The following is a 139,559-nucleotide window of genomic DNA, read 5'->3' as shown; positions in this document are numbered from 1 at the left end:
TGCCTAACCGGACATGAAGGCAATTTTCCTTTGCCAAACTTTTTAAAATGCTGCGACTCACCAGAATCGCCCATTAGCATAATGCTAAAATCAGTCGACTTGCGCGTTTCCTCCCGTACTACAAAATCAAACAAACTCTGAAAAGTAGGTTCCTCAGTGCTACCATACTGATCACCTAAAAAGTCAAGATAACGCTGCTTAGCGTCAAACGGGAGTCGTTTAGCCAAATCCAAAACAAAACGTCCTTCTAATTTATCACGCTGACCATAAGCTTTCGCGTAAAGCAAACACTGCGACAATTCATCTTTAAACTCTTTCAAATCACTGGAAGAGATAGAAGTCAATTTGCTACCATAGCGATACTTTCTAATTTCTGGTTCTGCGAAAAGACCTCCACGAACTCCAAAACGTTGGGACAAGCGAGCTAACGACATTTCTATCCTGTCTTCCTCTGACAAGCCAGGAGTGTCAGAAACCAAATTAGCAATCGTTTGTGCAGCTGTTCTAACACAAGCTGCTTGCAACAAAGTCAAACGAGTTCCCTTAAAGGGCGAAGCTGCCATCAAGGCCATAACACGATTTTTAAAGAAGACAAATGGCATATTATTACCATCGTAACCAATCAAGGCCGCCTTATCGAAGAACGTCCTACTATTTTGGTATTCAAAAAAGCAATCCTGCTGTTGAGAACTCGATTTAGCGGGAGAAGACAAGCTATATCCCTTAATGGGCTGAGTGGGCTCAGTCACATGCACAGCCCGATCACGATCCTCACATACGTTAAAATCAGGAGACACGATACGCCTCTCACAACCACCCAAATTACGTGTAGCTGGGCGATCAAAAACTAGCGGCGCTGAAAACTGTGAAGGGGGCAAAGCATTACTGCTAATGGCGGCCCCGTGACCTGTACGCTCTGGGGGAGGAGTTCGGTTGTAATTTGCAGACCTTGGCTCTACAGCCTTCGGAAGATCCTTAGCCGCGGCCCCGAGACCTCCTGAAACAGCTGGAAAACATGTGGATTGTACAGGTCCACTTACGGATTGAACAGGCGTGTGGAAAAGGTTAGGTAAATTAAACTGTGATTGATGTTCACTTCTGGAATGCCTAGAAGAGCCCTTCCTAGAGCTACGCCGGGAGCCCAACTCAGAACGATATTCAGCTAAAACTACCTCTTTACGTTGTTCGGCCCTCAACTGAGCGTCTTTGAGTGCGAACTCAGCAGCTCTAGCTTCGGCTCTCGCGGCGGCCTCAGCAGCTCTCGCTTCGGCCTCAGCAGCTCTCGCGTCGGCCTCAGCTCTCGCGGCAGCCTCAGCTCGTATGGCCTCAGCTCGTATGGCCTCAGCTCGTATGGCCTCAGCTCTTGCGGCAGCCTCTGCTCGTGCGGCAGTCTCAGCTCGTATGGCTTCAGCTCTTGCGATGGCCTCAGCAGCTCTTGCTTCGGCCTCAGCTTGGATCTGGAGCTCCTCTCGTCTTAACTGTAGGTTAATTTGTGCAACTATCCGTGACGAGCTCTCAGACATCCTAGTGCTTACATTTGAGGCGCTATCCTCAGGATGTATGTCAGCATCCAACCTATCTGACAACTCACTTTCTTTTTGTTCGAAGTTATTTTTTAACGAGTTAAATTCGGGATCTACCCTATCACGAAGTTCTGCCAAGATTGCAGAGTTAACAATTTTACTCAAAAGAGCATGGAAATGCCGTAATTCCTCTTCTAAAGTAGATAACTTAGATCTAAAAATTAACAGTTCCTGCTTATCACTCAAAGAACCTAGGGCTACAGAAAGTTTCCCAATTTGAGTCAAAATATCCCGTCTAAGATGCCGGGCCTCTCGAACTGACTTAGCCTCATCGTTAATGGGTCCCTCCCCAGAATGGCCTGCCCGACCGCAAAGAACATCATCAGGCTTAAACTCAGTCGAGTCGACGGCGGTCGAGTCCCTGTCGCCACCGAGTGTAGACATATTAAATGTTAGGGCTAAATTTAACAATTAAAAAATTAAGTTACACAAACACACAAATTACAGTAGTTATAAAAAACTTAACTGCAAAGACCGTAAAAATACAAAAAAGAATTTAAATGCACGATACCGTAGCTGTACGAGTATGTGAAGTCCAAACGTCCACAAAACTTGCTTGGATTCTTCCACTTGAATCTTCAAGCACAGATGGATTGCCTTTAATCTTCTTTCTTGCCAATGAATGTCAAAGTTATTTTTCTTCTGTACCAAACTGAGAAGAAATGTCTTTACTTTTTAGCTTAAAGTTCTTCAGTTGCCTACCGAGAAGAAATGTCTTTAATTTTCTTTGCTTCTTTAGACTACCAACCAATAAGATCTTCTTTTATTATTTCTTTGCTTCTAAGTGCTTCTTGGCCTACCAACTAACTAACTTCGTCTTTTATTTTTTATGGTCACAGCGGTAAACCATAATCTCTTCGTGGGAAAATTGTAACGTAAGATTCCCAAATCCGTTCGTCTGCATGCAATGACCCAAAAATAAACACACTTTCGAAACGTCTATTCAAAGTGTATTCCAGTAAAATTAGCCCGAGGCTATCGAAATGACTGGTGCAACGCCGTACACCTAAAAACTGTCACTACAATACAAATTACTTGGATAAAAGACGGAACTTTTGTCCAGCTAGCAAGCACTAAGCCAACAGTTAAATGTGCGGCCAACTTTCAAACAATCATTTTACGAATGACCAGAATAGATATCAATATCTCAAATTCACGTAGAAAGTAACTGTGACGCAATAAATGAAAGACAATTATGAAGTCATTCCAACAGGTGTTTAAGCTGATGTAATATTTCCTGTTTAAACAGGCCCAAACAGGTCCAAACAGGTCTTATGAACGATGGTGCAATTTTGGCACATGCTTTAGGAATTTCCATGACGTAATATTCAGTAGACTTGAACGGTTTTATATGACGTTTGATTTGTACAGAGATTGGCCGTAACAATAGGTTTGTTAGGCATTGTCGAACGTTTTCTTGGGTTGTCGATCATTACCAGGTTTTGACAGGTTTGTCAGGCATTGTCGATACTTATGATAGCCAGATCATTTAAACGCTGCTTTGTTTGTGTATACTGTAAATACGTTTACAACCTACGCAAAATAGAAAGGGATCATTCTGCTGCGCATGCAGAGCTGGGAATAAAAATGCATGAAAATGTTCGACAATGCCTGACAAACGTGTCAAAAACCAATAATGATCGACAATGCCTAGAAATCCTAGACAATGCTAGGAAATGCCCAACAATGCCTGAAAGTAGCTTAATCTAGAATGCCTGACTACCCCTGAAAATGCTAGACAACCCCTGAAAATGTTCGACAATGCCTGACAAACCCGTCAACCACTAATAATGATCAACAATGCCTGGAAATCCTAGACAATGCCTGGAAATTCTCAACAATGCCTGAAAGTAGCTACTCTACAATGCCTGACAACCCCTGAAAATGTTCGACAATCCCTGAAAATGTTCCATAATGACTTCCAAACCTGTCAAACACTGATATTGATCGACAATGCCTGGAAATCCTAGACAATGCCTGGAAATTCCAAACAAATGTCTGAAAGTAGCTACTCTACAATGCCTGACAACCCCTGAAAATGCTCGACAATCCCTGAAAATGTTCGACAATGCCTGAAAATGTTCCATAATGACTACCAAACCTGTCAAACACTGATATTGATCGACAATGCCTGGAAATCCTAGACAATGCCTAGAAACTCCCAACAATGCCTGAAAGTAGTTAGCCTACTCTACAATACCTGAAACCCCTGAAAATGTTCGACAACCCCTGAAAATGCTCCACAACCCCCCAAAAAGCCGACAATGCCTGACAATGCCCGACAATGCCAGACAATGGGTATTTAGAGGTACCCTCTGTGACTGTGATTTGTTTTCAATCGCCAGAATCTCCATAAAGCAGTCCAAGCGGAACGAGAATGTGACGTCATCACAAGCAATCCATATGTCAACTTGAAAACGAAGAAAGTTTTATTTAAACAAAAACCAAAAAAATATATTAAAAATAAAGTTATTTTGCTGTGCCAAGTTTGAAGTCAATGCATACAGCCATAGCTACGCTGTTAGCCTTCAAACATCGTTACGCACCACTGAGTTGCATATCTATATGTAAGATATCTATGGTTTGATTCTAGCAGTTTCTTATACATTTAGAGCAGTGTTTTCCAACCTTTTTCGAGCCGTTACCCAAATAAACGTAGCAATTATGGTATTTTACCCTTAATATTTCACTTCGTAAAAGAACTTAACCATTATGCTTGTAGTTATATCGTTTTATTCATTACTTTTCAGTAAATTTTTAGAAACAATTTACTGCAAGAAAAAATATCGTTTTTAATGTGTTCTAGCCCAATTCTGGAAGGAAAACTGCGGAACTGGCAACTCTGGTAACTAGCCTAGTGGAATACTATATGTCACGAAAATATAAAATGCATTGCGACGTCACAAACAAAAGCCTTTGCAGCTTTTTGTATGAGCTTCCCTTGGTGGCAACCATTGTTTCTTAGTGCAGCTTGCACTTTAGGTGAAAATTTTTTTTGTAGTGATAGCTCGTAATGGAGAACAACGTTTATTTTTTAGTGTGATAGTGGTGCCGCGTTACTCTCCCAAAGTATTGCATATTATTCCCCGGAGGTAATTTACCCCCAGGTTTGGAACCACTGTTTTAGAGGCATTGAACCACTGAAGCTGGGTTTTTTTTTCAGTCATTTATCGGTCATTGATCGATTTTTTAGCAAAATGACCGAAAAAATATAGTCAATTTGGTCAAAATGTCCAAAAAAATATAATTATACTCAATTGATTATATATGACCAAAAATGACTAAAAACGACCGAAATAAATAAAAAGTGACCGAATTTTTTCAAGTCATTTCGGACAAATGACCGAAAAGTCTCAGCGAAAAAATAAACTCAGCACTGAAGCAGGCCTGGTCACCGAGATTGACAGAGTGAAGTTTTCGATTGTTGAAGTGTTGTTGGGTAATTATTCCATAGTATTAGATGCCACTGAATGGAAAGCAGTCCTTTACATGCATTGCTCAAGCGCAGATATTGCAAATAGAACCAGAGAATATTCATGCTGATGTCTTGCAAATACAGATTTTGAATTTGAGGTTGATTTTACTGGTTGTAAGAAACAGATGTGATCCAAATTTTTAGCCTTTTTTATATTATATGGTATATAGCCTAGCCTATATTCATAATTTACTTATATGCCCCAGTTTTTTACACAACTGGTTGATTAAGCTTTACAGTTTCAACAACAGCTTTTTTAAAATCTGCAATTTATTTTTCCAAACTCTCAATATTTTTCAAACACTGTTTCGTCGATTCATATTTTAAAGCTTTTGGTTTAGCCATCTTTTCCTTTTGTTGTTGCCAAATTCATGTGTTTACTTTGTCATTTTCTACATGTTTGCACCAGCAATGAAAATAAAATTGAAATGAAGGAACTATTTCACAATATTTCTTCCCATTTATACCAAAAAGCTGTGTTATAATGAGTAGCAATAAATAATAGAAAATCAAGTATATATATAATATATAGTTAGTCATCATGTCATTTGGCTTACAATTAGAGATGTACCGATACCGATATTTTGGCCGATACTTTGGTGTTACAAAAAGAAGCAATTTTGGTATTTGCAAGGAAATAGGCTATATCAAATGTTAAGTTTTACCTTATTTGCATAAAACTATTAAAAAAAGCTTTGAATTGGCATAATTTATTCAACATTCAAGAATCCAGTCTCAACCGCATTGTTGTTTCATAATAGTAGGTTTTAGTAAAGAAACATTACATCATAATTGGGGTTTCTGAAAAATTAATAAAGTGTTTGCGCAAACTCTCCAAATAGGCTATCATAATAATTGATAACAAGATGTAAAATGTAAACCAATTGATTTGTGTAGTCGTACAAGAACTATTCGACAAGTAATGTGCAACCTAAGGGCGCTTGTCGTTTGATTGAAAAGCTTTTGCCAGGTCAAGACTACCCAGGTAGCAAAAATGCACAATTCTGCATTGCTCCCACCCCGTCAAACGCTCAAAAAACACGTGCAGCTCGGCTGCCCCCCAGCAAGCCGGCTCCACCAGTCGGCGATGCAACTTTCTCCCTTGGCCGCAACAAACTCACCAAGCCCAAACAATGTCATGGCAGAATAAGTAGGCCCAAAAAGAAAGCAATGGGACCACGAATCCTCACCAAACTAATCAAAATGGTCCCGTTGCGCCCAAGATGACAACCTCATTGCAAAGAAAGGAGCTTCCCCCCGGCCACCAGCACAAGGCTGAGCACTCACCAGCACAGTGAGCTGCCGCGACCCGCCAACCACAACGATGCAGCTTCCACACTAGCCATTTTAATTCTTGTCGATGTCAATTCTTGCTACAAAACGGCTGTCGAGAAACATTATAGCTGATTGGATGGTCTAAGACTCTAAATGGCTAGCGTGGCAGCTACACCGTTATAGCCAGCGAATTGCAACAGCCCGCCGCACCAGTGAGCGCCCAGCCCGTTGCCGACAGCAGGAAAGAACACTCCCCCCCACAATGAGGCCACCATCCCAGGCGCAACAAGACCACTTATTGATTAGTTCAGTGAGGATTCGCAGTCCCACCGCTCCCACCTCGAGCCCACCCAATCCACCACGACATTGTTCAAGTCTGGTGAAACCACAATGAAAGGTGGAAACCAAATCACAAACTGACAGAACCAGCCCACCAAAAACAACCAAGCCACACGGGTCCCTCAAACGTCCAGCAACGCCAAAACGGTGCAAAACTGCACATTCCCGCCACTTGGGTAGTCTTGGCCCGGTTTTATCCTCTGCTGAGAGTAAAAAAGAAACATAAATGATAAATATTGGAGAAATTAAGTCTCCTTCACAACTTAAGAATCGAACAACGCAAAACTGCTGCAACAAAATGTTTTGTTTGAGTGAAAGAATCACTGTAAGCAAACAATGCCAAAAGGTGCGCGCATGAAGTCATGGGAGTGTGAGGTAACAAAAATTTGAACAGGTTGTTATTTTTCTACTTCAATGTGACGTTAGTTACTACTCTAAAAAATCTATATCTTTGCTTCTGCAGAAAATCCGCAGCAAACGCCTTTTTTTTTACATGTTTAGTATCGGCCAAATTTTGCCTATACCGATACTCAAAAAATGGCCGATATCACCGATGCCGATACCGATATATCGGTACATCTCTACTTACAATTCAAGCCTGTAAAAAAACCTGTTTTTTTAAAAAGTAAACCAGCCTACTCGTGTAGTTACAACCCTAGCTAGCTACTACCCACTACAACCCTGCTGACAAAACATTCAGATTTCAGAAGAATAAGCATTAACAAAGTCGGACTTATTTGTAAAATGGCTTTAAATTAACTAATGTTAATGATGTTGATCTTTAAATAACTGCTAATTTCTGTTCTTTAATAGTAAATATAAAGCTACCTAGGTTCATAGGCGTCGATTTTTTCTTAGAAGAGAGGAATTCTGGGTGGGCAAGAGTTTTCAAACAGATTTCATTGAATGTGTATGTTTGCAAATTCACAATGGTTCAGTCTTCGAAATAAGCATATTTTTACTTCGGCAATAACGTTGCCGAGGCCAATCGGCAAAATTTGAAATTGCTTCGGCAATTACTGTGTATATTTATTAGGAAGAGATTGTACTAAAACATGTAAAACGAGAAGCGAAAAATATACTAGAGTAGTCTATCACGACCGCACTGTTTGATTTGTTGTGATTCGACATCTAATTCGACATCTAGCAACGTTGAATTATCATAAAATAACGTCAATTGCTCAACCAGATACAGGTAAGAAATTAATAGCTCCCTGCGAGAAGATTACCTCGATTTACGTATACACTAACATAATTTCGGCACAATTGGGATACTGCGAACAACACAAAGTCTGTTTGATAAAGAACTAGCTGTCAGAATCGGAGTCATCAGATGCTGTATCGGAGCACGAGGTTGTCGCGTCATCACTGGAATCAGACACATCAAGAGGCTCATAGCTTGGCTGTTAATCTAGTATACCGTCTTTGCCGTTCGCAATGAAGCGTCCACGTTTTGCGGCTTTCGGGCTTTGATACCACTCCACAGGCCTCTTTCTTTTTCATAAAGATCCATCAGGGTGTTGACTAGGGAATAAATCTATGCTGTGCCATAACGACTGGGAGGAATGTTTAACCCTAACGTTACAAGCGCTTGTGTGGCCTCGGCATTTTCATTGCCGACGCTAATGCGCCATTTGCCGACGCCCAATTTCGAAAACTGAATATATTGCATTAACAAAGTGTATTGTGGTGTCACTTGCATCCAGCTTATCGTCAGACATCAGCTGCTTGATCACTCAATAATGTTAACAATTCAAGCATAGACAGGGTGTATTGTGATTTATCGAGTGCTTTAACTCTTTTCTAGTCCTTTGTGATTATAAGTGGCAAAGTACTACTACTTTATTTACAAGGCCGCTTGTGTAAAATTTTCTCGGAACTTCATGGCGGACAAATGCGGCCGACGGAAGGGCGAGACCCTGCGGACAAAATGTCGGTTTTTGTAGGTTAATCGCGGCGATGGCCGCCTTCAGTTTCGAGGCCTGAATTATAGGGTCAGCCCTCGAAATTAGCTTCCATCTACGACGGCAAAAACATTGCCGTCGCCAAATCAGCAAACCTTGGATTGCGGCGGCAATTGCCGTATGCTTTAAAGTTTAAACAAACGAAATTTTAATCGTTTATTCTTCGTGTTTCATACGGCGGTAGCGGAGAGCATCACGCAAGCTATTTTACGCGCTGACAATGCTCTTGTAAACTGTAAAAAGTTTGCAACCTTGTAAATACTGGCTTAATTGTTACGAAAAAGTTATTGTTACATCGAATGCTTATTGTTTACCGGTGTCGTTGCGAATATAAATCATGGTGAAGGATACAGTTAAAAAGTAGAATTTACCTGCTATAGGTTATCAAACAGAGGGAACAGAAGAAAAAAGTTAGTGTGGTATTTTACAAAATTTATAAAGAATTTTATGACGGAAACAAATCGGAATTAGAAAAGCTAAGGGGTCAAGTTAAAAAAGTAGAACAAAATTGGATAAATGGTTCTTCGGCAGTAAAATAATGCTTCCGATCATATGGCATTGCGCGTTCACGAACGGGCAGTTTTGCGTCTTCAAGTATTCCAGTGACGACGCGACAACCTCATCCTCCGATACAGCATCTGATGACTCCGATTTATATATATATTAGGGTGAGGCTGGTGCCCCTTAAAAATTAAAAACTTGAGCTAGTCATTCGGCCCTTTGTATAGATGTTCTACAGCCTCTCTTTACTCACTATTTGAAAGAAAAGATGTGAAAAATGAATATTTAAGGGTGCCAGTTTTGATCTGAAAAGTTGAAAAAAATGTCGTTTTTGTTAAAAAAACCCACATAAAGTGCGTTTCTAATACAATCAAAAATTTGTTTTGCCAAAAGGAACTTCATTGTCCATACCATTTTTTACAGTTTAATATTGTTGAAAAGACCCAAGGATAAAATAAGAATGATTTATGAAGTCAATTTGTGTCGTTTTCTTTGGTTAGAGAAGGAGATTTGGTTCCGCTCATGTTCCACAACTTGCAGCACATTTTGAAAGTTTTCTTCCAGCCTACATCCACTGATAAAATCACTTGTGAGTTTAACACCTCTTTCTGCACAATCATTGGTAACCAGCAGACTGAGCAGAGATTTGATAACATCTTTGGCATTAAGAAAATTGATATCCGTTGACTGTTTTCCACGAGCAGACAGGCTTATACAAAAATTCTGTGTTAATGTTCAACACTTCAAAGAAAAACCAAGAGTCTCGTTTGAACCAATCCTTGATTGTAATTGAATAGGTGAAAGTGCAAATATCAGGAAACTGTGGTTTTCCAAACCCAGTGCTGTATCTTTTTAAGGGTTTTGATGTTTTTTCAAAAGACAGCAGTTTTGTAGCTTTGCTTGTCACTTTCATTTACTTTGTCACTGAACAAGTTCACAGGAAAGATTCTGCTGTCAGATACTAAAGATGTTTTTTGAAGGCAAATGAAGCTGACTCTGCAATTTCTTTATAAAGGAGGACTTTTTCAGAAGCTTGATGTTATTGAAAGCAGCATCAGCAGAGGAACCAAATTCTATCCACCACTGAACATGAAAAAACACAACAAATTTTACAAAACGTTGAATTTTCTGCATTTGTTTTGAAGTACAAATAGTGTGACTCTTTGGAAGGGCAAGAATTCCATCTGGCTTCATGCATTGCCCCACAGCTCAAGAACCTGAACGTTTTGTATACCGGTACATCGGAGATGTCTGCTTGTAGGTAGAAGGCTGTGAGCTCAATCAACTCTCTGTAATCATCTCTTGGTGTTTTCTTGGAATGTAAGATAGCTTTCATTGCTATGATCAGCTCTTATTTGTATATTTCAAGTTCAGGGTGAGCATCATCGATATAGGAAAATGAAATTTTGTCTAAACTACTATACGACAGGCTGTTGAAGTTTTCTATGAATCTTTAAAATATCATAACATCAGGAGATTTTGATGATAATATTTGCAGGTTATTAAACACCCGGCCGACAATTAGATCACCTGCGTTATGTCTGCATTCATGCCAAAAATAACGATTTATTTAACTGATTTTGGATGGCAATACAGCCAGCTGTGATGTGACCAATATTGGAGCTGGTGGTATCAACACCATAGCTCCCACCGATGCTTTGCAGTTCCAATCATCAAGTGTATAGCTTTTCTGTTGCAGTACGGTACTGATCAACTTTCCCATAGGTTCTGATGAGCTAGCAAGCAACTTAGGCGTTCCTAGTAGTTTAACGCCACTCGGACCAGAAACAAGGACATGTAGCAGCCTTTCATCAATGACCTTTAAATTGAGGCTGGACATCAGCTTTCTATCCCAATGTAGGGATAGCCACTTTTCTTTAATGGCACTGGCGGTTTCTTTAGCTGTTTTGGTGCGATACCTCAGTGCCTGTGTATAATTAAGGTTCACCTTTGACACATCTCCACCACATGCAGTGATAAATTCCCTTATCATTATGGAAGCGGCCACAGGGCTAATTTTGTTCCTCAAACAACACCCAACTATCGAAGGGTATTTGAGGATATCATAAGGCACCTGAATCGTTGTGCCATCTTTGACACTTTGACGATGACACCTTTTGTAAGATGTTGGCAAAATAGCTTCAGTTCCTGAGTCATTATCAGATGAAAAGTCTGCTGTTTCATCAAGTGTTGTGCCTATGAATTGTCTGTCTTTTTCCTGTTTTCTTCCTTTTTAGCTAATTCTACAGAGTGCTGCTCGGTTCCATTTTTCTTTTTCTTTTTTCTATTGTTACCATGTCTCGACCTGCAAATGTGGCAATCCTGTTTGTCATCATACTTTCTAAAAATTTGACATCTTCTTCCTCCTTAAGCAACTTGAATATGTTTTTAAGCCAAATTGGCAAAGTTTTGCTTAAAACATTCTGAAAATTTATTATTGCTGTATTGTGATCACGATCAGTGGCTTTATCTTTTGCAACTTTTTAAAATCTTTGTCGTATAAATTAACAATTTTTCCATCCATCTTTTGTGTAATTGCGTTTATGTTTGCAAGTGAATATGATCTAACCTTTTGATTAGCAACTTTTTTGGCAGCTTCTCTTTTATTTCATGTTCCACCTGGATGCAATGCTTGTATTTCATCAGTGAAAGCAATACACCACTGCACTGCATGCACCTCTGTACAATGTACATAGTTCATAGTATCACCATAGTACATAGTTCCATGTTCTATGTTTCTGTAGGCTGAACTGAAATGAATTGAGAACCTACAGCAAATCGTTGACCACATTAGTACATTAGCCTTATATATAGCGTATGTTGCTGCCTTGTTGTTCTGCCATGCTGAATGCTGATGGTAGGTAGCCTCCCTCGAAGCAATGCCTCCAATTTTCATGTATTTACAAGCGGTATGACCATTACCTCACCTTGATCATATTCTTGGCCTGTTGAGTAGATCCAAAATTGATTAACATTGCTAAAAATGGCAAGTTCTTTAGATTTTGCTATACAAAGCTAGAGGGTATGCAATGCATAGCACGCCACTGCAGGAATTTGAACATGAAACTGGCACCCCAAGGGGTCAACCAATTTTTCTGAAAGTTTGGATTTTTACTGTTTATATGATATAGCACATTTGTTGAAAGGGCCAGAAAAAGTGGGAGTCATAAGGGCATCAGCCTCACCCTAATATATATGATATCCGACTAGTTCTTTATCAAACAGACTTTGTGTTGCTCGCACGCAGTATCCCAATTGTGCCGAAATTATGTTAGGATAAACATAAATTGAGCCAATCTTCTCGCAGGGAACTATTAATTTGTTACCGGTACCTGTTTGAGCAATTAACGTTATTTTATGATGGTTCAACGTCGCTAGATGTCGAAAAACAAACGTAAATTTCTTATTGGGCATTGTTGTTACCCAGGCAGCATAATTCGTTATTTTTGCATTGATTTTGCGTCTGCAGACGTTGAATCGATGTAGAAATGATGGTTTTGCTGTCTGGGTGCGCAATATAACCGCCGGGAAAATTGTAAATCGATTTGTGCTGACTCGAACGTTGAATCAACCCAAAATTAACTTACTTTTCCCCTGAGCTATTTTACGTGAATTAATGTAACAGCGTGCGTATTGCGTTGCTCGCTTTATCGCTACTTTAAGTATTATTACATCCCAACAAATCAAACGATGCGGTCGTGATAGACTACTCTAGTATACTTTTCCCTTCTCGTTTCACATGTTTTGGTACAATTGTTTCGTAATAAACGTTCAGAGCAATTGCCGACGCAATTTCAACTTTTGTCGTTTGGCCTCGGCAAAGTTCTTGCCAAGTAAAAATATGCTATAAAATATAATATTTTCGAAGACTGCGTGAGTGTTCACAGCAACTAAAATAGTCCGAAGTGAAGTCTTGGTGCGATGTTTCTGCTGATTAAACTCCCGCTGCGAGTAAATAACACAGGAAAAAATTTTGAACAAGTTTTGTTCTAATTAAGTGCTCATTTTGCGGCGGCATTTTTATTGCCGTAGCAGAATGGCCATTATGACGTTTACGGCGGCATTTACCACGGCAATTGCCGAGTGCCGCCGCTAATTTCGAGGACTGAGGGTGATATTTTTATAAAAGATTCTTCCAGCTGGGCACGTGTCTAAGCGCCGGCGAAGTAGGAAGTAACCCAAATAAAACATCCAGCAATAGTAAGATTGAATCAACATTCTAGTCTGGTGTAGTCTAAGAAAATTAGTTTTTTCTTGTAATCTTGTTGTCCTTACAATCACCTCGGCAATTGCCGACGCTAATTTCGAAAAGTGTGGTTAATCTTTCTCACAAAGACTGCGTTTAGCGTCGCTGCAGCAATTAAGCTTTAATAGGTTGGATGTTTTCTTTCTTGCATCTTGCGATCTTATGAGCGCTGCTAAACTAAACAAACTTCTTTTATGTTTTCCTTTGCGACCTAAAAAGCGCGTGACTCGTGACCTGTTATCTTTAAAGTGGCGCCTTCGGATTTGCCGCATTTGTAAAAGCGATTGTTTTTAGTACGTCTTTAGTTTGTATCGGTTATTTTATTGTCATGTTCATTAATTGTGATGTCATATTCACATTCCCTTACGCTGACCGGGAACTGAAGTTTGATTGTGACGTAACGAAAGTGAGACCATTCGGAGAAAAGATCAAATTGCCGATGCAAATTTGGAGAAAAGATCAAACGTGGCTTTCTCTCACCAGGAATTGCCAGCTGTGGCAGTTGCCGTAGCAACAACAATGCAGTGCGTACCGCCGTTTTTCCACGCAGCGTTGTTACGGAATTGCTTTGTTCTGTCGGATACCTAGCGAGAGACATAGCGTAAAACAAGAAGTTGCGCTGCAGTTGGTTGGATAGTCCAGCGTTTAAGAAACACGGAAATAATTGTAACGAACACTTCATAGTGGCATGAAAACAGGGTGGGCGAAACATATTTTGCCCACCCTCGTTTCACGGCAGGGTGGGCGTCGCCCACCCTGCCCACCCTATTTCGACGCCTATGCCTAGGTTGTAAACGCCTATAAAACGGCAATTATTCAAATATGAATACAGTAGTCAAGGAATGGAAATATTACTGCTGTAACCTTTTGAGTAAGGATGTGAACTCAGGTAGGCTATTGAGTAACTATAAACCTTTTTTTAATTTATCTGTAGAATGTTTATTCTAGCATACATTAAATCGAATGATTTTGATTGGCTTGGCTTGTATCTTCCAGTCACGTTTTTCTCAGCTCTTGGTTGCTTGTGGGCATACAAGAAATTTTTTTCTGACACTGATGTAAACATGGTTAAAGCTCAACAAGAAGGACATGTGGATGTTATTCGAGAAACTCACAGAAGCTTAAGAAGAAAATTAGCAGATGGTAAATAGAAATGGTTGTTCAGTCACCATGTTAAATAAATATGTTTATTTCTAGAAAAGTTCTGGTTTATATCTAACATAACAGTGGTTTGTACTTACAAACTGCGAGTGTTTTTTTGCACCCTTTAATTTTTTTATATTGTACCATGTTTAAATCATTCACATTTGAAATCTTTTATATAAAAGTCTTTTGTGTATCATTTTTATTAAGTCATTGACGGACCTATTCAATATTCATTTTCTATTAATTTTTGTGTTTACAATTATTGAAAATAATTTTTCTGCTTTAAGGTGATGACTTCGAAAAAGTATGGAAGCTACATTGCTCAGATGATCGATTGTTAAATAAGTACTCCTCAGCTATGAAGCAATTAGCAACCACAGCATGGACAACGGACTGTGATGGGAAAGATAGAACCAAGGCGAGTGATGGTTTGATTGGTGAATATTCATTTTAAAGGATAAAAACTTGATTGTTGTTTGTGATGTAATTAAGGCAATGAATAACCTAAAGTCAGGAAAATTTCATAGTTTTGGTGATTGATGGTGAAATATCAGAATGTTTTACTCTGTTTCCGGGACTAACATTGAGACTGGCAAACGTGAGTCCTGCCCCTAATTTGATTCATTCAATGCTGAGTGTTAAGCATAAAATGTAGTGCCATTTTTGAAAACTTTCAGTATGACTCAACAATGTATCAAACCTACATATACCAGCTCAGAGACAAGCGCCCAAACCACTAAGCCTTTGAGCCAACCAATGATCCTAAAACAGTATTTAAAATTATGAGAATATTTTCAGTTTTAAACAAGTAGTGTAGTATTGAATCAACATTTCTATTAGTAAAATGATATGTTAATGCTTCAGTTGATCGTGTTTGTCAAACTTTTACTAAAAATGTTGGTTCACTTAATTTCTTTTAAATTTCATTTACAGGGCTATTTGGTTAAAAAAAAATTATCTTGAGGCCTGGTTGTAAGTTATCATTATATTTTCTAATAACCACACTTTCGTTTAAGAAATGAATCATTCTTACTCATTTCAGTAGGCTAAAATTTCTTAGTTCTTTGACTTGTTGCAATGTTTTCTTACATAAATATTGTGTATTTTGTACAGTGGTGCAAGGAGTTCAGCATGGAATACTTTTACAAGGAAGGGTTGAAAAAGCTCTTGGAAAAAGACAAAAGGAGGAAGGAGCACTATGAGGCTGGTTCATCCTCAACTTTTGTGTGTGGTCCAACACCACGATCGACAGAACAAGGCCCATCACCACACCACACAGAAGAGGAATTCAAGTAACAAGAACCTTATTTGTTTTATTTTGACACTGACAATTATATGTAACCTTGTAAAAATTGTTAATACAGTATATAATAATATGTAGGCTAGCGCTACAGAATACTGTTAATACTAAGCTATATGAGGTTAATGCAATTAAGCTTAATACCATGTTTGTTTTTTATAATAATAATATTGCGAATTCATTTTTTCTTTAAACATAGATAATATAATTGCACCTTGAAAAGAATGTGGATATTAGTGAAAAGTTAATTGTGGTACAAAACTTGAAAATCGCGAGTAAAATGTTGCTCATAGCTGCAGCTTCGAGCTATGAGCAACATTCTACTCGCAATGTTAGTGAAATTAATATTATATGCTTGCGTATAAAACACCATACAAAGAACCCATGGAATATGTAGGCTGAAAAAGCAAAAGGTCATCATGAGACTTTTCTGCTTGCTAAACTTTATCTGATGCATTAAGTTATTGGCATGACGTGTGAATGGTCAGCTTCTACTTAAAATGTATTGTTTATTTCAGGCGCCCACCATCTAGGCAAGAAAAACTGCAACTTCTTGACGTCGGTTCTTGTTATAATCCGTTTTCACGATTCAGACAATTTGACACAGTTGCTATTGATCTTGCTCCCGCTAACCAGGTATGTCGCAAACCGATATGCATAGAAACAATCCTAAGTAGGTTAGCTTATGCATTGAACCATCGTGTAATATTAGCCTTGGCTGTTTATCTGCTACTGTCTATTTCAACTCAACATTAATTTGGAATTTCAGAGAGTCCACAAATGTGATTTCATTTCTGTAACTATCGATGATGACTTGTCTAAATCGTCCTTTGTGACAGCAATGGCAAGCAGAAGTAAGTAAAACCACCCTTCAATTTGCTGTCGTTGTCAGTGCTGCGAATAAATCAGAACCTAAGCTTTATATATATGAACCACACGTTATTATACAGTATGAAATAGTTAGTGATGCACCGGAGACAGCATTTTGGCCGGAGGCAGGATGTTCCGGCTAGAGAATTCCAACTCCAGCCGAAGGCCGGAATCTCCAGCCGTTGGTAACATCTAATTCATATACGTAATCAATGTTCCAACGGAGGCCTCCGAGGGTTTGTATACCACTCTCACCAAGCGCTCTATAAGGTACCTCATGGCAATGTTTAGGGTCCTTTAAAAGGATTCATTCAAGAGTAAACTTTTGTGTAGATTTGAAATTTGTCAATGTTTTCTATCCACCCAATATAGTGTTGTTTTAAAGACAATTTTTGATTAACATCCTTGATTCTACTATCACTGTTACGTTCCCTGTAGCTTCCTGTGTTGCATATATGCAACAAAGATTTATGGGAAGTACATGACTTTGGGAGAGTAGACTAAATGTTTGTGAAGAAAATGAAACAAAAAAATTCTTTCAGTGACCCTTTATAGCTCAATGTTGCAAATTTGCAACATGTTGTTGTACTGCTAAATATTTATTTTGGTTGTACTAGGTTACAGGCACACACCTCCGGCTGGAGCCACTATCACCCCCAGAGTCGGAGTTGAAAAAAATGGCCAGAGTTTGGCGAGGTCGTTCCACCATAACATAACGTACAGTTTTAGACATAGCGTACAGACATAACGTACAGGTTTAGATTTGAGTCTAAAATCACAAAGTTGAAGCAATTTCGAGATATTTTTGCTGGTTTCGATTGCGTTAAAAGCAATGAAAGCCAAGGTTGAGAACTAAAAAATTATTTGGCCAGTTTCTCAGTTTGATAAAGTGTTCTTTAGCTCTCAGATGATGTTCTACGCCGACTGGGCTCATCAACAATATGAATAGATATATACAACCCTTATTCGTAGTTGTGTTGTACCAACTAGTATTTTTTTTAAATGCAATCATGTTGTCATGTCATTAATCAAAACACCACAAGTGTTGATTCTGACTGCAGAAAGTCGTTGAAAATTAATAGTTACCCGCTCTAATGCTATCTTCTATCGAACTGAAGTTTTGTTGAGAAGTTTAATCAGACAACCACTTTTTTATTTTAAGGTTTAAAGTCATCCAATTCCCTTGACAAGCTTCCCGGCAGATATTTTGATATTGTTGTGTTTTCTCTCCTGCTATCATACGTCCCGTGCCCTCATGCAAGATGGCTCATGTGCCAAAAGGCACACCGAGTGATGAAAACTAATGCTTTGTTGCTCATCGTCACACCTGATTCAAGTCACCAAAACAGGTAAACTTTTCTTCAAGTTTATAGATAATTTAGTTGACCAAGTACTCAGTCACGTGATTGATCTAAAACATTTGACCGACGATCGAAAGGCCATCGGTTCAAAACTTACCTTGAGCGTTGTTTATTTTTTTGCAAGAAGCGCGTGTATGAAAGTGAGCACAAAGACGCTCCCTGGGTTTCTAGTTCATCTAAAACTCCATTGAACTTATATGTGATCTCAATTAACAAAGAACTCCATAAACTTATTGAATCTTAACGAAGAAAAACAATCTGTTTAATGTTTATGGCCCTAAAAACTTAGCATTAGCTCGTCCTCTTGATCGTTTGTTATCGACCGATATTATTCAGAATAGTTGACATGTTCTGTTGGAGTAGCAGTAGTTGCCAGTAGATTATCCCATGTTAAAATTCTCCGTCGTTAAAATTCTCCGCTGTTTAAACATTATTTGTCAAACTACATGACGCTAGTGGTGCCCTGCTCCATAATATTTGAATAGCATCTAACTTGCAACTGCTTGTGTGCTCCAACCACCAGCAATGTTAAAATATACTACCCTTCTTATACATAATATTTGCCAAGTTGACAGCCTAAGGCCTAAGCCATAATAATGTAACAGTAACTTCATCATCCACAGAAGTGTGTGGAAAAAAATCTGTGTCATCATATTGCTTGGCAGTCTCATATTCTCGAACTATTTGTGTAAAGTAAATAGGAAATAATAAGAAAACCAAAATTTGTTCGTAAATAAAGTAAATTAAAGGCACATTTAAAAAGTACTGAAAAGTTTCGCTTAATTCTATTAATATCAACACGATTGTGTATAATTTCAGTTTATTTCTTGTTCAGAAACGCAGCTTTAATGAAGCAATGGAAAATGGCCATAGAGAACATTGGCTTTCAGCGCGTGCAGTATTGTAAAGACAAGCATCTACATTTTCTCGCTTTTCGTAAAGTTCCAGAGAATTTTATTTGGGATAAAAGAAAAAGCGAAGACACAACACTTGATGTGCTTCATATACCTCAAGACAGCAGCGATTCTAATTCAAATGGGAGCAGATCAAAAGAAACTGCCCAAAGAAATAAATAGTCGAGAACAGATGAAATATGCCATGGTTTCCCGACATCCGTAACAAGCCGTTAATAGAAAAGTCTAACGTGAGATTATTGCACCCGTCTCATGCAAATCGAGAACTAAACGGTTATACCATTTGCCGCGTTTTAACAGTTGCGGTAAAGGTGGCCCCACACACTCGATAACTGAGCGTCGGAGAATAATAATATCAGGTTCTTATTGTGCTCGGGCCTTCGGTACTAACGAGAGTAGAAGAGAGGCCAGTTTCTCTTTGCGGACTTTCAGCAACTTTATCCACCCAATTTATTGTACCCTGGGTAGATGAGATGAGCGGTGTTTTTCAACAACCAGCTTGAGCAAGGAGTCGAATCAGGATCGCTGATGGGAAAGCGAGTGCCTTGTCTACTGCGCCATCGCACCGCGACAGTGGTAGCAGTTGGTAAAGGCAATGACGTAGCAGGCGTCGAGAGACCTTCAAGCTGTTACGAATTTGCTTAAGTTCAATCAAAAATGTAGTGCTTGTTACAACATTATCAATACATTCCGAAGTTTTCGATTTGGTTATCTAATTTTACGTGCTAAAGTGCTTTCCGTTTCTTTGATGGTTGATTCATTATCATCCAAATTCGGTTTTGTAATAAACAGATTTTTATTGATTCAATCATATCGTGACGTGTCTACGGAGTGACTGGAGTGATTCCACTGAACTGAAGTGACGGCCACGCAACTGAACAGGCCTAGATCTGCTTGTCGGCACCCGACTTCGGTAAAGTATAGTGGTGTGGTGTCCCACGTCCATTTTAAATTGGCACTCGTGTTTTAAAATTAAACATTATGCTATCAACAATGAACCTTTCTCATCGATCTTTGCTACAGTAGGCTTTGTAGAAATCTGTGGGCCATATTGTTTCTTATTAAATAGGCTATAGAAGTGGGCATTAATATACGGCGAAGGTTAATGACTTACTGTGGAACAAAATGACCGTGCAATGTGGGACTAGCTTGATTTTCACTGAAAAGTTTTCGTTCGATTCATCACTCAAAGAAACTCAGTCTGCTTTAGATAATTTTCTGTGTTCCTGCTTTTGCACAATCATTAAACGAAATTGCGTAACTGAGGTTGCTGGTTTAACTGCAGTTGATCAGTGGCGCTGTTGAGAAAGGAATGTTCCATGTAAGCTGTGCCAAAAACCGGAAGTAATGAAGCTATGACAGTTAAAATATCTCATCACCCGCACGTCATTGCAATGCGTTCAGCGAGCTGTTGTCCCAATACGTGTGTGACGTGAAGCATAGTAAGCCTAATGGTTTAGTTTCGAGATAAGTTAGAATTAAGCGGATTTTAGATTCAGATAAGCCTAAAAATGGATTTGCATGAGAATAGCCTAGATAAAGAAAGCTAAAAGAAGTTAGGCTATGCTGCTTTCCACAGTGTATGTATTCAACATAAGCGCAGACAGCTTAAATCGTGCACTACGGTGTGACCATGGTCTTGAACACCGAGGCCTGGGCATACTTGCACTAAACCCAGTCTGTGGCTATTATGCCTATCACTAAGTAGCGTAGCCTACGCACGATTTTTTGAAAGGATTCAATAGAATAAATAATGTTCGCCCCGTTAGCTCAGTGGTTACGCGCAAGGCTCAAGATCACGCGTCGCTGGTTCGACTCTCAGGGTGTGCGCTTGAGCAACGCATTTCAGGACTGTTCTCCATTCAGCGGCATCTAGTAAATGAAATAATTCTCCGGCAACAACACTTCAACAATCGGAAAACTTCACCCTGGCAATCTCGGTAACCGGTCCTGCGTCAAGAGCCTCTACAAGAATGCGAAACTACTAGGAATAACCTATCAAGGCTTTGTTAGTCCGAGGATAGAGATTCAAAAAGCAATGTTATGACCTATTATTTCAAACAAAAAAACGCTTCAAGGTCTGCAGTCAGTTTGAATAAATCTGTAGAATTAAGCTAGCCCAGTGTCCTTACTACAATATAATTATATAGGTTAGCCTATAGCTTACATGTAGGATTACTTGCATGAGCTACACCAGGGATGTCCAACCTGCGGGCCACAGTGCGGCCCGCTAGTCATTTTCACTCCAAGTAGTATTTTGAACTTTGAATCTTAGCCTAATTAAAATGTGCAAGTAAGCTGATAGGGGCGCAGTAATAGCCTAGTATAGTATGGGAGCAACGGGATCAGCCTTTATATAACTAGGCCTACAGACTCGAAGAATTCCAACTTGAACTGATTGAACTGCAAAGTCCAGAAAGTTTGAAAACTTTCCACAGAGAACACACTCTTCCATTATTTTATAAAGAATTACATTCAGTAATTCAACATGTATTCAACAGTATTCAACAGTATTCAACCGTATTCAACAGTATTCAACATGCTACTACCGTGATAAACGGAATCTCGACTTAACTGCTTATTGTGAGGAATTAACTGGAAGCATGCACAAATTCATGTCTTCTCTCTCGAATGTGTCCCCCGAAGGTTTAAATGACAAATTTTCGCAACTGATTGATGCAATAAAAAATGCAATTGATAACCACGCTCCACTAAAAAAACTTTCTCGTAAAAATAATAAATTACAAAGAAAACCTTGGATAACTAGACTTTACGTGTTCATAAAAAATAAACAAAAAATGTATAAAACCCACTTCTTAATAGGCAACGAAGCAAATAAGCTTATATATAAGAAATATTCTAACAAATTAACTAAACTGAAATTCTTAGCTAAAAAACAGTATTATGAACGCGAACTTAGCACAAACAAAAGCGATGCCAGACAAACTTGGAAAATCATAAATTCACTGTTACCCAACAAAAACAAGTCAACACATGTTATCGATAGTGTTAATGTTGACGGAGTGCAAATATCCCAGGCAAAGCTTGTTGCCAATAATATTAACAACTTTTTTTGTAATATTGGTAAAAAGTTAGCTGAAAGTGTTGAATCTGGGGACGAGAACGGTTATCTCAGTTACTTAAGGAACCGTGTCCCTACCTCGATCTACCTGGAACCTGCCCATATTAACGAAGTTATCAATGAGATACATGCTTTAAATATAAACAAAGCCTTTGGCTGTGATAACATTTCCCCGTATTTTCTTCGACCTGTTTCTACTATTGTTGCCCCTCCACTTGCAGCATTGATTAATTATTCATTTCTATATGGAATATTTCCGGAAAAACTAAAGATTGCCAAAGTGATACCTGTCCATAAGTCTGGCAGTAAACAAGAAATTACAAACTACCGACCTATTTCGCTATTATCGTGTTTTTCAAAAATAATAGAAAAACTAATCTACAAAAGGATTTCCAGCTTTCTTAATAAAAATTCTTCACTCTTACCCACACAATATGGATTTCGTTCCAATCACTCAACTACACATGCTGCCCTTGACATAATAAGCACTACCTACGAACAAATAAAGAACAATGATTTCACAGGACTTGCCTTCCTCGACTTAAAAAAAGCATTTGATACTGTATGCCATAAACGGCTCTTGCGGAAGCTTGACCACTATGGTGTCCGTGGAGTTGCAAACGATCTTCTCTCGTCTTACTTGAATGGCCGTAAACAATATGTTGAGATTGATCAAGATACTTCCACTCAGCAATCTATCCAGTATGGTGTTCCTCAAGGTTCAACTCTAGGTCCACTCTTGTTTTTAATTTACATAAATGACCTACCAAACAGCATGTCGACAATGCCAAGGTTGTTTGCGGACGATACATGTCTCATAGTTAAAGCTGATAACTTAAATTTATTGCAAACCAAACTTAATGCTGAATTAGCTGCTGTAGAAGGTTGGATTAATGCCAACAAATTGACCATTAATGCCTCTAAATCCAATCTATTAGTAATTCCTCCTAAAAAAGGCTACAACAAATTCGATGAATTCCATGCTCTCTATAGGGCTGTTGAGCTAGAAACCGTCGACCACGCTAAGTATCTTGGAATAATAATTGATAAACAGCTCTCATTCGAACCTCACATTGATGCTCTTAGATCTAAACTTGCTAGATCTGTTGGTATTTTGTCGAAACTTAAACACTTTCTTCCTTTCAATGCTAGACTCCAGTTGTATTATTCGCTCATACACCCATATATTATGAATGGAATAGCCATTTGGGGCTCTACATACAAAGCATATATCGAGAAACTACAAAAGTTACAAAACAAAGCAATAAAAATAGTTGCTGGAGGGTTGTGGTCAGAACACGTTACGCCATACTTCAAGCAGGTAAAAGTTCTAAAAATAAAAGACATTTACAAACTAGAGATTGCTAAACTAATGTTTAAATATAACCATAATGCTTTACCCTGTACTTTTTCGAATTACTTCAAAAAAACATCAAACGTTCATAATCGCTCAACTAGATGTTCAATCAAAAATGATAATTACTTCGTACCTCTGTATGCTACTACAAAACTTCAACGAAGCATCAAGTATAGTGGAGTAAAAATATGGAACTCAATCCCACTAGATATTAAAAAAAAATCTTTTGACTTATTTAAAAAACTTTACAAAAACTATCTAATTGCAGAATATTAAAGTTGAATGCAGTGTAATTTACTAATGTGGACCGATACTCTTTAAACTTTTAATTGTTATGACTATCAACACCTAATATTGGAACTTGACTCTTTGACGTATTATGAATGCAAGTTTGTTTCTGTCTTGACTCTTTGTTGCAAGTGTAGATAATTTAGTGTAATGTTTATTAGATGTTTATCATCGACTTGGCTTAGGGTGGCTGCTTGACTCGAAAACCGTCATGGTCACTTCGCAGCTTCCCGTTGTGATTTACTTCAAAGATGCAGTGTACATCTGTTATTTTTCTTTGTTTCAATTGTGTTCGTTAAGCGTGCTGCATCATTTAATGATTTTGCTGCTATAATATTGCACAACAAAATAAACCAATCAATCAATCAATCAATCAATGAATTTAATCAATTAGTTAATTTGTCAAGAAAATTATTGCGCATGTGGGGCAGCACATATTGTTGCGAGCAGTTATTTTCATCCATGGAAAACTGCAGAAAGAAACAGACTGACCGACAAACACTTAGCAAACATCCTAAGAATCAAAACAACGTCCTTTAGATAACATCTTAGCTGAAAAACAATGTCAAAAGTCTCATTGACTTTGTATTGCAAAAATAAATTTTTGTTTGTTTCTATGTGTGTGTTATTTGTTTCTATTTACAAAGATGAAATTAATGGTTTTTAATTGTTTCTTTATGTAGGCTACCCATTTTTACTGAAATCTAATAGGTTCTGCGGCCCATTGAATTATTTCAAGCTACAATGCGGCCCACTATAATAAAAGGTTGGACATCCCTGAGCTACACAGTAGTTATCAATACCATACCCTAACAACTTTAATTAACTTGAATGCCTGCATAAAATAATGAAAGCTTTGCCTTGGAATGAAATAATGTTAAATAAAAATAATTAAACACTTGATTCTCAAAACTCTTGACACTGTTTTTGTTTACAAATAAAAATTTATTCACAATCATAATGCTTTACCTTGGTTGACTGAACAAGTAGTGTTGCCAGATAAACCATAGAAATGGTGACAAACAATAATGTTACCAGACCAAATGACCAAATCTGAATGAAAATTAATAATTTCTTCAGTTTTGGTTTTATCCCCAGATTTTATTCCGGTACCGCGACGCAAAGTTCAAACAGTCAAAATTCTGCGCGGTACGGTGGTATTACCGCGTCGTGACTATATCCATTGCCAGTATTTTTTTATTAGAAATTGTTAACACTTTTGGCTTTCATTCCGAGCAAAGGTGTAGCTAAGAAATGATAGACCTGTGTTTGCGATTACTTACACTTGTGTTGTTTTCTAAACTGGTGAGAAAGTCTATTGAAGTGAACCACATTTCCATATCAGTGCAGTGAAAGTATACACAATACTATAGGCCCGCTTGACGATAGAGGGCCCAAAATTATTCTGGGCCCGGGGCCCACAAAGGGATTAACACAGCACTGGTTATCATACTAGATTTTCACTGAAATACCCACCATTTTTTATAAATTTGATTTATACAATTTCAACCCTTTGTTTTCTAACAACTATTCGTTCAAAAATACTTTCTACAAAGCGATAAGGGTGATGTATCAACACATCTTCTTTGCTTCTGTTCATAACCTTCTGAGGAAGCTATGTTTCTACCCGAGTTTCTACCCTTAACAACGCTACATTTACAAGATTTTTAATAAACCACTTAAGCAATTTTAAAGTCATCAATAAACCATGGTTAGTTGCATGTAAACCTAATCGCTATTTTGTTTATGGTTGTCAGCCCTATAGCTTATCCCTGGTTAGGCCTACCCTAACAGATATACTGATAGTTTTTAATTTCAACATTTGTCAACTCTCCGTCACTTGTTCAAACAGCACATAGGCTGGTCCATCAGAGGCGGATTAGCTCATCCGGAATTTCGGAACTTTTCATGCGGGCCGGTTGAATTTTTGAATGTGGATCGGTTAAACTTTAGAATGAAATGAGCATAAATAAATTGCAACTTATCGTAACCTATGGGCTACAAAATTTGTTTTGATAAAAGTGGGCGGCTTTTGTTTCTAAATTCTCTGGCCGGCTTATCAGTTTGTTAATCCGCCCTAGGCATAGCCTACTTACTAATCCAAAAGTCTCATAAACTTAGTATAGGCCTACTGTAGCCTATTGTAGGCTACATTAGTAATTCATATGGCATTAAAACTAGCCGAAGAAAATGCTCACAAATTGGCTGTTTGCATTTTTTTGTAACAGAGGGCACAAAAATGCTATTTAGCTACAAAATAGGTACAAATATGTAGCCTAACCGCTCAAATGTAGGCTAGGCTAATCCTTAACTTTCTACCGTGGCTACGGCCTATCGTCAAGCAAAGATTTAACAAATGGCTTTATGGGCCTAGTGGCCTACTCTACTCTATGCCATGATAATATGATATTTTTTAGGTTATTTTTCCACGTAAAGAGAACAGGCTGCTCCCTATGGCATGTAGGCTAAGTTAAGCGACGACACCCAACGTGGATTACTGTATTGCATTTATCCTAAACAAGCTGAATACCTCATTTGTTCATTGGCCGGTGTTCTATAGCCTTCACACTGATTTGAAAAGTGCTAGGCCAAAGAAATCGAACATTCAAAGAAGTCAAACATTCAAAAATTAAGTCTTTCTGGAAACACAGAAACAAAGCGAGAAGTTCTTCTTCCATCATGTCATGGTTGGTATCTAGGAGTCATATCTTTGTATGAAATGAATATTCTTGATTCGTCAATTTTGTTGTAGCCTTGACTGCCCTACTATGGTCCTAATCACGAAGAAGCATAACAAATATTATAGGTTCATACGGAGATACTTTTATTCATACTAATATTTTGTTTCGTTTGTAAAAAATGTTTTGTTTGTAATATTTAAGACGTAGAATTTTTGTTCGTTCGAAAATTGTTTTGTTTGTACGAAAAATTTTTTTTCATATTATAATAGCCTACCATTTTTCAAAAATTTTCGTAGAATGAGCACTTTTTGATGATTTTTATGGTGGTGACGCCATTCGTAATCTTTACAAAGATTTGTGGTAGCCTTTATAAGCTAGTTAGATTTTTCTGTATGTTACGGTAAGTGGACCAGTGGCTTCAACCGATGTTCTGTCAAAGATCTTCAGGTGTTCCACAAGAAATTGATTAGTTTGACTAACGTAGTGTTCCATGAAACACCAGTCAAAAATCACAAGAGCTTAGCTTTTGTCTTTCTGCAGTTTCTTCCCGAATATCAATTTTGTTCTCATCTAAACAGGCCCAGTTGTCGCAATGAGAAAAACTGAAAGTGGATGAACTGTTGTTGTGTTGTTTATTCTGTTGACAACCCTACCGGTTGTTGATAACACAGGTTATTTTTGATGCTTAGTTTCGAAGTTAAAAATAGTAGCCCTACAATTTTGGGAATACGGGCGCCAGTTTAAGACTAAAAGGCGCAATGCGCATGGGCCTAGACATCATCTGATTCTGAAAAGTGTCAGAATGTTTGTTAATAGACTTGTCTTTTTTCGGACATTGCTAACACAGGAAGAAATATAAAAGTTTTTTCTGTAATTCAACAGACCACTAAATTTCCAAACTTTCCAAATAGGAAAGTTTTGATTTCACTTGCACAATGTTATGTTCACAAAAGTGATGTTACAACGCTATTTAATTATTAAATCAATTTACAATAAAAAAAATGTAAATACCCTACTTTAAAGTAAACACTTTGATAAAAAAAAGACATAGCCTACATCTTGGATTTGGGTGCGACACCTTTGGAGAAAGTGCTTCTTTTTAAAAATAACCTAAGCTAATCGCACAGAGCTTTCGAATAACATTTTTAAACGCCGAACAGTTTTGAATGAAAAATATTTGTGTTTGTAGGCTACATAGGGCGCAGCAGGCTGCCCAAGGTATGCTGTAAGTTAAAATACAAGTAGAAGTAGGTTACTAGAAACTGCAAGCTGAGCTATAGTAAGATAGTAGCTTAGGTAATAATTTAAGTGCTAAAAGAAATTAACCGTTTTAACATTCTCTGTGCTATAAGTAAACAAGCGACTTTTTACCACAGACTTTTTAACTTTAATTCAATTTATCTTACTATTTTTATTCCACTGACAATTTTAACAAGTATTTTTGTAAAGGCCATTCAAGAGGCATTTCCGTTACATTTCCACTTTTTGCAATAACTTCTGACTAAAAACATGCAGATAAACACAGAATTTGCCTATATATATTTTCTGGTTGTATCGATGTAGCCTACGTACGAATTATTATATATAGACTGGTTACATGATCCGCCATGGTTTCACAACCCAGACAGCACATCATTGATTTAACTCCTGCAAACGTTGAATAAATGTAAAAAACGACTGATTTGCTGTCTGGGAAGAGGCTTGCAAGTTAAAATGTAAAATAAGTAATTGTGGGCTATTTACGAAATATAAAAGTAACTTGCTACAGAAAACTTTTTATGTACAACGGCCCTACTTGGCCATAAATTAGCTTAATCTTACTGATCAAATTATTTAGTTTTAAATTTAATTTTTGTTAATAAATATTATAGTTAGCTAAAATTTTGGTTTTTTTTCAGGTTTCAAGTGGTTTCCATGGTCATTCTTTTGTTGTTTGTGACGTCGTGCTTTGCTGGTTGGTAAAATCATGGCTTTTCATTTCAGCTTGGGTTATTTACTTTTTGGATAAAGGGCAATATCTTAAGCTAGGCTTAATCTTAATTGGCACGAACCTGAACTTCAAATTAAACTTTAAGTTTTGTGACTGGTTATTCTTGTTTGGATTCAACACTTTTCATAAGCGTGGCGATTGTTTCAGAACAATTTCATGATTATAATAGCATGTTATGATCTTGTTTTCGAAGAGAAACTTGTAAATTTTACATGTAAAACTTTGAAAAAAAAGCGCTGTTATGCTATTAGCAAGAACGGGTTCCGTGACAAACGCGAAAGTTAATTAAGAATTCCGCGATGACAAAAAGGTTAAAGAACGCTCCTGTTGCAGTTAAGTTGAAAAACATTTTTTTGCTATTGCATCAGACAGAATTGTCCATATTCATACTAAAACACTGGACTAACAGATTCAAAAGGGCCATTAAACAGTGGAGAATGTAGGAAAAATATTCGGAGCGGTACCAGGGTTTCAACAATTGATATGGTTCATGATATGGTTTCAACAAAGCAAACATTCCACGAGACAATGGACAAGCTTAAAATTGAGCCGAATGAGCAAATGGTTTGTTCAGGAGTCTGGAGAGCTTTCCCTAGACGTTTTTAACAAATTATTTCTTGTTTTGGTCCCTTTTTGTGTACTTTTAATTCTCAGTAATGCCTGTTTGTTCAACTTAAGACGTAGCCCACACTTCGTATATGACCAAATTCATAAAATTAAAACTAAATTCGTGTAGACATATGAGCTGCAGGTTTAGTTTGAAATGGACATTTAGTGTAATTTTTTTCAGAACCACAGATGGATTGCAAGATTTTATTCGTTAACGAAGGTTTGGGCAGTGTAGTGCTGCGTACTCTTTTAGTGAAAACACGGAAATAGAGTAATTTCAACACTAAAACCAAAACACTAAAACATAAATTCTTCGCCAAGAAATTTTTCAAAAAATTAAAAAAAAAATTTACATTGAAACAAAGCTAGATATAATATTAATTATATTCATCAATACAATAGATATGTGCAGACAAAACAAAGTAACTTTAGCGGGCTTATAACATGTTTTATTAGAAAAGATATAACATAATTAAAAAATCAACTCAAACATTTTCGACATATACATTTCGTATAATTTATTCGTAATCATTCTTGTATCACTTGTTCAGTTGATGCTAGTAATTCCACACTATTCACTAGCTGGGTCAACCCAAAGCAGGAAACATGGCCTCGCCGCGTTTGTCCATGAGAGCTTGAACTGGACGCTTGCAAACTCCTCCGTCAATGAAGAAATAGAATGGGTTTGTGTGAGCATTGAAAATTACAATATCATCAATGTATACAAGCCACCATCCTCACGCCTGAACCCATCATCTATACCCGCATTCCCCTCACCCAGTATCTATGCTGGTGACTTTAACTGCCAGCACACCGACTGGGGTTACAAGTACATCAACAGCGACGGAGAATGCCTGGCTTCTTGGGCTGCGAACAACAACCTCGCCCTCCTTTACAACCCAAAAGATCCAGCCAGCTTCTGGTCCGGACGCTGTGGAACGGGCACCAATCCTGACCTGGCCTTTGCAAGCATGGACACAGACAGCTCTCTTCCTGACAGACGTGTGCTAGAGAAGTTCCCACGTTCCCAACACCGACCTTCGCTCATCACTGCCCCTAAGCTTGTCTCTCCCATCCCAAGTGCTCCAGTGAAGCGATGGAACTTTAGAAAGGCCAATTGGAATCGCTACAGCCTCATAACCAATCAAAATGTGGCGGAACTACCATCACCTTCTACCGCCAACGTGGATGAGGCCTACCAAGACTTATGCCGTGCTATCAAATACGCAGCTAAACAAGCTATCCCTCGCGGCCGCCGAAAGAACTACACGCCATGCTGGGATTCAGAGTGCGAAAATTTATACCGAAAATTTATGTTCGTGCCTCGCCAGGTGCTTCCTCTACCTCACTACCTCAGCCCCAACAAAACTGCTCGATCGGCTAGACTCACGGAGACTAGAGCGATGGAAAAACACCGTCAACACTATCGACTTTACACACTCTAGCCCAGTGGTTCCCAACCTGGGGTTCGCGGAACCCTTGGGTGAGAAAGCATTTGGGAGTCCGTGATTACCTTGATGAATTTTGGAAAAAAAAAAGAAAGGCGATCTTTTTACTTTCATTTCTCTGTTTAAATGCAAATGTGTCAAGTACACCGTACTTTTAAAGCGCTCTGTCAAGAAGTAGGGTCAGATTACGAAGTACTTTTGTATCATTTTGAGGTGCGTTTGTTATCTACAGAAGAAGTTTTAAAACGACTGCGGCAGCTAAAAAATGAGGTATCAACTCTTTTAAAAGCGAAAGGAAGTCCCCTCTCAAAATTATTTAAGAGTAAAAGTTTTCTATACGGCATGACCTACTTAGCCGATATTTTGGGTCATATTAAAAATGTTAATCATGGCATTGCAATTGCATGGCATAATCAAGGACCAGGTGTGACAATAATTGAGGCACCTGAAAAACTGAAGGCGTTTTGAGCCAAGTTGCCGGTTTGAAAACGCAGATTGGAAGCAGGTACTTACGCTAACTTTGCAATGTTAGAAGATCTTATTTTGATGGATGAAACTCAAAGAGAATGTACTCTTTTGATCTCTATGAGAAAAAAAAAATTGCGCACACTTGGAAACCCTGCAAATCTCATTTCGACGTTATTTTAATTTAGAACACCTGCCGAACGAAGTTGAAACATGGATTCGAAATCCTTTTCTTTTTGACTTGAACAACATCAGCGATGACGATCTCAGTAAAGATGACCTAATTGATTTGAGATTAAAAGAGTTATTACGCATTGAATTTCATTCAAAAACTGTGGAAGAATTTTGGTGCTCACAACTGCAAACCTACCCATTCATGGCAAAGCAAGCGGTTATTGTTTTGTTACCATTCATAACCACTTAACCTTTGCCAGGCAGGATTCTCAGCTCTTGTTACAATAAAAACTAAACATCGAAATCGCCTGGACGTTGAAGATGACATGCGTGTTGCATTGTCAAAAACTCAACTACAGTTCAGTCGTTTAGTTCAGGAAAGGCAACAACAGCCGTCTCATTAAATTTGCTTACATTGAAAAAGTTTCGGCATGGCACTTTGGGTCACCTTAATGTTCAAATACTGCTGACATTTCTTGAACAATTCATTCATTTTCTTATTTGAGCAACTGTTTAACCTGATATTTGCCGCAGGAGTCATAGCGGCAATACAATATGACACAGTACAGTAGTTGAGGCAAAATTTCGGTAGGGGTCCGCAGAATTAATAATTTGTCTAAAGGGGTCCGTGACAACCAAAAGGTTGGGAACCACTGCTCTAGCCGGATAGCATGGAGTATTGTCAACAACCTCACGGGTCGTTCAGCACGCCCTTCCGCCAATGCCCCGTTACTGCCAATAACATCGCATCAGAACTGGTAAAAAATGGGACCTACAAAATAGGCGATCGCAAGTTCTCCAAACTTGTAAAGAGGGAAACGTCTGATCTCTGGAAAATCCCAACACCAGACGAGGAAAGCATCTCTGATGAGTTTACGTCGGATGAGTTCACCGCTGCCCTACAATCTACTAAGACCCGTAAGGCCCCTGGTCCCGATAACATCTGCCCCGAACTTGTACTCCATGCTGGCACCGCCATGAAGTCTTGGCTGCGAAAATTCCTGTCTTCCTGCTTATGCCAACTCAAGATCTCCAAAATTTGGAGACGAGCCAAAGTAGTCGCGATCCCTAAGCCTCATAAGCCACAAGAGGATCAGAAGAGCTATCGACCTATATTTCTTCTCTGCATCCCTTTTAAAATCTTTGAACGTCTTATCTACACTTTCCAATTATACCGAACCAATTATAGACCCACTCTTGCCCCGGGAGCAAGCTGGTTTTCGACGTGGAAAATCTACTGTAGACCAAGTCACTCTCTTGACTTAAGACATCGAAGACTGCTTTGAGGCAAAGAAGAAGGCTGGTGCTGCGTTTCTTGACCTCACAGCTGCATACGACACCGTATGGCACCAAGGCCTCACCTGCAAACTGCTCCGCCTGCTCCCGGACAGGCACATGGTCCGTATGATCATGGAGCTCGTTTACAACAGAAGCTTTACTCTCACCACCGGAAGTGGTAAACCAAGCAGGTTACGACGCCTTAAGAATGGCGTCCCTCAGGGATCTGTCCTGGCCCCCCTTCTGTTTAACATCTACACCCACGACTTGCCAATCACGGTATCCGCAAAGTACGCCTATGCCGATGATTTGGCCATTCTACACTTGTCGAATCAATGGCAAACATTAGAAGGGACTCTAAACCAGGACATGTCGACACTTTCGGCATACCTCCAGAGATGGAGACTGAAGCTCAGCGAAACCAAAACAGTGACGACAGCCTTCCACTTAAACAACCGGGAAGCAACGCGTGAGCTCAAGATCAGCACCAATGGAAAAACCCTGCCCTTCTGCCCAAACCCTAAATATCTAGGGGTAGTCCTGGACAGGTCGCTCACTTACCGTCAACATTTGGAGTCACTACGCAAAAAGATCTCAACACGCACAGCTTTGCTAAGGCGTCTGGCCGGCTCTGGCTGGGGAGCCGGAGTTGATACCCTGCGCATTGCCACCATCGCGCTAGTTCACGCTCCAGCAGAATACTGTGCACCTGTCTGGAGCCGCAGTGCCCACTGCCATCAAATCGACACTGCCATAAACGACGCCTTGCGTATCGTGACAGGATGCCTGCGACCTACACCATCGGAAAATCTCCCTGTGCTTGCAGGCATCCAACCAGCTGAGCTTCGTCGCGAAGAAGCCATCCTGTCTCTCTCTCGTCGCGCTACGAACCCCAACCACTTGCTCTACTCAAGTCTCTACGAGTCTGTGAACGAGAAACCTCGGCGACTGAAATCGAGACACCCATTTGTACGTGCCGCACAACTCCTGATGAAAAGTGCTGAAGACCAATCCATCAGTGCGGCTACCTGGGCGGACCACCAATGGAGCTCGGAGTGGAAGAAGAACTCCTCAAGACTCCAAAGTTTCATCTCCGACACCAGCCACCACCCAACCGGAATGCATTTACCAAGGAAGGCCTGGGTGCGGCTCAACCGCCTGCGTACTGGCGTCGGACTATTTCGCTTCAACATGCACAAATGGGGGATGGCTCCATCCGCGATCTGTGAGTGTGGCATGGAGGAACAAACCGTAGACCACAACATTTGTAACTGCGCCATCTACCATGCGCCAAATGGTGTGCGTGGTCTGCGCGAATTGGATGACGAATCAATTCAATGGCTGCTCGACATCTGCCCAAACATCTAGACCGCGTCGCCGCCACTGCCCAAGGGTGGTAAAAGGTAGAGCCCCTCGACCCTTGAAGTGGCGAAGAACAAGGTTCAAACGAAGAAGAAGAAGAGTTGATGCTTTTCAGTCCGGAGTGTCGTTACAGTTATAGAGCATAGTGAGATTTATCTTATAATTTTCATTTTATGCATATTGCAGATTTAAGTAATTCCTGATGAGGACACACGTACGTGTCAAAAACGTTAGAATGCACCAAATAAAATGCATTTTTTCATAATTGTTTGGGGAAGGTCCCCCAGACCCCCCGCTGTTTTTTTCATATTCAAAAAACACATGGCCTAACTTTTACAAACTCATTACCTGCCATTACATGTTGGTTGCATTGTGTTAGTGTTAAAGCATTATATGGTTCTTACGAAAATACATTTCCAAAATGTAGCTTCCATGGCTCTTTTACATAAAAAGGTTCCCGACCCCTGTATTAGACTAAATACACCCCCTCAGAAATTATGAGTAGTGGTTGCGTTTTTGAAAGTATATTTGCACACACAAAATTTGGACAAATTTTGTTTGCCCCTCCCAAAAATGTTTTACTCTCCTACGGCTATGCTATTTATATTATGCTATACTTATTAATTTAATTGTTAATTAACTCGGCTATTTAAGTGAACAGTGTTTATTTCAGAATATTACAATATTTAGTTAGTTTATTGTGGGATACAAAAAAAAATTTTACTCCATTAATCTACTTCTGATACTATGCATGCCCAACATCGCCGGTTAGGTGAATAAAATATGGTTGAGCGAGCAAGCAAGCGAGAAAATTTTGCAATAATAGAAAAAAAGCTACACAAACTAAATATGCGTGGGCCCCTAGACGAAGATGGGTCTCCAGCCGGGAGATTGTGAAGCAGAAAATACGGCCTTACATGATTTAAGCCGCTGATTATATCGAGATTCTGTAGCAGTATTTTTTTTTCTTTTTTAAACATTCAAAAAACATAAAAAGACTACAATAAGTGGACCCCCAAGCCGGAAGAGACATGGAGCGGTTAACAGGGTCCTGTCTCCAGCCATCCATAAAATCAAATCGTTTTTACGTTGATTTAACGTCTGCAGGAGTTGCATCAACCTAAATATACTAAAGAGCCGGATAAGTTGCTATGAACAATTTAATGAAGAATTGAATTGCAAATTACAGCTCAAATGCAATCCAATCTTTTTGTTGTAGGCCTAGTGTAGGAGCCTCTATTCCAGGGGTTCTTAAACTGGGGTCCGTGGACCCCCAAGGGATCCGCGAACTAGTTTTAGGGGGTCCATAAATGCCCAATGGAAATCTTAGTATATAATTCCAAAACTGGAATAAATTTTTCAAAAGAAAAGAGATTGTTCAAACAACGCTGATGATTTTCCTCAGATCATCGTTACTCATTGCTTTTTACATCGCTATGCATTAGCATCGAAAACTTTCCCAACAAATTTGAAAGAAATTTTGGCTGGCAGTGTGAAAATCGCTTATTTTATCAGAACTTGTGCTTTGAACCACCGCATATTCAAGAGGTTATGTCAAGAAATGGGAGCGGAACATGAAGTTATCCTCTATAATACAGAAGTTCGCTGGCTGTCAAGAGGACAAGCTTTGAAGTGCTTTTTCTTTTTTTCTAAGTGACAAAAACATTGAACTCTCAAAGCAGTTTAACAGTGAAGAGTTATTCAAGGGTTAACTTACTTGGCGGATGTTTTTACTCATATGAATGAGGTAAATCGTTCTATTCAAGGCCCTGCCGTTACAAGTATGGACGCTTCTGAAAAACTTAAAGCTTTTCAGGACAAGTTATCTCTGTGGAAAAGGAGATTGGAGACTAACAACTATTCTAATTTTTCAACGTTGGAAGAATCGATGCTTTAAAATGGAATTGCAGTTTGTAATGCTCTACCATCTTCTCTGCACACAGACATGTGCAGACATTTGGAAGCATTGTAAAACTCTTTCAGAGGTTACTGCTTAGCCGCAGAGGATATTAAAAATACGGCATGGATACGTTACTTTTTCCTCGTTGAACTGGAATCTATCAGTGATGAGGACCTTGCAAAAGATGAGTTCATTGAACTAAGTGCAATGGAATCATTAAGAATGTCCTTCAATTTGAAAAGTATTGGCGATTTTTGGAGTTTGTTGAGGCAAGCGTATCTTCTTTTGATATTTAAAGAGAGCCATGGCTCGCATAAATTTTGTTACCAATTCGTTTTAATTTTATTGCGTTATGTCCAATTCATGCTGATCAAAAGTTTCTCGAACTAGGCCACAAATTAAAAGGGGGTCCACGAAAATCAAATTTTTTTTTAAGGGGTCCGCGTTAAAAACAGTTTAAGAACCCCTGCTCTATTCCATTGTCATATTTCGTTATCGATGACGTAACCAACAAAACGTTTTCAAAGGTTAAAGGTTAATGCGTTGTCGACAGCAGGAACAAAGCTAATTGGTTTTGTGTTATGTTTAGGTGCTTGTGACGATTCCCTTCCCGAATGTCCACTTCATAAACACAACTGTGGTAACCACATTATTGACAGATATTGCCCGAATACGTGCGGGGTATGTCCAAATGGTAAGCGGCAGGAAAACCATTCACAGAGAATATTCACTTTGGATAAATTTGACTCTCTTGCAGGATTTCAATTTTTTCTTCGGCAACTCAATTTATTGTGGATCATATCAGTAGCTTACACCCAGCCTTCTGTCATATGATCCACAATAAAATCCCAGTCAGTAGCTTACACCCAGCCTTCTGTCATTTGTCTTCTCTGTTGAGTTAATCGTTGAAGAACAAGTTGAGATGATAAGGAGTGAACATTTTGAATCTAGTTTCAAGCTATGATAAGTTCCAATAATCGTAGAAAATTAAAAAAAAAAACATTGATTCTCAATCCTGAAAAACGTAAGTTGTGCACTTGCCCAGTCGCAACCTCATTCACTTGAAAGACATTGCTGGCCTGCTAGTGCCATGTATTTGTTTTAAGTAGAAAAAAACTATTCACAAAGGAAAACGTCAACACAACATTAAGTAATTGCCAATGAAGATTAGAATCACTCCATGAAGTGTCATTCATTTAAGTAGAATCAACTATCGTACTTCTAACAGATTCCTGCGCAATAGAAAATGGAGGTTGCAACCATTTGTGCACGGAAGTTGAAGACATTGCTCTGTGTACATGTCTGCCGGGATTTAGGTTGGACAATGACTCAAAAACGTGCATAGGTAATGGATAATTTGGAGGTTATTTCAGCTTAACCCGAAATAACGTAAAGTCCAATATAAATATCATTTTACAAAAACGTTATTTGGCAAAGTGGATGCGTTGGCATATGTGGGACGTGGGTGTGGTTCGGTTTTGGAAAGTTTTTGAATCAAGGTTAATGTGTGGATATTTTTATTAATAACCATGCTACTTTGAATTGCTTTCGATACAACAAAATTAGTCATTTTTACATTGATTCAACGTCTGCAAACGTTGATTAAAGTTGATTAATTTTGCCGTCTGGGTTGAGCACCAAAGGCACAAATATCTTTGAGTCTGAAATAATTTTAAAATTAACCAAGCCTTTAAGTTAGGCGGACAACAAGAAAGCTTTAGGCTATGTGCAACTTTTTTAACGATAAGTAGACTTACTTTTGATAGAATTAATCTTGTGGTTCCGCATTTATATAGGCATTATAGCCTACAGTTTATTGTCAGCAAATATCTTCCCTAAGCTCAATCAGGGACCTTGAAAGGATGATTTTGATCCTGTAGGGCAGGGCTACTCAACTAGCGGACCGCGGTCCGAATCTGGATCTTTTGAGTGTTGATAGTGGACCTCGGGCTTCCGGAAGAATAACTTCATTGTCACGTTTCAGGGTCTCTTTAAACAGATTTCTACTGGGAGGAAGCATTTTTTTGTGATTATCCTAGTAGCTGGGGGCGAAGCCCCCCAGAGCCCCCAACACTTTATCAAAAATCCTAGTTGAGTTACATTTTACCTTAAAAAAGATTCGGTACCAATATTGATACTTTAACTTTGGTGGTTGCGTATGAAATTACTTATTTACCGGACCGCTAAAAGCATTCAATTTACCACACTGGGCCCTTATTAACATCAGTGGAGTAACCCTGCTGTAGGGGTAGGCTACTAGGCTACTCAAAATCCTACTATTTCAGAAACACGCCTGTTTCTTTGTTTACACACGAAAATTATCAAACACACGTTTAATTACATACTTTATCTTTTTCTGTTTTAACGAAATTAATCTCCAGAATGATTTCTTACTTCGTTAGCCTAATTTTTTTTTTACTTGTTTTACTAATCTATTTTGTTAGTTTGTACGTCGTGGTATTGCTTTCATAATTGTGCGCAGTGAGTTGTTGTTAAATATGGAGCTGTCATTGAAATGTGTTGCTCAAGCACAAGTTCCTTTGTTCACAAGGTCAAGGACTTAACCAACTGAGCTATTGGGTCGGACTTGTTGACAGTCACCTGCACATACTCTAATTTGTAATGCGAACAATCTCCTTTAGGTATTTGATCTTAGAAATGGGAAAAACTTGTTTTTGTGAAAATGGCCCCAATCCGCTTTGAAAAAATATGTAGGCTAGCCTCCTTTTGATAAAACTTCTTATGATTTATTTTAATCATTTAAATATTTTAGTTATTTATTAGTTGTTATTTTTTAGATATTGATGAATGCACAGATGGACCAAATCCATGCTTTCTTCCGATCCCTGGCTATTGTGTGAACACAGAAGGTTCCTTTTCGTGTCAAACCTACAAGTGTTTTGAGTTTGGCTATATGAACTATTATAGAAGCGGCGAATGCTGTAGACTGAGAAATAGTACGTTTGGGCTACTTTACGCTACTTAAAACAAAGAAAATAATTTTATTCTGTTTACTTGTTCGCGTTTTCAAAAATACTGCAGTTAGTTTGTGCGTTTTTCACCACAATTTTTGTTTCTGTCAGTTTACAATATTGTTTAAAAGTCTCTATTAACTAGTTGCCGCAGTATACTTGCCCCTTTATCTTACTTCTTACTATGTTGGGTAGCTGGGACACTAGGGTGGCTCTTAAAATTGAGTTTTTGAATTTTGCTTGGGACACCCTTTCAAATGGTGAGGTTGTCAGAAAAAATAACTCTTGCAATTTTTGTTTAAATGTGAAGTTGATTTAGAGGTGGCCCTCTCCCCCTAAAGTTCTGTGCCTCCCTCGAAATACCAAATCTGCGTATCTCGAAAACCACTTGAAGCTAGAGAATTAAATAATGCAGAAAACATGGTTTTCTATCTGCTTTCTGAACATTGAATGCATCTATCTTAAGCAGAAAAGCAGTTATTTAGAAAAAACGCATTTGACCAAATCTTGATTTTTACAACCTTTTTTGTGACCACGAAACCGTCTACAAAATTTCGTATTTTTGTCTTAATTTTTGCACCTTAGAGAGAACGCTGGTAACAATATTCATTTCAAAATGTAATTCTGGTCAGTATGTAGTGTACTGCAAGAAGCGATATTATCGACAATATTTTATATATTGCCTTGCGTATCGTGGCAGGATGTCTGCGACCTACACCATCGGACAATTTCCCTGTCCTTGCAGGCAACCAACCAGCTGAGTTTCGTCGCGAAGAAGCCATCCTGTCTCTTTCTAGCCGCACTACGAACCCCAACCACTTGCTCCACTCAAGTCTCTACGAGTCTGTGAACGAGCAATCGAGCATCCTCGGCAACTGAAATCGAGACACCCATTTGTATGTGATGCACAACTCCTGATGAAAACCGCTGAAGACCAATCCATCAGCGCGGCTACCTGGGAGGACAACAAATGGAGCTCAGAGTGGAAGAACTCCTCAAAACTCTAAAGTTGTATCTCCGACACCAGCCCCCATCCAACCGGAATGCATAATTCGCCAAGGAAGGCCTGGTGCGGCTCAACCGCCTGAGTACTGGGCTACTGGAGTAAGACTATTCCGCTCCAACATGCACAAATGGGGGATGGAACAAACCACAGACCACACCATCTGTAACTGCGCCAAATGGTGTGCGTGGTCTGCTTGAACTGGATGACGAATCAATGGATCAATGGACGAATCAAAGGATTGCTGCTCAACATCTGTTCAAGCATGTAAACTGCATCGCCACTGCCCAAGGGTGGTAAAAGACAGAGCCCCTTGACCCCTGGAGTAACAAAGAAGGTTTAAACGAAGAAGAATCGACAATATTGTTCTTGTTGGAATTTGGAAACAGTTTCCTGTGTTCAGTAACAACTTGCAAAAGAAACTGAAGTTGGTACTCATCTTCAGTTAAGATTTTGTTAAAATCCTGGATTAGACTTAGAGCAACTCCTCTCTCTGCTCTGTCATTGACTACTGAAAGTCCCTTCGCCATGTGAAAAGCTTGAATAAATGCACCATCTTCAGTCCAATGAGCAGGATCCTTTGAAAGTATAATAATTATTGCTTCATTTTCACCCCAAGCCATTTTGAATTAGAGGTGCAATACTGTTCTAGACCCTTATTGCTAAGAAACGCATCTACTTTGATGCTTGGTCTCCTTGGTGGACGTTCTCCTGTTTCATGGGCGAAACACGTGTCTGTCGCTGTCAATTCTTGCTACAAATCGGCTGCCGAGAAACATATTGTTGATTGGAAAGTCTGAATGGCTAGCGTGGAAGCTACACCGTTATGGTTGGCGAATCGCAGTTGCTCGCTGTACTAGTGAGTGCTCAGCCTTGTGCTGATAGCCCGGAAGAACGTCCCTTTCTTCACAATGGTTGCCACCATTAGCTTTTTACTTTCCACAGACAATCGAGAGTCAAACAAGGCTTGTCCAACCATTTCTTCGGACAGATACCATAAATGCAGACCAAGCTTTTTGCATAAATCGCCTTCGCCATCCAACAAGTGCGATGCATAACACCTCAGAAGCTTGAAAGCGGATTTCACGCTCAGGAGTTTCTCCAAGGAAGCTGACAAAAAACGGGCATTTTAGCTATGCATGAATGCATAAAAGTTTAGGAATACTTATTTCGTTTATTGCTTTACCAGTTTTACAGGTTAGCTTATGAACTTTGCTTATTGAATAGCTTGCGCCACACTACTTGTTTAGCACTGTTTTGTGCTAGAATACCGAAAACAGGTTTTTTCTAAATAACTGCTTTTCTACTCAAGATAGATGCAATCAGTGTTCAGAAAGTAGATGGGAAATCATGCTTTCTGCATCTTTTGACACAAAAACCGTATCTCTAGCTCAAGCAGTTTTTGAGATATGCAGATTTGGTATTTTGGAGAAGGGCGCAAAACTTTAGGGGGGGAGGGCCACCTCTAAATCAATTTCAAATTCAAAAATTTTTTGCAGGAGTTATTTTTTCTGACAACCTCACCTTTTAAACGGGTGTCCCACACAAAATTCAATTTTTTTTCATTTTTTGCCAAATAAGAGCCACCCTACTGGGACACCCAGAGCTTTTCCAGGAACTCAACTCTGCTTTACCTTGGTGAGAGAGATTTACACAAATTTATAATTTCTTTGTGCATGTAGTTTTGTGTATACAAGTGTTTGACCAAAGTGTTTATTTTTTTATTCAGGCACATGTGGCCTTACTAAAACCATTGATAAACATATCACCAAATACAACGCTATCGTCACGAGAACAGGAACTTATCGCAGAATCTTGCGAGGAATTGATGCAGCGCTTACAGCTTGGCCTTGGCAGGTAGCCTACAAACAAGATTCGTGTAATGGCAGGAAGACTTGACATGCACATTGCACAGTGCAGGGTGCACGCAACCATTGTGAAGTCACAATTATTTTCTGATGTGACTTTCTTGGGGAATTAAGTTCTTAAAAATCACACTGCTCATGGTTTGATATAATGTTTAAGCTTTTTTGCTTGTGATAGCCTAAGTGAAAGTAAAGCATGCTTTTGCTGCATTTACCCGCACCTTCATTTTAAATTTACTAGTGTTTTTTAGGCTCAAGTGTTGTTCCGTGGTGGTGCCCATTGTGGAGCTACACTGATATCCAACCGCTGGTTAGTTGGTGCCGCCCATTGCTTCATGTAAGCCCTAACCGGTATTTCCATATTTTGTATTATTCAGCTTAATGTAACATTTACAGTCTTTTTCATCGTTTGTGCAGTTAATTTTGATATTTTGTTTTACAAATGACAGGTTTTTGTGTTTTGGAAAAGTTCTTTCTGCCATAGTTTAGTCATTATATAAGCGCAAGCATATAAGGGCTAAGGCTATCTATAAAAGCAATATTGCGTTGTTGCGGCATAACGCACAAATTTACAAAAAATATAGCTTGAATAACCCTTTTCCTTTTGAATCAATTTCTCTCGGTGAGTTTACCAATGTACACGTTTAGAATTAAGATATTACTTTTTACAACAGCACCATTTGTCAGTTTAAAAAAAAAAGCATTTTAAAAGCAAACATCATAATTGCACATGTGCATTGTAGTACCGTAAGTCACTAAAAGCGCGAAAACAACGTTAAGTTTTATTGCCGTTAGATCGCCAAATAATACTGCAGGTATAATGTGTTTTTATAGCTATGTGTCTGTCACAAGTTGCTCTCAAAGTTATACAAACCAAAGAGCGTCAGCGCAGCCGCATGGAGTCGCAACTGAGCACATTATTAGCTTACCCTGAATCCACTTTTTAACTTGATACCATGTATTTCAGTGATCACTCATACACTCTCATGCACGTATATCTGGGCCAGATCAGGAGCGCTACTTTTCAAGAGATTGATAGATCGCGTAGACAGCAACGACGAATACTTCAGGTGTCATATCTGTGTGTTTGTAAGCAAATCAACGACATATCAAAGGAAATGACAATTTTGACAGAAAAGTTCAAATAGTTTTAACTCTGTTCGATTATGAGCTTCATTCACATTTTATACATTTAGTCATAGGCTACTGTTTTATAACTTTTCATCATCACGTGCCGTCTCCAAGCCAAAGGTTGGCTGTCAATTGCTTCCACACGTTACGTTCATCCGCTACTCTGCTTGCTTTTCCGATGCTTGACAAGTCAGCCCGCTATTTTACACCATCTTCCCAATTTCATCTATTTCTTCCCATGCACCTCTTTTCTTCCAGCATACGTTCAATAACCAATAGATGTAGCTGCCCTGCCTATCCTCTCAAAATATAATCCGCTTATACCTTTTAACAGACGTAAACTATTGTTTCGATTTTATTGTGCAGTAGGCTATGTGCACTACTGTAGCCTAATACGTATGCTATCTCCAAATTATTTGAAAGAGAAGGATGCTGGTAGGCCTACATAACTCCTTCATTTTAGTTCATCAAAATACGAAACTTGAAGTTAACCATTTGCTCAATAATTTCCTGATGCTTCGAACTTACTTGAACCAATCTTCTAAGGCTGGAAAAGAAACAAGGTAGGCTACTGGATAATTCTTAGTTTGTCTTTGTTGCAGATTATAACGCACAAGGACTACTACGATAGATACAATAACGACATTGCGTTAATCGAGATGGACGAAGCAGTTGAATACAATGACATCATCAGCCCAATTTGTTTACCGTGTGGTGAAGTCCCTGATGCAGGAAACAAATGCTGGATTACTGGGTTTGGAAAAACAGGTGAAAAGCTCACGAGTTTATAATTAAACTTGTTTTATTCGGTAGTATGGCCGGGTTAGGCAAATGTCAACGCTGGCTTAGCCTACCAAGTAACTAAACGTTTATGAGAATAAATCTGCTTAAACTGCTGTTACGTGGGCCCGGAAAAATTTCAAAAGAATCAAGTCAAGCACACGTTGGGGTCCACCTTTCGTGGAGATGTAGCACGAACAAGAGAAGGCCAAGTATATGTCCGAGATTAGAGCAACTAAACTCAGTAGCTCTTCTCAAAATATATGATATACAGTAGGATACCGGTAGAAATAAAGTTTCCTTAATTGTTAATTAAAACGATATGCTCTTTTTTACAAACTAATTGCCTCTTTGTTTCGCACTAGACTATGTGTAACTTGTGGTTTGTAGAAAAGGGCCCAGGAACACCTGAAACCTTACAAGAAGTTGATGTACCCATAGTAGAGCATGAAACTTGCAAAGTAGCGTACAGTGGAACTTATGCCATCAACAGAAATACCATGATATGTGCAGGTTACCCAGAAGGTGGCAAGGATGCGTGTTTAGGTAGGTTTGTTCTTGGTTGCATACTTTTTTGACCCTGGTGAAGGATTAGAATCATATCGGATTGACGTTTTATAGGCTACTGAATTAACTCGCAACAACGTGTCATGCCACGAAATATATTTGTTTTTCTATAGAAAGTTTGAGAATGATGCGTTGCCAAGTATCGAGATATATGGGGCTGAAGACAAAGAGTGTCAATTTAAAAAAAAAATAAGTAGTAGGCTACTGAGTAAATTCAGTACGGTAATCATAAACAGGAATGTAATACCCAGAATGCGGTATGGTGTCATTGATATCTAGTAACTACGTTTTGGAGTCGCCCATTCAGAATTATAACTGATGATAAAAACAAAGAAAAAAACAATCCAGACAGCCACTTTATCTAGCCCAGATCAGTACCCGATCTGGTAAAGATCTGGACCAGATAAAAACAAAAACAATCCAAATTATGCTACTTTATCTGGCCCAGATCTGGTCAGATCAGTACCTAATTTGGTAAAGACCTGGACCAGATAAAGTGGCTGTCTGGGAAGAGCGTTCGAAATGTTTCAAAAATTTTTTACAGTTTTTTCCCATCTAAATTTTTTTCAGGTGATTCAGGTGGTCCGTTGGCATGCCAACGTAATAATTCGTGCGAGTGGTATCTTGCTGGGGTGACGTCATTTGGCAGGGGGTGTGGCTTGCCAGGATTTTATGGCGTTTACACTAATGTTGTTAATTATGAGTCTTGGATACGTGAAACACTCGGCGATGAACTCGAATCGTGTGGTAGGTGCATGGCTTTTGAGTTTCTTTGCAGGAGCCTAAAATTGAATGCATTTCACGCGACAAACTTTTGTGTTTCTCTTAACTATATCATCATATTGCAATTAAAAATTGAAAAAACTTAACCATTATTTGCTTGATTAAAAAATGTTTGTTGGGTAGCTTAGCCTATTTGTAAAACATCCCGTACGTTCTCAATATGCTTGGTCGGATAGCTATCGGTAAGTTAAGCGATCGCGTTATGGAGAGTTGCAATAAAATCTATTATACCCTATTGATGGTAGAGCCTATATTTAGGAGTAAAATGGTTGGAACGCTTGGTCAATCTAATGTAAAGTTCAAAACGTATTGATTTTATTTTACAAATTCCTGGCTACGCTGCTTGTGGCCTACACTCTGTGACGCTGTAACTTACAATAAAATTGCTACTCATACGCCAATTAACGCTTACACCATTTGGTCACAGCGGTAAACCATAATCTCTTCGTGGGAAAATTGTAACATAAAGTTCCCGGATCCGTTCGTCTGTATGTAATGACCGAAAAAAAAACACTCCTTCGAAACGTCTATTCAAAATTGTATTCCTGTAAAATTAGCCCGCGGCTATCGAAAATCGGGGTGCAACACCGTACACCACTAAAACTTGTCACTACAGAACAGATTACTTAGATAAAAGACGGAAAATTTGTCCAGCTGGCAAGCACCAAGCAAACAGTTAAATATGCGACTGACTTCCAACAAACAATTTTACGAATAACCAGAATGATAGCAATATCTCAAATGCACGTACGCAGTACTGTGACGCAATAATGAAAGACAATTATGAAGTCATTCAAACAGGTGTTCAAAGCGGCTGCAATATTTTATCAGGTGTTACGAACGATGGTGCAATATTTGGACATTTTCTAGCAATTTCCATGACGTAAGATGCCAGCTAGGTTAAGTGGACCATAACGGTTTTTATATGACGTTTGATTTGGTGAACAAAATTGTCGGGAACACCATTCAACAAAACCATTTCGATACCCGGTGGTCCATATAAGATGGATATTCATTTGTGCAGGTGTTGAGGAAAGCAGCGCTTGTCAAGATTTTGAAAACCATGACGATGAATGCTACGACAAGTTAGACCTCTGCGACGAGTTTCCTTACTATATGGAAGCAAAGTGCAAGTTAGCTTGTTGCCAAGCACAACACAAAGGTTGGAGTTTTAAATCAACACAAAAATGAGCATAAATTTTTTTCAGAATGCAGTAGGCTAGCCTATCCCGCATGCGGTAGCCTATTTAAATTATATTGACTGGATATGACTTTGCCAGATGAAACATAGCCTATGTCGGATGGGCTAATGACTGGCCCTCGAAAAGTTACGAATGTTACAGTAGGCCTAGAAATTAAGCAGTAGCCTAATTCAGAGCACAATAGACTTAAGCTTTTTCTAGCTAGACGTTCAACTTGTTGGATATAATTCGAAAATAACACGTTAAGCTTGGTCATCAAACTATATTTATCTTTTTCAGAACTGCCCTCATCGTTTTGTCGCGACAATCCTGAAATAGCTTCTCTCTGCCTGGAATACGCAAGATTTTGCAGAGTTCCTATTTTTGAAAGCTACATGAAAGAAAACTGTAAAAAAGCGTGCAAATTTTGTTGACGTTTATCTGGGTTTTTTTACAGCAATTTTTAGGTACCGTGACTCTTTTATAAACTTCTATGCATCTGCACAAATGGGTAGGATAACTCTACTGAACAAAAACTGGTTGATTAGGCTTATCACCAACAATTCCCGATATTTGTAAAACATTTAAGGATTGATCTTATCAAAAAATAAAGAGCCCAAAATGTAGATACCAAACTCATGTTCAGCAAACAAACGTTTCAAATACTATACTGAAGATGTAGACAGGATAGTTTTCGAAACGTTTGTTTGCTGAACATGAGTTAGGTATCTACATTTTGGGCTCTTTATTTTTTGATTAGATTAACCAGGCGTTCCAACCATTTTGCTCCTAAATTTAAGGATTGCTTCATGACAAATAGTTTTTTTTGCGACTGAGCATGATCCTTATCAACCTACCGTCAGCTTCATTCAGAGTTGATTGATTTTATTACAATAATGTTCAATTGTTCACTACAGTACAGCTGCTTAAAATGAAGCAGGTAAGCTGCTGCTATGGATGATAGCCAACACTCTGAAGTTTCTGCGAAGATCTAATAATCATTGTGTTATTCCCGCCTATTGATGGTACCTTCGAAAATTTTTGGAAAGCTTAAGAAATAAAAGGATCTGTGGTAAATTAGTGAATAGCTTAGTGATTAATTAAGACTTTGTGTGACAAATTTTACCAATGTTAAGTCGGTACCACCTGTGATTGCTTTCCTTTGTTTAATGGCTGCTAAATATTCACATTAGAGCCAAGTGGATAAGTTATAGCAGTGCAAAGCATCTGTTGCGATTCAGTGCAGTACCCGCTTATCAACATCTGCAGACGCTGAATCAATGTAAAAAATGATTGATTTACTGTCTGGGGAGGAATCTACTGTTAACAAAATGTACCAAAGTTTCCAAACATAAATTAAATCGGAAAAATAGTTTTTTTCTTTGAATAGTTTATCTTAAGATTTACATGAACCTTCAAACATCATTGTTTCTAAAATAGACTGATGACGAATGACAGACTCACTTTTTCTGATTCTATGGAATCAGTGAGACGGAAATTTAAAATGTTATTTCACTATTGGTTTTGTTGCATTTTTAGATCTTTTTTTATTATTTAATATCAACATTCCATTCTCTATTTTTTAAAACGTCGTGTATCGTACCTACAGTATATTATAATCTTGTTACTAATCAAACCCACTTGTAAGGAATAATCATTATAGCATTTAAGTCAAGTAGTACAGTATTTCGTTTTGTGTTTACCTTTAGAGGCTATGCCAAATAAAAGCACTTACCAGTACCTACAGGAGTGGAGTTAATTCTTTGTGTGCTAAAATTCCCAGCTGTAAACTTGTGATAACATGAAATAAATTTAATACAAAGTGTAATATTAGATCAAATTAGGGGTGTAGTAGCAATTTCATAGATGCTAGAGCTCTGCAGGGCATGAAAAAATAATAATTTCCCAATAAGTTTTACTTATACCAGTGTTGCCGGGTCCTTTTCGAAATTCCATCAAACTCCGACAGCACTACACTAACGAATCAAACTGCTTGTTAGTTTAAAGCAATTTCCCAAATTTCAACTGCTACATGAATTGCATGATACAACATGCAAAACGTCTATAGATGTGTGTGCTGTTTCAAGAATGGTCCTATGCTACGAAATAAATTGCAGTGTTTATTACGTGTAACTAGCATTAGCCTACTGGTACTAACTGTGCAAACAACATCAATTCTTAAAATGGAAAAAGTTAACAACCAGAAACAATGTCCTGCCTGTACCTATGCATATTCTATTTCTTTTTTATTTAGTTCAGTTGCTTTTACTTTTGACAATCACAGTGAAACAGTGCCAACATAATAAATAGTAGAGGTTTATAATAAGATGACACGATAGCGACAAAACGTGAAGGTTAACATGAATGAGGCCGAAGTATGTGAATAAGGTGAACAATTTTCCACGGTCACAAAATTTTCAGAAAAGTTTAAGATTAAAAAAAACAACAATTTATCAATCAATTAGAAATTGAAAATATAATAATCATTTCGAGCTTTGTTTCGGTCGACTCTTGGGATCGGGTGGCATGGAGAAATACCATTAGACAAAATAGACATTCGTTGGCATCCAACCCTCACAATACATATCCATTATAGATTAGGATGTTTCATTTTTTTTTATGATTTTTGAAACCAAAAATGCTTGGGGTCTAATCAGATCTGGTTTTGGTCACTTACAGCCGATCCAAAATATTTTTCAATCGGACGACTTTTAGAGGGTGTAGGCCTACACTGTACACTACAGCCCCCACAAAGTTTGAAAAATTGAAGCGTGGGAAAATTTGCAGGAAGTATGCGATATATCGGTAGTGGAAGAAGATAGGAAGACGTGTAAGGTGTCAACTTGTGCGGAATGGCCAGCTTCATACCTGCGCTAAAAACATTTTACTACGCTACCTGCAACAAAAAAACAACAACAGGTTTTGTTAATTATGCCATGACCTAACAATGCAAGATTGCGGGTGGACGAAAAATGTGATGATGACATCTCTGCTTCCGATTTTATGCTGCTTCACTACGATGGTCGAAATGTGAATGGTATGGATCGTTATGTGTTTTTGGTTCAGACGCACGAGCGAGCAAAGAACGAACCTATTGAAAAAGTTATCGGAAAAAAAAGAAAAAAAAGACTAACAGTGATGCGGAAGCAAATGTTTAAGCCTGTGGTTATCGACCACTTGTCAAATCTGTTGAAACAGTTTTAAAAGTATTTTCTTCCAGAATTAAACAATGCCAAACTAGATTGGATCCAAAACCTATTTTGAATACAAAAACAAAATACCGAGCACCTTTCTTCCAAATCTCAGGTCCAGGAATAACATGCTGATCTATTTTCTGACTCTACGTTGTGGCTTGAATTTTCTGAAAAAAGTTTCACACTTTTTGGCTGGTTAAAGCGGAATATCTATTATTATAGGCCTAATTATTTCACTCAGCAGTGACTGCACTCCTGTTATGTTCACGCGTCTGTGCGAGTCAACGTTATCAAAGTTGACGACAATCGCAAGAAAATACCGTTCCAGACAAAACAAGACTGAAACCGCCTTGAGTCAACGTTATCAAAGTTGACGACAATCGCAAGAAAATACCGTTCCAGACTAAACAAGACTGAAACCGCCTTGAGACCAACAGTAACAAACATTGAGCAACGACTAGATTTGCTTTGCAGCAGAAAGCAGTCGTAGCCTACTCATCACACAGAATAAATGTGTTTTCGCTTGTGTTTTGTTTCCAATAGGCTACCTGGCTACGTGTAAAGTAGCAGGTTTTTATACCCCGTAAAGTCAATGAGACCATTCTCAGAATTGGTAAATTATCTGATAGCCTATAAATTCAATATGGCAATCCAAGATGGCTGCCAAAACAATTAAAAATATACAATAGCAATGTATTGTTTATTAAAAAACCCGGTAAATTTCTATATATATTTGTGTAAACTGAATAGGCATAAAGAGTTTATGCGATGTGGTCATGTACACTTGTACCGTTTTTGGGATTGCCGGTTGAATGCTTCTGACTAAGAGTGGCTGACAACGACACTAGATTGTTGGCATCAGAAAGTACATCTTGTATTACGCCACGTGTGAAGCGATCAAGGCGGATTCAGAAACGTCACTGACTTCTCGTGGTGAGAGCGTAGATCGAAAAAGGAAAATTCATACCTAGTTTCTTAATTTATATGCGAAACAATATTCATCCGCGGGTTGCCAGGCGCAAAGCTAATTAAATAATAATTGAAACTTGAAAGGGCTAAACAGTAGAATTATGGAATTATGAGAACGTTGGACTGCACTACAGAATGATCGCTGGTGACAAATAAAAGACAGCAGTCGGTACATACGTTGGCCCCAGTCAAAGCGACATTGAAACGTAGGAGAGATGTCGTGAATGACGAAAACATTAAGTTATGATTTAGGGTTAGAAACTAAAATTGAACACTGGGGCGCAACTGTAAAATCAGCCATGAGAGAAAAATATTTACAAGCGTTTTTAGAGAAAAAATTAAGCATGTATACAAACAGGTAAGCGTCCATGGCTGTCCATGTCCCGCCTCCGAAGAGATAGGACCTGACACCCATGGAAGCAAACCAGAATAGTAAAAAAAAATGTATGTAGCCTAACGGTGTGCGCGCGCGCGGTTGTGCGAGACAGGATGTTCTAAAGTCATACTATTAGTTCGAGTATTTTGATGAGGGAGGACGAGACAGCAGTTGATGTGGAAGTTCGATGACATATGATGAGCACGACAGCAGTTGATAAGCAGTTCAGTTAGTAGTCCATTGATGGATGACGAGCACGAAAGCTGTTGAGTTGTGAGTCCGTTGATGTGTGCCGAATATGACACGAAAGAGGCCAGCTTGTATAGTTGCAAGCTGTGTGACCTGCAGCCATTGCATGTCGAAAGTGGCGCAAGTAGCGGCACTGGTTTGGTTGACGTCGTGGTGTGCTTCTGACATGGAGAAGGCTTGAGACGTCGTGGTGTGCTTCTGACGCAGAGAAGGCTTGAAGGATGGACAATGCAGCAATTGCATGTCGAAGGTTGTGTCGCAAGTAGCGGCAGACATGGGGTTTACCATGTTGGAGTTGCGTCGGTGGCTGTGGATAGCCGTATTGAAATCATCTCCGTGGAGGCATCTCGTGGTTGAGGCATCTCATGTTGAGGAATGTGATGAGGGACTGTGCAAGTCGTGTAGAACATGGGGTGCTGTGGTGCCATGTTGAAGTGGTCTCATCAGTGAGCTTGTCGTGACATCATCGTGGTGCTGTAGTCTATTGAAGTCCCTTGAAGTCGCGCATCAAGTCTCGCAGCAACCGTGTTGATGGGCACGTCTGAAACAAAATTGATACAAAGTAGCGTCCGCTAGCAAGTAACACATACCCAGTATAAGGACACATAACAAAAAAAAATGGCGATACATGCGGGCATACAAGTTGTTAAATTTGCAAGGCATGACGTGGTCATGGCGACAAATGCCGGCTGATGATAGGTAGGAAACTAGACATGAAAGTATGAGAGTCGTAGTACATAGGTACTGAGTAGGCTCAGCACTCATTAAAAAAAACGACAAACACAAGCATAAAAAAATGTTGTAATGACGTAGCATGACGTACGTGGTCATGGCGGCAAATGCCGGCTGATGATAGGTAGGAAACTAGGCATGAAACTATGAGAGTCGTAGTACATGGGTACTGAGTAGGCTCAGCACTTATTAAAAAAAGCGACAAACACGAGCTTAAAAAGTTGTTGTAACGTCACATGACTGTAGTTAAATGGGTGACGATAGAATGGATGCAGTTTTCGCGTCTTGCCCAGGACGGTAAATTACAGTAGAATTCAGTTGTTAGGCATATAGTTGGGTTTGTTGTGGCATAGTAAACACAGAAAGTACATGACGTTGTCATGGCGTAAGCTTAGATAGGCCTACTTAGGCAAAATGGAATACAAAACAGCAACACGAGTTGCGGCAAGATGACGTTAAGTATAACACAAGATGGCAGTAGGCTTAAGTACATATGTACCGACTGCTGTCTTTTATTTGTCACCAGCGATCATTCTGTAGTGCAGTCCAACGTTCTCATAATTCCATAATTCTACTGTTTAGCCCTTTCAAGTTTCAATTATTATTTAATTAGCTTTGCGCCTGGCAACCCGCGGATGAATATTGTTTCGCATATAAATTAAGAAACTAGGTATGAATTTTCCTTTTTCGATCTACGCTCTCACCACGAGAAGTCAGTGACGTTTCTGAATCCGCCTTGATCGCTTCACACGTGGCGTAATACAAGATGTACTTTCTGATGCCAACAATCTAGTGTCGTTGTCAGCCACTCTTAGTCAGAAGCATTCAACCGGCAATCCCAAAAACGTTACAATGGTGCCCCCGAGTAAATTTTCTGAACTCAAGACCTTCAACCAAGACATCAACGCCACCTGGTAATGTACCACGTTTTTGCAATTTTTTTTAACTTTTTGTAATCATCTAGTGTAGCCTATAGGTAATTGCCGGCTGTACTTATTATCAATCTCCCCATTATGCATCGATTTCCTAATAACTACAAAGTTTATAATATGTCATGATGTCTCTCTGCGCTCACGTCACCTTGTACATTTTTTTTTACTCAGGCCTAAGCCTACTGCCACCTTGTGTTATACTTAACGTCATCTTACCGCAACTCGTGTTGCTGTTTTTATTTTATTTTGCCTAAGCAGGCCTATCTAAGCTTACGCCATGACAACGTCATGCACTCTCTGTGCTCACGTCACTTTGTACACTCTTTTACTTAAGCCTACTGCCATCTTGTGTTATACTTAACGTCATCTTGCCGCAACTCGTGTTGCTGTTTTTATTTTATTTTGCCTAAGCAGGCCTATCTAAGCTTACGCCATGACAACGTCATGCACTCTCGGTGCTCACGTCACTTTGTACACTCTTTTACTTAAGCCTACTGCCATCTTGTGTTATACTTAACGTCATCTTGCCGCAACTCGTGTTGCTGTTTTGTATTCTATTTTGCCTAAGTAGGCCTATCTAAGCTTACGCCATGACAACGTCATGTACTTTCTGTGTTTACTATGCCACAACAAACCCAACTATATGCCTAACAACTGAATTCTACTGTAATTTACCGTCCTGGGCAAGACGCGAAAACTGCATCCATTCTATCGTCACCCATTTAACTACAGTCATGTGACGTTACAACAACTTTTTAAGCTCGTGTTTGTCGCTTTTTTTAATAAGTGCTGAGCCTACTCAGTACCCATGTACTACGACTCTCATAGTTTCATGCCTAGTTTCCTACCTATCATCAGCCGGCATTTGCCGCCATGACCACGTACGTCATGCTACGTCATTACAACATTTTTTTATGCTTGTGTTTGTCGTTTTTTTTAATGAGTGCTGAGCCTACTCAGTACCTATGTACTACGACTCTCATACTTTCATGTCTAGTTTCCTACCTATCATCAGCCGGCATTTGTCGCCATGACCACGTCATGCCTTGCAAATTTAACAACTTGTATGCCCGCATGTATCGCCATTTTTTTTTTGTTATGTGTCCTTATACTGGGTATGTGTTACTTGCTAGCGGACGCTACTTTGTATCAATTTTGTTTCAGACGTGCCCATCAACACGGTTGCTGCGAGACTTGATGCGCGACTTCAAGGGACTTCAATAGACTACAGCACCACGATGATGTCACGACAAGCTCACTGATGAGACCACTTTAACATGGCACCACAGCACCCCATGTTCTACACGACTTGCACAGTCCCTCATCACATTCCTCAACATGAGATGCCTCAACCACGAGATGCCTCCACGGAGATGATTTCAATACGGCTATCCACAGCCACCGACGCAACTCCAACATGGTAAACCCCATGTCTGCCGCTACTTGCGACACAACCTTCGACATGCAATTGCTGCATTGTCCATCCTTCAAGCCTTCTCTGCGTCAGAAGCACACCACGACGTCTCAAGCCTTCTCCATGTCAGAAGCACACCACGACGTCAACCAAACCAGTGCCGCTACTTGCGCCACTTTCGACATGCAATGGCTGCAGGTCACACAGCTTGCAACTATACAAGCTGGCCTCTTTCGTGTCATATTCGGCACACATCAACGGACTCACAACTCAACAGCTTTCGTGCTCGTCATCCATCAATGGACTACTAACTGAACTGCTTATCAACTGCTGTCGTGCTCATCATATGTCATCGAACTTCCACATCAACTGCTGTCTCGTCCTCCCTCATCAAAATACTCGAACTAATAGTATGACTTTAGAACATCCTGTCTCGCACAACCGCGCGCGCGCACACCGTTAGGCTACATACATTTTTTTTTACTATTCTGGTTTGCTTCCATGGGTGTCAGGTCCTATCTCTTCGGAAGCGGGACATGGACAGCCATGGACGCTTACCTGTTTGTATACATGCTTAATTTTTTCTCTAAAAACGCTTGTAAATATTTTTCTCTCATGGCTGATTTTACAGTTGCGCCCCAGTGTTCAATTTTAGTTTCTAACCCTAAATCATAACTTAATGTTTTCGTCATTCACGACATCTCTCCTACGTTTCAATGTCGCTTTGACTGGGGCCAACGTATGTACCGACTGCTGTCTTTTATTTGTCACCAGCGATCATTCTGTAGTGCAGTCCAACGTTCTCATAATTCCATAATTCTACTGTTTAGCCCTTTCAAGTTTCAATTATTATTTAATTAGCTTTGCGCCTGGCAACCCGCGGATGAATATTGTTTCGCATATAAATTAAGATACTAGGTATGAATTTTCCTTTTTCGATCTACGCTCTCACCATGAGAAGTCAGTGACGTTTCTGAATCCGCCTTGATCGCCTCACACGTGGCGTAATACAAGATGTACTTTCTGATGCCAACAATCTAGTGTCGTTGTCAGCCACTCTTAGTCAGAAGCATTCAACCGGCAATCCCAAAAAAGCGTTACACACTCTTGACATAATCAGCGTAAAGAAAGCAAATGGATCAAGTATTACTAATGCTCATCGCTGTCACTCTCGATGCCATCGTCTGTAATTATGTGATTGCTGTATACACATGAAGCAGTTTGGCATGGTCCACATCCAGCATGGCATGGTAGCCCATATCTCCGGCAACTACAGTGAGTCGGACACGATTCGCAATTGCAATGATCATTTTCTGTAGCCAAGGTTGACCGGGGCAGCTTCATGTCCATCATGATTGGAATCATCTGATTATTGTCCTCTTTCCATCCCCAGTCTAGAGCATCCATTCATCGTCAGTAGCCTACCCATCCTGACCATAATATGGTAGTAAACTCTGAGGCAGTGGAAGTTGGTAAAGGATGATGTAGGTGGCAAACGTTCAGGGTGAACAAAGGACTTAGCTGTTTTAATTTTCTTGACCAATGTATTGTATCGCTGTGTTTCTAGGTTACTACTGCCATCGTTGCCAAACATAACGGTCATAGTTTTGTTTCCAAGATCCTTAATGATGTAGTCTGTCTGATTTGGGGGGAATAAAGCAATTTGCATATTCTTTGATTATTGGTTGACTTTTCACTAGTTGCTTGAAAGCGTCTTCTTCCCGATACCAAATATCCTTGACGTTGAATCGCAACCGGTGAATGCATGAATGGAAAGGAGCTGTGAGCATATGTCTGGTCCGATGATTGCTTTAAGTTTGTTGATGTCGTGTATCTTGGTTGCGTAAGCTTTGTCGGAGCGGAAGTAAAGGTCTTTAATGTCTGGGTCAGTGTCAGCATAGTGAATAATAACAATATTAAAAGGTCTGTGTCTTCACCAATTAAAGTCGTGCTATGTCGATGAGGTCTGTCCATCTGCCGTCTTGACGATGTCCACATCTGCATCACCTGGTGAGTTGATCCCATTGCAGCTTCTATTCCTCAGTTGAGCAGAAATTAGAGAAATTAATCCTTCTTTGTTGAAAGCTCGAGACAAGAACTGCTCCTTTTTTCCAATGAACTCGGTGTCTACGGTAAAGTGAACAACCGGGTGGACGTTCATGCCGCGTCTTTGATGGGTATTGTCTTTGATAGACGGATCACCATACCCATCCAACACTACCGTTGCTAAGCGATAATGACGAATGGCAAAATCTGCATACGACTGTGCAATAGACCCATAACTGTCTCCAGTTTCCATGGCACTCGATGCAACAAGAACCCTCCGTCATGGATGTAGTGATCGGTTTTCGAGGCAGATTCTTTTACTACTTCATAATCGCCTGACATCACACTGCTGGTATGTTCTGTGATGACAGTAGCTATTTCAGGCTTATCTTCTGCAAGAAACAGGGTCTGGATGTTACGTGGCTGTCACAAGTAATACTCGTCTTCTTTTCAACTGGTCTGAGGTTTTGGGAAATGACAGCAACAAAACTGCGTTATATCAACTGGTTCAACAAGCTGATAACTTCAGTCGATCCAAACTTGTCTACGATTGTTGTTACATCGTTAGATACAGCTCTTAACAATCAAACATTGGACATGTCTAAGGTTTCCCCATGTGATAAAGAAGAGGCAGACACCCGTATGTTTCTCCATGTGAAACATGGAAAATCCGATGCCAAAGTCAAAACATTAGATACTGATGTGGTAATTATTGCAATTTCGTGTTTTGACAAGTTAGAAATCTGTAAACTATGGGTTGAATTTGGAGTTGGAGAAAAAACTCGCTTCATTCCAATCCATGACATTGTTTCATCTTTACCTCAATCTCCGATGATTTGCGCTTCTTTACTTTTGTTTTATGCTATCACAATCTGTGATACTGTTTCGTCTTTGGAAAAAAAGGCTTGGGATTGTTGGATGCTTAATCTTACCGAAATGTGTGGCTTATTTAACTCTCTGAATTTCTCAAGCTCACCTAGTTCTATAAATGTTGAACCATGGGCATACGAAGCCGAGCAACGTTATCAAGTTTAACATATTAAAGATTAGTATATTTACAAAAAACACAAAACTACGCAACTATTAAATATCGAACGTTTTCGACATCACAAGATGTGCTCTTCAGGAATAATATACATACAACTTAACTACATCTGAATAAAATACAATGGTTAACTAAATCTATTAACAGGAAAAGACAAAAACTGCACAGTACTTCTGACCAGCTTAAACTCAACGATAGGCTCCACGAGAATCAAAGGCAACTGCATCAAAAGGTGTTAAACAGATCACATGATATGGTAAATTTTTTCGCACCTTGCCTTTCTACCATATCATGTGATCTGTTCAACACCTTTTGATGCAGTTGCCTTTGAATCTCGTGGAGCCTATCGTTGATGATGATGGCGTATGAGCGATCTTTCCAGGCTAGATTGGAGGGCAGGAAATCTTCAGCCACTCGGCAGTCTCGTCGTCCAGGATTCTCAGACCATGCGCACCGTGTGGAGGCCGGTGGATTAGGCAGTGGTGGATGACATGGTCTGCAGTCTGTTCCGTGGCACCACACTCGCATTCTGATGAAGGAGCCAGGCCCCACTTGTGCATGTCCGAACGAAAGCGGCCGACGCCAGGTCGCAGGCGGTTAAGCCTGACCCACGCAAGCCTTGCGAGGGACATCCCTGGTGGACGGGGATCGGCGTCGGGTATGAAGTCACGGAGCGTGGAGGTGTGATTTTGCCACTCCGTGTTCCACATGTGGTTCGTCCAGTGTGCCGCACTTAAATCAAGTTCTTCTGCGTTCTTAAGGAGTTGTTGTGCGGCAGGCACAAAGGGGCGTCTTTATTTCTATCGTTGAGTTTGAGCTAGTCAGAAGTAGCCTACTGTGCAGTTTTTGTCTTTTCCTGTTTATAGATTTAGTTAACCATTGTATTTTATTCAGTTGTAGTTAAGTTGTATGTAGGCCTATATTATTCCTGAAGAGGACATCTTGTGATGTCGAAAGCGTTCGATATTTAATTGTTGCGTAGTTTTGTGTTTTTGTAAATATAATAATCTTTAATATGTTAAACTTGATAACGTTGCTCGGCTTCGTATGCCTATGGTTCAACAAGACAAACTTTCTACCGAAGCTGTATCATTCTGTAAATGATATACAAAAGTATGTCATAGCTCTTTCTGGCAATGGTCCTACTATCACGGATGTAGACGAATGCCGTTATGTGATGTTTACCAATGGTTGCAGTATTGAAAAGCTGCCACCAACGTCAGCTGCTCTGATGCAACATACACGCAGAGCGATATATCAAGCTGAAATATGGAAATCAAGCCTCGTAAATGTTCAGCAACTACCCTCTCCTTTAGCTTGGGATTGGAAACATAATGATGCAAATCAGCTTGTTCCGTTTTGTCAGTCTACTTGTGGCTCTCGATGTTCCTGTAAGAAAAAATCCATAAAGTGCACAAGTCTTTGTTCATGCGAGTACGAAACATGCAATTCGACCACAAAATATCCAATCCTCTCTGATGTTTCATCTTCAATCCACATTGACGTTTCATCTCCAATCCACACTGATCATTCAAGAAATGCTTTTGACTTTCTAAACTCTATGTTGTAACTTGAAAAAACTTGTACAAATTTTTGTGACATCAAATTACGTATGGTAGGAATTTAACATCGAAAACCGCTAGTTTTTTCATCTTGAATTAACAGTGTTAACACTCTGACATTGCATCATCTGGGGTCTTGTATTAATTTGATTTGTAGATCATAATTACATATTATTTTAACTTTTAAAGTGGCATGACTAAAAGGGAAATTCACCCCTGGTAGCTGCTTTCCTGGTTATACCCTTGATGACGTCGTTATTGCGTCATACTGTACTGGAATTATTGTTATTGCTTGCAATTGTAAAATTTTAAGCATTTGCAAAACTTATAATGAGAGTACTTGATCGCTTTTTTCGGCATAAACTTACCTTTGGTTCCTGAATTTGAAGTTGTCTAGTTTTAATAATGTAATGATAACGTCATAAAAGATGCAATCATGACGAAACTACTTTTAGGAATTGTGAAATGGTTTTAGTAACCGGTACTCCAACTAAAACCAACAGCAAACGACCAAAATAGGCTAGGTTAAAAAAGCAAAAACATATATGTGATGACGTCATAATGACGTCATCAATCAAATTATTTTGTGTTTATTTTATCTCACTTATTTGTATGTGCTTTTTAAGTTAAAATATACAAAAATCAAATATGTAATTACACAAAAATGCCGTAAAAAGAGCTGAAACGTGATTTCTGGGGAAATCCCCGATTTGGGGGTGATCACGTGACCCAAAAAGTCGCGGCACCCACTAAAATCAAAGTTGAGTTAATCAATTGCAAACATATGCAAAAAAACAACGTGTAACACGTTTAGCCTAAAGATTCTCCTAAGGGTCTGCACTATGAGTTAATCAAAAGTTAATCATTTTTTTGTTTGGACGAGCCCCCAATGTAGGGTTTTTGCTTATTCTAAGTCCCCTAGTGTAGAGTTTTGGCTATCTGAAGCTGGTTTTGGTTATTGAGAGACTCTAAGTCTCTAATTAAAAATGGATAATTTAGGCTTTCTGTCTGTCTAGGGCAGGAGTTCTTAACCTTTTTTGTCTCGTTTACCCCTTGCCGAATGAAAAAAGTAAAATTTACCCCCACCGTTTTGGTGGGCCCCTTGTGATGTCATCGTGTCCAGTCAATCATGCGAAGAAATGCAAAACATCCTTTTTGTCTGGATTTACCTTGGTAAATATCAAAAACAAGCTGTTTTTTTGCCGAAGACACGATTGTTGGCGAGGTCCTGTGAAAAATAATGTCTTGGAACAGTCGTTGAAAGAGCTACTCGCATGTCGTCTTTGGGAACTAAGCGAGATCGACGTTTTGTTTTACTAGTCAACAATGAAGAGAACTCTGCTTCACACAGATAAGTAGTTGGAAAAGGTATAATAACATCAAATGCACGCTTAGTCAGCGTAGGAAACTCTTTGACTAATCCAGACCAAAACTTGAAAAAGTCACCATGGCACGATAATAATTTGAAACAAAGCGTTGTTGAAGATCAATCAATTCATTTTTGCAAAGATCATCGTCAGCAATACTTTCAAACTTGGCTTCGAAGAGATGAGTAAGAGCCGTACTGTTAAAACTTTCATCTTCGAAGTAACAGTCAAAGTTCTTTTTTAAGGCGGCAAGGTGCTGGCATATTTTGACTTCAAGGTCAGAAATCTCGTTGCGACTTCTACTGACTTTGCAATCATCAAATGTTGGAAAATTTTTGTTAATTCCTTTTTTGAACTCCTCTACTCCACAGATCTAATTTTGTCTGAAAGTCCTAATTTATGATTCAGTAAATTTACCCCCAGGGGGTAAATTTACCCCCGGTTAAGAACCCTTGGTCTAGGTCTAGGGGTATGATTTCCCACAAAAATTAAACAAGTTAAATTAATATTAAATATATTTGTTATAAATAAAAATTACAAGTTCGGAAAATTGAAAAATATGTCTAGCCAATTTCGTTTCACCGACCGGTGTAGCAGTCCAAGAGTTACTGCAGGCCAAAAGTTACAAGGGTTGCCAAATATTTCATTTAAATTTTATTTAATTTTGTTTTTAAAAAGAATTAAATTTTAACCTCTCAAAAGGTCAGATTAATATTTATAAGTATTTTGTAATGTTAACTGAAAAGCTTGTATTAGTTTGAGAGCAATGAATTCATTACATTTAGTAAAACAATTTTCGCTTTTCTATCGATTGCGAAAACGCCGGGCACCCCTGGTAACTTTTGGACTGACAGGAACTTCCAGACTGCAACGCCGCAGAAGCAGTCCAAAAGTTACTGCTATTGAGCTAAGTAGGTTTGCTTTTTCGAAATTCGTTTGAGGAAAACTAAAAAGTTTTAACTGCAGTTTAAACTTCATTTGGTCAGTAGATTAAACCCTCTGCAAGTGTGCAAAAGATGAATTCCAAAGATAAATATTCTCACCACGAAACCATTATTCTTGACTTTAAGCTTCATTTCACATGTTTTCGGGGAGAGTCCAACGGAAATTCATTGGAATCTCAAAGTGCTCAACACTTTCGTAAAAGTTAAAGCCTTCCCCGCGTGTGAGACTGTGATAGCCTACTCACTGAATGTTGATGGCGTTTTGACTACCCGTTGGCCTACAATGTAGCTTAAGTTACTTTATATTTCTTCAAAACGGTAGTTATGAAACACCAGACCAAAAATAGGCTCAGTGCTTCAATCACTCGAAAACTTTTGTTTTAACTTTCATGAAATACATAAAATATAGTCAAAGACTATGTTCGTCAACTACAACTCAAGACCAGCGGCTAACAAGTCAGCATTCAAATGCAAACTTTGCACGATGTAGGCCTATAGCTTAAACACTGCTTGTGCCGACTACGCGAAATAACGTAGCATTGTGACGCCCCATGATGTCACAATGCCCCAAAAAAGGCTTGCTGTGTTGCCAGTCTTAGGGTTTGAGAGTTTTTTTTAATTTTTTAACCCCAAAAACGATTTTGTACTCATTGATCCCCTTTAAAAAGTGAAAATACAAATTATCCACCAGAGGAGCTGCAGAATAGCTTGTTGTTGTTATGCAAAACAGCAACTTCAGGTCCAGACCAGTGCTTCCACTTTGAAGGATTTTATCCCGAAAAAGGGATTTTTCAACGCTTCGAAAGATAAAAAAGGGAAATGGAGATTAGAAGGATTTTTTAGGGATTTTTAACAATTTTACAAGGAAATTTTGTCTTAAAAAGGGAATTGTTGTTTTTAGCAATATTAAAGAAAATGTTATTAATATTTCCATTCAAAAGTTCTAAAAACGACTGGAATAACGATGATCAGCTGGTTTCCGTCGTCACTCGCCATCCGAAACCTCCTCTCACTCTCTTTCCCATTCTCGCCTTTCCGTCACTTGATTTCTATTCTCGTCATTTTGGGAATTTGATGCGAGTGCAGTGAGTGAGTTAGTTTTCAGGGTACGAAATGAGGGTACCATACCAAGTGTTCAGGATACGAATTAGTTTGCACCCATAATAGAGCTAGCTAGGCTGTGTATACGACATCTAGCCTATAATTGCACCGTATGGTGTACACAGTCAGACTGGGTCAGTATCATGAATAGGCCTAGTATCCTAAAATTTTTCATCAGTCTCACATGATTGTGAAGATGTTACTGACAACGAGAAAAAAGAGATAGCCTCGCCTTGTAGAGTTGAACAAGTTAGCGCATCAAGGAAAACCGAACTAAACACAAAAATAAATTTGTTAATTGATGGATAATTCGTTACTGCACATTTACCACCTGTATATTTTCGGTGTTAGGGATAGGTTAAAGAGTCCGTGTGTGAAAGATGAGAGTGGTAATTGGTAAATGATGTCCAGGACTCCATGTGGTAAATATCTCAGAACCAACTAACTGCCAAGCAGTTTTTTGGCTGGACAGTGAACAAAGGAAGTAAACCATGTTATTGTAAAATATGTGCTGCTTTTGTGTAACCTATGGTACTGTTCTATTAAAACAGCGTGGCTTCTACATACCGTTGCCACTGAAAAAAAACAAGCTAACCTTTGTAATTTATTGAGCAACTTTATGTTATCAGATTGGGTTTGTCAACTAAATCAGCCATGCTACTGCCTGCAAGGTTTTGTTTTTTGTAGCGATTTGAATACTATACGGTACCACTTCTTCAATTCACGGATTTTCTGTTCTTTCAGGTTAAAACGTAACTTAGGTGAGATTAAAATAACATTAAAGTTGTATTGGCCTTTTTTTAACTTAAATAACGTAAAAAATAACCTCGCCTATGAAGAAAATTTTGAAGGATTTCCGACTGAGAAAAAAGGGATTTTTCAGGATAAAAAAGGAAACTGAAGAGGATTTATCAATTGTCAAAAGTGGAAGCACTGGTCCAGACAGCTTAGACTGTTTTTTTATAGGCTACACAACTGCGCTGTATTCAGGTAATGATTCTTGATAGTGCTGCTGTGTAAGTTTTTTCTTTTTTTCAGTAAGATCATAAATAATTTAAGTTTTAGTTAGATGTAGGCTAGTGGTCGTTTAGGGTCGGTAGGTAGCATAGCCTAGTTACCGTACTGGTAGCCTAGTTATCCCCACCAGCAGAAATTGCCGTTTTTGTATCGTTTCAACGTTGCTAAACGTTGAGATCGTGTAGAAAAGGGAACTTTTGCTGACTAGGATACGTTGAAACTGAGGAACATTTACAGAAGCCCTTCCATTTGTTCCAAGAACCCAGTTAGCCTAACAGTTCATTTTTACATTGATTCAACGTTTGAATCACCCAGTTGACCTATCGTTTTTCATTACATTGGATTCATATCTGAATGGGTTGATTCTATGTAAAAATGAACTGATTTGCTGACTGGCACGAACCGCTTTTAAATGCAGTGTGCTGTTTCACCAATCAGTCGCAACGCCGATTTGCACCAAATCTTCAAAGAGCGTTCCGATTTTTTGGCAACATATTTTTTCATTACCATGGCAACAAGAGCAGGAGGAAAATTTCTCCAAATTGCTCCAAACGCTGGCATTGAAGATGCCACCGATTCACGTATAGCCACGATTCAAACTTTGAAATGTTTGGAGCTATGATCAATTAAATTATTTGTTTCAACAGCGCCAAATAGCCTACAACGAGTCAATAAAACACTCATAACACTACATTGTTAATCGTAGGTTGCTCATAGGCTCATAGCACAATCAGGATGACAGCAAAAGACTATAGGCTAAGTGGTCATCTAGTCAATCACCTCCCCATGCAAATTTATTTGCCAACCCAAGTAAGGCACGGACACAACTTCAAATGGTATAATACGAACAAATCAGGTTAAAATGATAGCCTACGTAAATTGTTAGGTAACAAATTAAAATTTCATTCCATTACAGCAACAATTTCTGGTACAAAACTCATCTTTTAACTTTCATCTTATTTTCGCTTCATTCCCAATTACGTTTCTGCTGAAACCATGTTGTTAAGATGCAATGGTGGATAAGTCTTCAAGTTCAACATGTTTCCAATGTTGAAATCATTTATATAAATCTGCTGCAAGTGTCAAATCTGACAACCCTGTTTTAGTAACTTCTGGACTGTCAGTAACTTCCAGACCGCGTATACGCGGTCCAGAAGTTACGGTAACTTTCAGACCGCAGTAACTCCTGGACCGTTACACCGGTGTCAGAAGAGCGACATTCTCCAGTCGTGAATTTAACCTCGTTCTGGCTTTCAGTCTGTTCGCTTTGCCAGTCTATTTCTGAGTGTCTGCATTTTTCAATTCCCCGCTTAGGCTATATCATATTATACCGGTTAGTACATTTTTATCAGTAATAGCCTATCGTGAGAGTTATGAAAGCAAAACCGGCTACATAGTTGTGTCGCTTTAGAAATACAGATGTGTTGAGCTAAATTCCGTGTGACATTGTTTAACCAATAGTTTCGTGAGAGCATAACCTAGGTTTTGAATTTTCGGTGTTGAAATGCATTTTGCAATTCTGATAAGTTTCGGTTAAATGTAAAAATATAAGTTTGTTGCTTAAAAACATGGTAGCCTACACTACAGGTAGGCTACTTTAGAATGATGCTTTTCAACTCCTTTGATTTCACGTCTGCTGAGAAGAGCAAATCATCACGTTTACGTTCGTATATTGCTTCTGTTTATGTCCTGTCTTTTACTATGACCCATCTTAATTTTTTTGCCCCGGATGCTCCTTTCCTGACTTTGTTCCAGAAAGATCTCCTGCAAGCTTTTGAAGCAATTGATTTTACACTCGTCGTGACTGTAGTAGGGCGCTACTATCTAGCTCATGCAAAAAGCTGGTTCTCTCCAGGGACGTGCAGTCAGGGGAGGCAGGTGAGGCAGTGCTTGTGAGGCAGTGCCTCACAAGCACTGCCTCACAAGCAGTGCCAGGTGAGGCAGTGCCTCACCTGCCAACATCTGGCAAAGCAAAATTTATATCAAAGATATGGTTATCACAGAATAAATATTATTTGTTAAAAAGTAGTAAATATTGCACGTTTTTAGGTGCTTTTATTTGTGTGAACTGCTGTAGCCTAGTCGTGCCTCCTTTCCCTCAAATTTTACGTTTCTACACCCAAACTGTGCTTTAAATTTTTCTGTTTCTGTGGCGATTTTCATAACGAGCGTTCACGTGGTCAAAATCGTTGAAATACGCGAGGAGAGGCAACGCCAAGCTGTGCCTCACTTCAGATCAGAAAACTTCCATACACTGCATTATGCGTAGGGCTACCATATGTCCTCTTTTAGGAGGATTTGTCCTCTTTTTTCATAAAAAATGAATTGTCCTCCGAGGACACTTGAAAATGCTCAAATGTCCTCTTTTTTGCATTGCTATTATTTTCAACAGGGTTTTCTTTTTATGTGATGTTTGATGAAAGCTAAATAGCTCAGTCGTTACTCGCCCGGCTCAAGATCACAACAAGCGCTGGTTCGACTCTCGGGGTGTGCGCTTGAGCAATGCATTTCAGGACTGCTCGCCATTCAGCGGCATCTAATGAATGGAATAATTCCCCGGCAACAAGACTTCAACAATCGGAAACTTCATTCTGCCAATCTCGGTGACCGGCCCTGCGTCAAGAGCCTCTACAAGTATGCGAAACTACCAGGAATAACCAATCAAGGCTTTGTCATTCCGAAGATAAAGATTCAAAACCAACCAACCAAGGCTAAGCAACGATACCAAAAAGGTCAATAGGCTACAAACGAATTTATTTTCACACGAGTCAGTTCAATCATAACAGCTAAAAATCGATTTCAATCAGCTATAGTAGCTAGAAAAAAAAGAAGTATGAAAAGTATGTTTTCTGTGAGCTGTGGCAGAAGTAGGCTCGCCTTGTTTAAGAAAAGTGTTAATTGACTTTAAAGTTGACAATACATTGCTTGCTGTGGGTATGATGGCAACATTTATTTCTGTGGCAAACGAAAGCAGTGTTACTCGATGACCATGTCAGATGTTTTTCTATTGTTCGACTCTTGATTGATTGAATCTTTATCCTCGGACTGGGAAAGTTTCTTGCAGAGCTTAATTCTGGTAGTTTTGCATACTTGTAGAAGCTTTAAACCACTGACACAGGCCCGGTCACCTAGATTGACCGATTAACACGTTCACTGCCGACAACTAGATATCTAGTGACATTATGAGGCAATTTGACGGCACATGACGTCATAATGCCCCAAAAGGGCTTGATGTGTTGCCAATCTAGGTCCCTGGTGGGTTGCTTTAATTTTAAACCCCAAAAAAAATATTTTTACCCCAGATCTCGATTTGATCCCCTTCAAATTCTTGAAATCAAATATAAATAAAAAAGCCAATCAAGTGTGAAATACATCAAATCCAGCAGTCGATTTTCGATTTCGAGGTCCAAGTCCAACTCAGTAAGTCAGTAATCTGTATGTTAGACTGAGACATTCCTGGACTATAAGCTACCCAGTATGTTTAGTCAAATGAAGTGCATAGATCAATGCAGGTAGGTTATGATGTAGCAAGGTTATTGAATAATTATATTATTTTGCTAAGGTTTAGGCTAATTTAATTATTTAGGGTCAGTAGACTACTACTGTACTGTACAATCTACCTGTACCCTATCTAGCTGCCAGCAAGAAAGTATTTTTTTTTTATGAAGATAGGTATGATTTTTTTTATAGGTAAGATTTTTTTTATAGGTATGATGACATTGTTTGTTTTCTATTGAAACAGGTTTTACTAAGTCACTTTGAAACTTTCAATTAAACCATTTTTCAATCAAATTTTTAAATAATATTTCAATAAAATACACCATTGGTTGATTGAACAAACTGACAATATGGGTATATCAAATGCCTTGGAGTTGCTACTGAATGAAGAAAGTGACATAGAGTATGAAAGTGGGGACAAATCATCCTATATACCAGGTAAGTTAAAAAAAACTGAAGCACTTATTTTTTTTTAAAGTTAGGTTTTTAGTCTAAGTTCTGATTCTGCTGTTGTTGGTTGAAAAATGTATAAAAATAGTCCGAAATCAATGCAAACAACAAATAAAATGCCAAAATTATTTGAAACTCCATGATTAACACAAATTTTTAACATCAATAGATGGGGTCATAAGAGAAGAAAGAGCGGAGCAGGAAATCGAGGTATTGCATGCAATGGAGATTGATGATGAGGAAGACACACCAACAAATTTAACAACCAGCATACCAAACTCGACCTTCAATGCATCAACCCCAATCACCAGCTTGGTTATTTTTCGCCACTGTATTCAATTGCATTTTTTGTAGGCAGTGAATCAACTTGCTTGTAGGCTATGACTTGATTCATATTTTATGTTTCATGTCCTATTGCATTTTGTAAAGAATGACATTGCTTTTCAGTCTTGTCTATTTAGGATAAAAAGCATTGTTTCAAAATAAACTATACATTACGTAATTTGTTATTGTACTGTATTAGGTAATTTATGTTCATAGTAAGCTTGCTGATTACCTCTTGTTTTGTCAGTTGCAATTTAATTTAAAACTGAGGACAACAGGGAATGCTTTCATTCATTATCTGTGAAGGTGAAAACAGTATAGTTTTCAAGACATTTGCTTGACATGAGTTTAGTACCTTCATTTTGGTCTCTTTATTTTTTTATTACATTCACCAGGCGTTCCAACCATTTTGCTCCTAAACTTTACTTTTTTATGCAGTATCTATGAAGTCAGTTTGCATAGGATCTCATTTCAATTTGTCAATTGAAACATGTCCAATGATTCATGTGCAGTTACCAGTTGCTTACTGCAACCAGAAGAAAATCTCTTGTTTCACTTGATACTTACTTAATTTCAGTTTGGTTAGGGTTTATTTTTAGCCTAAGCTAAAAACCAAAGCATTTTAGCTTAGGCTAAAAACCAAAGTATTTTAGCTTAGGCTAAAAATTTATGTCTTATTTTACTAATGTGGACGTTTGTCAACTACTAGTTGATTTTATTTGATGTGTCAAATAAATTTTATCCAATGTTTAACTTTGGGTGCTTTTTAGTTTTGAATAGTTAGCCTAGGCTATTCAATATAAAAGTTGTTACATCAAAACAAAATTCTTCACATTCAGATGCTGTAACACAAAACATTTCAAGGATGTTTCAGATCAACAAACTATTTTCCAAAGTTCTGGTTAGAAGTTTGTTTGAAAATAAGTATGTATTGTTTTGCACAGCCTAACAGACCGAGTTCAATTTCAGTACCCTACCCTAGTAGGCCTAATCAGCCAGCATAAATTGTCGGTTCTACATTGCTTCAACGTCGGAACCATGTAGAAAAAGAAACTTTTGCTGACTGGGAAGTTGAAACTAAGAAACTTTGAGATGAGCGCTTTGATATATTTCAAGCACCCAGTTAGCCTAACAGTTCATTTTTACATTGATTCAACATTATGAATACGTTGAATTAGCCTATCGGTTCTTTACATTGATTTCACGTCTGAATACATTGATTCAATGAAAAATAAAGTGATTTGCTGACTGGCGCGGCGCGATTGAAACTGCAATAATATTTTTGCTGATTGTCCGCAACATTGATTTGCACCGAAACTCCAAAGTGTATTTCTGTGTTTTGGCAACACATTTTTTCGTTACCATGGGAACAAATGCAAAAGGGGATTTCCAAAAAAAAGCTCAAAACGCCGGCAGTCAAAGTGTTAAAGTGAAGTGAAGACCTAGTGAAGTTTCCGATTGTTGAAGTCTTGTTGCCTGGAAAATATTCCATCCATTAGATGCCGCTGAATGGAGAGCAGTCCTTAACGTGCGTTGCTCAAGTGCACACCCCGAGAGTCGAACCAGCGCCGCTTGATCTTGAATTCTTATCGTTCCAGAAGTCACGCGCTAACAAACTGAGCTATCGGGGCGGATTTGCTTATTTGGATGAATAGTTTCATTTTCCGAGTTCACATACTTTGATTGGATGCTTATTTTGTCTTACACCAAAGAATAGGATAACGCTTTTCAGCGGTATGTGCAGTAGGCTATCTGTCAGAGAAAAATGTTGGCATTGGTGATGCTAAACTGTTCGATCTGTAAGCTCCATACCAAAGCTAATGCAAAGGCATCTACACCTGATAGCTAATTTGCATTAGCTTTGCTTAAACAATGGCACATTAGAAAATGGACAGAAAATTTCAAACATTGCAGAACTATATATAGATTTTTTTTAAATGAATTGTTAAAAATTGAGCAATTCTTCATCTGCAAGAGGCTGTGGCTAAAAATGCAAATGTAAAACTCATGTTTTCTGTGGTGGTTGGTTGGTTTTGAATCTTTATCCTCGGAATGACACAACCTTGATAGGTTATTCCTGGTAGTTTAGCATACTTGTAGAGGCTCTTGGGGTCTGCTACTATTCGGTGAGTTTCTAACCTTTAACCCCTAACCCTAAAACGGCAATGATAATTAGGCTACGGTACCCAATAATTTAAAAAAAAATTGAAAAAATCCCCTGTTAAGGGATCGGACTCACCGAATCGGACTCACCAAATTGGACTCACCGAATCGGACTCATCGAAACGGGCCATTCCGAGGCTCTTGACGCAGGGCCGGTTACCGAGATTGGCAGAGTGAAGTTTTTCCGATTATTGATGTGTTGTGGCCGGAGAATTATTCCATTCACTAGGTGCCGCTAAATGGTGAGCAGTCCTGAAATGCGTTGCTCAAGCGCACACCCCGAAAGTCGAACTTGCGCCGCATGATATTGAGCCGGGCGCGTAACCACTGAGCTAACGGGGCGGACAATTGAATTGGTGAAAATTAAATGAACAGCAAAATGTTCATCGACTGAATCTGACAAATAAATATTGCTTTTTAATTGTCACTTTTGCTACATAGGCCTGTAATCATCTAAGAAGATGTAAAAATTGTTTAAACGTAAAAATACATTGCATTTTACTTGCTTAGGCTACTAAACATGTCCTCTTTTTAGGTGATGAAAATATGGTAGGCCTAATTATGCGTGCCTTTTTCTTTCGCAAAGTCGCCCAGGAATCATCATGAACGATTTAGCTACGATTAGAGGCTTGCCTCAAATATGACGTCACAGCTATGAAACCTTTTTCGTCAAGCTGGAATGCCCGCATAGTAGCCTACGTGGTATGTGACTTCTTGCAGTGTAAAGGATTGTTTCTTATAAAATTTAACTAAAAAATGGAGGAAGATTTAGTATCAAATCTGAGAGATTTTTAAAAAATAAACTTTCAATCCAAAATTGAAGTCATAAATAAAGGAAGACCGATTCTAAATTTATAAGGTTTGCATCAGACGACTGAACAAAAAAAAAACAAACTTGCAACTTTCAAAGAGATTGCTGCTCAAAAAAGAAGTGGCTGTGTGGCTATGCTTTAAAAGTTGCCTTTTCTGCTTTCCCTGTCTCTTGTTTTCAATATCTAGTGATAATGTTTGGACTAAAGAAGGGTCTATACAACAAAGTCACAAATGTTTTAGTCCAAAAGGATAGGCGCATGGATTTTATTTTCAATAAATGTGAAAGCATGCTGCTAATTTTTTTTGATTAGTATGATAACATTTTGTTGTTAAAAAAACTTATTGTAAAAGTGACTTGAAAAAATTAGTGCAAAGAATTGCTACAACGAAAGAAGATTGTTAACAACTCTGAACAACAAAGCAAAGTTGATGCTAGACTGAGGTCGTATTTGAGCAATGCTGAAAAATAATCGTTGTGTTACATGCTTGTAATTTTTATTCTTGAATAAGATGCCCGATTTCCCGTTCTAAGCTTACATGATGTTGCTCATTTGTTTTGTTTTCCTCTTGTTTCTGTAGCTTCGTTTATATACCGCTAGCATGCAAGTATTGTACATAATTTATGTTTCTCTTCGCGCTCATATGGTGTATTACTTTTGATTTGCACAGACACGTCAACTGTTCTGTTTAATTGCTCTGTGTTAGCAGCATATACTAAAAAGTTTACATGTGACAGACATCGTACGATAGGAGATCACGGTATTCTATACCAAGCCAAACCTAAAAGAAAGTCCATTGTTGTGTAAAATTTGATGTACACTTGTACCCTATGCCTTAGCACAAAAGGTTTCATAAAAATATAAGCACATAATAGCACATAAAAAACCCAATTTTCTGGTTCGTTCCATGCATATATTTGTTTCAGGATCAATTAACTGCACATCACAAGATAGCCCGCGACAGTATTGTTATAGAGATTCTTGACAGTCAATCATTTTATATCAGAAATACGTTTGTCGCAACTTTAGTACAAAAAAAACGTGCACGAAACTAAAACACAGTAGCAAGCAAGTTTTCTTCTATTGTCAACAGTCAGTCTTCATCGCTAGATCCACAATGCTTTCTTGTTATGGCGTAACCTTCGGTTGCCTTGGGACAATTTTAAGGAAAACATCTCCTCGAGGATGCGTGGATATTTCTAGAACTGTGATATCCAGTGGCGGTTCCTTGAAATACATTTTCTGCTTATTTTGTACTCCGTGCGAACACAGCTGAGTGTTGACGTCTCTACGTATTGCTCATGTAATCGACAATTTTTTCGCGATCGAGAAAAAGAGCACAAACTAAAGTTTTGTCGCACTGAAACTTGGAGGCTTTATGTGCACCTCGTATTTTTTGATTGCGCATTTCACTGATTGCGCACATTAAAGCAGATTTTATAGAACGCCGTTTAGGTTAAGCGCGTAAAATTCTGTTCTTGTCTGTGTATAATATGTTCACTACTCCACAGATCATACCAAATCAAGTACATTACAATCACAAACAACATAATCAAAAGGATGCTTGCAATGAGTGATGAGATCAACTTTCAGTAAGCGTGAAGATTAGTTGAAGAAAGTTGTCTATATGTAGCCTTTTTACATAACCTTTGATTAAAAAATTTAGCAAATTACAACAGTTGTCAAAGATTCGTGTAATGGAACTTAATGTCTAATTTTTTGTCTGAATACATAAACTTACGTTATTAAGATCTAATTTCACACATTTCTGTTTCCATGTTGTAGAATTTATTCACTCACTGCAATCTCAATCCACTCACCGGCGTATCCACACAAACATCGATGGTGAAGTCTCTGAGCAAATTGCAAAACGCCATCTTTACTTCCATTAAAGCGAATCTCTTCGCGATGCAACTGCGAGGTCCAGAGCCAAACGGTTGGAAAACCATCGGATCGATTTTGCTCATGTCTTCCATTCTGAAGAAAAATGAGTCAATATTTTAAAGAAAAAGTTTGATCACTAAAAACGAACCTTAGGCATTTTATTGCCAAAAAACATAAATATGATATCGAAAGTATGACACACATGAAAATTTCTTTTTTTGCACCATTTCTTTTGATTGTTGTAAATTCTTAAACTCATTTTCATTCCTTGTGGGTTTGAGTCAGGCAGCCAACAATTGAAGAAAATTAATCGAACAGGTCGGTAAGTCTCGCTTATTGACGAAATGCTGTGGAAAACAATTAACCGTATCTGTCACTGCTTCCTTTTGGCGTCAAGAGTTACTGGCCGAGACCATCAGGTCTACGTCTCTCTTATTGCTAATTACTCCGTCGGCTTATATCAAATAACGACGGGAAAAAGTATGCCGTTGGTCAAAAGCCTTATCTATCACTTCAATCAATTTATTTCGCAAAATATATTCGTGATTGTGTATTTTAGGTAGAAAAGGTAATAAAGACTCGGTTTTTGACCTATTTTCGCCATTTGTTGGTCAAATTTCCCAGTTCACATTTTATTTTGAAAGTCCTCTTGCATAGAACACAGAATTTCATCAATTTTGTTTTTCCGTTTCTGTGCAAACAGTATTCCATGCACTTTTTGCACTACAAAGCAATTTGCGCAAATAATAGATTACCTTCCTAATTGATGTCTGCCAGCAAAGAATGACTCATATCGCGTCAAAGACCAACTCCCTACCCAGACAGAAAAATCGACGTTGAATCAATGTAAAAATGACGGATTTTGCTGCCTGGGTAGAGAATGGAATTTTAGCGCCGTCGTGTTATGACTGACAGACACAAAATGAAACCGCACGCTAATAGTAAACTGTCAATCAAGCTATTGAATATCAGGAAATTTCTTGCATTTTATAACTGGCTGTGACAAAAGGTTTATTTTGAACTTCACAATTATCCGATACCAACATAATCGGGATTAAAAGTTGGGGCAAGAAAAAAAACTAAAAGTCAAGAAATCTCAGGTTTCTAGCGTCACTGCTTCTATGTGAAATTGCTGAATTAGCAGAGGGCGAGACCATAAGGTCTACGCCAGTGACAGATACGGTTAAGGTTACAACTTTCCATCAAACATTTTAAACCACCATTGCTTAAAAAGGAATCGGTACAGAAAACGAATATGGTTTCAAGCTGAAATGTCTGATATTCTTCCAGCTATGTTCATTGTTCAGTTTAGTGACCAACAGGTTTGTATCTTTGATTCCACTCCAAAATGGAGCAAAATCAGTAAAACCGGAACAGATTGTGCTCTTTTTGTTGCACATAGCAAAATGAAGATATGATGTGAGATTTAAAGGTATGGTTGATAAAAAAAAAAAAACTTTTGCTGTTGTAGTGCAACAATAAACAAACGTGACTATTTTTTTTATAAACCAACTTTTCATATCAAACTTACCTTTCAGGCTTGTATCGGAATGGTTCCTTCCAATAATCCTCAGAGTGATTTAACGCATAGACAGGAATGACTATCTGCATGTTTTTGGGAATGTGAATTCCATTGATAGTGATTGCACTTTTAGAGTGGCGACCATTTCTGAAAGAAAACTTATATTTTTAATCAGCAAAAAGATGCTATAAAACAAAAATGTGCAAAGTTGAATTGCGGTATTAGCAACGGTTTGGGTGGAAGCATACAGGTTTTATCAGCAAAATAACGCTTTGAATTTGACTGAATTTTCTTCTGTTAATTGTTGTAACGTGCAGATATAATTGAAGCTTTTTTGTCACTTGTAACTTGAGATGGAAATTTTAAAAAACTTAAATGGGAGTAAATACAATTAGTAAACGCTAACAGCCGCGGTTTAGACTTTGATGAAGGACTAAGTTTTGTAGCACCTGTTCCCGACAATTATTCACCAAATGAAACGTCATATAAAAACCGATATGGTATATTGAATCTTATCGTATCACGTCATGGAATTTTTCCTAAAAAATGATGCAATCTTGGCTCATTGTTCCTAGACTGATGAAATATTGCATCAGCCGCTTTGAACACCTGTTTGAATGATTTCATAATTGTCTTTCATTATTGCGTCACAGTACTGCGTACGTGAGTTTGAGATATTGCTATCTATTCTGGTCATTCGTGAAATGGTTGCTTGAGAGTTAGTCGCACATTTAACTGTTGGCTTAGTGCTTGCTAGCTGGACAAAAATTCCGTCTTTAACTAAGTAATCTGTTCTGTAGTGACAAGTTTTAGTGGTGTACGGCGTTGCATCCAATTTCGACAGCCAGGTGGCTAATTTTACAGAAATACAAATTTGAATAGACGTTTCAAAGGAGTGTTTCTCTTTCGGTCATTACATACAGACGAACGGATTCGGGAATCTTATGTTACAATTTTCCCACGAAGAGATTATGGTTTACCGCTGTGACCAGCACCATATATACCGTATTTATAATTTGTCATCAACGTGATTAAAACGAAGAAATAGCTTTCCGGTCACAATAAGTGATGTGTCAGCTTTGTCAATAGACTAAATAAAAAAACGTGACAAAAAGTGTAAAGACTTAAAATGTACATGCACATTTGCTTGGGTATAAAAGTACATATCTGCACTCTGCAGTAGTGAGTTTAGAAAATATAATCTGAGAGAAAATGGACAAAGTAAAAGTTCTGGTCTAAACAAGCAAATAGCTTGGCGGGAATCTGGGGGGCTTGCCGTCCACAAAATTTTGACAAATTTTTCTTTTGGTCATTTTTTGTATACTTTGTGACCCAATAATGTTTTTAGTTTAAGAAATCTACTTAGTATTTAACAAACTTTATCAAATTAGGTAAAACTCAGTTTAGATTTATGCACATGTAGCAGTTTTAAGAATCCAATTATTTCTTTCATGGCAACACAAAACTTTCAATAACGTTTAGTTTAAGACGAAGTTTTATACATCTTGTATAGTGGTCTAGAGTAGACCAGTGATTCCAAGGTGGGCGGTATTGGTCCCGGGGTTGTGATTTTAAAATGGATGGGGGAAAAAAGGTTGAAAGAGATGAAAATATTAAACCACAAACCAAGTAAATTGGATTACCCATACATTACCTTACCAAGATTATACTCTCAAAAGTTTCTAAAAGCCGCCAAGCTCATGCATCACATTGAACTGCCAATCATGCGATCTTATATTAATCTCGCGGAAAAGCCTTTTCCGATACATTCTTTAAAGGAGCAATAATACTGTTTTGAACGTTGTACTGTATTGAATGAGCAAATCTAGCGAAAAAATTACATGCTTTTCTTTCGTTTTTTTTTTTTTTTTGGAGGGGGGATGTGGAGGCAGGTGATTAAGTTTACTTTGGATCCGCTACCGCATATTTATAAGTAGCATAACGTTAAATAAAACATTAGAGTTTCAGACCAACTTTGCTGCTATAGCAGGACACATAGAGGCAATCTTTTTGAAAACAATAAGGTTACTTTTGTTCTTTTATCTTAAGATTTTACAATAGAAAAAGTATCGAGCTAAAATCCTCTAAAGCTTCATTCCTAAAGAAACTTTTCGACAGTAAGCCACGTAAAGTTACCTTTGCACCGGGCTGTAAAGCCTCAGCGACTCATTAATGCACATCGTCAGGTATTTCATCTTAATCACAGCTTCATATGTTAATCCTCCCTGAGATAAGACAATATTGTAAAATGTGGAGAGACTTGCAAGAGAAAAAGCGTGAAGTTTTAATAGAAGACTTCTTGAATAGGCAATGACCATGTGAAATCACATTGTGAATAATATTTGCATTAACTTCCGATCAACATAAAGAAATAAACAAAGCAAATTTTGCATACTCAATCAATGCTCATGTATATTATTTTCTTGTTGTCGGAATAAACAGACTAACCTATGAACTTTTACACAGCAACCAATACTTTGACCATTCTTACATTTTCTTCAATAACTTCATCAATTTCTTGTCGCAGCTTCTCTTGAACTGACTTGTGAGTGGCAAGATTGTAAGCAAGAAACGTCATAGCGTTGCCAGTAATCTCATAGCCCGCTAGTAACATCAGCATGCTGTTGCCTATTATTTCGTTTCTCGTTAGACCTGTTTGAACATGAAAACGATGCTTATTTGATAAAAACTAATCCTGTTAGAGCAAAAACATAAATTGATTAACTTGGATGACTGAGGATAGGCCTACATGCGTTATTTCAGCAGTAGAATCGATCAAGTTGGGATTGACAAAGCAGGAGTGAGTGAGGAATGAAATGATCACAAAACGATGGCAAGTCGTAGAACTGAAAGCTGAGAGAGTGTTGGGTTACGTTGTAAGAAGAGACGAACATTATGTTGGAAAAAGAATGAGACAATTGGAAGTTGGTAAAACAAAGCGAGGAAGGCCAAAAAGAAGATGGAGAGATTGTGTGACAGAAGATGAAAATAGCGGAAGTGAAGGAAGAAGATGCTGTTGACAGAGTGATGTGGAGGACTACAACCTGAACCGGCGAGCCCACTTGAAGTAGGAATAAAACCAGAAGAAGGGTCGATCAAGTTTATTCCCCATCCAGCAGACACAACGAAAACATCAGCGATGACAAAATTAATAACTAAAAATTGCTACTGAATGAAAAAGAAGACAGCGAAAAGACCACACAGGGTCATCAAATCAGTCGCCACCTTCAGTAGAGCAATTCCTATGTAGGAGCACGATGCTACCACAAAAGTATGTTATTCGAGAATTATTTTTCCTGACCTTTAGCAGCGCCTTGCTTTATGTTTTCTTTAGAAACTTCTGTTTTGAGCATTTGCTGCATAATATCAACCCTCTGAAAACAAAGATTTTCAAATGAAATCAAGTAGTTGGAAACAAAAGTTATAAACACCAAAATGAGGCATAGCCTGGGTCAGGGGTGTGCAACCTTTATTACAGGAGGGCCACATATAAATATCTGGGTGAAACCGCGGGCCGCACGTTTATTTAACATATGCTTACTAGTAGTTGCAGGCACAAAAAAGTATTTTTTTTGTTATTCATGTTATTCTTATGGCATTATTAGAGGTTATCTCCTTGCAGAAAAATTAAGTTAAGACGCATAAATTTTTGAAGAAAACTGCTATTCAAATTTATTGTCACACCGACTACGAGTTCAGTGAGAAATTTGCAGCTGGTTTCTTTTCCCGACGATTTTTTCCAAATTTACTTTAATGGCAGTGCTCGCAATTCGAAGTCCATATTCCAAGTGTTCGTCTGTCAGAACCGATCGATAGAGAGATTTCATGACGCATATTTTAGGAAAAATTTGTTCGCACAAGTAGGCTACGTTGAGCCAAAAAGAGCCATTTTTAAAGCCATGAATTTTTTCAAATGTGAAAAGTCATCTTGGTTGAGATATTTTTGGTGACAATAAAAAAATTCACTACTTCTTTCCGCAGTTCTCAAAATTGTTGCAACATGCAGCCCTTGCTTAACCAACGCACCTCGGAAAAGTAAAGTAGATCTTTATGTGTCGTGTTGAGATCATCCAGAAACTTTTGAAACTGACGATGGTTGAGCCCTCGTGCTTGAATGAAATTTACTGCCTTAATAACCGGGCTCAAGATGTGTTTGAACTTCAAGGATTTTGCGCACAGGTTTTGCTGCTGAATAATACAATGAAAAATTGCTATGTCATCATCGATTTTTCTCTCCCTCAAGGCAGACTTCAAGAGACCTATGAATCCAATGCCAGTTCCGGAGATGGATCGAGCACACGCCATGATCGAGCACCATCAGTTGCGATTCCGCATAAGCTGGACAAGTCCAGTTTGAACTTGTCAAAAGCATCAATTACTTCAGTGAAGATGTCAGCACCAGCTGTCGTGCCCTTCATTGACTGTAGTGACAGAAGCTCTTCCATTTCGTTCAAGTCTTTGTACACTCCTTTTACAAATGTGGCTAACTGTGCTGTGTCCTTCTGGTCAGTACTTTCATCGATCGCAAAACTGCATAAAATAAAGTTCTTCACCTTATCCCTGAGTGTGTCCAGTGGTGCCGAAGTTAGTTGAGGATTGGGGGGGATAAATCAAAATTTTATCAAATTTTAGATGATTTTGAACATTGGGGGGGGATGCATACTTTTATACACAATTTTAGTGGTTCTGGACTTCTGGTATTAAGTTTATTAAACAATCACCCGACCTCAGTAAATTAGCTGCTAACAACATAATATACAGACAAGAAATCACGGAGATAAAAGCGCTACCAGTGCTCTTGTGAATGACTGCTGCAAGATTAAGAAACAAGCAAAGAAAAATTGGTACCTCCAGCGGGATTCGAACCTATGACCTTCCAATGAATACTTATAGTTTTTCCAAAAAAAAACAGAAGTTCTACTTTTCTTCTTGTGTGTTTGTTTATATTTATCCTGCATTGCGGGAAAGCGGACTTGAGCGCTATGCATCGGTGTACGCCTTCCGACATACACCTGACCCACGCTGCAGCCGACGGCAATGTCTGTTTCCGGTTGTCTACTCTATTTATGACTTAAATTTGGTACTACCCATTACTCGAAATCTTGCCCTCTCCTTTACTAGAATCCCTGCACTTAGTGCGCTATAGGACAAATAAGTCACTAGTCAGGAGACTGAAAACAATCGAAGCTACAGAAGAACATCTGCAAATTTATGACAAAAATGCTAACTTTCAAACACATCACAAGAACTTGTTACAACCGAATTGCGTCCTACGCTAGTGCGCATTGAAAATACATTAGCACTGTCATTTATGCTGATCTCATTAAGAATATTTTGGTGAATGTTGCAAACAATGCTAGCATTTAACCTTTCCTGTCCCAAAGTATTTCTCAGCCAGGTTTTCAATCTACGAAGATTGGAAAATGACCTCTTACAAGCAGCAGAGCTTAGGCTACTGGGCAAAAAGAGGATCTTAATCAGCTGGAGTATTTGAGAATAGAGAGATTTTTCCAACTCGGACAATGCCTGGTAAGCTCTTTTAGCATCGTGCAAAGATTTTGGTCTTGTTGCCTTGCTGAATGAATCAATTTGATAACTCATCGATTGTCTATTTAGCTCTGGATAATTTTTGACCATTTCAGGAATTAAGCCGGTCTTGAAAATTCGTGCAAGTTCTTTATACTTTGCCGAATCAGAATTCAGGCTACTTTCAAACCGTTCGGTCAGTTCAGACATAACTCTGTCCATGAACTGATTGTAAAGTATTTTATAACTGCAGTTGAGTGTCTGCAGTAGCTGCCATCGAGCCTCCACCCAATCTTTCAGGGACTCTTCTTTGCCGTGATGCTTGCAAAGGCGTGATAAAATTAGCAGCAAATTTTTCCGGAAGTGAAACTGCATTTTTGTAATTGTTCTCAATCTCCAAATCACGATATTTCTCTCGAGTGATTTTCAGGGTCTGAAACAGCTCTTCACAAAAGTCAATGTCAAGCTTTTCTCCTTGCAACGTGATAGCCTACTAAATTGCTCTATAAGTGCCAAAGGCTTCAAAATCAGTACAAGTCCCAAATACGTTTCTACAGTTTCTTCATTACTGCAGTGCCGGGACCAGTGGCTTGGTCCAACTCGTCCTTAATACCTCAATGAACGTCCTTCATTGTCTAGCGTCAAATCCAAGACAATTTAAAACTGTGATCAAACATCAATAAAAGAAAAACAACAGCAATTCGAGATGTTTGCAAACAACTAAATTGAAGTAGGCCTACAACTTCATAACAACTATTTTTTTTTTCTGAATTATTGGGGGGATGTTGCCAAAATATTGGGGGGGGATATATCCCCCCATCCCTCCCCTACTTCGGCACCACTGAGTGTGTCACTAATATCACAAGCAAGATCATCGATACGCCTCGCTCCACCGTGACAGACTTATTTTCTCGAACTTCACTCTTCATTTTAGGGCACATTTCTTCAGCGACATGGATAACACACTGCTTCACAAAATTACCGTCAGAATACGGTTTCATAGTTCAGCTATTCTCTGTGCAATTCTTTGTCTCTGATCTACTGACGTTCCAAATAATTAAATACAATCGGATAAGCGGTGCCCGGTGGGAGATTTCTAAAATGGTTAACAGAAGGTGTGAAATCTACAATAATCCACTCCACAATGAATTGTTCACACGTATTTGACTAAATTAAATTATAAACACCTTTCGCGGGCCGCACACAATTTAAAATTGGCACATCTTTGCGGGCCGCACAGTTTTTCTTCGTGGGCCGCATTTGGCCCGCGAGCCGCACGTTGCACACCCCTGGCCTAGGTATTAGCAGGTGTTGTGTGAAACCTCAAGCAGGATTACCAAGGTTAACTTACTTGTTGGCTGATGACGTGTTGCTTGTTGTCGATAATAGCGCCAACGAGTGAAGAAAAGTAGCGCACAGTTTTGTTCCCAAAAATAGAATAATCTAGTTTTTCTGCGATGTATTGTGTAGATGGAAAGAGCCCTGCAAACCAGAATGTAGCTTTTGTTGCAACGCTGGTCAAAATATCAAAAACGTTGCTGATTCGGCACGCCTACTTGACGCAGGGCCGGATTTAGACCATGAGAGGCCCTAGGCTATTCCATTTGTGAGGCCCCTCCCTATTTTTGAGCTCAGAATTTTTCTCTGAACAACATCACATGTCATTGCTTAATGTTAAAAATATGAGTGCATTAAACTCTTTCGTTCTTTTCATTTTCCACATTCATGGGTGGAAATTTTTATCTAAAAGAATAAAAATTTAGTTAAGGCCGTTTTGTTTTTAATTTTAATTTCTTTGATCAAACAACCGTTAAAATAATTGTATATAAAGTTTATTTACGAGGACATAAGAAATAGTTACAGCCATCAAATAGAGTAAGACTAGGATACCAATTTTTTTTTCTAGCTTTCGTCAAAGCAAAATCATGCAAAACTTCATCAAAATTTATCTGTTTAAGTTTGTCACTCTCAATGCACAGAATGCTCAGTGCGGACAACCTTTCTGGAGACATTGTCGATCTCAGTTTATTTTTGATGCTTTTGAGTCTTGAGAAAGATCTTTCTCCTGAGCAGTTAGTGACCATAAAGCTTAGAAACAGTCTTAATATTGCTTCCACATTAGGAAAGGCATAGTGTTAATTTTTTCCTTGCACATAATTTCATAAAGGTCTCCATGAGACAAGGAAATAGATTGCTCTTCTGTCTTCTGTGACGGCAAGCCCTTGGTTTTGTGTTTGTCTCACGTACAAATGAAAATGTAGAATTTTATCAGTAAGTTTCGGGTCAACATCTTCCTGATACGCTTCCTTTAAAAGTTCTACGCCTCGTACAATTTCTACCTTAGTTGGTTTCAGATTAGCAAGAAAGAGGAACATTTCTGCAATGTCACTGTACACATTAGCTCTTCTTTTTAAATTGGCTTCAAGTGCGTCGAGTATAGGGATAAAGGAATTTATTTTAAACCTTTCCTTTGAAGAGAGTTCACTTAAAGCGTCAGGTGCATTTCTTTGTCTCCTAGTTACAGCTCTGTAGTTAATATTCGGTAAGGTTGCTTTTGCTTGCTGATCAATATCATCCCTAATTTCACTTATAAAGTCTGTCAAACCAGTTGTGTATAGAATTTTCTACTCTGAAAAGCTTGATATATATATACTTTAGGTAGGGTTTAAACTTGTCAAGTTTTTAAAAGAATTACAAACTTCGAAACCGAATTTCGAGGCCCCTGGACGTTGAGGCCCTAGGCTTCAGCCTGCCTAGCCTATTGGTAAATCCGGCCCTGACTTGACGGCAAGTGGATTTTTTAAACAATGTCTTAATGTCTTGAAAAAGACAAGCACACTTCCTGAAGAAAACTCTAGTCAGAAAAGACCTTTGAAAAATTATACACAAGACACACTAAGAAAACAAATCAAAAGCTTTTTTTCTCAAGTCTGAACCTTAAAACATTTGACCAGACTTACAATAGTATTTCAAAAAATTTAATTTATGTTGTGGAACCGGTTTTCGTTCATTAGAACTCTTCAGCGCAACTGAATCGAAATAAAAAATTAGCCTACAATATAAAAATACGTCAGCACAACTGGACCAAACGAAGTAAAATTACATATTAATTAAATAAAAATGTTCATGACCCCATTATAGCCTAATTTTTTGTTTCGATTCAGTTGTGCTGAAGAATTCTAATGAACGAAAACCGGTTCCACAACATAAATTAACTTTTTTGAAATACTATTGTGAGTGTTAGCCTGGTCAAATGCTTTAAGGTTCAGACTTCAGAAAAAAAGCTATTGATTTGTTTTCTTTGTGATTGCTTTCTGTGTTAGGTAGATCGCCAATTCGAGGAAGTGTCATAGTACCAGATCATCTTTTCCAGTTAGTTTTTCCCACTTTTGATCACAAGACACACTTCAACATGTCAAAACAATGTAAGAAATTCGAACGTAAGGCGTGGTTACACTAATCAGTTTGAGAGAACTTCGCCCCCTCTCAGTAAACAACTCTTCTGCGCTATATGTGATAAGTGAAGGGCTACTTGGTACTTATACTTGAAGTAGCCTATTAGATAAATAAATCCGACTAAAAGTCTTGTGCAAGAGCAACACTTGCAAATATCTTGCCATCTAGCTCAGGGGTGTGCAACCTTTATTACAGGAGGGCCACATATAAATATCTGTGTGAAACCGCGGGCCGCACGTTCATTTAGCATATGCTTTCTAGTAGTTGCAGGCAAAAAAAAGTATTTTTTTTATTATTCATGTTATTCTTATGGCATTATTAGAGGGGATCTCCTTGCAGAAATAATAAGTTAAGACGCATAAATTTCTGAAGAAAACTGCTATTCAAACTTATTGTCACACCGACTACGAGTTCAGAGAGAAATTTGCAGCTGGTTTCTTTTCCCGACGACTTTTTCCAAATTTATTGAAAGTGCTCGCAATTCGAAGTCCATTTTCTAGGTGTTCGTCTGTCAGAACCGATCGATAGGGAGATTTTATGACGCCCATTTTAGGAAAAATTTGTTCGCACAAAAACGTTGAGCCAAAAAGAGCAATTTTTAAAGCCATGACATTTTTCAAATGTGGAAAGTCATCTTGGTTGAGATGTTTTCGGTAAAAATCAAAAAATTCACGACTTCTTTCCGCAGTTCGCAAAATCGTTGCAACATGCAGCCCTTGCTTAACCAGCGCACCTCGGAAAAGTAAAGTAGATCTTTATGTGTCGTATTTGAGATCATCCAGAAACTTTTGAAACTGACGATGGTTGAGCCCTCGTGCTCGAATGAAATTTACTGCCTTAATAAGCGGGCTCAAGATGTGTTTGAACTTCAAGGATTTTTCGCACAGGTTTTGCTGGTGAATGATAAAATGAAAAATTGCTATGTCATCATCGATTTTTCTCTCCCTCAAGGCAGACTTCAAGAGACCTATGAATCTAATGCCAATTCCGGACATGGATCGAGCACCATCAGTTGCGATTCCGCATAAGCTGGACAAGTCCAGTTCGAACTTGTCAAAAACCATCAATTGCTTCAGTAAAAATGTCAGCACCAGTTGTCGTGCCCTTCATTGACTGCAGTGACAGAAGCTCTTCCGTTTCGTTCAAGTCTTTGACCACTCCTTTTACAAATATGGCCAACTGTGCTGTGTCCTTCTGGTCCGTACTTTCATCGATCGCAAAGCTTCACAAAATTACCGTCAGAATACGGTTTCATAGTTTGAGCTATTCTCTGTGCAATTCTGTGCCTCTGATGTAGCCTACTGACGTTCCAAATAATTAAATACAATCGGATGAACGGTGGCGGGTGGAAGATTTCTAAAATGGTTAACAGAAGGTGCGAAATGTACAATAATCCACTCTAATAATGAATTGTGCGCACGTACCAGACTAAATTAAATTATAAACATGTTTCGCGGGCCGCACACAATTCAAAATTGGCACATCTTCGCGGGCCGCCCAATTTTTCTTCGCGGGCCGCATTTGGCCCGCGGGCCGCACGTTGCACACCCCTGATCTAGCTTATGCTGTAGGTAGCTTGTTTAGATTAAAAGGCATAGAGAATAAACGTCGCTGGTAAATTAACATTTGAAAAAGGAGAAGATAATTTTTAAAGCAAAAACACAAGGTTAAAAAAAAATCAAAATTAAACCACGAGATATATACAGTAGAATCATAAGCTAAAATTTATTTAAAAAGCAAACATTTTTAAAACAAGTCTACACAACTGGCAAGAACGTCTAATTGTCAAAGCATAGGCCTAAGTATGCAACTTGGTGGTAGATACAAGAATAGTCAGCGATAAATTATTTTGCGTTGTATCATTTATTAAAATTAACTGCAAGTGTTTACTGTTTAGCCTACTTAGCAATCAATATGCAAGATACGATGCAAAAACGTTACTTACAAAATATTATCACAAACGGATTATAAAGGTGCTTTCGATCAAAAAGTTTCCTGGCCATTCCAACCACTGAATTTCCTTTGCTTTCAGATTCCTCCTGTAAATATGATTTCATATTCTGTTTTGGAAATTTACTGTAGTAGTGTATCTACAGTAGAGGTGGGGTTGTAAATTTCAACCTCTCTCCCTTTAAGGCAGATGGAATGATTCGAACCAGCAGTCGTAACAATTATGCCTAATAGTCATTGTGACGTCCAGTAGCGCACCCAGAATTTTTTTTAGGGCGGGCTAATTCAGAAATGTCGGCCGAGTGATTTGCGACAATGGTGACAGTGACAATAGGCCAATGCTCATCCCTTTGATTAATATTTAAACGCACTCACGGCCCTCAACTCACCGGTTGCCGATACATCAAGATTCGTTCTCTCAATCAGATTAGAAGTTGGCCTAGTGGACTCATTAAACTAGCACCATCAGCATCTTCATCCCTACGTCCACTCTCGCAATCTTCTATAGATTTCGACTTTTTCGTCATGTATGACAAAATAGAATTAGCTTTTTGCTTGCCAACCAGGGCCTCTGAGAGATATTTTCACTAGGGTTACGAAGAGTCACTCCGGGCCCCCTTTGTCTTGGGCAAAACGTGCAATGTTTGCTTAGGCGTATTGCACACCATACAACATTTTACTGCAGAATTGGACATCTGTGCGCAATAATAGTATCAGGCTGCAATAACACTATTATTTAGTGTTTTGTGTCGTGCGTATAATGTGATCTGTCCCTCGCCAATTTGTGTATCCTGCATTGAATTCGTGTGTCAGTTGTTGATGGTGCTGTTGAGAGGTATCGCTTGTACAGCTTTAATGTAAAATTTTCAAATTCATTTATTTATTTCTCTTAGATATAGTTTATAATTATTCCTGATGAGGACACTATGTGGGGTCGAAAACGTTGGATTTAGTAGTTTTTTTGTTTTTTTCTTGTTTTTTTTTGTGTGTTTAATAAAGAATGTTAAATCCGTTAACGCTACTGAGTGTTGTATGTACAGTATCTGGTACAAGTCAAGCTCTCTACCAAGGCTCAAACATAACATCTTGTTAAAACATAATCAAATTAATCATCTGACCAATAACCTTTCTTCATTAAATTTTGCATTCACCACATGCCTAGCAGAGGTGAACGAAGTCATTTTTCTTTGACTCCGGCTTTGCTCCTGCTCCGAAAGTATTGACTCCGGCTCCAACTCCAAATTTAATTTGAAGTGAAATAAGCGTGAAACTACCTTTTTCAAATAGTTTTTAAAAAACACAAAACACCCCGGCTTTTTGCCAGGGTTTTTTTCAAACCTGCTTTTGCTACACTATGCTCTCCCACTGGACAGAAAAATAACCAACTTTTATGATTTAATTTAGGGTGCTTTTAACAGAACAATTTTGCACGTAAAGCATTAAATCACCACTTTGGATCCCTAATTTGCTCGCAATGCACTCAATAACCTTTATGGGTCCTTTTGCTACATTACGGGCCCCCCAGGACGTACTGAATAATAACAACTTTTATGCTTGAATTTAGTCGTTTAAGATGGTTTTAACCAAATATTTTTGCGCGTAAACTATAAAATCACAATTTCCGGCCCCCAACACAAGCCTGGGCCCTCAAGGGTACGCCGTACCCTCCGTACCTCCCTCTCATAGGCCTTATTGTTGCCAACACAAATAAAAAGTGCGAAAACAACAACTAGCCCGAAAACAGTTTGAAACAAAACACTATGTTTGTAAACAGTAAATTTGATGTGGACGTTTTTCCTACTTACAAAGGATTCAATATTAGTTCGTATTATCAACTAAAGTCCCAAACGCCTTCGATTGGCATGTGCACCAGACATTTGACCACGAGAGTACGGGAGCATCTGAACTTTAGGGAGTTAAAGAAAAGTGCCATCAAAGACCATATCATGGAGTGTTCTTTTTGCACAGATCGAAAATTCTCTGCTCAACATTCACTTGTTGTATCACATTCCCTGTGGTGCAAATTTTTTGTAGTTATTTATGTAGTTGCCTTTTCCTAATGTAATTTTACCTTCAAAAAGTTGAAATTTATTGCATTTTTATAAATATTTTCAGGTTCCTGATGAGGGCTTAAGTTAAGCCGAAAACGTTCACAGTGCCGGTCTTTGGTGTGTGCAAACCGTGCGATCGCACAGAGCCCGCAAATTAGGGGGCCCGCAATTTACTCAGAAAGTGCAGTAATTTTTGTTATTTCCAATGGAAAAAATTCAATTCGATTCAAATATCTCAGCCAGGAAATAGCAACAAGGAAACATAGAGACTCAGCTTTATTTCCGAAAAATGCCTAAGAAAACATGATCTTATCCTTTTGCTATGCCACCGGACAGCACCATTTTAAAGTAATATTCATACCCACATTTTTGTGGAACATGCTGTCAGAATGCACCAAATTTAAAATAATGTTTTAAAATTTTCTCGGGGAGGTCCCCCAGACCCTCCGCCGCTGGGTGTCGCTTTCGGCGAACACGCCGTCAAAACTTCCCTCTTCTTTCAAAATACCTAGCTACGCTACTGAATTGGATCATTGTCATTGGGGCCCGCAAAGCATATTCCGCACAGGGCCCGAAATACCCTAAGGCCGGCACTGACGTTCAACTGTTAAAACTATTTGTAAATATATTGTTATAATGCTCAGCCCTGTTGTATTGTTGTGTCTTATTCATATCTAACCTGTAACCAAAAGGTATAAATGAGGAACATACAAAAACTTCATTTTTTGTGGCGGGTTTGGGGGGGGGCTTGATCCGCCTTAGCCCCATGCTGGGTGCGCTACAGGTGACGTCGGCTCGGGTTCCAAATAGCGACTGTCAGAACAGCGACTGTCAATAGAGCGACCACACGACAGCGATTAATTAAAAACAGCGACTGTCAATAGAGCGACTACACGACAGCGATTCATCAAGAACTCGATTAATTAAAAACAGCGACCTCGAAATTTGGCCTCCAAGTCAAAACCTGCTGACTGGCATGATATAAATCCAAAAATTATGAAGTCGCTATTATGAAGTCGCTATTATGAAGTCGCCATTATGACAGTCGCTGTTTTGACAGTCGCTATCCGGCCTGGATGCCGGTGACGTCATACCTGTCTAAATAGGGGTGTATCCCCCTCAGGATCTACTACTGAATTGTATACCATGTAAGCTAAGTTACTGTTCAAATATTGGATTAGACAAGCCACTGCAAACCATCTATTTAGAGTGGCAAGTGACTTATAGATAAGGTTACCATCGACATTGACACCAAAATAAGGACAACCGAAAAATTAAACATCATCTTAGGACAGCTCAAGTCTAGGTTTACCTTACTTGTAGCAGGGATTTGACGGTGCCAGAGAAAAAATATATAAGTTGAGCAATTGTTGAAAATAAGACAAAATAAGAAGTCAACCCCAAGGACATTTTCTTAGCATTAAGGGCAATAAATTTTTCTAAGACATTATCCTTTAAAATAAAAACAAAAACTCAGAAATAAGAACGGTATGGCAACCCTGCTTAGACACTGTTTGGTCGTTTCGTTTTCTCCAACCCAAATTGTCTATTTATTATTACTCTACATAGAGTTACTCTAAATTACTCTAAATATAATTGCAAACTTCTGTCTTTCCTCTTATTCATAAAAAATAGAAGCTTGAAACCGAACTCGGTAGCTGAAATTGACGAGGTGTAAATAAAAATGTTGTTGCTGTTAACAGGCCAGTCAGGCCTATTCAAGCCAATCAACTCGGCACGACAAGTGATAAATTGTAGGCGACTTGGAAAACACCACTCAAACACGATTTTGTCAATTATTTACACAAAACAACAACGTATTCATTTAGGTTTAGCAGTCTTAGTTAATCACTTGGCCGTGCTTTAGTCTTACTTGATCGTGGATGTCAGTGCTGAAAGCCGTAGAGCAAAGAACATCCATAGCCAAAGTTTTGAAGACCCTGTCAACAAAAAACAGGGTTAATTATTCATGACTTAATGGATACAATTTAGGCAACTTAATTTGTTTTGTATTCAGGCTGGCGCCCGGTAGTAGAAAATGTAGATTAAGTGAATGGGAAGACAAGGAAGCCAATCTTCGTGTCCACCTTTATGCATGCTATTAAGTGTCCTGCCAGACGCAGCTACATGCTCTTGAGCGGTGTCGAACCTGCGCCCTTTCGAGTGCTGTACCCGGGATTTCACCAGTCGACTATGCGACCAACAGCTAATTGTTAGTGGTCACTCTAAGCAAGAAATAGTGAAGAGTCTTTTTAGAAAACATTTCAAAAATCACATTGTTTAGAATGGAGTATCCTTTTCAATTAAAATTAAATAATTAATGCTCCAAATTATTTTTGAATTATCTTGTCTTAAATTTAGCTGTATTCGACATGACTAATCGAAATTTTCGCTTTGGTAGTTTTAAAGATGCTTAAAAATGTTTTCGCTTGTCTGGATGCTTAAAAAACCTTAGCTGTCAGGAAAATTTACAGACCCTTAAAGGGGACCTGAAATAAAAAATGAAAATTTTTTTGTTGATTCTTTGGTGTTTAAGTAATATATTTTTCGAAAAATTGTTTTGGTAAACTTTAGCTTATGATTGGTTGGCGGTTTCATTTTAGTCAAGTTTAGTGGCAGAATTTCGACTTGTTAAAGTGGCTACCTCAGTTGGTAGCTTCATACATTAACACTGGAAGCGTTGCACAAGTCGTAATCTTTAAAGATGTCTGAAATCAGAAAAGGATTTTGTTTGAACCAAAAAGACAGCGGCTTGACAGAAATGACTGTGATTCGTGTAGTGTATTGAAATGTGATTATTATACTGTATGTTATGCTTATGACCGGTTACCAGATTATCTTATGGCAACGCTGGCAAGTATCCCGGATGTACATTCTGTTGTCAGTAATTAATCACAGTGGAAGTGCATGTTATTTCTGTACACCAGTAAACACCAGTAAACAGACAGAATATGACATTTGGCGACGAGGAAAATATTTAAATCGGTAGCCTATTAGTTCAAGAGGTCCAAGCAGACAGTGAATTGTTCTTATCGTGTTGTCCAAACTACTAGTGAGCATCATGAATGGAGCTGCAGTTACCTGCGAGGTGTCAGCTGTATTACCCTTTGATGTTAATGGTGATGCACAAAGCCAGGGACAACGTTGGCAGCGATGGAAACGGGCATTTTCATTGTATATCACTGGAAAAGGTGTCACCAGTGATGAGCAAAAACAGGCTCTGCTTCTGCATACTGCTGGTTTGGATGTGCAAGAACTTTATTTTTCTTTGGTTCCAGTCAATGAAGGTAAAACTCTTCAAGAGACTTTAACATTGTTGGATGATCAATTTCTTCCTAAGGCTAATGTACCTTTTGAACGCCATGTTTTTAGGCAATTGATGCAAAAACATGATGAGCCGGTGAATAAATTTGTTTGCAGACTGCGACAACAGGCAGCTATGTGTGAATTTGGTGATTCATTGGATACCCAACTTCGTGATCAAGTAATTGATAAGTGTCATTCCAATAATTTACGACGAAAGTTTTTGGAAAAAGGAGATGTGCAGTTAAATGATATATTAGCTATTGCTAGAGCACATGAAGCAGTTGATTTACAGGTTAAGATGATGGAAAGAAAATCATTAGAACCTAGCATGCAGCATGAAGTAAATTCAGTTCCTATGCAAAGAAAGAATAACATTAAGTCAAAACAGGGCAAAGACACACAAGAGTGTTTTGCATGTGGATTATTTGGTCATTTCAAACTTGACAGGCAGTGCCCTGCAAGAGGGAAGAAGTGCCACAAATGTGGAAATCTGGGACATTTTCAAAAGAAATGCAGATCAAAAGTAAGGAATACAACACAGTTTTATCAACAAAGAAATGCAAAATCTAAAACCTTTTTAAAATCTAATGCCAATCAAATAGATAATTCCGAATTGGGTGAAAATGAATTTGGTGCACCAAGTGATGTCTTTTCAATGAAAAGTCCAGCACATGGATTGTGCAGTGTAAATTTAAACATTGGTGGTGTGTCTGTGGGGGACATGTTAGTTGATTCTGGTGCATCATGCAACATTGTGAACAAGCGAACTTGGGAATGGCTGAAGACATGTAATATTAATGCAACAACAAGGAAATCTGCTAAAACATTGTACACGTATGGAAGTAAGAAGCCAATTCCAACATTAGGAACATTTACGGCAAAGGTTGAATCAAAAGTTACACAAAAAGTATGTGTTGCTGACTTTGTGGTAGCAGATACCGATGGACACAGACTATTGGGAAAAGACACCGCAGAGACTTTAGGTTTGTTGCATCTTGCATGTTGGTCCAATGCATGTAAATGGTGTTAAATCTGGTGCTAATAATGTTGAGCCTCAAGTTGATAATGACATTGTGTCTAAATATGATGGTTTATTTACTGGTGTTGGCTTGTTGAAAGATTATCAGTTAAAATTGCATATTGATGACAGTGGCGTAGCTTGGGGGGGGGGGGCCAAATATTTGATGAATTGAAGAGAACGACAAAGTGTTTGATTTAAGACATCGCCACCTTATGTGCAGTGGCGTATCCTGGTGGGTTAAGCAAGGGAAGCAATAAAGCTGGTGGGGAGTTAGAGCGTGCCGAAGGCACGCGTATTCTAGGGGGCCCGGGGGCATGCTCCCCCGGAAAATTTTTGCAAAATTACACTCAAATAATGGATTATAGCGCTTTCTGGAAACACTTTCAGGGTAATATTTGTATGAAATTTATTAGTAGATAAACAGCTATTAACTCAATAAAGGTAGCTGTTACACACGAACGGGCATAAACAGCGGCTAAAATTAGAGAACAAAAAAACTCAGCTACACAAAAACCCAACAAAGCAAGCGATTCTGAAATTGCTTCCACAGATTAGTTAAAAAAAGCGTAAATCGCGTAAACTTTGCGCGATTTACGATTTGAAAAATTTATTGGTGTCTTTCTGTGTGTCTAAAACAAGTCCTGGGGGGTGTTAATAGCCAGATGACTTGGAAAACGATATAAATTTATACAAATTATATTATATTTTCCACAAAGGGTTCAACTTCAGAATCCAAACTTTGAAAATTTGGGGGGAGCCATGGCCCCTTTCGCCCCCCCCTGGCTACGCCTATGATTGATGATTCTCTTAAGCCAGTAGCTCAACCTGTTCGAAGAATACCATTTCCGCTGAGAGAAAAGGTAGATGTAAAGTTAAATGAACTGCTTGATGCTGATATTATAGAAGAAGTCCCAGAAGGACCATCAAGTTGGATCTCTCCATTGGTAGTCATACCTAAGAGTGATGGTGACATTCTCATTTGTGTTGATATGCGACAAGCCAATCAGGCTATTGTTAGAGAGAGACATCCAATTTCCACTGTTGAAGAACTGTTGTATCAACTCAATGGTAGTACTGTTTTCAGTAAGTTGGATTTAAAATGGGGCTTTCATCAGATAATGTTGGATGAAACAAGCCGCCATATTACAACATTTGTTACACATCGAGGTCAATACAGATATAAAATTTTTTTTTTTTTTTTTCTTATTCTTTCGCGCAACGCTCAGAGTTCAAGATGGATACCACTACATCTTGCAGGTTTACAAATTTCCATATGGAATGGATTTGTTTCCTGTCTCATCATTAGTGCGTCCGCTCCGGGAGCCGTCCACACACCCAAACACTCAGCAGGCACACCATACTTACATGGAAGATACCTACCAGGGAGGCGAGGGATTCACTACGACCGAAGGGACCCACCGCGGTAGATGGTAATCTGTGGATGTAAATATTTGGTTAGTGGCTGCCTCAAGCTGATCTGCCTGTCTCGACTTTCCTCTTGCTGATCTTGGAGCAGACTAGGAGATGGCGGGTCAAGCATGAGAACTAGCGCGTTTTGGTAGATAATTCATTTTTTAATTTTATTTGGGTTTGTTTGTGTGTGTGTATCTTCTTGTTGCCCGCTTCAAGAAGGGCACCTGTTTGGAGGAAACGGGCCACTGCAGTCTGACACCTCATTTGGCGGAGATGCCAGAGAGGAGCGGCCAGAGAGAGGGTAGCTTTCGCTGACCCCAGAGTCGTCTTGGAATGGGCCGCTGCAATCCTGTCATCCCAGAGCGAGTGGGACAACGGAGAGGGGCGGTTAAAGATCTCCCGCTGCAATCACTCTTCCAGCATCAGGCCGTTGTAGATGAGTGAGAGGGACGGGTTAAAGGTGGGTTGTTACGCCCTTGGCTGTCTAAACTTCTTCAAAGATGATCTACGACCGTACTGTGCTAGTGAGATCCACCGCTGCAATCAGTCATCCCTACCACCGAGGACGACTGAGAGGGCGGTTGAAGAGTGGATCTCGACTGGTTCTTCTTTCTTCTGACCGTAGAAGGAGGTTTAGAAGGAGTAGAAATGTCAGATGACAAAGGAATGTTATGTTTTTGTGTTATGTCTTTCGTTTTTGTCATGATCACCCACAGGGCTTGAATGGTGGACCGTTTTGTGTCCTGTATATATGTGTCGCCTATGTCCAGAGATTTCTTCTTTTGGATGATGGTGTGCTTGGCGACATTCATCATGGTCAAAAGAATCGGGTTGTTCTTTTGTCCTCCAGGGAGTTGGTTGTAAAGGATCATGTCCTTTGTTATTTCTATGTCTTCCTTGGTTATGTCAAGATATTGTTGTTTCAGGCGCTCCCATATTCCTTGTGTAAAGGAGCACTTGGTGAGGACGTGGGCCACATTGTCTTCTGGTTTTCTGCAGAATTTGCAGTTTGTTTTTCTGTCGGAATGTATTGATCTATTAAAATCTCCCCATTTGTATCCTCATGTGCAATCCGAAAGGACATGGAGGATAGGTGAGGTGGAAGGAAGAGTTTGATTCCCTTGTTTTTCAAGAGGATCTCATTCCAAGGAATCTTCTTTCCGTTTTCATCGATCTTGTCAATTTTCTTTTCATTTTGCGTTTTCAGATTGATGTAGATATTTTTGTAGGAAGTATTTTCCCAGTCGTGTTTCAAGCCTTTGAGTTTGCAAAAGGACTTGAAGATGTCCGCATACATTTCGTTTGGAATTGGGGCATGCGGAATGCTGTTGGAGAACAGATGAGGATTGATGTGTCTCATTCTGTAACTCAAATTGAACATGGCCCATTCGTGCCAGATTTCGGTGGCGTCTTCTAGTGAGAAGAGGTGGCGAATTCTGTCGATGCGGCTTGTTTGAAATTTTGATTGGATGTCCACCATGTTGATGCCTCCATCTTTGACAGGAGGAAACGTCTTGCTTCTCTGGAGCTGTTCGAATGGTGAAGGATACCAGAGGAAGTCGAAGAGGATTTTGTTTAGTTCTTTGATGTGTTGTTTCGTTGGCATCAGCACTCTACTGAGATGCAAAGTGACGGGTACCAAGAGAGTGTTGATGATCGAGATCTTTCCATAGAGGGAGAGTCTTCGTGGTTTGTGGATGTTGGCGATCGTTTGAGTTTTCTTGATGGCGGTCTGCCAGTTCATCTTGTCAAGTTGTGTTTTGTTTGTGCCTAGCCAGATGCCCAGGATCTTGACGTTGTTCAAGATCGCAGCTTCTGGAAAGAGTTGCTGAGCTCTTTGGGCCAGGTCAGGTTTGGACGCCAGGATCTGGGTCTTTCCCTGGTTCACTTTCTGGCCGGACATCGTCTGGTAGATGGCTAGTTCTTTGTTGATTTCCTTGAGAGATGGAATGTCTCTTGTGATGAATGTGGTGTCGTCCGCATATTGCTGGATTTTGATTGTCAGCTTGGAAAAGCGAAAACCGTTGATCAGATGGTTTTTCTCTATGCGTCGGGTGAGAACGTCAGCACAGATTATGAAATAGAGCATGCTGAGGAGACAACCCTGTCGTATGCCCCTTTTAACGTTTATTCGTTTTGTTAAAGCTCCATTGATTTCTATCTTGCTTTTTGTTTTGTGGTAAACTAATGACAGGTAATTCATCATTATTGGTTTTACTCCGATTTTCTTCAAGATTCCATAGAGGAAGGAGTGACTAACTCTATCGAAAGCTTTTTCAAAGTCAGTTATCATGACGTACAAGTCCCTGTGTTGTGTTTGAGAAGCTTCCAGGGCAGCTTGTATATTCATTGTAACATGCTCTATTCTGCGGTTTGGCAGTCCACATTTCTGATTCGGACAAATCAGGTTTGTGATCATGGGTGTGAGTCTGTTGGAGAGGATTTTACTCAAGATCTTGTAATCAGTGTTGAGTAGAGAGATCGGTCTCCAATTTTTGAGCTTTTCTTTTTCACCTTTTTTAAAGATTAACTTCACTTTTGCTTCTCTCATTGAGGGAGTCATTGTTTTTCTCAAGTAGCAATTTGTAAGCATCTCTAGAATGTCGTGTTTCAGGAAATGCCAGCATTTTTGGTAGAATAATGAGCCGAGACCATCTGATCCAGGTGCAGAATCCTTGTTAAGAGAATCGATGGCGGTTTTTACTTCTTTTAGAGTTATGAGCTGTTCTGCTTGTTCAGCTGCGTCTTCTTCAATTTTGGCCTCTCCCAGAATGTTTAGGTAACTGTTCTGTTCTTGAGGGTTGATGTGGTCTTCTATGCCCCATAGGGAGTGGTAGAAGCTGTGTACTTCTTTGAGAATGTCTTCTTTCTTGGTGAGAGTTGTGTTGTTTGCGTCGTGTATCTCAGTGATAGAGCTACTTTTACAATTTTGTTCCTCTGCTTTGAAGAAGCTTTTAGATGGCTCTTCATCGCTAGTTGGGATAGTTCTGGATCTGATTTGCGATCCGACTGCTTTATAATCGTAGAAGTTGTTGATTTTCTCCAAGAATTCCGGGCGACGATCTTCCAGGACGTGGTCTGGATGAGCGTCCAGAGTGTGGAGCATATTTTTCGCTTGATTGTAATCTTCTCTACGCTTGAGTGCGACATCTTGCGAGAGTTCAATCAGTCGATTTTTCAACATTTTCTTGCCATGATCCCACCTTATAAGCATGTCTGGTGGTTCTATTTGTGGTACGTTTATGGTCCAATTTTCCCAAGCCGTTTCGAGCTCTGTTATGACGTGAGCATATTCTAATATGCTGTTATTGATTTTGTATGAATATTCACCCCATTTGGTGTGTTGTTGATATTTTAGATGAATTATTGGTAATGTGCAGTGGTCTGATGATGTGAAGTATTCATGTTTGATGTTATGATAATTTTCAAGTGCATGTTCATTTATGTATATTCTATCTATCCTGGTCTTACTGTTGTGGTTTTGGCGCGTGAACAGTCTTTTGTAAGGATATTCTTGTCTGAATATGTCTGTCAATTGGTTATGATGTATTAATGTTCTAAGTGCTGTTTTATCCGGTGTAGTGAAGAAAAATTGCGGCTTAGCAGTGTCCAACGGATCAAGGATCACGTTAAAATCACCAAGTAAGACCACATGTTGATGTTCATATTCCAGCATAGCCTCGGAGAGCAGTTCAAAACATGACTTTCTCTCTCCGTTGCTCTGCGGAAGGTATGCATTGAATATGTTTATGTTATTTTTACCACATTTGATGTTGAGGTGATGTATTCGATTTTGTACTATGGTGTGGTGTGTAATTTCGGATCTGTCATGTATGTCTTTCTTCATGACGAAAATTGTCCCCGCACGGAAGTGGGTTCTGTCAGGTTCAATGTTCGCGTATGTTATGTAATTGTTGTGTTGAGCCCACGTCTCGAGTTGATCGGTGGGGATTCTGTGTGTTTCCTGAATTGCCAGTACAGAGAGTCTGTGAGATGTAAAGAACTGTTTGACATCTCGCAATTTCTTGGATATTCCGTTGATGTTCATTGAGCCAACCTTGAGGTTGCCCAGTCCGGCGTCCGAATCGTCACTCTCCGTATCTGTGAACATGATTATAGATAGAGAAAAAGCAGATTAAAGTTTAAGAGTTTTGGACTAGACCGTGTAGTTGGCTGGGACGCCGTCTGAGTCCGTGAGCTCACCCACCGAGCTGAAGACATTTCGATGGAGAGGAGAGGTCCCGGTCAGTTCAGCCCGCGTAGACTCTCTCGAAGAAACGGACTCCGAGTCAGTTGACGAGTTGTCATTATCAACTGAGACCGACGCATCCTTGGAGCTGGCGTGGGATGCGTCGTGGTCTCTGAGATTCGTCGTCCTGGGAGATGCTGGTTGGGCAATCGATCTCCGCTTTAGCAAGGGTTCTTTTGGAGTCGATGTCTTGGACTCTGTGTTGGACATGGGCTTATCCACTATCTCAGCATCTGATGAGAAGATGCTGCGCATGGAGGTTTTGGGGTTGTGTTTCCCTCCTTTGCCCACGGTGATAAAGCCATCGTCGCTCGTGGGGGGGTTCTTTCTCTTCCTACTCTTTTCCCTGAACTTTTCTCTTGCATTGCAACCAGGTTTGTGTCGGCCTGTTGATTGGCACACATGACAGGCGAGCTGCTGCCTGGTTGGCGACGAATCTGACACATACGTTTTTTTTGGTCTGGATGCAGCAAAACGCGGTCTGGACTTCTCGGCCTGTCTCGCAAGGAAAGCGGCCTCTGATCTTTGGCAGAAGAGTTCGTTGCTTCTGTTTATGGATTCTCTCGAGCGTCCTTGTTTCCTGGGTTGTCTAGGCGCCCGGTCTCGGGGTGGGTCGGCCTTGGACTCCCGGTCTCGAGGTGGGTTGACCTGGGTCTTCTTCGGCTTCGTGGGGCATTTGGAAGTTAGGTGGCCCCGGACTTTGCATATTTGGCAGAGTGGCAAATGTCCCTCTCCAGGCTTGGTGATGGATATCCACTCACCAAACATCTGCACTTTCTCTGGGATGTTAGCGAGTTTAGTGTTCTGCAGGTACACATGCAGAAACTCGTTGCAGATGGTGGGGTGCTGCTTGTGTTTACCTTTAACCATCTGGTAAACATTTCCCCAGTTTGCTTGGCAAGCAAACTCATTAATTAAATCCAGATGCCACTCGCCCGGCACTGGATATAATGTGATCACGTCGCATGGTGGCATCGGTCGCCATACTTTGATCACGTAATCTACTTCCTTGTGTGTATAGGTCACGGGTGACTGATGGTCTAGCGCCAGCTGTTCCATCAACAAGGATTTTGTTTCGTTCTCAGAAGCTGAGAACGTGACGGTGAAAATGTGCTGCCGCAGGCTCTTGGCACGCACAGCTTTTAGCTCCTTTCCATACTTTGCAAGGAAGCCATCTTGCATAAAGAAACTGATGAAAGTGCTTACATCAAGCCAGGTCTGGCTGGATGCTTGCACAACCAAGGTTCTTTGATACTTGAATTCATTGGCCTTAGAATCGCCCATCATGAAGTAAGTATTGTTTAAGGATGTTTATTTAGGTAAGTATGAAATAAATTCAAAAGGACTTACCGAAATTCAAGCTTTAACAGTTTCAAACCTTCCTTCTGAAGGAAAGTTCAGCTAAATTCTGTCTTGACCACACCCTAAAAGCTGGTCACGTACTGTCTAGACTCGCTGTAGCTAACTGGCTATTCTCACCTGATCTTTCTACGTGGCAATCAACTAATTCCCTTAAGGGGAAAAGGCTGATTCCAAAAAAAAATCTAGGGAGGGAAAAAAAGCTAACTACTCGCCTAGATCAGTGGTTCCCATCAGGGGGCCACTGATCTAGCTGACTTAGGCTATTTTCTAAACTTTCTAGTTATTTATTTATCTAACTGACTTTAAAAAAAATCTAAAAAGGCTGGTAAAAGTTAGGCCGGTGTCGCTTTCACTCGCTCGCTCTAGCGAGGAAAGCAAGGCTTGCTTGTTAAACGCTTTTTGGCAGCAATGTCTCCAAGGCCACCAAGTTGCAGATAATCGTTCGCAGTGAATAAGGCTCGTGAGCACTTACCTTGTATTCAAATAGAAAAGGCTAATGTTTGAACTGAGTTCTGCTCCTGAAAAATATCAGAACATCATTTGGGATTTATTGAAGAACTGCGATGGTGTTGCTAACATTGCAGATGACATTGTCATTTATGGAAAAGATAGGACAGAACATGACAGTCGATTACATGTGGAACTGGAAAAGTTGTTAAAATCTGGATTGACTTTGAATAAAACAAAATGTCAGTTTAGAATGTCAAAGCTTACATTTTTTGGACATGACTTGCACCAACAAGGGGTAGGTCCCAGTGCAGAGAAAATTGCAGCTATTCAAAAAGCACAACCTCCAACTTCAGCTAGTGAAGTCAGATCATTCATGGGTCTTGTTCAGTTTTCAGCTAAGTTTATCCCAAATTTAGCAACCATTGCAAGGCCTATACTAGACTTGACCAAAAAGACTGCAAAGTTTGAATGGCATAAAGCACACCAAGATGCATTTTTGAAATTAAAAGCAGCGATCACAAAGGCTGATACATTGGCATATTATCGGAATGACTGTAAGACAAGAATTGTGACAGATGCATCTCCAGTTGGTCTAGGTGCTGTGTTGACTCAGTTACAAGATGAAGTGTGGAGAGTCATTTCTTATGCATCTCGAAGTTTGTCTGATGTGGAAAAGAAGTACAGCCAAACGGAAAAAGAAGCTCTAGGGTTGGTTTGGTCTTGTGAAAGATTCAATTTGTATGTATTTGGAAGACATTTTGAACTTGAAACAGATCATAAGCACCTGCAATATATTTACACAAAGAAATCAAGACCATCAGCAAGAATAGAACGCTGGGTATTGCGTTTACAATCGTTTGATTTTAGTGTTATCTATCGTCCAGGGAAAACTAACATTGCTGATGCAATGTCAAGGCTAAATAAAAAGCCCTATGAAGAAAGCAAAGATTTGAAAGAACCATATGATTATGTGAGATCTATTGTTCTGCAAAGTATGCCAGTCGCTTTATCTACAAAAAAACTTGAACAAGAATCAGCTGCTGATCCACAGTTGTCACAAATTAGGGACTATATTCATTCAGGAAATTGGTCCAAGTGTACAGACACAAGCTTTTTGCATGTAAAAAATGAACTGTGTACATATGGAAACTTGTTGCTCAGAGGGATAAAACTCGTTATACCTGCTACATTGCGTGAAAAAGTGCTCAATTTGGCACACGAGGGTTACCAAGGCATTGTCAAGACAAAGAATCGATTACGCACAAAGGTGTGGTGGCCAAAGATCGATGCTGATGCAGAAAAGATGTGTAAACTTTGTCACGAATGTCAAGTCACCAGTGACTTGTGCAGACCAGAACCAATTGCTCGGGTATTGCCACCAAGTGGGCTTTGGCAAGATTGTGCGGCAGATATTCTTGGTCCATTACCAAGTGGTGAGAACATTTTGGTAGTGGTAGATTACTTTAGTCGTTTTTACGAAATTGCAATCTTGAAATCAATCACAAGCGAAAAATTGATTCAAGCGATTCTGCCCATGTTTTCAAGGTTTGGAGTACCTTAATTACTCATTGCGAACTGATAATGGTCCACAATTTGTATCGAATGATTTTGAGAATTTTCTAGAAGAATATGGAGTAATACACCGCAAAACAACACCATTATGGCCTCAAGCAAACGGTGAGGTGGAACGACAAAATCGAACATTGTTAAAGGCAATCAAAGTTGCTCGAGTTGAAAAGAAAGATTGGCGCTATGAGATCAACAAATTTCTAATGGCATATCGTTCAACTCCGCAAGTTTCTACAGGTTCTACTCCTTATTATATGATGTTTCGCAGAGAAATGAAATCTAAATTACCTGAACTGTGCCGAGAACCTAAGATTTTTGATGAAGGAATTCGACACAGAGACTGGAAGGGTAAAACAGACGGTAAACTATATACTGACTTTAAGCAACGAGCTGTCGACTCAGATATTCGGGTTGGAGATAAAGTTTTGGTTATAAGTCAAAAATCGACTAAACTTTCTGCAAATTTTGATAGCGCTACCCAACAGGTAGTTAGGAAGGAAAGGGGGGAAGTGACAGTACAAAACAATGAAGGGGTTCAATTGACACGAAATTTGTCGTTTTTTAAAAAATTGAACACCAGTGATGAAAATGTAAACTCACCTCCTGCGGACATGACCGTGAACGCTGATTTGAATGAGTCCTCAATACCTGTACGTATTCGTCCGACACGTAATGTCAGTAAACCTGCTCGCTTTAATGATTATGTAACCTGAAGTAACTATTAAGAATGCAGACTTGTATGCTGATGATTCCTTTTGTTCTTTCGTTATAAAGACTAGCTTTGGAATGCATGTCTATTGTCTATTTGTTTTAACGTCATGTCAATTAAGTGGTAATCTATTTAATTGTTCGCCACTACAATTTCAAGTTCAAAGTGTGAAAAGTGGAAGCAAACGTGTTAATCATGATCTTTTGGGTATGGCTATATTGCTTTTGACAGTAAATATTGGTACTTATAGGTTAATCTGTGTATACCATTGATTGCAGGAATGATGCTTATACGTAATCGAAACCTAATGATAATGATTCTTATTGGTTCAAGTGCTCATGGTTTTCATCCCCTGTTATGAACATTTAATGTAAAATTGGTATTTATCAAAAGAAGTAATACCTTTGAAAACTACGTTTTAAACCGAGAAGGAAGGGATGTAGTGTATTGAAATGTGATTATTATATGTTATGCTTATGACCGGTTACCAGATTATCTTATGGCAACCCTGGCAAGTATCCCGGATGTACATTCTGTTGTCAGTAATTAATCACAGTGGAAGACTGGAAGTGCATGTTATTTCTGTATATACAGTCTCGCTCAAAAGTTTAAGACCACCTGTCAAAATTTTGGATTCTTACAATAATCTATGGAAATCATTTTAAATGTTATGTCATATTGGGTTTTATGCCGTTACTGCAGTATTATGTAGTAGAGCCTTCTGTTTAAGTCATTATGAATGAGCTATTTCTTTCAGAAATAAATAAAATTTAAACTCTTTTTCAAGATTTGTTGCTGAAAAAAATGGGCAAAAAAAGGAGCTTTTCAGCTGTGGAGAAGTCAAAAATTGTTATATCAAAGGAAGAACGGTACTCAGAAAGAAAATTATCCGAAAGACTAAAGTTCAGCAAGACAGCAGTCCATCAGGCAATAGTTAAATTTAAAAAATTTGGAAGTTTAGTGGACTTGAAAAAGGGTGGTAGACCCAGGGTTACTAATCCCAGAGATGACCATGTGATGAGGAGGATGGTAGTGTGCTCACCCACGTGCTTTGAGGCCAAATTCATCACTAAGACGGCTTTTTATGGTAGATGTACTTACATTTGTACCTTTACACAACAAATCCGATCTATTTTTTTTTACTGGAGCACGTGGGTGAGCGCACTACCATCCTCCTCATCACACGGTCATCTCTTGGACTGGTAACCCTGGGTCTACCACCCTTTTTCAAGTCCACTAAACTCCCAAATTTTTTAAATTTAACTATTGCCTGATGGACTGCTGTCTTGCTGAACTTTAGTCTTTCGGATATTTTTCTTTCTGAGTACCCTTCTTCCTTTAATATAACAATTTTTGACCTCTCCACAGCTAAAAAGCTCCTTTTTTGCCCATTTTTTTCAGCAACAAATCTTGAAAAAGAGTTTAAATTTTTTTATTTCAGAAAGAAATAGCTCATTCATAATGGCTTAAACAGAAGGCTCTGTTACATAACACTGCAGTAATTGCATAAAACCCAATATGAGATAACATTTAAGATCTTCTTCTTCTTCGTTTGAACCTTGTTCTTCGCCACTTCAAGGGTCGAGGGGCTCTGCCTTTTACCACCCTTGGGCAGTGGCGGCGACGCGGTCTAGATGTTTGGGCAGGTGTCGAGCAGCCATTGAATTGATTCGTCATCCAATTCACGCAGACCACGCACACCATTTGGCGCATGGTAGATGGCGCAGTTACAGATTGTGTGGTCTACGGTTTGTTCCTCCATGCCACACTCACAGATCGCGGATGGAGCCATCCCCCATTTGTGCATGTTGAAGCGAAATAGTCCGACGCCAGTACGCAGGCGGTTGAGCCGCACCCAGGCCTTCCTTGGCAAATGCATTCCGGTTGGGTGGTTGCTGATGTCGGAGATGAAACTTTGGAGTCTTGAGGAGTTCTTCTTCCACTCCGAGCTCCATTGGTGGTCCGCCCACGTAGCCGCACTGATGGATTGGTCTTCAGCACTTTTCATCAGGAGTTGTGCGGCACGTACAAATGGGTGTCTCGATTTCAGTCGCCGAGGTTTCTCGTTCACAGACTCGTAGAGACTTGAGTAGAGCAAGTGGTTGGGGTTCGTAGCGCGACGAGAGAGAGACAGGATGGCTTCTTCGCGACGAAGCTCAGCTGGTTGGATGCCTGCAAGGACAGGGAGATTTTCCGATGGTGTAGGTCGCAGGCATCCTGTCACGATACGCAAGGCGTTGTTTATGGCAGTGTCGATTTGATGGCAGTGGGCACTGCGGCTCCAGACAGATGTCATTTAAGACATAATTTAATAATAATAATAATAATTAAAATATAATAATAATATATAAAATATATAAATATAAATATATATATAAATATTTTAATAATTTTAATAATAATAATAATTTAATAATTTAAGATAGATGTCATTTAAGACAGATGTCATTTAAGATAATTTCCGTAGATTATTGTAAGAATCCAAAATTTTGACAGGTGGTCTTAAACTTTTGAGCGCGACTGTAATACACCAGTAAACAGACAGAATATGACAATTCGTATTCGAGCTCCGACAGTGCCAGCTCCGACAGCAGTCGGATGGAGAATTTGAAATGGTGTAGGTGTTGAAATTGTGCCATCATGCCAACAATGACGGAAAATGAATGTTGCCAGGAGCCAGATAAAAATTTTAATTTTATAAATTTAGAAAAAAGAGAAAAAGAGGCTAGTGAGTTTTTTCTTTAAAAAAATTCTAAACTTATAAAAATTTATTAAGGTGTTGCGACCGTGCCATATTTTAAACTGATTGTCCTGCTTTTTGATTGATTGGTTTATTTCGTTGTGCAATATTATAACAGCAAAATCATTAAATGATGCAGCACGCTTAACGAAGACAATTGAAACAAAGAAAAATAACAAATGTACACTGCATCTTTGAAGTAAGTAAATCACAACGGGAAGCTGCGAAGTGACCATGACGGTCTTCGAGTCAAGCAGCCACCCTCAACCAAGTCGATGATAAACATTTAATAAACATTACTGTACACTGAAATATCTACACTTGCAACAAAGACTCAAGACAGAAACAAACTTGCATTCATGATATGTCAAAATTTCAAATTCCAATATTAGGTGTTGATAGTCAACGATTAAAAGCTTAAGCTTTGGTATGATGCACGCTATAACGTCCACGTTTTGTCACTTCTACTTTTTTCTAGACCTCTGCTATGTTTGTCATAAACTGTTTTTTTGTTGTGATGGTCAGAAATAAAAGTAAACTAAACACGGCCACAAAAACGCGCAGTCTAACGATTGAGTCACTTCGGGTTAAAATTTACTTTAAAAGAAAAACACCTCTTGGTGGTATCGAACTCATATCCTTGGTAGTACGAGCCAGACACAGATCGCACGCGCCACTGATTCACTTTGCATAAGCAGTTGAATTTAGAACTTATATATGCACTTTTTTTATTTGTTCGTCTTTTACTTTGAAGAGAAGGTGGAAGAAAAATGCGCAGCAACAGCGCGCATACGCAGTAAAAGCGACGTAAAGATTAAAAAAAAAAGGCATGGAACGGCTATATCTACGGCGCCGTAAGCATAGCCACTTCCGGCCAGAAAAAGGTTGCTGCACACACGGCAGTGCTTGTTGACTGGTGGGTTTTTGAGTTTCATCGCAGAGATCCATTTCTTAAGCTTGTCTTGATTATTCAGAGGTAAACGATGAAAGTGTACCCCTTTCACGTTTCTTCCGTTACTACAACCAGGAGCCATAAAAAAACCCATCTCAACGCGTAAAACTCAAGTATAAAATTGTTCTTTGTATATTAGTTCAGGCCCTTAGGGGCAAAAATGAGCATCTTTAGGCTAAACGTGTTACACGTTGTTTTTTTGCATTTTTTTGTAGTTGATGAATCTAACTTCAATTTTAGTGGGTGCCGCAACTTTTTGGGTCACGTGATCACCCCAAATCGGGGATTCCCCCCAAGTCAATTTTGAGCTCTTTTCACGGCATTTTTATGCAATTAGATACGTTATTTTTTTACATTTGGACTGACTGCCACTACAAAATACACGAGATAAAAATGACACTTTATTATGTTATTAATGACGTCATTGTGACGTCATGTATTAATTTTTTGCTTGTTTTTTTTCTTATTGTAGTCGCTTGTTTGTTGTTGGTTTTACTTTTTTGGTTACAATAAGTTACCAATGGTTTTTCAACTGATTTGATTAGTATTGAGTGTCAGTACTAACATATTCAAAATCTTAAGGAATCCAACTTCCGGAAAGTGGTTATTTTCAAGATAGCTTCCAAGATGGCCGCCAAACCATTGAACAAAACAGTAAATTGACCATAACTCGGTCATCATATGACCAAAACATGTAGTTTTGGTGTCTATATCTAGGTTTTTATACCCTGTGAAGTCAATGAGACTATTCTCAGAATTGTTGAATTATCTGATAGCCTATAAATTCAATATGGCCATCCAAGATGGCCGCCAAACCATTAAAATAACGTAGTAAATTGACCATAATTCGGTCATCCTATGACCAAAGCATGTAGTTTTGGTGTCTATATCTAGGTTTTTATACCCTGTAAAGTCAATGAAACCATTCTCAGAATTGTTGAATCATCTGATAGCCTATAAATTCAATATGGCCATCCAAGATGGCCGCTAAACCATTAAAATAACATAGTAAATTGACCATAACTAGGTCATCATATGACCAAAACATGTAGTTTTGGTGTCTATATCTAGGTTTTTATACCCTGTGAAGTCAATGAGACTATTCTCAGAATTGTTGAATTATCTGATAGCCTATAAATTCAATATGGCAAACCAAGATGGCCGCCAAACCATTAAAATAACAGTAAATTGACCATAACTAGGTTATCATATGACCAAAACGTGTAGTTTTGGTTTCTATATGTAGGCTTTTATACCCTGTGAAGTCAATGAGACCATTCTCAGAATTGTTAAATTATCTGATAGCCTATAAATTCAATATGACAATCCAAGATGGCTGCCAAAACAAATAAAAATGTACAATAACAATGTATTGTTTATCAAAAAACCCGGTAAATTTCTATCACAGGGATTTCTATATATATTTGGGTTAACTGAGCAGGCATAAAGAGCTCATACGATATGGTCATGTAGACTCTTGACATAATCAGCGTAAAGAAAGCAAATGGATCGAGTATTACTAATGCTCATCGCTGTCACTCTCGATGTCATCGTCTGTAATTATGTGATTGCTGTATGGACACATGAACCAGTTTGGCATGGTCCACATCCAGCATGGTATGGTAGCACATATCTCCGGCAATTACAGTGAGGTGAACACGATTCGCAATTGCAGTGATCATTTTCAGTAGGTTGTCCGGGGCAGCTTTCATGTCCGTCATGATTGGAACCATCTGATTATTGTCTACTTTCCATCCCCAGTCTAGAGCATCCATACCATCGTCAGTAGCCTACCCATCCTGACCATAATCTGGCAGTAAACTCTGAGGCAGTGGAATTTGGTATAGGATGATGTAGGTGTCAAAAGTTCATGGTGAACAAAGGATTTGGCTGTTTTAATTTTCTTGACCAATGTATTGTATCGCTGCGTTTCTAGGTTACTACTGCCATCGTTGCCAAACATAACGGTCATAGCTTTGTTTCCAAGATCCTTAATGATGCGGTCTGTCGGTCTGTCTGATTTGAGAGAATAAAGCAATTTGCACATTCTTTGATTATTGGTTGACTTTTCACTAGTTTCTTGAAAGCGTCTTCTTCCCGATACCAAATAGCCTATCCTTGACGTTGAATCACAACCGGTGAATGCATGAATGAAGAGGAGCTGTGAGCATAATTATGTCTGGTCCGATGATTGCTTTAAGTTTGTTGATGTCGTGTATCTTGGTTGCGTAAGCCTTTTCGGAGCGGAAGTTCTTTAATGTCTGGGTCAGTGTCAGCATAGCGTAGTATCAATATTAAAAGGTCCGTGTCTTCACCAATTAAAGTCGTACTATGTCGATGAGGGCTGTCTATCTGCCGTCTTGAAGATGTCAACATCTGCGTCACCTGGAGCGTTCCTCACATTGCAGCTTCTATTCCTCAGTTGAGCAGAAGTTAATCCTTCCTTGTTGGAAGCTCGAGCCAAGAACTGCTCCTTCTTTCCAATGAACTTGGTGTCTACAGTAAAGTGAACAACCGGGTGGACGTTCATGCTGCGTCTTTGATGGGTATTGTCTTTGATAGACGGACCACCATATCCACCAAAGACCACCGTTGCTAAGCGATAATGACGAATGGTAAAATCTGCATACGACTGTGCAATAGACCCATAACTGTCTCCAGTTTCAATGGCACTCGATGCAACAAGAACCCTCCATCAAGGACGTAGTGATCGGTTTTCGAGGCAGATTCTTTCACTACTTCATAATCGGCTGACATCACACTGCTGGCATGTTCTGTGATGGCAGTAGCTATTTGAGGCTTATCTTCTGCAAGAAACAGGGTCTGGATGTTACGTGGCTGTCACAAGTAATACTCGTCTTCCTCTCAACTAGTCTGAGTTTTTGGGAAATGACAGCAACAAAACTGCGTTATATCAACTGGTTCAACAAGCTGTGATAACTTCAGTCGATCCAAACTTGTTTACGATTGTTGTAACATCGTTAGATACAGCTCTTAACAATCAAACATTGGACATGTCTGAGGTTTCCCCATGTGATCACGAAGAGGCAGACACCCATATGTTTCTCCATGTGAAACATGGAAAATCCGATGCCATAGTCAAAACAGTAGATACTAATGTGGTAATTATTGCAATTTCGTGTTTTGACAAGTTAGAAATCTGTAAACTATTGGTTGAATTTGGAGTTGGAGAAAAAACTCGCTTCATTCCAATCCATGATATTGTTTCATCTTTACCTCAATCTCCGATGATTTGCGCTTCTTTACCTTTGTTTTATGCTATCACAATCTGTGATACTGTTTCGTCTTTGGAAAAAAAGGCTTGGGATTGTTGGATGCTTAATCTTACCGAAATGTGTGGCTTATTTAACTCTCTGAATTTCTCAAGCTCACCTAGTTCTATAAATGACATACAAAAGTATGTCATAGCTCTTTATGGCAATGGTCCTACTATCACGGATGTAGACGAATGCCGTTATATGATGTTTACCAATGATTGCACTGTTGAAAAGCTGCCACCAACGTCAGCTGCTCTGATGCAACATACACGCAGAGCGATACATCAAGCTGAAATACGGAAATCAAGCCTCGTAAATGTTCAGCAACTACCTTCTCCTTTAGCTTGGGGTTGGAAACATAATGATGCAAATCAGCTTGTTCCGTTTTGTCAGTCTACTTGTGGCTCTCGATGTTCCTGTAAGAAAAAATCCATAAAATGCACAAGTCTTTGTTCATGCGAGTACGAAACATGCAATTCGACCACAAAATATCCAATCCTCTCTGATGTTTCATCTTCAATCCACATTGACGTTTCATCTCCAATCCACACTGATCATTCAAGAAATGCTTTTGACTTTCTAAACTCTATCTTGTAACTTGAAAAAACTTGTCGTACACAAATTTTTTTAACATCAAATTACGTATGGTAGGAATTTAACATCGAAAACCGCTAGTTTTTTCATCTTGAATTAACAGTGTTATTAAGACTCTGACATTGCATCATCTGGGGTCGTGTATTAATTTGATTTGTAGATCATAATTAGGCCTACATAAGCTTATTATTTTAAATTTTAAAGTGGCATGACCAAAAGGGAAATTCACTCCTGGTAGCTGCTCTTCTGGTTATTCCCTTGATGAAGTCGTTATTGCGTCATACTGTACTGGAATTATTGTTATTGCTTGCAATTGTAAAATTTTAAGCATTTGCAAAACTTATAATGAGAGTATTTGATCGCTTTTTTCGGAATAAACTTACCTTTGGTTCCTGAATTTGAAGTTGTCTAGTTTTAATAATGTAATGATGACGTCATAAAAGATGCAATCATGACGAAACTACTTTTAGGAATTGTGAAATGGTTTTAGTAACCGGTACTCCAACTAAAACCAACAGCAAACGACCAAAATAGGTTAAAAAAGCAAAAAAAAATATGTGATGACGTCACAATGACGTCATCAATCAAATTATTTTGTGTTTATTTTGTCTCACTTATTTGTATGTGCTTTTTAAGTTAAAATATACAAAAATCAAATATGTAATTGCACAAAAATGACGTAAAAAGAGCTGAAACGTGATTTCTGGGGAAATCCCCGATTTGGGGGTGATCACGTGACCCAAAAAGTTGCGGCACCCACTAAAATCAAAGTTGGGTTGATCAACTGCAAAAATATGCAAAAAAACAACGTGTAACACGTTTAGCCTAAAGATTCCCTTAAGGGCCTGCACTATATGTAGCCCACTTGTTTATAGTTTATTTGTATGTAAACTAGTGGTTCTGAATTCTGCCTGAACAACCAACAACGTCATCAAAGATTTTGACCAATCAGAATCCTTTAAATTAATATCCTTTTTATTAGATTTTTGAGCTAATGACAAACCCCAAAAGGGTTTTATTGTTACAAATCGCTTTTTCTCATAAAGATCTATGAATACAAAAGCTATATATTTTCGTTGCAAAGCACCTTTAAACCTTACTTATAATACATTAAATAGATCGCAAATGAAGAGTGAAGATAGGAATGTTACTCGCTTTTTTGCATCAAATCTTCCGCCTTTTTCTTTTGTTAATTTGTGTAGATTCGATGTCATCTTTTCGACACACTTTTTCACTATTTGAAAAATTGCTTTCAGCTTTGTAGTGGAGAAGGTAGGTGTGATAGTCTTTCTAAAAAAAAACACTGACTGTTATAGTAGGGGACTGTTATAGTGTTAAGCCAAGTCGGATTTCACACTTCGTCTTTCCTTTTCCCAATAAAAGTTACTTAACATTTTTGTCAAACGACATACAGCTGAACAAACTGAGGAGTCATGCCCACACAAGATTACCTAATTCTTCTCCATTGGTCTCCACTTGAAAATAACAGACAGGCATTGAGTTCTTTTCCATTAACGTTTAACAGTCGACTCTGCAACGTACAATTTAAGAAATTTAAAAGATTACAAATTTAATAGCCTACCTTCAAAAGACAACTATAAAAAGCGATTTTTGCAGGCTCTATTTTTACTAAATCCAGTCAAGGACTTTCACAAACGTCCTGTATAGTCCAGTCAATCCGGCTCAAAATAGGGCTTGACCCACCACTAATTGCAAATGTTTTGACCCTGTTCCCGACAATTTTGTTCACCAAATCAAACGTCATATAAAAACCGTTCAAGTCTACTGAATATTACGTCATGGAAGTTGCTAGAAAATGTGCCAAAATTGCACCATCGTTCATGGACTTGTGTCGAACCTGTTTAAACCTGTTTCAGTTTGAAACCTGTTCAAACATGAAATATTGCATCAGCCTCTGGAGCAGGTGTTTGGATGACTTCATAATTGTCTTTCATTATTGCGTCACACTAACTGCTGACGTGCCTTTGAGTTATCACAAATTTTTTTGATTCATTCGTGAAATGGTTGCTTGAAAGTTGGCCGCACATTTAACTGTTGGCTTAGTGCTTGCTAGCTGGACAAAAGTTCCGTCTTTTATCCAAGTAATCTGTTCTGTAGTGACAGTTTTTAGAGGTGTACGCGTTGTATCCCGATTTCGATAGCCGCGGGCTAATTTTTACAGAAATACAATTTTGAATAGACGTTTCAAAGGCGTGTTTCTTGTTCGGTCATTGCATGCAGACAAACGGATTTGGGAATCTTATGTTACAATTTTCCCACGAAGAGATTATGGTTTACCGCTGTGACCAGACCCATACATTTTCTGAAAGCTTACATCATACAGAATAACATACTAAAAATCTGCTGCAAAAACTTTAGTGGAACACCCCTTTTTGGGGGTAGACAAAATGGCCGCCATGTGTCCCAAAAATCTTCATTTTAACGTATCTTTTCGCCTAATTCATGTAATTTAGTTTTGTAAAAGAGCTCGTTCTATAATTCTGGTACAAGGAATTCATAAACAGACACTGGAAAGTTGAAAAATGAGATCAAAATTTGTCTTAATAAAATTTTATAACAAAATTTAAAAATAAAATGGCCGCCATGAGTCTCAAAAATTTTCGTTTTTCCTTATCGTTTAACCTAATTCGCACAATTTAGTTCTGTAAAAGACCTAATTTTATCAGTTGCATGTGGTGAATGGAAAAGGTAAACAAAAGGAAAAGGTGGCAAAACCATAATATTCTGACAAAGAAAAATAAATTGAATTGAATCAAACAATTAATAGTTCAAACCAAGGCATCATCATCAGAGTCAATGTCTTCCATTAGGCCTAATGACGGATTTGAACATGACCCATGACATTCACCACATGCAACTGTACATTCTAAACCAGATTTACGGCGTGCATCGAAGCGTAGAACAGCCGGTCTTGCAGTTGCAGACAATCATTTCCAGGAACTGAGATGGAGCTGGAGGTTTGTCTGTCATCACAGGCACCAGACTGCCTTCACTAAAACACCAACCCCACTGTTCCGGTGGAACATCTGTCTCATGACCCAGCCACACCTGCACTTGATGATATACCCTGAGACTGTGAAACCTCGCTGCTGATGACGTGGGAGGAAGAGAACATGGGTCTACTGCAGTCGTACTTCTTGCTGTCTTTCCACAGAAAATTTGATATCTTAGATCGTCAAGATTATCATCTTGCCTTCCATTGTACATGGCAATTAGAGCCGACTTCCCTGCTTTTACAAACATCATTTGCATTTGCGGAGAATGACATGAAAGTTGCTGCAGTTGTTCTGAAGTTTTCATCAGTTCTTAGTTTTGTAACAGCTTTCTGTTTGTTTATTCCAAATACCCTTGAAGTGGTATCACATCCCAACAGTGCATGGGCAAAGAGAAGATTATTTGACACAGTGTCTCCAAGAAGTTTTCTGGTGACTGAAATGTTCCAGCACTTTGATGGTTTTTTTAGTGCCCTTTTTAGATGCTGTTTGCAACCAGATGTTGTGTGTGGTATTACTCTTCTTGTAATGTATGAGCAAAACCAGAATGCCAGTATAACTTGCTAAAACTACAGTGTTTTGTTGCTGTGCAGATGACATCGCGGTTTCTACTATCAGGACATCTGCATCTCCTCTGGCATGGTGGACAACACCTGCTCTTTCGAGTCTGTCCCCAATCATATGGATTAGTCTCTGTTTATTTTTATGGTTAGCAAGAAAGTCTTCCTTTTTGGTTTGAAGCTTCATTGTTGGATCGAAGATTACTTCAGCCCCAATCATACCAACAGTTCTTCGGAAGTGAGCACCATCTTTTGTGGAAGGCGAATCTGTTTAACCATCAAACACAACAATACAGGCTCCATATTTGGACATCACATAATCAGTGTACATCTGCATGATTTCATCCCATGCAACTCCTTTTGTCCAAGGAAGTTTATGGAGCAGGGCACCTCCATCTAGTACATGCTGGACTAAAGGCTTAGATGGTTTTGGAGCAGACTCGATTGATGAAGACCACAAGAAGTCAGCCAAGGAGGCCTTGTTGGCTGGTCTAATGATGGACTTTGATTCAAACAAGGCTGATGACTAAACGTTGAAATAGGAGGATGGGATCAACACTCACTTCCCTGTCCTTGACTTTGACCGATTCTTTTGCACCCATGGTGATGGCTTGGTGTTTCTTTCTGAAGGAATGCTCAGTCACCTTTACTCCAGGCATTAGTGCAAGGATTTTCATACTTACATCCCATGCTGAGTCACAGTTGACACTGTCATGAGCTGCAATGCCTGTCACTATGCTTCTCAGGCTTGGTGGGCCATCCTTTCGAAATGGATTTCTCACTGTCAAATACTGAATTAGATCTGGAAGATCTTTCATATGTCTGCTCATCCTTGCTGGGGTACTCTCTTTGTGTTGCTCACTGGTGAGAAATTTCACCCCTGTGAACTCTTGCATGGTTTCATTTACTTGGGCGCATGCTGGTGCAGATAGAACCCAGATGAGTGGTTGTGTCTCTATCAATCCACGCCCCCTTGTAAGTCCACCCCTTGACTTCAGGCTCCTCATTAGACATTGTTCGATTGTCAGGTCAGTCCAGAGACCAGCCCAGCATCTGTCTGTGCGACGAACACCGTGATGTCCTTCCATGAAGTGCTTGTGGACAAGAGGTATCTCACTCTGAAGTTTGGACATCTTGGCTAGGTACAAGTGGATACTTTTCACATAGTGATTGTGACCTGATGCTGTGACCTGATTGTGACCTGATGCTGATTGTGACCTGTACGGAAGCATTTCATACATGGACTGCAGATGCAATGGCCATAAGCCTAGTCGCTCTGCTTTAATGAATCTGCACAGGATTGTGACCATCGAAATGTATTGTAGCCAAAGTCGTGCTGTTCTAAATTCTTTTAGGGTGTCTTTAGTTTGCTGTAGGCTTACTTTCTGTTCTAAGCACTGAAGCACTTCATTCTGATCTAAATCTGATGGAGACACTGCGTCTATTAGTAGTCGTTTCATTAGATGTCTCAACTGAAGAATCAAGTGGTTGTCCTGTTCGTGGTCATTTAAAAAGCACCCATCGGATTCAGGAATATGAGACAAGTTGATATCTAATGCTGACGAGGTTAACAGTGCATTAAGGGCTGCATCCACCAAAAGATGTCCTCTGACTGCGCGACTCACTGCTTTTCCGGACATCATGTGGACCACTGAATTAGGTGCATAAACTATTTCCAAGAATTGTTGAAGTCCAGTTCCGTTCATCAAATGTCCAATGCTGCCTAGATAGCTCATCATGGTGTGAAATCCTCCGAGTCTTATCACAGATGGTTGAAGTTCTGGCTGACTTTCAACCATGCTAAATGCCTTTAGCCACAATGGTTGATCAAGTGTGATGACAGTACACACTTTGTATCTGGTTGCATGAGACGAAATGAATTTCAGGGTAGAATAGATGCATGAGAGATCACTGGGGTCCATGGCAATCACGTGCAGGAACAAGACAGAAGTTTTCCTTGATGTTCTCCTTGGTGGATAAGTTGCATGAAGCCAGACCATTGAGGACGTGGTACCTTAAGAACCAAAGACGATTCCCATAATAGATGTGCCATTGCGTATGGTTTTTCTACACCAGGATCATTCAAGTTTCCATACTTCATTTGATGTAAATTCTCTTTGTCTTGGTGGAAGTACTTAGTAGAAATTCTGCCAACGTTAATAATGTCATCTGCTGTCACTTTGACTCTTGGTATAACTAATGAGTGCTTTGCTGCCGGTGTCATCATGGAAATAATGCTCATTCCATGAAATGTTCCATAGCCATCAATGCTATGTAGATTGTGGTCAACATTATCTGCTGAATATTGAAGAAATGTGCCCTCACTCATATCTTCTACAATGTCAGTATTTTGTGTTACTGCTGCACTTCTCTCAAACATTTGAATCTCACTGTAGGAGCTGCAAAATCCATGCTTGCTCAAAGAGTCAACCAGCATTTTTGACTGGAACAGATGATGCATCTGCACGCCTAAGCCTAACTGTAGGGGAGCAGTAATAGCATTTGGTCTTACATAGCTTGTCCAAAAGAAGCTATTTTAGGGTCAGCATTCTTGCTACAAACCATAGTCTGAAGAAATTGAAGTAGGGACTGAGGTATGAATAGGGAATTGCAGTGCCGTCTTTGTTAACTAAATTAGATGAAAAGATATGAAAAAATTGAAGATTTTTGGGACTTGTGAAGGCCATTTTATTTTTAAATTGTTATAAATTTAAAAAGACACGTTTTTGTCTCATATTGCAACTTTCCAATGTCTGCTTTTGAATTCCTGTACCAAAAATATAGAATTAGCTCTTTTACAGACCTAAATTATATGAATTAGGTGAAAAAATATGGAAAAATGAAGATTTTAGGACACATGGCGGCCATTTTGTTTTTACCCCTGAAAAGGGGGTTCCACTAAATTTTTCGTGGCAGATTTTTAGTATGTTATTCTGTATGATGTAAGCTTTCAGAAAATGTATGGGTCGAAACATTTGCAATTAGTGGTGGGTCAAACCCTATTTTGACTGGACTAGTAGTGCAATACAATAATGTGATTTATTGTCACCATCAAAACAAATCAGGGCTGCCTTGCCAGAGCGAAGTCATCTGTCGAGTTGTGAGTCTTGCGCTGTACTGTAGCCTACTGGTAAACCCCAATGACGTTATGAAGTAAAACGCAAGTATTAGGCCTACTCTTAACTTTGAAACTATGACTTTCTACTTTGTTTATCTTTGGAGTCCATTAACCTAAGTGTGAGTGTTCGGGGCAAAATATTTAAGTTTGGTTTAACACTAAACTTGTTGTCTTGATTTCAGATAGAATCAAATTTTTAGTAAACAATTAAAATATTTGTTCTGAACAACACTAAACATGCTGGAAAGTCAAACACGCTAATATTACAATGACCTGTGTAAAAAATTGTACTCTACCTACCTGCCTATCATGAAACCTTGAAAATTCTTTTATGTGTATTTGTTTGAGAATAGCAGGATCGCCTATGATAAGTCGCGGTCGCAAACCAAAATATATTCTGTTAAAAATATAGAAAAGTTTTGTTATTTTCACATTGTATTGTATAAACATTTTTTAATTTCACAAAACTCAAAATTGATAAAAACTCATCAGACTTAAACTTCAAAAACATAGGCTACAAATTAAAGAAATTCTTTTCACTTCACTAGTAGGCTAATTACTTCAGAACTCATATAAAAGTCATCAGAGTTTGCTTGAGTGCAGTAGTATTGAAACGTTCCACTCACAGTCAAGGCTGAAATAGTGAATTCAGTCAATTTCAATCATGTGCATTTTGAATGCTACAACAACAGTAGGTAAAGATCTTAAGTGACACAAGTAGTAATTGAAACAAGCAAGCATTAAGCTCTGCAAATCAAATCTAGAACAGATCGCAGAGTAATGAACAAGTCGCTCATATCAGATGCCTGCAGCTTGTAGTAAAGAATGCCTGATCGAAAAATCACACTGCATCGGTGCACTGCACAGAGCACAATCTGCTTTGGGAAAAAATGGATTACACTGGTCAACAACAAAAAAAAAATTCTTGTTGCAAGAGATTTTTTAATCGATTCTGAATGAGTTTTAGCCACTGATTCCAAATCTGCAATCAGATTTTTTCTGCAAGCTCTAGTTTTTATGCAATACACCAGTGGGTATTTTTAGGCTTGCAGCATTTGGTCTGAAATTTAAAACAAAATTCCAACTATTTAGTTCTAGTTACCTCGGCAGTTAACCTCGATTTACAGCGATACGATGATTGGTTTTACAAATGCCCAAAAAAAGTTGATTCTTTTTGTTACATTTGTGGCATATACTCATTTCCTCATCAGAGACAAAATATAATGCCATTCGTGAAGCGGGCCTACAAAGCTTATTTTCAAGTTCCTCCGGGAGATCAAGAGAAGAAATGGGCTCCACATATTGTCTGCCAAAATTGCGAAGAAATGCTTAGAGACTGGACAAAGAAAAAACGTAACGGACTTCCTTTTGGTGTCCCTATGGTGTGGTGTGAACCGAAGGACCACTGCACTGATTGTTACTTTTGTTTGATTAACACCAAGGGTATTGGCAGGAAAAACAGACAAAGTAATTCTCATCCAAATATTCCTTCAGCTATTCGACCTGTCCTTCCCTCTGAAACGTTTCCACCTCCAGTATTTAATGGTTTTGCATCCTCCGATGATGAAGAAGCAGACTCTGAGATTTACCACGGTAGTATGGAATGCGACTTACCAAGGAAGCAGATGCACACTCAGAAGGCTCTAATTCTAAAACCATTCAGAAATTTAACCAGTCAGAACTAAATGACTTGGTACAAGACTTGGACTTATCCAAGCAAGCTGCTGAACTTTTAGCATCAAGGCTTAGTAAAAAACACGTAGCCTATTGGACCGTTTCACAAAGGTTTCGTTTTTCAAGAAACGAGATGAAATGTTTATGCTTTTTTTTTCAGAGGAAAAGCACTTAATGTATTGCAATGATATTCCAGGCCTTCTCGTCCAACTAGGAGTTTCTTCATATGATTCAAGCGAATGGCACTTATTTATAGACAGTTCCAGAAGCTGTGACAGCTTTTGAAGTATGTTCTTTTGCACAATGGTAATATCGGTAATGCATATGGAGGAGTTCCAGTTGGTCATTCAACTGTCTTAAAAGAATCATATGATGATATTAAGCTAGTCATTGACTTGCTGAAATATCATCAGCACAATTGGATATTATGCGTTGACCTGAAAATGGTTGGTTTCTTACTTGGTCAGCAAAAAGGATACACAAAGTTTCCATGTTATCTTTGCATGTGGGACAGCAGAGCTAATGACAAGCATTGGACCCAAAAGGATTGGCCCATACGTGAAACACATGAAGCCGGCATGCCAAACATGTTAAACGATCCAATTGTAAGTAGATACAAAATTGTTTTCCCCCTTCTTCACATCAAGTTGGGGTTGATGAAACAGTTTTTGAAAGCTTTAAGCCCTGATAGCGACTGGTTCCAATATATTGTTCACACATTTCCCTCCATTTCATACGAAAAGATTAAAGCTGGTGTCTTCAATGGGCCACAAATTCGAAGCCATGTGCGAGACCAACAGTTCACCGATAAGATAAAAACCAAAGAGAAAGCAGCATGGTTGTCCTTTGTGGATGTCACTAAAAACTTTCTTGGAAACAAAAAGGCTCACAATTGCTCACGAGACTGCCCCCAAAAAGCTTACAAACGCAAGAGCCTCAAACGCCAATTTTTGCCCAGCATGTAGTGTGGATTTCGCTTTCTATTTTCAGCCAGTGAACTTTTCTCACAATAGCAAACTTTTAAAGGAGCTTATTTATGCTTGTAATTGCAATAAGTCTGCATGCAGTGCTATGGTTACTACTGTAGTTGTGAAAATGATTCGTTTGTTATGTATATAGCCTATATAGTTTTTGAAATTTTGTTTACAACGCTTTTCGAATGATTTTGTAATGTTTTTTCAAATATTTCGGTGCATTTCTATCAGTAAGTATAGATCTAAGCTATAGACAAAACAGTTAAGCAGTTATTTCAGTCGTTGTTTTTTTCCTATTCATCAAAATATAATTTTTTTGAAAAATATTCAGTTTTTACTCAAAAAAAGAAAAAAAATCAAAATTTGCAAAAAATCTAGAGCTTCTAGACCAAAAATAACGTCATATTCGGATTCAGCACCCCAAAATTACCCAAGACCAAGTGAATTTGGAAATGCACCAAATTTTTTGTTGACCAGTGTATTGATCATGAAAAAAACAACCATTGTTCGATCAGTCGGTCTGACATGTAAGACCTTAGAAACACCGATTTGATGCTGTTGTAATATAACACTTTTTTCTTCAAAAACCGTTGAGTGAGGCAGATTGTGTAGTAAACAGATGTTATGTGATGTGAAACTAGTGCAATCGTTTAGTGCAGCAGCATTAAAAATGTTTTTTTGTACTTTATAAGAATGGAGTTTGACATTGCTAATATGCAATGTAATTATGTAACATCCATCCAATCTAAACAATGCAACTCAAAACCAATAACATCGTACAACGTGAAACTTTTTTTCAACTTAAAAGGGGGTGGTAAAGAATAGAAATCTACATGGAATGTGAGCACTTTTTGGCTTCTTTGTATATTAACAGATAACTGCAGTAAATATACTCCTTGTAATTTAGTCTAAAACGGCTTAATTAATCAGTGATTGCAATTCATTTGTCAATGAATGTGATTATTGCCAGAACAGCATACATAACACAATGTAATCAACAACTGTAAGTTTTCGATCTGTGCTTCCAATTAGCTTGCTCTCTTTGAAACATACCTTTCGATTAAAATTGTTCAATCAAATAGGCTACTACTTTCGACATAGTAGTGCATTTAACATCACTCAGAGTAGGCAACTTAAGACGTTTGCTTTTGAAATTAATACTTAACTTACCCATAAATAGGACCAAATCTTTTTCTAGTTGTTAAATCGAACATAACCTTAACATAAAATTTATTAAATCCTTGGATAATAAACTTGAGAATTAACATATTTCTTACTCAATTAAAAGTACAACAAAGTTTAGAAACAAAATCTTGATAAATAAAAAAAATTGCCAATGCACATGAAGGCACCAATTATTTGTTTTCAAAGAACACAGAACAAGACCAATGCCTTGAGATGCTTTATGCATTCGTAAGTTGTTAATTGGTGCATACCTGTATTCTATTTTGTCAATTACACAGAGATATGCTAAAGGTAGGTTCAAAACAAGACTCTCTGCAGACCTCTAAGCTCCCAGCGGGTATGCTGGGAAGTCATTATATGGCCTCCGAAATTACTGCGTGGACCGGCCATGTTTGGTCTCCAGCTTCCACAAGCCAACATTTCTCCATTACGGTGGTATTTGAAGCTTTTTTTCGCCACTTGTGTTTGTGTCATACTTTTTACCCTTCACCTGCATTTGCACCTTTTTTCATAAACTAGACAGTCTCTCACACGCTGACAAGAAACATAGCTAATAAAAGTTTGTGAAAAAAGCTGAACATTGTCATATAAAAATTCGAAGACTATAGCTTTACACCTACTTGGAAAGCAGTGCATTTAAATAGGCAGGACCTATTATACACTTTTCAAAAAAATTGTATCAGCTTTAATAACTTCACAAAAATAAATTCGATTCTCAAGATATTTACACAGTCAATAAACATTAACCTTAGCCGTATTCTCTAAAAATTTTGTCTAATTTTGGTATGAGTTGAAGAAATGAGAGCAAAAAAAAAATGTATAATAGGTCCTGCATCTTCCATACAACTGCAAATATGTTTCAGGGCCTGTTTGCATAGTTCTTACCTGAATTAACGCAAAAACATGATATTACAGTAATAAACTGATTTTTTAAAAACAGGATTTTCAAAGGATCTCGTATTTCGGCTGCCAAGCAAAAAAATTTGGGCACTGGAAAAAACTCTGGTAAGTCATGCTTGGTCACTGGAAAAATAAAGGAGTTTTATAGAGGCCTGTTTTAGGAAATAGGTCAAATGCACATATACCACTCTACCATGCACAGCCTTGTGTTAGTACAAAGTTACATCTTAGCCTACTATACTTACATTATCTGCATTTTTAATTATAGATGTGAGATTTCCAAGGCCAAGTATGGATGGAGGATCATGTAGAATATTGAGATTTTTGAACAGCTGCCACTTCTTGTGCATATACAGCCTAAAAGTAACAAAAATGATTATATAATTAGCCTTTATCTCAAATTCCAGTAAACTCTGCTCATTTTGGTTTCAAACAGCACAAGCAACATGATATAGTAGTAGAGTAGAGTAGACAACCGGAAACAGACATTGCCGTCGGCTGCAGCGTGGGTCAGGTGTACGTCGGAAGGCGTAGGCTACACCGATGCATAGCGCTCAAGTCCGCTTTCCCGCAATGCAGGATAAAGATACGAAAAACAAACAAAACAAAACAGATAGGCCTATATTGATAAAAGCGTTGACCAAAGTAGTACATTAGCTTTCAGCCAGAGAGTATTTCAAGGACTGACATGAGCGAAAAACATCAAAGTTTCTTGAAATCACCTTCACAGGGCCCTAATTTCAGATTTTCAACATTGCCATGCAAAGAACATTATTCCCAGAAACCATATTTCAGCAAAAAGGGCCCAATTGGCTCACCTGATTAACACAAGAACAGATATCACCAAAATCCAAGTTTCTGCAGACAATAGTTTGAAACAAGTTAATAGACTCATCGTTTTTGACTTCAACAGTTACAGGGATTACTCACATGTTTTTTTATCTGTAAAAGTAAACAAAGTAGTTATAGTGGCATACAGTATTATTATTAAGGAAGTTATTAAGGGGAGGAAGACAAGCATCTTCACGTGGTGCCCCCCGTCAGTAACATACAAAATTATATAAAATACGTATGCAAAACAAAGCTTGTCAAACAAGAGCTAATGAGACTGTTCAGCGCAGGGTGGGTAGGGAAATGCCTCTTTCAGGGCACGGCAGTGCTCGCACTGTCGAAAAGTACCGACGACCCACCGTACTGCAGCTGAACACCGAGGGCATCACGGCCAGAAAGCTCAACATCATCGAGCACCTGACCACCAAGCAGCAAGCCCTCATCATCCTCCTCCAGGAGACTCACTGCACATCTGTGGATAAGTTGGTACTAACCAACTTCACACTCGCAAGCGCAACCTGCAGCAGGAAACACGGCCTCGCCACATTTGTCCATGACCGGCTGAGCTGGTCCTTGGTTGACCAATCCCAAGCTCAATCGGAGATCGAGTGGCTTTGTGTAGATGTAGTAGGCTACAACATCGTCAATGTCTACAAGCCCCATCTTCGCGGATAACATCAACAGCCATCCCAGTGTTCCCCCACCCCAGCCTCTACGCAGCGATTTCAACTGCCACCACACTGACTGGGGCTGCAACTCCATCAACAACGACAGAGAAAGTTTGGCCGCTTGGGCAACCAACAACAACTAGTAGGGTCAAAATAGGAAATATATGGGTTAACCCAAAAAAAATTGCAAGAAAACGTTTTTTTGGTTTTTCCTTTGGCTTAACCTCAACAGAACAACATATTAAAAGTTTTCCAAGATTTGAGCATCACAAAGTCTGAAATATGACGTCACAAAAAGTGGCCTATTGCAGGTAAAAAATCTCTCTGGACTGTCAATTGTGAACCAACATAGCTGTTTATCCATAATTTGTTAACAATATATTCATAAAATAAGTGTCTAGTGTTGTTATTTTTCCATTATAATAAAATATAGATAAATTTTGCTTGTGTTACAACTAATATTATGACGTCATTATTATGTCATCATGCCTGTAAGAGATAGCCGCCTCTCAGCAAGCAGTTTCACTGAGCGATTGTTACTAGGGTGGACTGAAAAATGTTTTTTCTAAAAAAATCAAAAAAAAAACTCCAAAAACCTGGCAAATGGCCTAAAACTGGTTTGGAGGTGTTGCCCGCTAAACTGGCCGAGCCCAGGGCCGATAAAGGTCACGGAAAGGTCAAATTTTATAAAATTGCTGTAACTTTTGAACCAATTATGATAGAAAGGTGAAACTGGTCTTAAAAAATGCAGAAGGGCCAAGTTTCTGTCTGTTGTAAGAGAAAAGTCCTATCTATCTTTTATAGAAATAGAAATATTTAAAAAAATTGCTTTTTACATGTCTGAGGCACTAAACTATGGAACAAAACTTGTAATTTAGGGAAGTTAAACAAGACAGGTAGTGTAGCAATCCATTATTTCATCATATAAATTCCCTTTCTTTAACTAAATTGAACCATTTTAACCCATGCGTAATTTCCTAAAGAATTGTACTTTTCCATTTAAACTGTTGAAATAAGAAAAAGGGGACTGACAATAAAATGAGTTGTTTGCATTTGGCGAGAGCTCAGTTAGACCAGTTCAGCTCTCAGAAAACATTTAATTGATTGTTTACTTAAAATGTAATAATTCGTGATAATGTTCTACTGTTCTGCAATTTCACTATTCTACAATGTTTAAATTCATTTTTGCTATAACCCTACAACATTATATGAACACCTTCTGATAACTAAAAATTATAATTCGAATAACAATAATTGTGTGGAAATTATTTCATGGAGTCAGATAGCTAAATTAGATAAGTTAGATAGAACTTTCATCAGGCAGTCAGACAGCCTTAATATTAATATTAAAATATAAACAAACATTCTCATACTTAAATATAAACTATTCTTATACGTTAAATATAACCTAAATAAAAATTACCACAGTAGCTACACTGCGCAAATGTGAAATTATTTAATGCTATAGAAGATTAGCTATTAAGGAATGATGAACACAATGTACAGTAGGCGTGAACATTCAGGTCAATCATCTGTTCTCTTCCTACCAATGATCGATAGGTACCCCGGCGACAAAACATGTATTCTAGCCACACTTGACTTCATCTGTAAGCTCGCAACAAGGCACAACATTCCACCTGTTATAAGTTTTGATCAGCCACTGTTTTGGAAGGCTTCTGAAATTGTTAATGAAGTTAAAGACTCAAGTCCACTAAAAGATATTGTCTTGTTACTTGGTAGTTTCCATACACTCATGAATCTGTTGGGTACCATCAGGACATTGATGGAGGGAAGTGGACTGAAGGAAGTCCTAGAAACAATCTATGGCGAGAATGCTGTGGTAGCCTACACACGATGAAGGGAAAGGCTGTGCAGCGTGCGCTTCGAGGACATCTCCTAGTAAACCAGTGTCTCAATGTGAACCAGAGTTTGCGATTTACCTGCTTGAACTTGAGCAATTATACAGTCAAACTGAGGAAGGTGTTATAGATGTCGCCACATTATCCAGCAGCGTGCATGGATATGCTTGCTTGTTCAGTTGCCGCAAAGAAATGCGAGTTGTCTGAAACTTCGAAAACTAGCAAGCTTTGGTTGAACTAATGAACTATCAGCGGATGTTGGGAATTGTCCGAGAACTTATCAAGGCCGATCGCATTGGATCATGGGAAATGCATCTTCATGCCGTATCCGAGTGTCTGCCAATATTTGCTGCCACGGGTCACCCAAATTATCTGAAGTCAGCTTACCTATATCTTCAAACGATTACTGCCTTAGAGATTGAACACCTTGATGTGTTTCAGATGTTCATGTAAGGATACCATGTCATTTGGCGAAATGACAAATTGTGGGCTGGACTAGGTTGCGACTTGGTGATGGAACAGACGCTAATGAGATCACTGAAAAGTACTGGGGAGCTTACATGAGGCAATGGAATGACGGAACATCAGCGGACCATCTGGACGATATCGTCTCCTGTATCGATATGAGGTATACAAGCAGTGAACAGCCAAAGAGGAAACTTCAGCAAGAATTTCAAGGGCAAAGTAGATCGGACTAAGCTGGCTACTACACTTGAACTCTACAGCCCATTTAAAGATGAGATGACATTGCGCAATATCATTACTGGGATGAACGCTTGCGCTGACGTGAATGTACACAACCTTTTTGCTGTTGGTATGGAAACTGTTGCCAAAATGGATGGCCAGTTGATATTTTCGTATTCACATAGACGGAACACAAAGGTGAAAACATTGGCATCAGCGAAGGCAGTCAAAGTTGCAGATGAGCGAATGATAGAACCATCACTCCTGTTTCAGAGGTTTATGGTTGTGTCGCAGTCTGGAGACCTAAGCTTGGATGAAGTGATGCAGTACGAACTCTGCCCATATCCACCATCTTTGTTTGAAGCTCAAAATTTATAACGCAAGCCAGACAAACCTGCTCTGCTGGAAGCAATACGGAACTATGCCGCTTCTGTGGAAGATGCTGTTCTTCGGACTGCACCAAGGACAGAGCACTACGTCCTAGATCGGGGTTCTCTTTTACATCGACTGAAATGGAAAGAAGAATGCACAAATAGTTCAATTGTGGATGATTACGCATCTTTCACAACTGGGTTGTATGGTAAAGCAACTGTCGTTTGCGATGGATATGGAGGGCCTAGTACAAAGAATAACGCACACCAAAGATGGAAGACATCTGCTGCTAGAAAGGTCAATGTGACCGAATCTACCACATTAGTTGGGGAGAAGCAAGACTTCCTGTCAAATGATGCCAACAAGCAGTCACTTGTTGATGTGATAGCAACTCGACTAAAATAGTGTGACTGTTATGTTGTGAAAGCAGAAGGGGATGCAGATGTAGACATAGTACGAGCAACGGTGGATTCATCTAAACAGAGAATCACCATGCTCATTGGAGAGGATACAGATCTCCTCATTCTGCTTCTCTACTATGGTGATGTAGACTGTAAAGATCTGCCCTTCCGATCAAACAAGGGGAAGCCAACTATCTACAACATCAGAGTTCTGAAAGATTTAGTTGAGAATCAGGTCTGCACTGACCTATTGTTTGTTCATGCATTTACAGGCTGTGGTACATCTCTTCCAGAATCTTTGGGGTTGGAAAAAAATCAGTGTTTCAAAAAGTTATCAAAGGAGACTCTGTATTGCGATCATGCTGAAATATTTTTTGTGCACCACACTCTGAACAAGGTGATGTAGAAAGTTCTGGATGTAAGGCTATAGTATCAATATTTAATGGGACAACATCTGACTCGCTCGTATCATTACGTTATAGCTATCTTTGCAAAAAAGTTGTTACATTAAGCACATTTGTTACGCCTGAGCAGTTGCCGCCGACAGAATCTGCATCGAAATACCACTCATTACGCTGCCACTTGCAAGTGATGGCATGGATGGGCCTAAGTACTCAAATGGACGCTGAAAAATGGGGTTGGAAAATTCAAGAGGATAAAGCTATTACCAGTGATGACGGACAAAAACCCTGCTCCTGACATTCTACTAAAAATGGTTCACTGTAATTGTTCAACTGGGTGCAATACACTCAGGTGCGGTTGTAAGAAGTATGAACTTGAGTATACAAGGGCGTGTGGTCCTTACCAGGACGGCAACTGTGCAAATATTAACAATGCACCCATTCTAGAAGATGCTGATGACTGATTTATAACTCACACCTGATAAGACAGTTTTGTGACTTCTGGTATATCAAAGTCTTCTTTGAACGTATTTAGTGATAGAAAAGTATGAATATACGTATGAATGAAGACATTGGCATATTGATGTTATCGGAGATGAGGCAAACTGATTAAGTTTACTGTAAGTATCTTTCGCACACGGTATTTTATTACAATATCTCCACATACTTTAAAATTGTAAATATTCGTGTAAATAGTTGAAAACGTCATGATGATGTAATAGATGACGTTAAAATTGAACGTTAGAGTACTGTGTTAACCAGGGGTTCCCAACCTGGGGGCCATGAGCCTTTTTCAAGGGGGGCTTGGAAGCATTTGAAAAATTATAGTTTTTTAAATTTATTATCTCTAAGTCCACTCCAACACTATATGACAAAAGAAATAAATTAAAATTTAATAAAAATACTAGTACACTTTGGCAAATCTGTGGGTTTTCAACAATGTTACTTCTGAAGACAAAGCAGCGCAGTGTCTTGGATATTCAATATGACATGCGGCTTGCTCTTTCCACCACCAAACCAGCAATTAAGACAATGTCACAGCAAATACAAGCTCAACCATCACATTAACTGCATATGTAATAACTAGGGCAACCAAAAGTCAATAAAGTCAAAATTTTTCTTCCTTGTTCAAAGTTTATAAAACGTCCAGAAACTAAATTTCAGGCTGACATGAAGAGAGGTTTCAAAGTTATTAAGTCAAAAAAAAGTCAAATTTTTTGGTTAGGTCAAAATTTTCTTTTAACGTAGTTTTTCTTCTCTCTATTGATATTTTATTAAAGCTACACAGATACTGATTTTTTGTTGCAATTTATGTTGCTATTCTGACGTAATAATCCATTTGTTGCAATTTCTGTGGTAATAGTCTTGTTTCGCCTTGCCAAATTGGAAAATGGGACGAGATGATATTTCACCACATTTATATAGCCTGCTGAGGAACTCCCAAGCAACTTCTGTATCAGTAGTGAGAAGTTTGTCCATTTTAGAAAAAAATTTGACGAGAAACAGGAATTTCAAAGGCGATAATGTGAAACATTACTTGATGTTGAAGTATAATACTGCAGAATCCCCTCAGTAATTTCGGGATATTTAAAGACACTCCATATTTATCTTTTGCAGTTTTTCGAGTGATTTTCGTTAGGCCTACATGTTCGTTAGCTGTGGTGTCATTGAGTCTTCCACATTTTTCTTTTATTTTATTAGAAAAAGAAGATATTCTTACCTTACGGTTTGATTTCTAACATGCTTTGTATTTCGCATTTGGGTTGCAAACGCAGAAAGTTATTGGTCAAAATTAGGTCAAAATTTGTAAATTATAAAGTCAAAATTTTAAGTTTTTAGGTCAAAAGTTTGGTTGTCCTAGTAATAACTAATTAAAACAATGAAAACTATTAATACTACAAAAAGTGCTCAATGCCAAGCAAAAAGGCAAAGCAGAGCGAATTAAATCAAATATAGTTATTACTATCTGAAGCCTTTACAAAGTGTTTCACCTAACGGATCATCAGAAGGTCTGAAAAAACATGCAAACAGTAAAAAATCGATACTTCTGAAAAGATATTAAATATTACAACTGTAATTTAATCTGCCAACAAAAATCTCTAAACCTGTACTTCCTGAGAAGATATTAAATATTACAACTGTAATTTAATCTGCAAAAAAAACCTCTAAACCTGAATTCCTGAAAAGATATTAAATATTATAACCGTAATCCAATCTGCAGAAAAAAACCTCAGAATTACTAAGGACTACCTTCATCCGTTACGACAAAGTTTCAATCAATTTGTCCCAATGGAAACCAAGCAACATGATGGCAACATCTATGACATCACAAAGAATCAAACCGCTCCAGAGCACGCGGCTGTGTCTCGGCGAAAGACACTTAAAGGCAAGCCAAAATAAAGGGAGCAGCTGACTCGAAGACTATATGTCACTTCGCTGCTTTCTGTCGTCTGTTGTATCGCAGTGTTATCGCAAATAAAAGCATTATCGCAAATAAAAAATGCGTTTGCGATGATCAGCGCAACCTGTAGTAACCTGAACAAAATGAATAAAAAAAAAAAAAATGAATAAAAATTGTTTTTAAACCTGTAAAAATTAAATGAGATTTATAACCTGTAAAAATCAAATGAAATTTAATTTTTTCAAAACTATAAAATTATAACCTGTGAAAATCCCGAGGAATTGTGATGATGTAACCTGTAGTGACCTGAACAAATGAAATAAAATCTGTTTATAAACCTGCAAAAATTAAATGAGATTTATAGCCTGTAAAAATCAAATGAAATTTTTTTTAAAAAACCTGTGAAAATCAAAAGGAATTTATTTTATTTTGAAGTACTTGAGTTTAAATTTGTTTCTATGACGACATTTGCCGACCAGTTCCGAACGCTTGTTCAAAAGGTGGCCGCTATCAGCCTTCAGAATGGCCAGCTTTTCAGCCAAACATAGGCCACAATTGTTACGACCACCTCCACTATAAGGCCGAGCACAGCTGTGGATAGACCAAGTTATTTTAGGATCAACACCCTTGTCCTTAAGGTCCCAAACTGCCTTAGATAGTTCGGTGCTGTTTCGTTTACATAGTTTCTTTAGTTTTATTTCGTTAGATAGTTTCGGTGCTGTTTTATTCATTTTGTTCAGGTTACTACAGGTTGCGCTGATCATCGCAAACGCATTTTGCTTCTTTGTGATGTCATAGATGTTGCCATCATGTTGCTTGGTTTCCATTGGGACAAATTGATTGAAACTTTGTCGTAACGGATGAAGGTAGTCCTTAGTAATTCTGAGGTTTTTTTTTGCAGATTGGATTACGTTTATAATATTTAATATCTTTTCAGGAATTCAGGTTTAGAGGTTTTTTTTTGCAGATTAAAGTACAGTTGTAATATTTAATATCTCCTCAGGAAGTACAGGTTTAGAGATTTTTGTTGGCAGATTAAATTACAGTTGTAATATTTAATATCTTTTCAGAATTATCGATTCTTTACTGTTTGCATGTTTTTTCAGACCTTCTGATAATCCGTTAAGTGAAACAATTTGTAAAGGCTTCAGATAGTAATAACTATATTAGATTTAATAACTAATTAATGTACTATCATGTTTATTGTGTGTTGTATTATATCATTTTATCATTCTAACTACCGGTTACTCTATAAAAAAGTTTTTTAACTAAAATGACGTTTATTAATTTTTTCAAAAGGTTGATAAAAATAGGGGGGCCATTGATTTTTCAAAATTTTCAAAGGGGGCCACGGTGTAAAAAAGGTTGGGAACCCCTGGTGTTAACCGTTAAGATTACTTGGGTAATGCAGTTTATGGTTAAATTTGCCATTTTTATTGGTTAAGAATCAGTGTTTCCTTGGATTTGGTATATATACGAGTATTTCGGTAAAATGGTGGTCATCTTGAATTACGTAATATTTAGACCCTTTGTGACGCCCGAATTTTGGAAAACGTTTTGTATGTTGTTCTCTGAACTGAAAACTGTTGGAAAACATCAAAAAAACGTTTTCTTGCAATTTTTTTCGGGTTGGTTAGCATAATGACCCTACTAAACCTCGCCCTCTTATACGATCCTAAGGGCGCAGCGAGCTTCCACTCCGGTCGTTGGAACACTAGCACGAACCCAGACCTGGCTTTTGCAAGTGATGTCCCCGATGATCGCCAGCCGGACAGACGTGTGCTAGAGAAGTTCCCAAGGTCTCAACACCGACCCTCGCTAATCACGTCCCTCTTGCTCGCCACACCTATTCCGAGCAAGCCTGTCAAGCGATGGAACTTCAGAAAGGCCGATTGGGAATACTACAGCTTCCTCACAAACGAAGCTACGCAGTACCTCCCATCCCCACACACCATCAAAGTGGATGAAGCCTACCAGGACTTCTGTGATGCAATCATATCTGCGGCAAAAGACTCCATCCCGCGAGGTCGACGGAAAAACTACATACCTTGCTGGGATGTGGAGTGCAACAGGCTCTATCGCGACTTCCTCCGTTCCCCCCAGGGCACCGCCACCACCAACTCAGCAACAGCCCTGCTGGCAAGATTGGATTCAAAGAGGAAGGAGCGCTGGACAGAAGCCATCGACTCAATCGACTTCACGCACTCTAGCCGCACAGCATGGAGTACACTCAACAACCTCACTGGCAGATCACGTGCCTCTCGTCGCCAATGCACCATTTCAGCAAATGCCATCGCCTCACAACTTGTGAAAAATGGAGTGCACAGAACGAGAGACCGTGAATCAGACAAGTCCGCCCTCAAGGAAATGACGGACCTCTGGAAGGTCCCAACACCTGTCGAGGGCAACATCTCTGGTGAGTTTACCCCAGAGGAATTTGCCTTCGCCCTCCAGCACCTAAAGCCAGGCAAATCCCCGGGCCTTGACCACCTATGCCCGGAACTAATACTCCATGCTGTCCCCTCTATGAGGTCCTAGTTAAAATACTTCCTTTCTTGCTGCTTGCGTCACCTGCGCATCCCAAGAATCTGGAGAAGAGCCCTAGTGGTTGCAGTCCCAAAGCCGAAGAAGCCCCCAGGGGATCCGAAGAGCTACCGCCCCATCTCTCTGCTCTGTACCCCTTCAAGATACTCGAGAGACTTATCTACGCCCGTGTCGAACCGATAATAGACCCTCAGCTCCCCCGGGAACAAGCCGGCTTTCGCCACGGAAGATCAACCGTAGACCAGGTCACTCTGATGACCCAAGACATCGAGGACAGCTTCTCGGCAAAAAAGAAGGCTGGCGCCGTGTTTTTCGATCTCACGGCTGCCTACGACACTGTATGGCACAGCGGCCTTACTTGCAAACTACTCCGTCTCCTTCCTGACAGGCACATGGTCCATATGATTATGAAACTTGTGCAAAACCGCAGCTTTACCCTTTCTACCGGTAGCGGCCAACGAAGTAGACTGCGTCGACTCAGGAACGGCGTCCCACAGGGCTCTGTCCTGGCTCTCCTCCTCTTTAACACTTACATCTATGACCTGCCTGACACCATCTCCAGGAAGTATGCTTAGGCAGACGATCTGGCTCTCCTGCATCCAGCCGGAGATAGATTGGCAGTCAATGGAGAGGAACCTAAGCCAGGACATGTCAACTATATCAACATATCTCCAGAAATGGAAGCTACAGCTCAGCAAGGCAAAGACAGTGTCGGCGGCCTTCCATCTAAACAACAAGGAAGCAAAACGTGAGATCAACATTACCACCGATGACGAACACCTGCCCTACTGCGCCGAACCCACCTACCTCGGCGTAACCCTGGACAAGTCACTCACGTACCGACGACACCTGGAGTCACTGCGCAAAAAACTATCTGCGCGCGTTGCACTTTTGAGGCGGCTGGCGGGTTCCGGCTGGGGAGCTGACGCGAAAACCCTTCGCACAGCTACCTTGGCCCTCGTCCATTCTACCGCCGAGTACTGCGCACCAGTGTGGTGCCGCAGCTCTCACACCCGACACATTGAGACCGCCATCAACGACGCACTACGCACTGTGACTGGATGCCTGCGTCCCACTCCAACGAACTGCCTTCCCATCCTTGCAGGCATCCAACCTGCTGAGCTTCGCCGTAAAGGAGCCATGATTTCCCTTGCTCGTCGCGCGCTCGACCCCGACCACCTCCTCCACAGTACATTCCAGAGCCTACCTGGAATGAGAACAGCAGCGACTGAAATCAAGACGCCCATTTGTGCCGCCGCACGACAGCTTCTGAACAACGTTGAAGATCTTGGAATAAGTGCGGCACACTGGACGAACTACACATGGAACACGAAATGGCAAAACAACACCTCCCGACTCCATGATTTCCTACCTGACGTCGATCCCACCCTCCGGGAATGTCCCTCGCAAGACTTGCGTGGGTTCGGCTTAACCGCCTACGAACCGGCGTCGGTCGCTTTCGTTCAGACATGTGCAGATGGGGCCTGGCTCCCTCACCAGGATGCGAGTGTGGTGCCACAGACCAGACAGTAGACCATGTCGTCCATGACTGCCCAATCCATCAACCACCACATGGAACGCTTGGACTGAAGGCCCTGGATGACGAGATTGTCGAGTGGCTGATGACATCATGCCCAAACATATAGTCCGGAAGAACAGCTCATACGACCAAGAAGAAGAAGAAATTAAGGAAGTGGCTATTTTTACACATCTGTTGCCATGGTTACAATCAGGTGTTGCCAGAGTTAGGATTAGAGTTAAGAAGTTGAGAGTTGTTACTTGTTAGAATCATGACATTCAGCAACTATACAGCTCCCACATTGCAACTTTTCCATAAACTACAGCTGTTAAATGTACAAGAAATTTGTAAACTAGAGATAGCAAAATACATGCACAGAGTCCATTTAAATTTATTACTGGACCAGAAACAGAATGTGATATCTTCCACAGACTATCTGAATGCCACTCACACAATACTCGCCAATCATCCAGCAGTAATTATTTTGTTTCAAGGGTGCGTACTGAATTGGGTAAAAGGCAGATGTTAATCAGGGGTACTAAAGTATGGAATGAAGTTCCAGGTGATCTCAAAGGTCTTTTTCCAACTTCTTTTAAAATAAAATTTAAATGCCACCTTCTTGATTCAAACGACACTGTATAAATAATAACTGTATTGTCTAGCCTATATAATTACATTATGCTATTTGCTCATCTCTTTGGTATACATTACTTTTTATTTTTTACTGATTAAAATTGTCAATTGATATTGTGACACCCTCATGTCGCCTAGAGCGCACATGTGAATCTTGTATAGTTCGATTAGCTTAATTTACTTAAGTTGACTTAATCGGGGTTTGAGTTCTTTATTCAAATTGTTTGCAAGTCCTGATTATTGCACTGGCTTAACTTTTCTGGACAAGACTACAACACATGTAGGCTAATATTATACATTGATTATAGGCCTAATTATATTAATGCACTGAAATAATCTGACACTATAGGAGTTAGGACCAGCCATGTAAGCATGTATCGATGCTTGCCGCGCATCTGAGCTGGTCTAGATGAAAACTCAACTAAACCCAACTGAATCCAACTAACTTCTGGCAAGCAAACACCTGCTTATATGTCTGGTTCAGCCAATGAAAATACACGAATAAGTCCACATAGACACTTCTTCGGCCAATCAGATAATTCAGCTGCTACAGTTCATATATTTTATCATTCTGAAATTAAGCAATTTTATCCGACGCTGTCATGACATCCTGTGGTGAATCGTGTATGGTCCGATGTGTTTACGGAAGCTTCGACATATGAAGAGCCCATTTCCAAAACCACTTACATCCACTTTCGGTGATTTTGAGAAAACCACGAAAAACGTTTATGACAGTTTAGCTTGGTAAATGTAATGCGTTTTTGATTTCTGATGATGTATAACTACCAACTGAATTGAGACATGACGTTTGCCCAGACCTAAGGAATATTGGATTGCTTAGAATCGCCTTTTTATAAAATTAGAAGTGTGGATGTAAGTTGTTTTGGAAATAAACTGTAGAATAAAAATTACCAGAATGAAAGAAACCAACTCGTTTATTCACCAAACCAACGAAAGTAATCACAATTCAAACAAAATAAAAAAACAAAGAGTTTTTCGTAATAAAAATGTCACATTTGTGATCTTCTACTACCTATCTTCATTGAAATTCGATGGCATCATCACAGTCACTCCCATTTGCTTCACTTCGAGTTGTTTCACATACAGCCTGGTAAAAATCCACTACTGGAGTTTCCCATTCTGCCCCATTGCCTGCAAAAGCTGAAGAACATCTCGCTGTTTCACCGCTTTGACGTTGTTTGTTGGAGGAAGTTCTTCCACTCTGCCTCATTTATTTTCCTTTTTTTGGGGGTTTTTCCAAGTTGACCACCACAAATTCATCACCACAATCCAAATCCATTTTAAACAAAGCAAAAACACAGCTATAAAGCTCAAGTAGGCTACTAATGACGGTTGGTGACTGCAACAGTAGGCTACAAGCCTACAACACTGTTTATCAGTGTTGCCAGATAGTGGATGCTTCAAACTGCCAAACACATTTCAAATTCTACCAAATTGACTGCCAACTCACTGAAAAAAATTTGCCAAAATTCCGCCAATTCAAAATCTTGCTGCCAAACAAGTGAAATTCTGTCAAATTTTTCGAATTCGAAAGTGAAATTTGCCAAATGGCAACACTGCTGCTTATCACGAAATTATGAGAAAAAAGGTTTGAGATTAGCGATATGTCACGTGACACAATGGCTTAAAATGATTGGTTTATTTTGGATACAAATGGTTTTGGAAGCAAAGTGGCATGGCGCGTAAGTGCTTTTGGAAATAAACGCGATTTTTAGAGTAGAATTTGAAGCAGAAAGAAAAGATTTTGGAAAGAAAGGAATGGATAGTACGTACCTATAGTAATAGGCTACTCTACCTAATGACGCTCTAAACTCAATTTTAGTAAAAGTGGCGCCTACGTGGTTTTGAAATTGGGCTCTGTGGTACTCGATTTCGGACATTTCTCTCCTGAAGCGCTTTGCGCTGACGCTAATTACTTGGTACGCATACTTTGTTTGTCACAGTTGAGTTCTGTCTTGATACTGAGCTGCAGTTGCTGTGTTTAGTTAGAAGTGTTGTTTGCTGAGTTTTGTGAGTTAACCTTATTGTGTTTTAGGTTATGTAACTTCTTAGTTAATTAAAACCAACTTTGTTTGTGTGACTAAATGTATGGTATTACAATTTAATTAACCAAGATTAGCGGCAAAGCTGGCCATGGATAAAGTGATGAAACCTGCAAGGTTTGATGTCAGCTCGAATACTCAAGATGCAGCAAAACTGTGGCGACACTGGCTTGTCACGTTTGAAAACTTCGTTGCTACTTTGCCGCCAGAGAACCTAAACAAATTGAATGTACTCATCAATTACGTGGCAGCCGATATTTACGACTTGTTCAGCGAAGCTACCACCCATGAAGACGCCTTAAGAGTTCTTAAAGCAGTTTTCGTTAAAACACCTAATGAAATTTTTGCGAGACATGCCTTATCCACTCGTAAACAGCTTCCAGAAGAGTCCTTAGATGAATTTTTTCAAATTCTGAAGAATATGAGTAAAGATTGCAATTTTCAACAAGTAACTGCCGCTGTTCACAGAGATGAGGCCATTAAAGATGCTTTCATAAGCGGTATTTTAAATAGTAGTATTCGACAACGTCTCCTTGAAAGTCAAACGCTAACACTTGCAAACGCATTTGATCAAGCGAGGGTTCTAGATGTAGCACGGAAAAGCTCGGAATGCTACAGAAGTCAGGATGTCGGTTTGTCGATCAATACATCATGTGTTGAAACAGAAGCGTTTGCGTCAAAAAATGTCGAGGAATCAACTCTTTCTTTTACAAAAAGAACTTGCTTCTTCTGTGGTTCAGACTATCATCCCGTACGTCGTGTCCTGCTCGCGAGGCTACTGGCCACAAATGCAAGAAAAGAGGGCATTACCAGCGTGTATGTCGAGCAAAACCGACCAAGTCTTTAAACGCAACAGTTCGAAGTCTTACACTTGCTACAACAAGGCCTGTTGGTGTACCTGATAGCTTAAGAAAGTCCTCCATCCACGTCGTTGTTAACGATCAACATGCGACTGCCCTCGTTGACTCGGGAAGTACGGACAATTTCATTCACTCAAGAGTGGCAAAGCGTTGCTCCTTGAAGATAACTCCGAGTCAGGAAAGCGTTTCAATGGCCACTCAGAACTTGTGTACTGAAGTTGAAGGACATTGTATTGCCAGTATTTGTGTTGGGCATAAGCATTATCGTCTTAAACTGTTTGTGTTTCCAAACCTGTGTGCGGATATTATACTGGGACAGGATTGGCAAGCCAAACACGAAAGCGTAACGATCAAGTACGGCGGAGAAGAACCACCAGTAAAAATCTGTAACTTGACCACCTTGGATGTTCCACCACCGCCGTTGTTTCTGCATTTGTCCCCGGAATGTAAGCCTACTGTCTCCAAGTCGCGTAGGTACAGTCGCGAAGATCACGATTTCATCAAGAACGAAACTGAAAGGTTACTTTCAGAAGGAATTATAGAGCCAAGCAACTCACCTTGGAGAGCACAAGTGGTTGTCACGAGAAATGAACGTCAGAAAAAAAGGTTAGTCGTTGACTATTCACAAACTATAAACAAGTACACTAACCTAGGTCCTAGATGCATATCCATTGCCAAGGATAGATGATACTGTTAACAAAATTGCGCAGTATCATGTGTTCAGTACCGTAGACTTAAAAAGCGCGTATCATCAAGTCGCTATTCGAGACGAAGATAAAAAATACACTGCTTTCGAAGCCAATGGTCGGCTTTACCAATTCCGTAGAATACTCTTCGGTGTTACGAATGGTGTAGCTGCGTTTCAAAGAATTATGGACAATTTTATTTCTGGCAAACATTTATGTGACACTTTTGCGTATTTAGATAACGTAACCATTTGTGGTAAAGATCAAGCACATCACGATCAAAACCTTCATCGCTTTCTGGAAGCAGCTAAATGTAAAAATCTGGTTTACAACGAAAAGAAATGTATACTTTCCACGACAACTTTAAGCATTCTCGGAAACGTAGTTTGTAACATTTGGTCAAATAAAGCCAGATCCCGATAGACTTAAACCTTTACAAGATCTTCTCCTTCCCTCCAACATGAAAAGTCAAAAGCGTGTTATGGGATTATTTGCTTATTATTCACTGTGGATACGCAATTTATCTGACAAAATCAGACCTCTCAATCAAAACAAATCGTTTCCTCTTAGTTTAGAAGCATTATCAGCTTTTCAGCAGCTCAAGCATGAAATCGAAAATTCAGTAGTTGCTTCTATTGACGAAGCACTACCCTTTCAAATTGAAACCGATGCTTCAGAGTTTGCTTTAGCCGCAACGCTTAATCAAAATGGACGCCCAGCGGCATTTTTTTCCAGAACTTTGCAAGGGTCCGAACTGAAACATTCAGCAGTTGAAAAAGAGGCAGCCGCCATTATTGAATCCGTTCGGAAGTGGAAACACTATCTCACAGACAAACGATTTACTTTAATTACTGACAAGAAGTCAGTTGCCTACATGTTTGACACAAAGCACAAAGGTAAAATTAAGAACGATAAAATCATGAGATTGCGCATTGAACTTTGTACTTATGATTTCGATATCATCTATAGATGTGGGAAAGAAAACGTTCCAGCTGACACACTTTCTCGTATTAAATGCATGACACTGAGTAAAAATACATTGAAAAGTTTGCATGATTCTCTTTGCCATCCAGGTGAGACGCGCATGGCCCACTTTGTGAAAATTCGAAATTTACCTTTCTCACTCGATCAAATTCGCGATGTTATCCGATCCTGTAAAACTTGTTGCGAGTGTAAGCCCCGTTTTATCGACCCAACGCAATACATTTGATAAAGGCTACTCAACCTTTTGAAAGACTGAGTATGGATTTCAAGGGACCCCTACCGTCTACTAATCAACACCCTATTCTAGATATCCCTGTATAATATTTAAAATACATTTCATTTTTTTAATGAATTAATTTTTTTTATTTTAACAACAGAACACGGCCGCCAACACATGCTTATTAAATTACGTGTTAACGGCCGCATAATTATTCATCGACGGCCGCAGGTTGAACACCGCAGTGTGAGACTGTTTCAGAGCATTAATATAATCAATGTAACTTATAATATAACATGTGTTGTGGTCTTGTCCAGAAAAGTTAACCAGGGCAATAATCAGGACTCACAAGCAATTTGAATAAGAACTCAAACCCAGAATAAGTTAACTTAAGTAAATTACGCTAATCGGAACTATACAATATTCATATGTGCACTCTAGGCGACATGTGGGTGTTATATTTGGTGCGGCCCGAGTTAGGATAAGATTGTTGTTCTGTGCATGTCGCTTCTGGACAGGACCATCAAAACGAATTTGATTTTTAAATTACTTTGTGTGAGCTATAATTGATTGTAGTGGTATTGCTTAGCTTATAGAATAGGAATGGATGTTCAGCGGAACGATTTTATTGACTACTCAATTGGCGCATTATTGCTGTTAATTCTTGTTGTACTAAAAAAGATATATATATAAACAATGAACAACGATAGATTACCTAAAAAGGATTTAATCCTACAACAAAAAGGAAACGACAATCACGTCATAAGTAATTCATCTTTTCCTCTCTCTCGCCAGGCTACAAGTAAGTTATCATTGGCTTGCTGGCACAGCTCGCAATGTAGGCTTGCAACAATAGGCCTATGTTGTGGTTAGATAGATTTCGAGCACCCTACCAAAGTTTAACAGGATGTTTAAAATATGATCGAAAATTGTGCAGAAATATAACTGTTTACTCTTTTCTTGGCCGTTTTCCGAGTAGCCTACAGTGTTTTACCACTTAGACAAATTTTCGAGTTCAGCTTATCTTATGATGAGGTACAACAGCTTCATCTGTCTCATTTCTAAATATCTCAGTAGCCCATCTGCCGTTCCTGGCTTATTTTCTAAAAAACTACTTCACTAAATAAATAATCTAATAAACTGTGAGGTAGTAGTAGGCCTACATCTGAAGTGAAAAGCAATACATGGGAGTAAAAAGTAAGGGGATGACAAGTTCTTCTCAAGGTGTGATCATTGCTTTATATTGATTTTGGCCTTGATAATTATTGTTACTTGTTAGCCATTTGCTTTCCAGTAGATCGAGCATATTTTTCAATGGCGTAAAAAGTAAAGCATTTTTACAAGTTCTGTTTTCTCATTAGGATAAAAGGCTCACCTACAGTTATTAGGCTAAGTATAACAGGTCTTTTCTTGTGCCTTTCCTTCAACAAATCTCCTTTCAATCTTAAAACTAATAATTTGTCTTTTAGTGGCATTTCTAAAATAACAAGTTCAACAATTCTAATTACAGCAACAACTGTAGGCTACTACAGCTCCTTTAGACTAAGGCTTGTGATGAACTAAGTGACTGATCGTTATTGACGTTTTCTTGTTCAAGCAATATAGGGGAAGGTGGGCAAGAAGTTACAAAATTTACTAATTAAACCATCTACACGCCCTGGGTGGGAATTTCATAAACATTTATGAACTAAGGTTTACTGTAATACTTCGAGTACTTGAAGTACATATAAAATTCTACATAACTATATTATTTATCAAAATTTTTCAACATTTTGAATGAGCACTGAGGTGAGACTTTTTACCCCCGCCTCGGGTTAGTTGTCACAAACCTTGGGGTAAATTGTCACATGCAGTTTGTAATGCATAAAGTTTATTTAAGATACAGTAGGCTACAATGGAATGAATAAGATAATACAGATAGACTACATTAAAAAGCAAATTATACATAGTATTCACTTTACAAGTATGGTATTTGTTTCTCGGCAGCCGATTTGTAGCAAGAATTGACAGCGATAGACACGTATCGCTGTCAATTCTTGCTACAAATCGGCTGCCGAGAAACATATTGTTGATTGGATGGTCTGAATGGCTATCGTGGAAGCTACACCGTTATGGTTAGCCAATCGTAATTGCTCGCTGTACTAGTGAGTGCTCAGCCTTGTGCTGATAGCCGGGAAGAACGCCCCTTTCTTCACTATGGTATTTGTTGTTACTTAATTGGCTTTTATGTGGAGTCCAAAACTACTGCACATTGTACTCAGATAATTGAGAGCAGTAAAAGCTAAACAAGTTTGCTCCTCGTTTTGTTTGTCTACAAACTGGAGTTAGAAGCTTGAAGACAACATCCTCTAGTGGTGAAGGTAAGTATCAGGATTTTCAGGAAAACGAAACTGCATGTTTCCAAATTTATCAAGGCATTTTTTCCTCATGAAGTTTGATCTAATCTGATCTTCGATGACTTCTAAAACTCTACCAACGTAATATTGTGTGGCCCTAACAATTTGGAATTTCACAAGAATGTGGTCGTCAATATCTAAGTTATCAAGACTAAGTGGTGTCTGGACACAACTTTTATCATCTGAGTCTTCATCGGTGGTATCATCGCACAAGGCTGTTTCATCTAAGCCTTTATTGTTCTCACTTGGTGATTCTGGTGCTGGAGTCTTGGTCTTCTTTTGACACTTTATCACTCTTTTAGCGGCTGTTGTCTTCCCTTTTCTTTTTCTGTTCTTTTCTTCTGCCATCCTTTTCATAACAGGTAAGTCTGTGTGTATCTCGGATTTTCCCTTCTTCCTTTTTCTGGACTCTGCTAAACTATCCTCCATAGTTGTGGTCAGCACTTGGCGGTGAGAAGCATAACCAAGCTGGACGTCCTTCAGGCTGTTGTTGTTAGC

The 139,559-nt window shown here is 39.0% G+C and overlaps 5 protein-coding genes across 6 annotated transcripts; 3 read left to right on the top strand and 2 right to left on the bottom strand.

Annotated features, from left to right (window-relative positions):
* The first annotated feature begins 14,321 nt into the window (after positions 1-14,321).
* On the top strand, positions 14,322-20,198 carry LOC145772041 (S-adenosylmethionine sensor upstream of mTORC1-like). The gene is made up of 7 exons (XM_082583849.1): positions 14,322-14,526; positions 14,817-14,947; positions 15,643-15,821; positions 16,348-16,465; positions 16,599-16,683; positions 17,862-18,048; positions 18,896-20,198. The coding sequence occupies exons 1-7, from the start codon at positions 14,448-14,450 to the stop codon at positions 19,134-19,136; spliced, it is 1,020 nt and encodes a 339-aa protein (XP_082439975.1). The 5' UTR covers positions 14,322-14,447; the 3' UTR covers positions 19,137-20,198.
* Positions 20,199-31,739: 11,541 nt separating this feature from the next.
* LOC145772479 (coagulation factor IX-like) lies at positions 31,740-46,497 on the top strand. The gene is made up of 12 exons (XM_082584356.1): positions 31,740-31,986; positions 36,198-36,302; positions 36,837-36,953; positions 38,407-38,565; positions 41,313-41,440; positions 41,700-41,785; positions 42,416-42,518; positions 43,182-43,347; positions 43,750-43,905; positions 44,497-44,673; positions 45,734-45,871; positions 46,191-46,497. Exons 1-12 carry the CDS (start codon positions 31,740-31,742, stop codon positions 46,322-46,324), a joined length of 1,716 nt encoding a protein of 571 aa, XP_082440482.1. The 3' UTR covers positions 46,325-46,497.
* A 24,263-nt stretch (positions 46,498-70,760) lies between these two features.
* On the bottom strand, positions 70,761-92,390 carry LOC145771641 (lithocholate 6-beta-hydroxylase-like). 2 transcript variants are annotated; one of them, XM_082583367.1, is made up of 10 exons: positions 91,756-92,390; positions 88,348-89,182; positions 84,419-84,512; positions 80,369-80,499; positions 76,793-76,865; positions 75,983-76,143; positions 75,628-75,716; positions 73,501-73,638; positions 71,906-72,062; positions 70,761-71,312 (listed from the first exon to the last, which is right to left on the bottom strand). In XM_082583367.1, the coding sequence occupies exons 2-10, from the start codon at positions 88,393-88,395 to the stop codon at positions 71,214-71,216; spliced, it is 990 nt and encodes a 329-aa protein (XP_082439493.1). In that variant the 5' UTR covers positions 88,396-89,182; positions 91,756-92,390; the 3' UTR covers positions 70,761-71,213. The 2 variants fall into 2 exon arrangements, with proteins under 2 accessions (XP_082439493.1, XP_082439492.1); XM_082583366.1 differs by having other exon boundaries at positions 88,348-88,414.
* Positions 92,391-109,217: 16,827 nt separating this feature from the next.
* LOC145772478 (cytochrome P450 3A29-like) lies at positions 109,218-120,482 on the bottom strand. Its single transcript, XM_082584354.1, has 6 exons — positions 120,361-120,482; positions 119,788-119,899; positions 118,628-118,674; positions 115,110-115,206; positions 109,569-109,648; positions 109,218-109,407 (listed from the first exon to the last, which is right to left on the bottom strand). Exons 1-6 carry the CDS (start codon positions 120,435-120,437, stop codon positions 109,218-109,220), a joined length of 603 nt encoding a protein of 200 aa, XP_082440480.1. The 5' UTR covers positions 120,438-120,482.
* Positions 120,483-134,009: 13,527 nt separating this feature from the next.
* On the top strand, positions 134,010-136,674 carry LOC145772477 (uncharacterized). The gene is made up of 3 exons (XM_082584353.1): positions 134,010-134,550; positions 134,775-135,384; positions 136,035-136,674. The coding sequence occupies exons 1-3, from the start codon at positions 134,010-134,012 to the stop codon at positions 136,672-136,674; spliced, it is 1,791 nt and encodes a 596-aa protein (XP_082440479.1).
* The last annotated feature ends 2,885 nt before the right edge of the window (positions 136,675-139,559 follow it).

The sequence above is a fragment of the Aplidium turbinatum genome, chromosome 6 (genome assembly GCF_918807975.1).
Source record: "Aplidium turbinatum chromosome 6, kaAplTurb1.1, whole genome shotgun sequence".
Lineage (NCBI taxonomy): Eukaryota > Metazoa > Chordata > Ascidiacea > Aplousobranchia > Polyclinidae > Aplidium > Aplidium turbinatum.
Note: the sequence above shows the minus strand (reverse complement) of the source record. Positions and strands in the feature narration are given on the sequence as shown.

What these genes read in the sequence shown, in the direction of transcription:
- LOC145772478 (XM_082584354.1), bottom strand. Translation starts at nt 120,437, where the DNA reads ATGAGTCTATTAACTTGTTTCAAACTATTGTCTGCAGAAACTTGGATT. An exon ending in TAATTAAAAATGCAGATAAT is followed by an intron (nt 118,675 to 119,787) that starts GTAAGTATAGTA and finishes TTTTATGTTAAG; the next exon opens with GTTATGTTCGATTTAACAAC. An exon ending in AGATTTGGTCCTATTTATGG is followed by an intron (nt 115,207 to 118,627) that starts GTAAGTTAAGTA and finishes TATTTTTAACAG; the next exon opens with AATATATTTTGGTTTGCGAC.
- LOC145772479 (XM_082584356.1), top strand. Translation starts at nt 31,740, where the DNA reads ATGGAGTATTGTCAACAACCTCACGGGTCGTTCAGCACGCCCTTCCGC. An exon ending in GTGCGGGGTATGTCCAAATG is followed by an intron (nt 36,303 to 36,836) that starts GTAAGCGGCAGG and finishes TACTTCTAACAG; the next exon opens with ATTCCTGCGCAATAGAAAAT. An exon ending in CGATGAACTCGAATCGTGTG is followed by an intron (nt 44,674 to 45,733) that starts GTAGGTGCATGG and finishes TCATTTGTGCAG; the next exon opens with GTGTTGAGGAAAGCAGCGCT.
- LOC145772041 (XM_082583849.1), top strand. Translation starts at nt 14,448, where the DNA reads ATGGTTAAAGCTCAACAAGAAGGACATGTGGATGTTATTCGAGAAACT. An exon ending in AAGAAGAAAATTAGCAGATG is followed by an intron (nt 14,527 to 14,816) that starts GTAAATAGAAAT and finishes TTCTGCTTTAAG; the next exon opens with GTGATGACTTCGAAAAAGTA. An exon ending in GATTCAAGTCACCAAAACAG is followed by an intron (nt 18,049 to 18,895) that starts GTAAACTTTTCT and finishes TTTCTTGTTCAG; the next exon opens with AAACGCAGCTTTAATGAAGC.
- LOC145772477 (XM_082584353.1), top strand. Translation starts at nt 134,010, where the DNA reads ATGGATAAAGTGATGAAACCTGCAAGGTTTGATGTCAGCTCGAATACT. An exon ending in CTACAGAAGTCAGGATGTCG is followed by an intron (nt 134,551 to 134,774) that starts GTTTGTCGATCA and finishes TAAACGCAACAG; the next exon opens with TTCGAAGTCTTACACTTGCT. An exon ending in AATGAACGTCAGAAAAAAAG is followed by an intron (nt 135,385 to 136,034) that starts GTTAGTCGTTGA and finishes GTTTCCTCTTAG; the next exon opens with TTTAGAAGCATTATCAGCTT.
- LOC145771641 (XM_082583366.1), bottom strand. Translation starts at nt 91,829, where the DNA reads ATGTCTCTCTCTAACAATAGCCTGATTGGCTTGTCGCATATCAACACA. An exon ending in AAAGCAAGGCGCTGCTAAAG is followed by an intron (nt 76,144 to 76,792) that starts GTCAGGAAAAAT and finishes ATGTTCAAACAG; the next exon opens with GTCTAACGAGAAACGAAATA. An exon ending in TTCCGATACAAGCCTGAAAG is followed by an intron (nt 72,063 to 73,500) that starts GTAAGTTTGATA and finishes ATTTTTCTTCAG; the next exon opens with AATGGAAGACATGAGCAAAA.